At 43.0% G+C, this 107,564-nt stretch overlaps 1 protein-coding gene and 1 non-coding gene across 2 annotated transcripts; both read right to left on the bottom strand.

The window, feature by feature from the left end:
- Positions 1-6,990: 6,990 nt before the first annotated feature.
- On the bottom strand, positions 6,991-87,171 carry JPH3 (junctophilin 3). Its single transcript, XM_075282154.1, has 5 exons — positions 86,660-87,171; positions 55,117-55,894; positions 18,462-18,586; positions 12,660-13,564; positions 6,991-8,732 (listed from the first exon to the last, which is right to left on the bottom strand). Exons 1-5 carry the CDS (start codon positions 87,039-87,041, stop codon positions 8,652-8,654), a joined length of 2,271 nt encoding a protein of 756 aa, XP_075138255.1. The 5' UTR covers positions 87,042-87,171; the 3' UTR covers positions 6,991-8,651.
- Positions 87,172-92,076: 4,905 nt separating this feature from the next.
- On the bottom strand, positions 92,077-92,147 carry TRNAG-GCC (transfer RNA glycine (anticodon GCC)). The gene has a single exon. It is a non-coding gene; the product is annotated as a tRNA-Gly (tRNA).
- Positions 92,148-107,564: the final 15,417 nt, after the last annotated feature.

A 107,564-nucleotide genomic window follows, 5' to 3' on the forward strand; every position in this document is an offset into this window, starting at 1 on the left:
AAACAGACATCTAGATAAGAATACATCAATAAAACACAAAATCCTACATTTACCAGCACTGCCCACTGTGTTTGCTTACTTTAGGCCATTATTTTCTGCAACAAACCTTGCTCAGGTCGGTAATTAATCTGGCACATTCTAGGACTTGCCTAATAGCCGCGCATGCCTATCTGGACACCTGTTGTAGCAAACAGTAAGAACTTCTTCTTTTTGGTGGATTTCAATAATAACTTATCTAAACTACTAAAAAGAAGGCACAACTTACCCCAGAATTTTGGCACACGAACCTTGGTAAATATGACCCAAAGTCTTTTAGAAAGTTGCAGAACCTTCATTATACAATGTACTATGTGTTATCTGTGATGATTTGGAGTTTTTTTTTTTTTTTTTTGCAAATTTCCTCAATGTAAAAATTGCCTGGCACTCTGGCATGGTCTTTGCTAGGGGGTAACTCCATGCAATGTCTAATAAAGAATCCATAGCACTGAGCAGTGGCGTAACTGAAGTCTTGTGGCCCCGGTAACAATATTTTGTCTGGGGCCCCCTACCTCATCCCTACAGTGAATTCTTGATAGTGATGATTACGGGTACTAAGGAATTTAATCCACTTTAGTGTGGTTAGGATAATCTGTGAGTCTCCTTGGTTTATGGGCCAGATGGAAGCTGCGATCTCAATACTGATTCCAGTGCTTATGGGCCCCCTAAGGCTCTGGGCTCTGCCCCTGGCAGAGTATGTAACAAATAGAGAGATTATTTATTGATTCTACATGTGACTGAAAATAACAGGAACAAATGTTTCTGTCCTGGACCTTGATCACGGCCTGCTGTATAGTAGACTTGATCAAGGTTCATTTAGGACTGAAACATTGGCCATGTCTGTTTTTAGTCACATGCTGGATCAATAAATAATCTTGCTGTTACATGATATATGGAGAGCCATGGTTTCTTCTTATTTTGCAAATTTCCTTACAGACTTCTTTATAAAGATAAAAAAACATGACAGAAAAAAATGTATGCACAAAAAAATGGTAAAACAATTCTCGAATTTTAAAGGTGTTTTTTTGGGGGTGTTTTAACGCAAAAAGATGCCAGGGTAAAAATTAGATGTGTGGCAAACCTCAAACATACTTTTTTGTGGTATTGTTTTTTTTTTCTTGGGGGCAGTAGGTGTAATAAAAACATTCATTTCATTACTACATTTGACTTATGCACCATTTTGCTTGAAGGGCAGCATTACTTAAAAACACTATGAGGCATACTAAGTGAGACCGGTATTTTATTCACTGGTCTTAATGTTTGCTTTGTTGGCATCAGATGCACCACGATTATTAAAGGGATATTCAAACATTGATGGCTTATCCTTAGGATAAGTTATCAATTTCAGATTGGTGGGGATCTGATACCTGAGTGCCCTGCAGATCAGTTGTTGGAAGAGGCTGTGGCATATGTAAGTTCTGTTCCTCTTCCTTGTACTGATTATGTCATATGGTACAACTGCAGCTCAGTCCTATTAAACTGAGTAGGGGCTTATTTACAATACATGTACAATCTCTACATAATGTGCAGCCAAAATTGCACAATTTTTGGTGCCAATATGCCATAAATTTTACTTTTTTACCTGTATATTTTTTTTTAATGAATGAGTGAACCCTCCCACTATTGGGGGGTTTCTATCCCTTATGTGATTCCTTACAATCATAACAGGTGACTGCAGACATTTGACCCTGCCAATATGGAGCTTATTGGATTTTAGGTGGCGTTCACCTCTGTGTTATCAGAGATCTCATTGCTTATGAACTTTCAGACCGCTGTTGTGGTGATTTTAGCAGCATGATAACGCATCTATTAATTTCCTATGTAGTTTAGACCTGATGAGTAGAGTGGAGCCCATAGACAATGGCCAAATTGCTTCAGTTTATCCTGTCTCATCCATGAAGAGAATGTCTCTCTCGTTATTTTTCAATATTCTGGGTAATAGGTATTGTTGTACATGTAGCTGTTAGAGGGGTAACACTGATGTCTTTTTATGTGGATGAGGGTCCTTTAGACACACTCCATTCACATGGCGGAGGAGCAGCTGCTGACTTTCTACCCCTTTTAGCTTTACCATATAAAGCTGTTAAAAGCTTCTTCTGTGTTGTCTGCTCAGTAGTGTTCATCACTGCTTCTTGCACATGTAGTGTTAGAGCTCCGAAAGCACAAGTGTCAGAAGCAACAGAGCAGAAGCTTTATACAGGGAGTAGGGTTGGTGGCTATAATGTCTGGTCTACCATGAATGGTTTCAGATGACCATGTTTAGCCCAGGAATTTGGTCCATGCGATAGCCACACTACCTGGACCAACTGCAGCTTGGCTGAGCCACACTCATAGCACTGGTCTATAGTCCTATTCTATATAATGTTGTGAGTAAGGTGTAGTAGACCAGCTCTGGAGCTCAAATTATCATAGATCACATGGACCATGTTTACCAGACTGAATGTGGTCTTTCTCTTGACATATTTGGGTTCATACACCTCAGCAGCAGACGACACACTGCACTCATATATGGAATGGTCAGCACATGGTCAAAACAAGAGCAGCTGAGTGTAAGAGGTGAGCAATGTGAGGATGACCCATCCCTGCAACAGACTGTGACACATGACATGTTATAGACTGGACAAGGGATTGACGTCCTCTACTTTATACTTCAATCATGCAGACGCCGACCTAATAAAGTGTTAAATGTTTACCTAACAAACTTGTCTCACATTATACAAATTAATTCTGCATGTTGTGATATTTTGCCATTACAGAGTTACTTTCTGTATTATACTCCAGAGCTGCACTTGCTATTCTTTTGTTACTTGTGTCACTGTATACATAGATTGTGTATCCAGTATAGATCCTGAGTTACATTCTGTATTATTCTTCACAGCTGAACTCTCTCAGCAACCCTGCTTGTCAAGTGCCTGCACAGAACTTGTTCTAATGATGCGGATCCTGGAAAGCGTCATCTTTACACCAGGGATTGTTCAGACATTTGGTATAGGAATAAATAATTGCCATCTGCATTACAGGAGTTCAGCTAAGACTATTTGAGATGTGCCTGTTCACAAGCTTGCCCTTTGCAGCAGAATTATGACTGCAGCTCTGGAGCATAACACAAGATAAGTAATGTAATGCCCCTCCACAACTGAGTCTCTTACAGACCAGTGTATGCTTCTACATCGAGGAGGGGAATTATTAAACTGTCTAAATAAAAAAAACTGGCCTTATTATTAAGAGGTAGAGATGAGCGAACACTAAAATGTTCGAGGTTCGAAATTCGATTCGAACAGCCGCTCACTGTTCGAGTGTTCGAATGGGTTTCGAACCCCATTATAGTCTATGGGGAACATAAACTCGTTAAGGGGGAAACCCAAATTCGTGTCTGGAGGGTCACCAAGTCCACTATGACACCCCAGGAAATGATACCAACACCCTGGAATGACACTGGGACAGCAGGGGAAGCATGTCTGGGGGCATAAAAGTCACTTTATTTCATGGAAATCCCTGTCAGTTTGCGATTTTCGCAAGCTAACTTTTCCCCATAGAAATGCATTGGCCAGTGCTGATTGGCCAGAGTACGGAACTCGACCAATCAGCGCTGGCTCTGCTGGAGGAGGCGGAGTCTAAGATCGCTCCACACCAGTCTCCATTCAGGTCCGACCTTAGACTCCGCCTCCTCCGGCAGAGCCAGCGCTGATTGGCCGAAGGCTGGCCAATGCATTCCTATGCGAATGCAGACTTAGCAGTGCTGAGTCAGTTTTGCTCAACTACACATCTGATGCACACTCGGCACTGCTACATCAGATGTAGCAATCTGATGTAGCAGAGCCGAGGGTGCACTAGAACCCCTGTGCAAACTCAGTTCACGCTAATAGAATGCATTGGCCAGCGCTGATTGGCCAATGCATTCTATTAGCCCGATGAAGTAGAGCTGAATGTGTGTGCTAAGCACACACATTCAGCACTGCTTCATCACACCAATACAATGCATTAGCCAGTGCTGATTGGCCAGAGTACGGAATTCGGCCAATCAGCGCTGGCTCTGCTGGAGGAGGCGGAGTCTAAGGTCGCTCCACACCAGTCTCCATTCAGGTCCGACCTTAGACTCCGCCTCCTCCGGCAGAGCCAGCGCTGATTGGCCGAAGGCTGGCCAATGCATTCCTATGCGAATGCAGACTTAGCAGTGCTGAGTCAGTTTTGCTCAACTACACATCTGATGCACACTCGGCACTGCTACATCAGATGTAGCAATCTGATGTAGCAGAGCCGAGGGTGCACTAGAACCCCTGTGCAAACTCAGTTCACGCTAATAGAATGCATTGGCCAGCGCTGATTGGCCAATGCATTCTATTAGCCCGATGAAGTAGAGCTGAATGTGTGTGCTAAGCACACTCATTCAGCACTGCTTCATCACGCCAATACAATGCATTAGCCAGTGCTGATTGGCCAGAGTACGGAATTCGGCCAATCAGCGCTGGCCAATGCATTCTATTAGCCCGATGAAGTAGAGCTGAATGTGTGTGCTAAGCACACACATTCAGCACTGCTTCATCACGCCAATACAATGCATTAGCCAGTGCTGATTGGCCAGAGTACGGAATTCGGCCAATCAGCGCTGGCTCTGCTGGAGGAGGCGGAGTCTAAGGTCGGACCTGAATGGAGACTGGTGTGGAGCGATCTTAGACTCCGCCTCCTCCAGCAGAGCCAGCGCTGATTGGCCGAATTCCGTACTCTGGCCAATCAGCACTGGCTAATGCATTGTATTGGCGTGATGAAGCAGTGCTGAATGTGTGTGCTTAGCACACACATTCAGCTCTACTTCATCAGGCTAATAGAATGCATTGGCCAGCGCTGATTGGCCGAATTCCGTACTCTGGCCAATCAGTGCTGGCCAATGCATTCTATTAGCTTGATGAAGCAGAGTGTGCACAAGGGTTCAAGCGCACCCTCGGCTCTGATGTAGCAGAGCCGAGGCTGCACAAGGGTTCAAGCGCACCCTCGGCTCTGATGTAGGAGAGCCGAGGGTGCACTTGAACCCTTGTGCACCCTCAGCTCTGCTACATCAGAGCCGAGGGTGCGCTTGAACCCTTGTGCACACTCTGCTTCATCAAGCTAATAGAATGCATTGGCCAGCGCTGATTGGCCAATGTATTCTATTAGCCTGATGAAGTAGAGCTGAATATGTGTGCTAAGCACACACATTCAGCTCTACTTCATCGGGCTAATAGAATGCATTGGCCAGCGCTGATTGGCCAGAGTACGGAACTCGACCAATCAGCGCTGGCTCTGCTGGAGGAGGCGGAGTCTAAGATCGCTCCACACCAGTCTCCATTCAGGTCCGACCTTAGACTCCGCCTCCTCCAGCAGAGCCAGCGCTGATTGGCCGAATTCCGTACTCTGGCCAATCAGCACTGGCTAATGCATTGTATTGGCGTGATGAAGCAGTGCTGAATGTGTGTGCTTAGCACACACATTCAGCTCTACTTCATTGGGCTAATAGAATGCATTGGCCAGCGCTGATTGGCCGAATTCCGTACTCTGGCCAATCAGCACTGGCTAATGCATTGTATTGGCGTGATGAAGCAGTGCTGAATGTGTGTGCTTAGCACACACATTCAGCTCTACTTCATCGGGCTAATAGAATGCATTGGCCAATCAGCGCTGGCCAATGCATTCTATTAGCGTGAACTGAGTTTGCACAGGGGTTCTAGTGCACCCTCGGCTCTGCTACATCAGATTGCTACATCTGATGTAGCAGTGCCGAGTGTGCATCAGATGTGTAGTTGAGCAAAACTGACTCAGCACTGCTAAGTCTCTGCATTCGCATAGGAATGCATTGGCCAGCCTTCGGCCAATCAGCGCTGGCTCTGCCGGAGGAGGCGGAGTCTAAGGTCGGACCTGAATGGAGACTGGTGTGGAGCGATCTTAGACTCCGCCTCCTCCAGCAGAGCCAGCGCTGATTGGTCGAGTTCCGTACTCTGGCCAATCAGCGCTGGCCAATGCATTCTATTAGCCCGATGAAGTAGAGCTGAATGTGTGTGCTTAGCACACACATTCAGCTCTACTTCATCAGGCTAATAGAATATATTGGCCAATCAGCGCTGGCCAATGCATTCTATTAGCTTGATGAAGCAGAGTGTGCACAAGGGTTCAAGCGCACCCTCGGCTCTGATGTAGCAGAGCTGAGGGTGCACAAGGGTTCAAGTGCACCCTCGGCTCTCCTACATCAGAGCCGAGGGTGCGCTTGAACCCTTGTGCAGCCTCGGCTCTGCTACATCAGAGCCGAGGGTGCGCTTGAACCCTTGTGCACACTCTGCTTCATCAAGCTAATAGAATGCATTGGCCAGCACTGATTGGCCAGAGTACGGAATTCGGCCAATCAGCGCTGGCCAATGCATCCCTATGGGAAAAAGTTTATCTCACAAAAATCACAATTACACACCCGATAGAGCCCCAAAAAGTTATTTTTAATAACATTCCCCCCTAAATAAAGGTTATCCCTAGCTATCCCTGCCTGTACAGCTATCCCTGTCTCATAGTCACAAAGTTCACATTCTCATATGACCCGGATTTGAAATCCACTATTCGTCTAAAATGGAGGTCACCTGATTTCGGCAGCCAATGACTTTTTCCAATTTTTTTCAATGCCCCCGGTGTCGTAGTTCCTGTCCTACCTCCCCTGCGCTGTTATTGGTGCAAAAAAGGCGCCAGGGAAGGTGGGAGGGGAATCGAATTTTGGCGCACTTTACCACGTGGTGTTCGATTCGATTCGAACATGGCGAACACCCTGATATCCGATCGAACATGTGTTCGATAGAACACTGTTCGCTCATCTCTATTAAGAGGAACAAATCATGGCAGAGCTATAACAAGTTGCTTTGGGCAATAAGAACAGTTTTTCATTTAGGAAGTTTCCAAAATCCTCTTTCTATGATATCTGGGACTTTGTGTAACTTCTGCCATTACTATTGTTTGTTGATATTCGTTTTTAGCCATAAGACATCGGACGTGTAACAAAAAGAAACATTAACCATGGAGAACAAGTTTTCAATGTTCTGCAAATGTTTGCATTGCTAAAATGGTTTATTGAACAGACAGGCGACACCCTGATTGAGCGTAAGATGATGATCAGAACATTAAAAGCAAGCATGCAGCAGGGCAGAATGCAGGATATGTAGTGTTGTGAACTCAGAACTTGGCCAAAAAGAAGATTCCTCTGTCTTCAAACCGTCGGCAGGGGAGGCCTGGAGTCATGTCAGAAGGATTGTGCAACACCCAGTAAAAATGGGGCCAATGACTGATGAACCTTCCAGCCAGCAAGTCTGAACCAACTCAGTGGTGCAAAACTGTTTACTGGACTGAGCTGCAAAGTGCAAAACATATGAATCCTTAAAGGAAAACTCCATGGGAAATTAACAATGACAAAGCTTGGGAAAGGCATAGTTGAAATTTATTAATACTTTACTTATCTCCCATGATGCATATTTTTTTCACCCTGGTTGGATCATAATTGTCAAAAGTAGAAAGGAAATAGCAGAAAGTTTGGAGTCTTGATTCCAATTTCATAGCATGAGTTGTGACATTATCAAAACCATAATGTACCAATGACTACAAGGACACGGCCTTTACAATGTTGTCACCGAACATATACATTCACTACGATTTTTCTTTTTTTTACTGGAGTTTTCCTTTAAAGCTAAATTTTTAAATACATTTTTGAGTTGCCAAACTTTACATTTTTAGAATGGATCAGGAAGAGAAAAAATAGTTAATTTCCAGATATAGCTGTTTTAAGTACAGAGCCCATTAGTCAAATAAAATGTCTAGTATTGCACTTTTATATTGGGTGACCAATTTTCTCACCCAATCTTCAATACACCAGCCATAGAATACAATGGAAGAGACAGCTTGTTAATTATTTAAAAAAAAAAAAAAAATTCATATCAGCTTTCCCAAAAGATCTTATTGGCTGGTGAACCGGGCAAAAAATTAGCTGATTTTTCCTTTTAATAACTAAAGTCGGCACTCAGTAATATGACGATGGCTGTAAAGTAAAAAGGAAAAGAAAAATCGGCAAATGGCACAATCCATATTATCATAGAATCCCACCAGGATAGAACCATTTCCAGCCAGAGGGGGCAGCGTAAGAGATCCTCTGACTATAAATGGCTCTGTCCATCTGAAGGGGGCAGAGTCAGGGAAAAGTCTTGTCTTTATAAACCCATCACACACATAATTAACGCAACTGTCAGGGAGGGACGGACAGGTATAAAATGTTATTATCTTTTGCATTCTCTCATGCCAAACAAGCAAGAAAAAAAATTACTCCAAAAAAATAAAAAACAAAAGACATTACCCATGGGAGGGGAGGGGGGGGGGAAGGCAAACTGTGATTGAAACTGAATTCTTGTTCCTTTGGAAGAAAAAAAAACAAAAAAACTTCTCAATAAAATAAAGAATATTAAATGCAGAGGCTCAATCAGAAAATCAGCCGATGATGGAGCTACATTCCATTCCAGGCTCCACAAGCAGCGTCCATTGTTCTAGGTTTTGTTTGTTTTTTGTTTTGACGTTTTATTATTTTATTCTTTTTTTTTATTTTTTGCAAACGTTGGAGCAGTTTGTCAAATGAAAAAGTGAATAAACAAAATGGCGACTCCGATGTTTAACAAAATCACCATGACGACCAGGATGGGGGCGGAGCCCTGAAAGAGAAAAGACAAAGAAGATAAAGTTAAGTACTAAATCTGACTGCAGAAAGACATATGTATTCTGGATGTTACATTTTCCGATTCTGAATGAACAGTGACCAAGTTCCAGACCCGTGGCTCTCACAGGCATTACTGCAGCCAGTCTTTAGTGTAGAGAAGTACCTCAGGAGCCCTATTCATGTATAGATGGATAGAGGTTACCTGATTTTTTGGGTTGGGTGTTTTGGATATTACTAATTAAGCTTGGTCACATACATAGATCAGTAGATGCTAATAGAGGTCATCTGTCACATTTGTCAGTTGCCATAGAGCACATAGGCGTATCTACCAGGGCAGCAGACATTACTATGTGCATTATCGAGCTACAAATATCCAGTACACAGACTGCTGGGTTTATATGGAAATTGATGGCATCTTTTCCAGACACAGAGATTTGAATTGCTATACTAAAGAGACCCACCAACCAAGCTCCGGGGTAGACTAACCTAATTTACTTTATTTGAGAATTATGTTATGAGCCATTAATATTATATAGCACAGGAACTGTCTCTTTATAGATAGTGTCATCAGCATCATATACAGTAGCCTGGAATTTGCTAGTACTGCAAGCATCAAAATGATGAGCAGGGCAGTTAGGCAATAATTCTGCATGCAAAGTAGACAAATTCGGCAAGGACAGAATATGACCCACCAATGGCAGACAGGTCTCCACAATGCTGTGGCACCCCCACAAGGAAAGTTTCAACCTAACTGGCATGTGGCATCACTAAATGAGAAGACCATACCTGAACCACTGGCTGTCAACCTCTAAAACACAGCAACTAACAAGGATCAAAATGCAACTTTATTACACTGTAAATTATTAACTTCAATGTAAAACGATCAATAAATATGAACCCACTGCAGGTAATGAGTATGTGCATGCAGGACAGGATAAGTGCTTGCCTTCCATGGGTCAATGCTGCAAAATACAGACGTTGTCAGGGATAATGATGTCCAGAGAGAAATCTTTACAAGCTGCGACTAGAAATGAAAGACGATCTGCAGCCCTGACATATTCACCGCTCTTATCCCAGCACAGCAATTACAAATGCGGTCAATACTGGGACAAAGAGACAGGAAATGCCCTGATGTAGATGGACAAAACCAGAAGAAATGTATAGAAAGCGGAACAGAGAAATATCAGGCGAGGAGAGGAACAAAGTCAAACAAAAAAATAAAAAAATAAAAATAGCAATACATAAAATAACATATATAACATAAATGATTCTCACTCCTGTCATAAACTCTGCTGTCCTAACTCATAATGTAATAGATTCATACTTTCCGACTCTTTAGAAATGTTCACAAGGCTCCCAAAATAAGGGGAGACATCCCAAACTCCAGGAATAGCTGGCAAATCTCCTGGGCTGGGGCAGCTCTCAGTCAATCCCTATGTGATGTGGGCACAGTATGTCACGGCACATAAACGGGGCGTAGAACACCCTCACATGGGCGTGGTCTCATGGGAAAGGGGCATGGCCACCCCAACTTGCTGTACTTCTGCATGTATGCCAGCAAATGTTGGCAAGCATGAATATATTTTCTTAACACATGTCTTCTTTATGTAAAGTCCTGTACTAAAATAATCCACTCTTTTATACATTGTTTTCCCTGTTTCTTTATTGCCAGCTAAAATCTGTACCCTGCTTTTCACTAGAAGGTGTGAAAGAAGCTGAGGCTGGGGAAGGGTATTTCACTTCAAAAACTTAAACCTCAGGTACTTTCACACCTAGAATAGCAGCTCTGGTGTCATGTGAAAGATAAGATTTTCAGTTTCCATAAGACTATATTTCTTTATTATTTCCAGAGATATCATCAGTTGCAAACACAGTCAGGAATAGCAGTACATGTAGCTGCATATACATATGCCAGTCTTGACTGTGTTGTCAATATTTGATATCTCCAGAAAAAGCTAAGTATCTCCTCTTTCATAGGACACCAGAACCACTGTCCTATGTTTTAAAAATTCTGAGATTAGTCTCAATTTCCTTATATTATACATGTGCCCACCCAAATTCATTGAGAAGTTAGGTATAGATTTCAGCTGGAAACAAGAGAATTGGGGGAGGGACAGAAAGTGGATTTCAATGCAGGATTTCATAGAGAAAAGCCAGCACCTAATAATAAATTTAGTAATATCACAAATGCTGAAGGAAGATGAAAAGTTACTTGAAATTTTAGGTACAATTTAAGGTGGCCATGCACATTAGACAGACGTGTATCAACCACTGAGACGCAGTCAAACACATTTTTGTTTCAATAGTTTAAACTGTCCGTATATGTTCAATGACACAGGGTGAACAATGAACAATCTTTCTTGGCACAGAAATGATCCACAGAATGATCACTTAATGAATATGGAGTATTAGATAAAAAAACTTTAAGCACAACTGACTTCTTTCCAGACAATGACGATGTGTCATCACTTGGCAAAAACAACTGTTCCTTGATGAAGGAGTATTCTGGTAATAACAAATGATCCAATGAATATGGGAAAGTTTGCTATCATGAACATATAAGAAAAAAAACACTACATTCATCTTATCCAGCTTGAAGGAGAACAAGGCCACCACAAAAACATCACAAAGCACAGAATAGATATATCATATAGTAGTGCTAGGTAGATCAGTCATTGTCTAGCATCAAAACTCACCCCAAAATAATACTGCTGTGTGGGGCGTGCCTGCATGCTACGTCTCCCCATAGCTGCACCAGCATATATACACATCATATCTTCTTCTCCTCCTCTACTGCAGTCGATCTCTATAGCAGTCTGCAATATTATCTACCAGTGTAGTATTTCATACATTAGTGACGTCACCCCCATATTACATGACTTATGTATCAAGAGTCATGTAATAGAACGGTCATCACTGCTATTATAGCAATCAGGGAAAGATGGAACAACTCGTAGAAGTTATTATTCATGTAAAATAAAGGTCCTAAAACTTCTTCCAAGATAATAGGATATAAGGTGGGAGAAAGAGAGGCAGATATGATCTAGATAGGCTTATGATACTAAAGACACCACTAGGCCTGTATAATTAGTTAAGTAGCAGCTGAGTATCTTCCCCCCGCCCCCCCTTGTTATTACGCTCTGCATCCTCTCAGCATTTGTCAGGTGACTGCGATGCTGCTGAGTGAGGGGAAGCATAAGGTGCTGCCTAGCAACAAGATCCAGGCAGCCAACCAAATGCGACAAAGTGATGGCTGCTGGCTCAATACAACGCATGCACCAAGATCCCAGCATAGCTCAAGTGATAATATTACAAATGCTTTAAGAAATATTCTTGCATGGAAGGCTTGTACGGCAAAGGTTAAACATCTATCATTTACTCTGTATTACTATGTCATTTACGATTATGGTAAAGGCCATGTTGCATTAACCCCCTTATAACCTCTATAATAAGGTAGAACCACAACTAAAGTACAACATCTAAAGATATTGTACAAAATATAAAATACAGTATATTCCATTAGATATTATATTGCATATAGTATCTATAGGATAATGTACAGACAAGCTCATGGTTATTTCTGGTTTACACAGGACTGCAAATAAACCAAACGCAACATTTTTACATGTTGATACCCATTGCTATACAAAGTGATGTCACTCAGCATGGAACACTCCAGTGGGGGCCACATAAATCTTTAGAGGCCACAAAGGAATATCCATTCAAAATCAGTGGTCAGCAACCGTCTGCACTTCGATTGTTGTCAAACTACAACTCCCAGTATTCTCAATTCACATCTATAGGATCTCCAAAAACTGCCAAGCAAGCATGTATGCTGGGAGTTGTAGTTTCATAACAACTGCAGTACCGAAGGTTGATAACATTACACAGTCATGGCAAGTTACTGAGGTTAAGACCTTACCGTGGGTTTGAGCTCAGTCGTATTCTCCTCGTCAGATTCTAGTGCAACAGGTAAAGATTTCTGTGGCGGGGAAAGCGTTAAATCTCGCCTCAAGAGACGTGATTCCCCTTTCTCCCCAAACCGCAATGTATCCAGTTTTTGCACAGTAGGCTCAGCAGCAGCTGCTGGCCTCAAGTTCTCTTTGTTCTGAGGTTTAGACCTCAGTCTCTGGACTCCATACATGCGGTCCTCTAGGTGGTGGCCCTCAGCTGGGTTCCGGGGTCCAGTTTTGCTGTAATGTCTTTTTTGGGTGTGAATCTCTTGCATATAAGAATCCATTCTCTTCAGGGGCTTCATTTCCATCTCATAATTGCTAAGCTTTTCCTCATCCACCTCGAGAAGTTTGTTTCCACCTGGGCTGTGATTGTGGGTCCTATGGGAAGTCCACGATACAGTGGTAGGGGAGTCTGCCCACCGTTCTCTTGGCTTGTGGTTGGAAACCACATGTTTGTGGCCAGTGCTCTTCATCATGAGGTCTTCAGGGATAGAACATGGCCCCAAAGGATTCCCTGTTGACATCCCTATTCTACTCCCACCAACCTCAACCCAACTGTTGGGTCTAACATAGTCCCCAGCCCGTCCTTCCAACAACATCTGAATGTCCCCTCCCCGATCCTCGTCCACAGACAACTGTCTAGAGAAGTGGGCGCTCTTATTTCTAGACTTGGGTGCTGGCTGTGGTGGGGGTGGGGTTGATGGTGGACTACAGAGTGGACTTCTCATGGGGCTGTCATCTGGTGTCACGTCTGATGGCGTAGTCCCTTTCCTGTACAGTTCTGGGCTGTCCTGCTGTGGTGGTGTCTCCGTTGAGATGACCTCAATGTCGTCACATGAGTTCTGATGTTTTGGCCTCTGGCACTTTAGCCCTAATAACAGAGAATAATAAAGTAAAGCTACAATTGACAGCAGTGTTAATCGAACTGAAGCAATGACAGCCGGTTGGTATTGTCTTATACTTTGCAGAGCCTGTCCCTGGTACCTCATAGATGTCCTAATAATTCTGGGCCAAGGGGAGCAAGTTTCCCTGCAAAAGGACTTTAAAAGAACCAAATAAGGGGCTGGCAAAATACTTACCAACCACTTGACATCACTACACCCTGTTCTTTAGTTAATTTCTGCTAGAATATTGTACATGTATATTGTAAGTGTCACTAAGGGCACCGCCCTCCCCTGAATGGAATCACTTTAGTAAAGTTGCAGCACAGATTCCAGGCTTCTCGGTTACACTATCCTCACACTGACACTGTACCTCATAAATTATGGACATACGCTTGGTGCAATTACAGTCACAGAGAGCATTGTATATTACAAGCCGCGACTACTCTCCTCATCAGGATTTGTGGCTTTGCTGTTTGAATATTTCAGAATCTATTTCAAGTTTATGCAAAGAATTGATTAAATGTAAGAAAATATTGAAACTCTCTCTCATGCTGATCCATTGTTCCCATTAGATATAGGTAGTTCTAGTCACCTAGGGCAGTGGTTCTCAACCTGTGATATGTGTACCCCAGGAACAGAGACCTAGCACTCTGGAAGTGGCAGATTTAGTCAATGCTGAGGTTCCAAGGCTCCTGCAGGCTAGTGCTGCCCACCCACCATATTCAAATATTAAAGCAAAGTGGCTGCAAAGCAGAGGCAGGCATCAGAAGACTGAGCACAGGCCTCCTCTACAGCAGTATATAGTCTGTGCTGAATAGACAAATAGCTTCTGATCAATGATCTCGGATGCAAAAAGATCCTCAGAACTGTTACAGTCCATTCACATGGAGGAAAATGGCGCTTTATTTGGTGCTGAATTTTCAGCGCTGAAAAAAGCCTCCCATTGATTTCAATGAGTTCTACTAGCATTTTTTTCCACTAGCAGAATTTTCCAAGCTGAATTTTCCACATTGAAAAAAAGCCTCCCGCTAGTGGGAAAAAAAAGCTAGTGGCACCCATTGAAGTCAATGGGAGGCTTTCTTTTCAGCGAAGAAAATTCAGCATCAAATAAAGCGCCATTTTCCTCCGTGTGAATGGACCCTCAGTGTGTGCCTGTCACAGGTGTCCCAATAAGCTTGGCGCACTATGCACGCTATTTCTTCTTTCCACTTGAGATCAGGAACAGGGTTTGTCACATGATCAACACAACAGTGTTCCTTAAAGGGGTTGTCCCATCACAAGGATCCTATCTATACTGCTTGTTAATGTGGATGTAAGACTTTTCCTAAATACACTGCTTCAGCAAAACTGCTTTGTTTGTCCACTATCTTACTTTATTCAAATCATTGTTGACACAGCCCTTGACTTATCTGCTCAAAAGTCAAGTGATGTATCTGCCTGCTCTCAGGGGGGAGGGAGGAGGGGCTAAGTGCAAGGGAGCCAGCCTGTGTATCTAGCTATTCCTGTGTCTACACCACATGACCTAACTTCCTGCTATCAGATAGAGGAGAGGAGCTGCTTTCATTTCTTCTGTTCTCCCAGTTATCAGGCTAGCTAATTCAATTGTATTCATTATGGCAGAGACAGGCAGTCTCTGTATGTAACACAGAATGGAGTTGCTGCTGCCTGTACTTCATAGTCCAATATGGGTGGGCGGAGCTACATGCTAATTTGGGGGCAGAGCTAAACGGAAGGTTGCATGTGAAACCCCGCCCACTAAATGATGCAAGAAACCAGGAAGAAAGAAGATTTTACAGCAGTGAAGACTGATGAGTATGCAACGTGGGAATACCCCTTTAAGGGGTACTTGGTAGCAACTTTTTGCATGAGGGGATACTTGGCTTGAAAAGGTTGAGAAACACTGATCTAGGGAGCCTACTGTCCCCTCATCACCGTCTCATAGTAATATAGCCATTTAAAGACATACAACTCTACTATGGGCAGTGTGGTATATGGTGTCACTATGTGCCAAACACTGTCACTGTATCTCAGTTATATTATCCATATACTATGCGTATTCTGATACAACCCAGTGTAGGCTTTAGGGGTGACAATCGTGGTACCATATAATCGGCAATAGGAAAAGTCTGTATTTTGGGGGAGTTCCCTTTTAAATGCAGTTACCACCATTATATAATGAAAGGAAACCATATATTAATACAAATAATATTTTCATTGGGTTGAACACCCACTGCAGCAGTCAGTATAGACTCTGGTTTATGGTTCCAGAAGTTCTTCATATACGTTATATATATGTTCTCATATCCAAGCCTTTATATAGTGTTTGTGAAGAGAGCTGTGCACCTCATGTAGCAGTGCCCCACTGAGGTATATTAATGTGAAGGTGAGGGGCCATGAAAGGGTAACTGTATCTGATAGAGAGAGCACGCCATAGACACTGAAGGTGGACAGAGCCGCTCATGTGACTGGCAGCAGCGGCAGGATGCTGGTCTTGTGGTAAAAACCTGACTCTAGGGACATGCCGACTAATTGCCTGCCAGCCTGCCCCTTCCCCCTATAGTTTCAGGATCAGGATTACCTCAGCCTTACGCAGCGTCTTCTCTCAGACACTGAGCTGCCAGCACAGGGGAGAAATGGGAGGCAGGCAGGTCATTCAGAAACCTCAGAGGGATTTTAGCACAAATTCTCCCTCACAGCTGCTGTAGCGCAGGCAATTAAGACCAACGTAGAAGAAGCAGAATTCATGTCACGTAATGTTTTCTATAAATGTCATCTCATAGATCCCTTTCTGAGCCAGGAAAAAACATCTATATAAATATCTGCTGCGAGAAAAACCATTGAATCATGGTTAAAGATATGAGGCACTCTATCCAAGCCCATCATGTGCGATACTGGTTGCTGAGCTGCTGTATCTCAGGCTTTCTTGTGTGATGTTTTCCTAAGCTAAGAATATGTGGTGCTATTTGCTGTACCTAAGCCTACTATGTGTGATACCGACTGCTGAGCAGCTGTATCTAAGCCTAACATGTTTAAAACTGTCTGCTAAACTTCTGTATCTAAGGCTATCATACGTGATACTGTCTGCTTAGCGGCTATATCTAAGCCTTTCGTGTGTGATACTGTCTGGTCCAATAAGCAGTACTTATAAATAATGGGTACAAGCTGCTGGTTACCTATATAGCCATGACTGCTTTTTTCAGGTGTATTGGTTTCTGGGGTCAGGTGTCAGATCTCTGCAGGATCTTGTAGGCATGGAGAAAATCTGAATAATTAAAAAGGCATTGACCATTTCATGATTTGCACGGTAATGCATTAAAAATAATCTCCTTTCTATTTAACACAAAATGTAGGATCCATCAGTATGGCTGGAACAATATATGTTGAAGAAAATACTGCCCTCCATACCTGTCTGCAGCTGACGTGGTTCATCTATATTCACCTTTTATATATCTGTATAAAGCAAACCATCATCCATAAATATTCATGAGTATTAAAAAGGAGCCTATAACTTGGCCGAAGCATATACCAGCTCTGAACCATGATGTGAGCTAAGCAGGCTTTAGCCTACAGCATATTAGCTTAACACCATAACACCATAAGGGCCCATTCTCACGAAGTAACGCGGCGCTCACTCTGACACGTAAACACGTGTCAGAGTGATCGCTTCAAAACAGAATCCCGTTGACTTCAATGGGTGCCATCTTACGCACGCTACACATTGAAATCAATGGGAGGCCTTTTAATCCGTTGATTTCAATGTGTAGCGTGCATAAGATGGCACCCAGTGAAGTCAATGGGATTCCGTTTTGAAGCGCTCACTCTGACACATGTTTACGTGTCAGATTGAGTGCTGTGTTACTTCGTGGGAACGGGCCCTAACTTCTGAATATTCATGGTTACCAATAAGCTAGTGACCAATCGAAAATATTCTAACCCTTATCATTCTACCTGCTCTCAGTGTCTTCTACATTTAAAGGGAACCTTTCTTCAATGTCAACAACCTCCCCTTTTTTGTTTTCTTCCTTCCTCGCTCTCCTCCTGCTACCATTTCTAGTTCCCCTTCTATATTCTTCCTGTTTCATGTCTTCTGGCTTTTTTAAGTTTGCCCGCCTTGCTCACCTAAGGCCCTCCCTGCATGTGGTGGCACTTCTGTTAATACACGTGTTCCATTATATATTCATGTTTCTGAAAATGTTATAACTAAAGAATTAAAAAAAAAAAAAAAAGTTTAGGGCGCTAAATCACCAGCATGTCATTATACTGCTGTGATTCGTTGGCCAACATAGGCCCCTCTCCAAATTGGCCATTTTAGTATTCCATATAAAGAGAAATTCTCTGTTTACTAAGAAAAGTTCTGAGATAGATCCAGAAGCTTGTAGGGCATCTGCAAATGAGCCAAATTCAGTGCACACTGCACATGTACTGAATGTTGCTGGGTTCAATTTGAGATTATATGCTGGTTTTCATACAGTATCTGTTAACTAAATACATACTAAAATGGGAGAGTTAATAAATAAATCCCAGATCTATAATGAAATACTAAAGGTTCAGTGTCCTAGACTGTATGGATGGATTAAGGGAACCAATTACCCATTTATTTAAGGAATATGCATATAGTGCAACTGTATGTAATTTATTATTATATGATATAACAGACCCTGCAGGATTCTTATGTGACACATAAGGGGAGATAAGAACCTTACTTAGGGCTTTATAGAAGTAGGTGATCCTGTGTACAAAATAGTCAGACTTTATACTTGTAGGATGCAGCTGTTTAGAACATTTGCTATGTACAATAAGCAAACAGCAAGGATCCTAAAGGCAAGTGACTAATCCTAGATCCAGCTGAGTTCAAGCTGCAGGGTTGTAGGCTCTGGTACTGACCGTTTTCCCGGTGCTGGAAGGATGGAGAGAACTCTTTGGCAGCAATTCTGGCAATCTGAGCTTCCTCCTGCGCCTTCAGAGCTGCTGCAGCAGCTGCATCAGCCTTTGCCCTGGAATGTGACGTCCTGACCAGATAAAGAGAGAAAATAATAATAATAAGCAAAAGGAGGACACAAGAAGAAACAAAGTCCCTGCTACATGGTGCATGAATAATAACCTTGGAATAGAGTAGAATACGGTATATGTGGCTGTTGAACTGCTGTACTGCAATGCTTTTTGTTGTGTTTTTTCCACTGCGTTTCAGTACATGGGGTCTTAGCCTAAGGGTCCATTCACACGGAGGAAAATGGTGAGGAATTTGGTGTGGAATTTTAGCATTTTCAACACTGAAATTCCACACCAAATTCCTCACAATTTTCCTCTGTGTGAATGGACCCTAAAGGGGGTTTTCTATGAACATAACGATATAGAAATTTGTAGCAAATTAAAAGGGTTATTCAGTTCCCGTTGTGGTTGTTCCTGCAGTGCTTTAGCGCAGCGTTTCCAGCCCGTGGGGGCCTTACCCTTAATCTACATTAAAAAGCACTGCTTTGCAGCAATGTTTTGTTGATGCAGTTTTTGAAGCCTCCTATATTCTTAGTATAGTGTGAGGCAGGCATTTATCACATCTTTTAATGCATTGCAAACTTCTTACTTTTGCAGCTGCTGCTTGGCATTGAGTTTTGCCATTTACTTACTGCCAACCAGTAAAGCTTCCTGCACTGCATTTACTACACAAATGTTTATAGAGGTAATAGTATATTGTATTTAGATAATGGAATAACAGGTTTTTATTATCTTCTTTACATATAGTGATTTGTGACCAGGTGATGAACATGGTTAGGGGAGTCTACATGTATTTACTGTTGTGGTCACCTTAACAAACCATGAATAAAGAATGCTGCAGATTCAGCCATTTTTAATGGTTAGCAGGCCCAGCTAATCAATAGGTGAGATTTCAGCAGACAGGATGAATCTAACGCTCTGCTTTCAATTAGATAATGGAACAAGTCATTTTATTGTTTAGAAGTGAATTGTAAAAATATGGAAATAAAAAGTGATGTGCGCAGTGGTTGATAAGACAAGAACTTGAATTGTAGTCTAAGGCCGGGGCTCCACGTTGCATAAACGCTGTGGTTTGCCAGCATTTTATAGTCACTGCAAGGTGTATGGGAATCCAATCCATACCTTGCAGAAAAATTTGCACAGTGGACAAGTTGTGATTTCCAAAACTGGTAAGGTTTTGGAAAACACAACAATTAAACCTATGGAAAAGCCAGCAGTTTCCTATAGATATAAAGGAAGCAGAAAGTCTACAGAGGAAACCTCTACAGACTTTGGGCCCATGCACACGGAGTAAACGTGCGCTCATTTTTGCATAATACACGTGTAAAGAATACGTGTTTAAATCAGACTCCCATTGACTTCAATGACATCTTTTACATGTGTAAAAAAACACGCCAAAAAACATGGTTTACTCCGTGTGCACGGGCCGTTTCTGTAAAAAAGCACTGCAAGAAAAAACATTCTGCGTAGTCACCATGGTTTTTCTCACATTGCTTTTTTGCTAGCAGAAAAAGAAACCCATTGAAGTCAATGGGAGGCTTTTTTTTTCATCGCTGAAATTCCACACCAAATTCCTCACCATTTTCCTCCCTGTGAACCCTTAGGCCGGGCCCCTTGGCCGGAAACGCCGCGATTTGGCCGCGGCGGAAGCGCCGCAGGAAAAAAATCGCAGCATTGTACAGTACTTGCAAAGTGGATGGTATTCATGCGAATCCGATGCCCACTTTGCGGAAAAAAAAAAATCGCTATGCGGACACGCTGTGATTTCCAAAACCGTTGCGGTTTTGAAAATCGCAGCATGTCAATTATATCTACGGAAACGCCGGCGAATTTCCCATAGATATAATTGTAACAGAAAATCTGTGGAGGAAAACTCTGAACTTTCTGTTCAAAGCACTGCGGGAAGGGACCGCAATGCGTTCACGCTGCGGTTGTTCCCACAGCACTTTAGCACGGTGATTCCGGCCCGTGGGGCCTTAGCCTTAAACTGTTACAAAAGCTAAAACTACGGCCGACCCCTATTTAATCCAAAAGAGAGGGTGATGGTGGTTAATTCATCAGAGGTTTATTTTCTGGGCAGATAGCACTCCTAGTTAGAGCATTTTACATTTTGTATGTGTTTCTAGAAAATCTGGGTAATAGTCAATATGGTCATCAAAAAAGCTTTTTGAGGCTGAGTTCACACAGAGTTTTTTGGTGAGGATTTTGGAGAGGAAAAAATCTGCTTCAGGAACTAAGGGCCCCTTCACACAGAGTTTACGCTCCACTCATTCAGACACTTATACACAAGCGCTTCAAAACACATCCCATTCACTTCAATGGGAGCGCGCATAAAGTCGGCTTTACATGTGCTCCCATTGAAGTGAATGGGATGTGTTTTGAAGCGCTCGTGTATACGTGTCTGAATGAGCGGAGCGTAAACTCCGTGTGAAGGGGTCCTAATAAATGTTTTTTCGAAGCACTTTTTTATATGAGGTGTTTTTTTGTACTGTTTTTTGAGGCATTTTTTAGTTTTTGTTTTTTTTCCTCCAGCACAGTGTATGTACCTTGAAAAAACTGCTAGTGTCATAATCCTTGCCAAAAATCTCTGTGTGAATTCAACCTAAGGGTAAGTTCACATGGGTTTTTTTTTTGTCCGGAACCTCCGCTGCAGATTAGGCCCAATGAATGGGCCTAGTCGGGAGTGTCTTCAGGCGAGGCGAATCGGCCTGAAGAATGAGCATGTCCGTTCTTTTTTCCGGGAGCCAGAACAAATGGCTCCCTGAAGACACTCCCTCCTCCTGACTAGGCCCATTCATTGGGGCCTCCGCCTCAGGTTCCGGGCAAAAAAATCCCATGTGAACCTGGCCTTAGAGTATAGAATTGCAAATCTATCCTTTTATGCAGTGAAACAGGAGTGGGGGGATATATCACTAACCAAGTTCAGCCCTAGGAAAAACTAGTTGTTTCAATAGAAAGTATAAGAACAGAGGAGGAGAATTCAAGGACAGTAATTTAAAGGGCTCTCAGCATTTGTAATATGTTTAGATAATATGAATATTCTAATGATGGTGGAAGCCATGATGCTTGACTCTGTACAGTTCTGAAAAAAAAGAGACAAATCATTTACAATGAGGGTATGAGGTAACACTGCAGTGTAGGGCAGCAGCGGATGAAGCTACAGGTCTCAATACTCGCCAATATAGATGCCACTGGCTGCACGCTGTCACTGGTATTTGGTCATGCTGGAATTTGTAGTTGTACAGCCCTTGCAGGCTCCGTGTTCCTGCTGCAGACCATGGAGTCATGTGAAATCTACACTTATTTCCTGTACAGGAATCTCTTGAGACCTCCGTAGAGTGTATTAGCCATAGCGCGCTTCCACCAGAGTGCAAATTGTGTTTGAATTATTAATGTCCGCTGCAGACAGCCGGCCTCTCCTGCAGACTGAGAAATCTGGCATCGCTGGGAGAGAAACCTACGCAAGCTCCAGAAATCATCTGAGCAGTGCCACACGCCTTATGCCACTGCAACCTATCATTTCGCACTCGGCTCTCCACCTACAGTGACCACCTGCCTCCGAATTCCTGTGGACAAGATGCCGATTAATGACAATGCTGCAAGGATGGACGTTACACAACCCTGTGACTCCAGCTCTGCAGCTGCTCTTGGGCCATAATCAACCACATCCTTATTAACTGCAGTGACTGGTGGAGATGTGCATAATTAATAAGAGTAATGAGCAGAGCACCTGACACAAGAATCATCTGCTGTACTTCCGTCCTATTTCTTCCCCCCCATATCATTTCTATATACTACACCCCCATATATCATTGGTATTGGCACTATACACATATGAATAACCCACTAGTTCAGCTTTGATAGAACATTATAATCATACAAATGACACAATCGAGAGAATGTCTGTCCTTGAAACCAGGTATTTTCTAAATATTCCTCTGCATCATCTGCACAGAATAAGGCAGTGCAGACTAAACAGTAACCGCAAACAAATAAGTGAAGAGAGAGTGGCAAAAAATAGATAGCAAACAATTGATGCAATGGGGAGAATTGACTCACCGCTATGTGCCATTTCTCTGTCATGGATGGGTGTGAATGTGGTGAATCTTTGGTGAACAGCCCCTTCTTGAGCCAAACATGCACCACATTGTTCCTTTTGTGCTTTTATTAAAGTGGGTGGTGCAGGACAGAAACCAAGGTAAGTGTGAGTTGTACCTGAAATGTACGTCACTTCTTTAATTCCCCCAATATTTCTATTTTAAACATCTTTTTACATTCTCATGAAGCGAAACATTGAAAATGTAATTTAATGTAATGTTCTAACAGGACAAAATAAAAATATTTTTTAGAACATGTGACAATCGTTGAGTCAGTTTAAACATTCATATTGTGATTCATGTGTCTTAAAGGGGTTGTCCCATCACAAGGATCCTATCTATACTGCTTGTTAATGTGGATGTAAGACTTTTCCTAAATACATTGCTTCAGCAAAACTGCTTTGTTTGTCCACTAACTTATTTTATTCAATTCTTTGTGGCCACAGCCCTGACTTAGCTGCTCGAGTCCAGTGATGTATCTGCTGCTCTCAGGGGGGGAAGGGGGAGGGGCTAAGTGCAGGGAGCGAGCCTGTGTATCTAGCTATTCCTGTGTCTACACCACGTGACCTAGCTTCCTGCTATCAGATAGGGGAGAGGAGCTGCTTTCATTTCTTCTGTTCTCCCAATTATCAGGCTAGCTAATTCAATTGTGTTCATTATGGCAGAGACAGGCAGTCTCTGTATGTAACACAGAATGGAGTTGCTGCTGCCTGTACTTCATAGTCCAATATGGGTGGGCGGAGCTACACATGAATTTGGGGGCAGGGCTAAACGGCAGGTTGCATGTGAAACCCCGCCCACCAAATGATGCAAGAAACCAGGAAGAAAGAAGATTTTACAGCAGTAAAGACTGATGAGTATGTGAGGTGAGAATACCCCTTTAACCCAAAGAAATAGTCACTTTGAGGCCCCACACTGTTAAAAAGCAGCATTTTGGCTGCAGCAAAAAACGCTGCGTTTTACATTACTTGCAAAGTGGATGGGATTCTGGCTAATCCAATCCACACATTGCAGAAAAAAAACACTGCATTTTCAAAACCGTTTGCATACTTTCTGTTAGGCTGAGGCCCCACGTTGCGGAAATGCAGCTTTTTTCTTGCAGATTTTGCTACAGTTATTTGAGCCAAAGCCAGGAGTGTATTGAGCAGAAGGGAGAAGTATAAGAACTTTCTATATATTTCCCATTGCTTTTGTAGCCCTTCCTACGTTTGGCTCAAAAAAACACAGTAAAATCTGCAACAAAAGAAGCAGCGTTTCTGCAACATGGGGCCTCAATCTAAAAAAGCAGCAAAAGAAAATACAATGCGTTTCCACTGCGGTTTTTTTTTCCGTAGTGTCTTCTTGCTGTATCTCACAACATGGGGTCCTGGCTGAAGCCCCATGTAGCAAAAACACAGCGTTTTTTAGTACCTGCAAAGTGGAAGGGAATCTGGCTAATTGGCTTATCCCATCCATACATTGAAGAAAATAATCCACAGTGGAATAGCTGCAGAAACGCTGTCATTTTCCGTATAGGTAGAATAAGGGCAGAAAGTCCACAGACAAAAAAAACTCTGCGAAATGATGCGTTTCTGCTGTGTTTTTGCTGTGTTTCACTATGCAGAGCATTAGCCTTAGTTTTTGTTTCTACTGCAGATTTCGTGGCGTTTTTTTGAGCCAAGACTAAGAAAAGGAATGGTAAATATATAGGAAGTACTTGTACTTATATAGTATACTATTTATACTTCTACCTTTTTGCTCATTCTACTCCTGGCTTTGACTCAAAAAACCGCAACCAAAAAAGCTGGGTTTCCTCAAAGTAGGGCCTTAGCCTTACCCAATTTTGGATGATTTACCCAGGTCTGTGAAGCACTAGCATGGGGTAATATGAGGCACCGCCACCACCCCTCTCATTTCTTGAGGCACCGCCACCACCCCTCTCATTTCTTGGTGCTGTGGCACCATGCTTATTATGATTTTTCATGCCTTGCCCATCAGGATCCCTTTCACTCCATACAAGCTCCTGAGATAATGTTGCACGCACAGATTAAGGGCTATTTAACGGAGACATCTGCTCTGCAAACTGAAAGGCAACAATTAAGCTGTTAGGTTAGGTTCCTATTTGCGTTCGGGTCTCCATTCGGGTAGTCCGCTTGGTGTCCCCCCAAACGGAAACATAATCCACTTAAACAAGCGGTTACCTGCAGAAACCAGCGAACCTCATAGAATATAATGGGGTCCTCATGGTTTCTGCCGCTTGCAGTGATTTTCTCTCTGCATTTTCAAATGGAGAGGAGAATGAAATCCCCTTATGGAGAGATAACTCTGGTGTGAAGCCAGCCTTAGCTTGTCTACATAAACATGCTTCTTGTAACCCAAAAGCACAAGACACATCCAGCGCATGTCATGTTATCTGTCACGTTTGTTTTTGCAGAATTCCTGTATAGTCCATAAGGGCCTCTTCACACGGAGTATACGCTGACTGATTCTGAACGTGTTAACGTTCAGAATCAGCGGCGTTTAAAACAGATCCCATTGCTTTCTATGGGAGCCGGCATACGTGCGCTCCCCATAGAAATGAATGGAAAAAAGCAGCCCATTCATTTCTATGGGGAGCGCACGTATGTCGGCTCCCATAGAAAGCAATGGGATCTGTTTTAAACGCCGCTGATTCAGAACGTTTACACGTTCAGAATCAGCCAGCATATACTCTGTGTGAAGGGGTCTACACTGATTTCCTGAGCAGCAGAATAAGCTCAAGGTTGCATGTTCAGGGACAGTGATATTTTTATTGAAGCTGGGAGATGCTTTATGGAAACCAGGCACAATCTAAATGATGGTGATGTCCAATACATTATCACTAGTCCTCCTGCATGAGGAAGGCGATGTATGCAGACTCGAGCGATGAAAAAGCCTACCCTGACGCTTGAGGTACAGAAAAAGGCACTAACACTATACAGGACAGGACACTGACATGCTGTCACTTGGAGTACAGGACAAAGACACATTGACACCTAGGTTGCAGGCCAAGGATAGTTGGGGTGCAGGATAATGACATTGACACTATATGGGGCAGATCAATGACACACTGAACAACTTGTAGTACTTAGTGCACAGAGCATTGATACTGGAGACACAAGACAATGAAACACTGACTTTTGGGGTACAGGATAAAGATACACTAGCAATTGGGGTACAAAACCATGATACAGACACGGGGTACAGGATGATGACACACTAAGATCTGGGGTGATAATGACACATTTGGAGTAATATAATCACACAATGGCATAATGATACTTGGAGGAAGGTAGAAAAAGGGCACAATGGCACTTGAGGTACAGAATAATGAGAATAATGACACACTAACACATGGTGATCAGGGCAATAATACACTGATACTTGGGGGGGCAGGACAAAACTGAAACTTGAGATACAGAACCAGGGGTGTAACTACCAAAGACTGGTCCCCGTAGCAAACTTTTGACTTGGGTCCCCCCACCCTCACACTGCATAGCATTCACTTTACAAACTAACACCCCATTTACAAACACTGTAATGACCCAAAGTGGCCTCCAGACAATATGATATCCCATAGTGGCTCCTGCGCATAGTATAATGTTCCATAAAAGCCCCTACACACAGTATAATGTCCCATGGCGGCCTCCATACAGTATAATGTCCCATGGCGGCCTCCATACAGTATAATGTCCCATAGCGGGTTCCATACAGTATTATGTCCCATAGTGGCTCCTATGGTGTTCGTTGTAAATATTGCAAAAATTTCGGGTTTGGCAGACACCAGCCTGTCCCACATGGCCTCTGTGACGTCAGATAGCACGGACTCATGCTGGAGCCCAAGATAAGTAAGTAATACTGTTTTTTTATGTTCACCTACCCTGAGCCTTCGATAATATCATACACTGCAGTCTAAAGAGAATATCAGTTTTAGTTTGGATGTATTTGGTCCAAATGGAACCACCAGGTGAACCTTGTGAGATGAATCTAGTGGGGTCCACCCAACAAGTACACTTGCCATGGGCCCGCAGCCTCAGGGAGCCTTCACATGGAGTAAACGCGCGTGTATTTTTGCAAAATACACGTGTAAAAATAAGACTCCCATTGACTTCAATGATATTTTTTACACGTGTAAAAATCCGCCTGTAAAAATCCGCCTGTAAAATGTCATTGAAGTCAATGGGAGTCTTATTTTTACACGTTTATTTTGCAAAAATACACGCGCGTTTACTCCATGTGAGGGCTCCCTTACTTACCAAACCTGCTCAGAGCCGCCTCCACTTCCCCTTCTGCCCTCAAGGGGGCCTCATGCATCTCATATCACGTTGCTGTCAGTGATGTCATGACATTGTTCAGCTTCAGCGTTGTGATATGGGACACACGGGGCTCCCTTGAGGGCAGAAGCGTAAGGTAGCTTTGAGCAGGAATGGGGATCTGTAATTAAATAGGGCCCGTTTCCTGCTGGGGTTACTCCAGCACGTAATGGAGTAATAAAAAAAAAAAGCAGCAGGGGTCTATAGGACGCAGGTCCAAAGTATAGGGCCATTGCATAGGACGCAGTTATATTTTAAAATGACAATGATATACTGACAGTGATTTTACATGAAAAAAAAAACATAACTGTTTTTTGAAATGGCAGCATGTCCACTGCAGATTTTTTTCTGCAATGTGTGAATAGGATTAACCAGAATCCCATGCACTTTGCCGATACTGTAAAATCACAGTGTTTATGCAATGTGGGGCCGTGTCCTTAAGTAGGTTTGAACAAGATGTTACGGTCTCTACAGATGTTCATTTTTCAACATTTTCCTTATACTGTAGTGTTACAATACAGGCATGGATCTACTATACAGGGAAATACGCTGTATTTTTATGTCTCATAAAACAACTGATGCAGTCTTAAAATTTTGAGGTAACAGAGCTGACTGTGTCTGTTAACTGCTCCTTTTGTGCACCAGAACACATCAGTCAATTAAGATAATGCACTAGATTTATCTGCAGTCCTATGGAAAACAGTACATGGTGATATCATTGCATGTGGTATCTGTTTTCTAATAAGACACTCTCTTATAAGGATCTGCCATGATATAATTCCCACCAGGAAAAAGCAGAAACTGAAGAAGATTGAACTGTAATAAGACCATGTGGGATCAATACTGGTGCGATGTCTAATCTGGACCTGCTGGGAGACTGACAGAGGCAAATAATTAAGGTAGACAGCTGCTCTTTCTTAATATGAAACCCTCCAGCGAGTTCTAATGGCCTACATATAAAATGCAGTGTTACTATACACCAGTATCTGGCCCAGACCTCTCTGGTGACGGTTCACCTGCAGCATCGTCTTCTTATTGACACCTGTACAGTGCACATAACGTCTAGAAACAGAATGTCATACACTGCACAGAATTCTGCTACACCACATGAATATTCTCCTGTTCAGCACTTGTCATTTCCTCCCACCTCTTTCCTTGGAATGGAGTTGGCCATCTGGTCTCTTTCTCCTCAATACATATCTTCCAGAATCTTAAATTATCTCCTCCTTTATCCAAGATCATGAATTACATTACAGGGAAGATTTCACTTCAGCTAATATAATAGCTCAGAGCAGTGTATGCAATTGTTACACCTAAAATATAACTCTTAGCGTCTAAATGAACCAGATTGTGGTGCAATAAAGACAAAGAGGAAAATCTCATGATCCAAGTCGTCTCCCCCTACAAGCATGCCTCTCCAATTGTGTCAAGCTTCTAGAATGCTGCCGAGATCCTCTTCCCGTACTAGAATACCTACCTTGCAGAAGTATGTCTCCCTGATCCTCTTCCCCTACTAGAATACCTACCTTGCAGAAGTATGTCTCCCTGTCCTCTTCCTCTACTAGAATGCCTACCTTGTAGAAGTATGTCTCCCTGATCCTCTTCCCTTACTAGAATACCTACCTTGCAGAAGTATGTCTCCCTGATCCTCTTCCCTTACTAGAATACCTACCTTGTAGAAGTATGTCTCCCTGATCCTCTTCCCCTACTAGAATACCTACCTTGTAGAAGTATGTCTCCCTGATCCTCTTCCTCTACTAGAATACCTACCTTGTAGAAGTATGTCTCCCTGTCCTCTTTCTCTACTAGAATACCTACCTTGTAGAAGTATGTCTCCCTGTCCTCTTCCTCTACTAGAATACCTACCTTGCAGAAGTATGACTCCCTGATCCTCTTCCCCTACTAGAATACCTACCTTGTAGAAGTATGTCTCCCTGATCCTCTTCCCTTACTAGAATACCTACCTTGTAGAAGTATGTCTCCCTGTCCTCTTCCTCTACTAGACAATTCTATCCCTCAGGTAGAATGTCTCCTTGCTTCTCTGACTTTGCTAAAATACCTCCACCGTTATGTCTCTTTCCTAGCAGTCTCGCCAATCCTCTCCTTCTGGTAGAACGTCTCCCCGATTCTCTGACTCTACTAAAAAACCTCCCCCTTAGTGTCCCTTTTATTATAATGTCTCCCCAATCCCTTTCCTGTAGTTGAATACCTCTTCAATTCCTTTGCTGTACCAAAAGACCTCCTCAATTTTCTCTCTCCTAGAATGGTCACCCGATCTTCTCGCTCTATTATAATGCCTACTTAATCCTTTCCTTCTGTAAGAATATCTGCATCTGCCCGTTCTTTTCTTATAACAGAATACCTCTAATAGAATACCGCCACACTCTGCTACATTTAAAATAAATGTCTGCTCACACTCTTCTAAATCCGTTAGAACACCTAACTAGAGATGAGCGAACAGTGTTCTATCGAACTCATGTTCGATCGGATATTAGGCTGTTCGGCATGTTCGAATCGAATCGAACACCGCGTGGTAAAGTGCGCCATTACTCGATTCCCCTCCCACCTTCCCTGGTGCCTTTTTTGCTCCAATAACAGCGCAGGGTAGGTGGGACAGGAACTACGACACCGGTGACATTGAAAAAAGTAGGCAAAACCCATTGGCTGCCGAAAACATGTGACCTCTAATTTAAAAGAACAGCGACGCCCAGCTTCGCGTCATTCTGAGCTTGCAATTCACCGGGGACGGAGGTTTCCGTCCATTTAGCTAGGGCTTAGATTCTGGGTAGGCAGGGACAGGCTAGGATAGGAAGGAGAAGACAACCACAACAGCTCTTATAAGAGCTAAATTCCAGGGAGAAGCTTGTCAGTGTAACGTGGCACTGACGGGCTCAATCGCCGCAACCCAGCTTTCCCAGGATCCTGAATGGAATACACTGTCAGTGTATTCCCGTATACCCGATATATACCCCCGATACCCGTTCCAACGGTGTGCCCCCCCACCTTCACCCCAGAAATACCCTGCAAGTCCCCTAGCAATAGAATTGGGGCTATATACACCCACTATTTTTGCTACTGCCATATAGTGCCATTGTCTCACTGGGAATTCAAAGAATATATTGGGCTTACATATAACTTCAATTCCAGGGAGAAGCTTGTCAGTGTAACGTGGCACTGATGGGCTCAATCGCCGCAACCCAGCTTTCCCAGGATCCTGAATGGAACACACTGACAGTGTATTCCCGTATACCCCATATATACACCCCAAATCCCCATTCCAACAGTGTGCCCCCCCCACCTTCACCTCAGAAATACACTGCAAGTCCCCTAGCAATAGAATTGGGGCTATATACACCCACTATTTTTGCTACTGGTATACAGTGCCATTGTCTGACTGGGAATTCAAAGAATATATTGGGGTTATGTGCACCCACAATTTTTACTACTGGTATACAGTGCCATTGTCTCACTGGGAATTCAAAGAATATATGGGGGATACGTGCACCCACAATTTTTGCTACTGCTATACAGTGCCATTGTCTAACTGGGAATTCAAAGAATATATTGGGGTTACAAATACCCTCATTTCTTGCTACTGCCATATAGTGCCAGTTTCTGACTGGTAATTCAAAGAATATATTGGGGTTACGTGCACCCACAATTTTTGCTACTGGTATATAGTGCCATTGTCTGACTGGGAATTCAAAGAATATATTGGGGTTACAAATACCCTCATTTCTTGCTACTGGTATATAGTGCCATTGTCTGACTGGGAATTCAAAGAATATATTGGGGTTACAAATACCCTCATTTCTTGCTACTGCCATATAGTGCCAGTTTCTGACTGGTAATTCAAAGAATATATTGGGGTTATAAATACCCTCATTTCTTGCTACTGGTATATAGTGCCATTGTCTGACTGGGAATTCAAAGAATATATTGGGGTTATAAATACCCTCATTTCTTGCTACTGGTATATAGTGCCATTGTCTGACTGGGAATTCAAAGAATATATTGGGGTTACAAATACCCTCATTTCTTGCTACTGCCATATAGTGCCAGTTTCTGACTGGTAATTCAAAGAATATATTGGGGTTACGTGCACCCACAATTTTTGCTACTGCTATACAGTGCCATTGTCTCACTGGGAATTCAAAGAATATATGGGGGTTACGTGCACCCACAATTTTTGCTACTGCTATACAGTGCCATTGTCTCAATGGGAATTCAAAGAATATATTGGGGTTACAAATACCCTCATTTCTTGCTACTGCCATATAGTGCCAGTTTCTGACTGGTAATTCAAAGAATATATTGGGGTTACGTGCACCCACAATTTTTGCTACTGGTATATAGTGCCATTGTCTGACTGGGAATTCAAAGAATATATTGGGGTTACAAATACCCTCATTTCTTGCTACTGGTATATAGTGCCATTGTCTGACTGGGAATTCAAAGAATATATTGGGGTTACAAATACCCTCATTTCTTGCTACTGCCATATAGTGCCAGTTTCTGACTGGTAATTCAAAGAATATATTGGGGTTATAAATACCCTCATTTCTTGCTACTGGTATATAGTGCCATTGTCTGACTGGGAATTCAAAGAATATATTGGGGTTATAAATACCCTCATTTCTTGCTACTGGTATATAGTGCCATTGTCTGACTGGGAATTCAAAGAATATATTGGGGTTACAAATACCCTCATTTCTTGCTACTGCCATATAGTGCCAGTTTCTGACTGGTAATTCAAAGAATATATTGGGGTTACGTGCACCCACAATTTTTGCTACTGGTATATAGTGCCATTGTCTGACTGGGAATTCAAAGAATATATTGGGGTTACAAATGCCCTCATTTCTTGCTACTGGTATATAGTGCCATTGTCTGACTGGGAATTCAAAGAATATATTGGGGTTACAAATACCCTCATTTCTTGCTACTGCCATATAGTGCCAGTTTCTGACTGGTAATTCAAAGAATATATTGGGGTTACGTGCACCCACAATTTTTGCTACTGGTATATAGTGCCATTGTCTGACTGGGAATTCAAAGAATATATTGGGGTTACAAATACCCTCATTTCTTGCTACTGCCATATAGTGCCAGTTTCTGACTGGTAATTCAAAGAATATATTGGGGTTATAAATACCCTCATTTCTTGCTACTGGTATATAGTGCCATTGTCTGACTGGGAATTCAAAGAATATATTGGGGTTATAAATACCCTCATTTCTTGCTACTGGTATATAGTGCCATTGTCTGACTGGGAATTCAAAGAATATATTGGGGTTACAAATACCCTCATTTCTTGCTACTGGTATATAGTGCCATTGTCTGACTGGGAATTCAAAGAATATATTGGGGTTACAAATACCCTCATTTCTTGCTACTGGTATATAGTGCCATTGTCTGACTGGGAATTCAAAGAATATATTGGGGTTACAAATACCCTCATTTCTTGCTACTGCCATATAGTGCCAGTTTCTGACTGGTAATTCAAAGAATATATTGGGGTTACGTGCACCCACAATTTTTGCTACTGGTATATAGTGCCATTGTCTGACTGGGAATTCAAAGAATATATTGGGGTTACGTGCACCCACAATTTTTGCTACTGGTATATAGTGCCAATTTCTAACTGGGAATTCAAAATGCGCAAGGCTCCCGGAAAGGGACGTGGACGAGGCCGTGGGCGAGGTCGGGGGAATGGTTCTGGGGAGCAAGGTAGCAGTGAAGCCACAGGGCGTCCCGTGCCTACTCCTGTGGGGCAGCAAGCATTGCGCCACTCCACAGTGCCAGGGTTGCTTGCCACATTAACTAAACTGCAGTGTACAAACCTTAGTAGGCCCGAGAACCAGGAACAGGTCTTGCAATGGCTGTCAGAGAACGCTTACAGCACATTGTCCAGCAGCCAGTCAGACTCTGCCTCCTCTCCTCCTATTACCCAACAGTCTTGTCCTCCTTCCTCCCAAAATTCCCAAGCTTCATAGAACAATAACCCCAACTGTCCCTGCTCCCCAGAGCTGTTCTCCGCTCCTTTCATTGTCCCTCAACCTGCCTCTCCACGTCACGATTCCACGAACCTAACAGAGGAGCATCTGTGTCCAGATGCTCAAACACTAGAGTCTCCTCCATCTCCGTTCGATTTGGTGGTGGATGACCAGCAACCCACCCTCATCGACGATGATGTGACGCAGTTGCCGTCAGGGCATCCAGTTGACCGGCGCATTGTGTGGGAGGAGGAGATGAGACAGGAGTTGGAAGAGGAAGTGGTGGATGATGAGGACACTGACCCGACCTGGACAGGGGGGATGTCAAGCGGGGAAAGTAGTGTGGATGTTGAGGCAGGTGCAGCACCAAAAAGGGTAGCTAGAGGCAGAGGCAGAGGTCAGCAGCTTAGGCGAAGCCAGGCCACACCCGGAATCTCCCAAGATGTTCCAGTTCGTACCCAGCCCCGAAAAACTCCCACCTCGAGGGCACGTTTCTCGAAGGTGTGGAGTTTTTTCAAGGAATGCGCCGAGGACAGATATAGTGTTGTCTGCACAATTTGCCTCTCGAAATTGATTAGGGGCTCTGAGAAGAGCAACCTGTCCACCACTTCAATGCGCCGTCATTTGGAATCCAAGCACTGGAATCAGTGGCAGGCAGCAACGGCAGGACAAAGGCTGCCTGCCGTTCACGCCACTGCCACTGCCTCTGCCACTGCCTCTGCCACTGCCACTGCTGACTGTGCTGGTGATGCACTCCAGAGGACGAGCCAGGACACCACTTCATCTGCCTCCGCCACTTTGTTGACTTCTCCCTCATCCTCCCCTGTTCCTGTCTTATCTCCTTCTCCTGCACCATCAAAGGCACCATCAGGCGCTTCTTTACAACAACCCACCATCTCTCAGACATTGGAGCGGCGGCAGAAATACACTGCTAACCACCCACACGCGCAAGCCTTGAACGCCAACATCGCTAAACTGCTGGCCCAGGAGATGTTGGCGTTCCGGCTTGTTGAAACTCCCGCCTTCCTGGACCTGATGGCAACTGCGGCACCTCGCTATGCCGTCCCTAGCCGTCACTACTTCTCCCGGTGTGCCGTCCCCGCCTTGCACCAGCACGTGTCACTCAACATCAGGCGGGCCCTTAGTTCCGCGCTTTGCACAAAGGTCCACTTGACCACCGACGCGTGGACAAGTGCATGCGGACAGGGATGCTACATTTCACTGACGGCACACTGGGTGAATGTATTTGAGGCTGGGACTGCTTCCCAAACTGGCCCGGTGTACCTCGTCTCCCCGCCTAACATTCCTGGCAGGGACACGAGAAGAACACCCCCCTCCTCCTCCTCCTCTACCGCCTCCTCCTCCGCCACCGCCTCCTCCTCCGCCACCGCCTCCTCCTCCGCTGTTAGATTGACCCCAGCTACGAGTTGGAAACGTTGCAGCACTGGCGTTGGTAGACGTCAGCAGGCTGTGCTGAAGCTGATCAGCTTGGGGGACAGACAGCACACTGCCTCCGAGGTGAGGGATGCCCTCCTCGATGAGACGGCAATATGGTTTGAGCCGCTGCACCTGGGCCCAGGCATGGTCGTTTGTGATAACGGCCGGAACCTGGTAGCAGCTCTGGAGCTTGCCGGACTCCAACATGTTCCATGCCTGGCCCACGTCTTCAACCTAGTGGTGCAACGTTTCCTAAAGAGCTACCCCAATGTTCCAGAGCTACTGGTGAAAGTGCGGCGCATGTGCGCCCACTTTCGCAAGTCGACAGTAGCCGCTGCTAGCTTAAAATCTCTCCAGCAACGCCTGCATGTGCCACAACACCGGCTTTTGTGCGACGTCCCCACACGCTGGAACTCAACGTTTCAGATGTTGAATAGAGTGGTTGAGCAGCAGAGACCTTTGATGGAATACCAGCTACAAAACCCTAGGGTGCCACAAAGTCAGCTGCCTCAGTGTCACATCCATGAGTGGCCATGGATGAGAGACCTTTGTGACATCCTACGGGTCTTTGAGGAGTCCACAAGGAGGGTGAGCTCTGAGGATGTGATGGTGAGCCTTACAATCCCGCTCTTGTGTGTTCTGAGAGAATCCCTGATTGACATCAGGGATAACTCAGATCACACAGAGGAGTTAGGGATAGCATCCGATCCGTCACAGCTGGAGAGTAGGTCCACACATCTGTCCGCTTCACTGCGTTTAATGGAGGAGGAGGAGAAGGAGGAGGAGGAGGAGGAGGAAGAAGAGTTGTCCGATGATGTGATGGTGATACAGGAGGCTTCCGGGCAACTTCGAATCGTCCCATTGTTGCAGCGCGGATGGGTAGACATGGAGGATGAGGAGGAAATGGAGATTGAACTTTCCGGTGGGGCCAGAGGAGTCATGCCAACTAACACTGTGGCAGACATGGCTGAGATCATGTTGGGGTGCTTTACAACCGACAAGCGTATTGTCAAAATCATGGAGGACAACCAGTACTGGATCTTTGCTATCCTTGACCCCCGGTATAAAAACAACATCTCGTCTTTTATTCCGGTAGAGGGGAGGGCCAATCGCATCAATGCTTGCCACAGGCAATTGGTGCAGAATATGATGGAGATGTTTCCAGCATGTGACGTTGGCGGCAGGGAGGGCAGTTCCTCCAGTAGGCAACCAAGTTCTCACCGGTCCACACAAACGAGGGGCACACTGTCTAAGGTCTGGGATACCTTGATGGCACCCCCTCGCCAAAGTGCCGCCACGGAGGGTCCTAGTGTCACCAGGCGTGAGAAGTATAGGTGCATGTTGCGGGAATACCTTTCCGACCACAGCCCTGTCCTCTCCGACCCCTCTGCGCCCTACACGTATTGGGTGTCAAAGTTGGACCTGTGGCTTGAACTTGCCCTATATGCCTTGGAGGTGCTGTCCTGTCCTGCCGCCAGCGTCCTATCTGAGAAGGTGTTCAGTGCAGCCGGTGGCATCATCACTGACAAGCGCACCCGTCTGTCAGCTGAGAGTGCCGACCGGCTCACTTTGATAAAAATGAACCACCACTGGATAGAGCCTTCATTTTTGTGCCCACCTGTGTAAAGCACCCCAACATGAAACTCCATGTCTGTACTCAACCTCTCCAATTCCTCCGCATCCTCATACTCATCCACCATAAGCGTTGCACAATTCTGCTAATACTAGGCTCCCTTCACCCTGATTTCCCCCAACTCTGCTGGTTAGAGGCTCCCTCCACCCTGATTTCCACCAACTCTGCTGGTTAGAGGCTCCCTCCACCCTGCTTTCCCACAACTCTGCTGGTTAGAGGCTCCCTCCACCCTGCTTTCCCACAACTCTGCTGGTTAGAGGCTCCCTCCACCCTGCTTTCCCACAACTCTGCTGGTTAGAGGCTCCCTCCACCCTGATTTCCACCAACTCTGCTGGTTAGAGGCTCCCTCCACCATGAATTGGTCCAAACTGGGCTGTTTAGAGGCTCCCTCCACCATGAATTGGTCCAAACTGGGCTGTTTAGAGGCTCCCTCCACCATGAATTGGTCCAAACTGGGCTGGTTAGAGGCTCCCTCCACCATGAATTTGCCCAAACTGGGGTTTTTAGAGGCTCCCTCCACCATGAATTGGTCCAAACTGGGGTTTTTAGAGGCTCCCTCCACCATGAATTGGTCCAAACTGGGGTTTTTAGAGGCTCCCTCCACCATGAATTTGCCCAAACTGGGCTAGTTAGAGGCTCCCTCCACCATGAATTGGTCCAAACTGGGGTTTTTAGAGGCTCCCTCCACCATGAATTGGTCCGAACTGGGGTTTTTAGAGGCTCCCTCCACCATGAATTTGCCCAAACTGGGCTGTTTAGAGGCTCCCTCCACCATGAATTTGCCCAAACTGGGCTGTTTAGAGGCTCCCTCCACCATGAATTGGTCCAAACTGGGGTTTTTAGAGGCTCCCTCCACCATGAATTGGTCCAAACTGGGGTTTTTAGAGGCTCCCTCCACCATGAATTTGCCCAAACTGGGCTAGTTAGAGGCTCCCTCCACCATGAATTGGTCCAAACTGGGGTTTTTAGAGGCTCCCTCCACCATGAATTGGTCCAAACTGGGGTTTTTAGAGGCTCCCTCCACCATGAATTTGCCCAAACTGGGCTGTTTAGAGGCTCCCTCCACCATGAATTTGCCCAAACTGGGCTGTTTAGAGGCTCCCTCCACCATGAATTGGTCCAAACTGGGGTTTTTAGAGGCTCCCTCCACCATGAATTGGTCCAAACTGGGCTGTTTATAGGCTCCCTCCACCATGAATTGGTCCAAACTGGGGTTTTTAGAGGACTCCTCCACCATGAATTGGTCCAAACTGGGCTGGTTAGAGGCTCCCTCCACCATGAATTTGCCCAAACTGGGCTGTTTAGAGGCTCCCTCCACCATGAATTTGCCCAAACTGGGCTGTTTAGAGGCTCCCTCCACCATGAATTGGTCCAAACTGGGGTTTTTAGAGGCTCCCTCCACCATGAATTGGTCCAAACTGGGCTGTTTAGAGGCTCCCTCCACCATGAATTGGTCCAAACTGGGGTTTTTAGAGGCTCCCTCCACCATGAATTGGTCCAAACTGGGGTTTTTAGAGGCTCCCTCCACCATGAATTTGCCCAAACTGGGCTGTTTAGAGGCTCCCTCCACCATGAATTTGCCCAAACTGAGCTGTTTAGAGGCTCCCTCCACCATGAATTGGTCCAAACTGGGGTTTTTAGAGGCTCCCTCCACCATGAATTGGTCCAAACTGGGCTGGTTAGAGGCTCCCTCCACCCTGATTTCCACCAACTCTGCTGGTTAGAGGCTCCCTCCACCATGAATTGGTCCAAACTGGGCTGTTTAGAGGCTCCCTCCACCATGAATTGGTCCAAACTGGGGTTTTTAGAGGCTCCCTCCACCATGAATTGGTCCAAACTGGGCTGTTTAGAGGCTCCCTCCACCATGAATTGGTCCAAACTGGGGTTTTTAGAGGCTCCCTCCACCATGAATTGGTCCAAACTGGGGTTTTTAGAGGCTCCCTCCACCATGAATTTGCCCAAACTGGGCTGTTTAGAGGCTCCCTCCACCATGAATTTGCCCAAACTGGGCTGTTTAGAGGCTCCCTCCACCATGAATTGGTCCAAACTGGGGTTTTTAGAGGCTCCCTCCACCATGAATTGGTCCAAACTGGGCTGTTTAGAGGCTCCCTCCACCATGAATTGGTCCAAACTGGGGTTTTTAGAGGCTCCCTCCACCATGAATTGGTCCAAACTGGGCTGTTTATAGGCTCCCTCCACCATGAATTGGTCCAAACTGGGGTTTTTAGAGGCTCCCTCCACCATGAATTGGTCCAAACTGGGCTGGTTAGAGGCTCCCTCCACCCTGATTTCCACCAACTCTGCTGGTTAGAGGCTCCCTCCACCATGAATTGGTCCAAACTGGGCTGTTTAGAGGCTCCCTCCACCATGAATTGGTCCAAACTGGGGTTTTTAGAGGCTCCCTCCACCTTGAATTGGTCCAAACTGGGCTGGTTAGAGGCTCCCTCCACCATGAATTGGTCCAAACTGGGGTTTTTAGAGGCTCCCTCCACCATGAATTGGTCCAAACTGGGCTGTTTAGAGGCTCCCTCCACCATGAATTGGTCCAAACTGGGGTTTTTAGAGGCTCCCTCCACCATGAATTGGTCCAAACTGGGCTGTTTCTAGGCTCCCTCCACCATGAATTGGTCCAAACTGGGGTTTTTAGAGGCTCCCTCCACCATGAATTTGCCCAAACTGGGCTGTTTAGAGGCTCCCTCCACCATGAATTTGCCCAAACTGGGCTGTTTAGAGGCTCCCTCCACCATGAATTGGTCCAAACTGGGGTTTTTAGAGGCTCCCTCCACCATGAATTGGTCCAAACTGGGGGTTTTTAGAGGCTCCCTCCACCATGAATTTGCCCAAACTGGGCTGGTTAGAGGCTCCCTCCACCATGAATTTGCCCAAACTGGGCTGTTTAGAGGCTCCCTCCACCATGAATTGGTCCAAACTGAGGTTTTTAGAGGCTCCCTCCACCATGAATTGGTCCAAACTGGGGTTTTTAGAGGCTCCCTCCACCATGAATTTGCCCAAACTCTGCTGGTTAGAGGCTCAATCCACCCTGATTTTCAAAACAAATGTTGGTGCCAACCTCAACTTACTACAAGGGCCAAATTCACTGCTGGTGACAAGCTCTCCTCACTGCAAGTGCCAAATACACATGTTTCAAGGTGTTTTCCTACTGTCAGAGAGGTGGTATTGAGTGTATAAAGTGTGTAGTTGTTAGGCTGTGATGTTGGGGTAATAGAGGGTCTTTGGTGTGTTAGATGCCCCCAGACATGCTTCCCCTGCTGTCCCAGTGTCATTCCAGAGGTGTTGGCATCATTTCCTGGGGTGTCATAGTGGACTTGGTGACCCTCCAGACACGGATTTGGGTTTCCCCCTTAACGAGTATCTGTTCCCCATAGACTATAATGGGGTTCGAAACCCGTTCGAACACACGAACAGTGAGCGGCTGTTCGAATCGAATTTCGAACCTCGAACATTTTAGTGTTCGCTCATCTCTACACCTAACCACTCTTCTTTATCTATTAAAATGCCTGCCAGCTAATCACTAACTTTCCCAGGGTTGGGTTGAGGGGTAGGCAGAGATAGGCACCTATAGAGCAAAGAAGGGGTGCAGTCAGAGATTCACCATCCTTTATATGAGTCTCTGACTGTGCAGAGACTTTCACAGGTATGCAGGGGTCTCAATGTGTCTACCAGCCCTGAATACTTCTGTGTATGTGGGGAAACTACTAGCCACCAGGTACTGGACTTGCACATGTCCTTTCTTCAATACGAATGACCCAATAAGTACCATTTTGACATTATCCTATGGAGGAAATAGTTGCAATTTACTTTATATACCTAGGACACCAAAATGCCTTGTTCTGGCCCTGTACTCTTCTTTTTCTTTTACATGCAGTTATGTAACTATAGCCATATGGTAGAGGATGTGTAGGTGGGAGGATGTTTACTGGAATGGTTATATGTGTTCACTATTTCTTCTATTGTATAGGCAAAAAAACCCAACCCATAACGTCATCGAAATAATTTACTGTAATGGACATTACAGGTCACTAAAAAAAGACTTCATCTACTTATTTTGAATACAATAATGTGAAGTACAGCAATGACATCACATCTCACTTACAAGTGATGACATCACAATATTATTTACATTAATAGGACTTTCGTAATTAGAACAATCCTCTGCAGATATAATACCCAGATATAATAGCCCTGTAGCTTTTCATGAATACTAGGATATGTGAAGTGACATCTTAGTCGTGGAGTAATTGCCTCCTATAGTGGGTGGGATGTGAGTATCTGCTGTATCTCGTAGTGATGACACTGCTGTCATCAGGAGTCCTTCCATTACCACTATTCTTCATCCAGAATATATCCAATATCAGTCATCACAGACTCACAACATGAATAATTACAAGCTACAGAAAATCCTTGACCAGCTTCCATTATATCCTAAAAAAATCCCCATCAGTATTCAACATGAACTACCTCTAGGGACCTCTGTCTGTCTATCTATCTATCTATCTATCTATCTATCTATCTATCTATCTATCTTCCTCTCACCTACTGCTCGGCTATGTGGGTCAGTCTTCACTGCAGGTCTGGAATTCTATTCATCATAACAGTGCAAGATCAATATACAGATTTTGCTCCCATAAGAAAAACTATGTTTATGAAAATGCTTGGACTAATTTACCCCGAAAATGTAAAAGTTAAGGCCTAGTTATATGATAAATATAATAAATGATATAAACTATGAAGACCAGTACTCACAAGAGCCCCAACCACTCAGTGCACCTCTGACCAAAGCTAACTAAACCCCTAGGAATTTAAGAGGGAGGACATCACTGATATGTTAAGACCTGAGGTTCTAGGAAGGCACTGGTTTTCCTCCCTCCACAGTGAACAGTGTTCAGGTTGATTTCAATAACTCAAGGTCATCAGAGGGTCTTCACGTTGATATTTCTTGGGTCACTGATTCAGAACATCCTCAGATCTACCAACATGCTGTCCTTCTATACTTTCCCTGTTCCACTGATATATTTCCTACCATGTGGATCACTCATTTCATTTAATTAAAAGGCAAAGAATATCAGATCCTCAAGGACATTCCCGATCGTCTGTGATCACACACACGACCCGCCAATTCTCTGTTGTAAGTTTGAGGCTTCCTTACCATTATATTTTTCCTTGTTTTTTTTTTTTTCTTTAAAATAAGAAAAATAGGCTAAGGCTAAGGATTCATGTTGCAGAAACGCAGTGCCTTTGGCTGTCTTGGAAATGCAGCAAAAAAAAAAAAAAAAAAAAAGTGTTGCACAATACCTGCAAAGTAAATGACATTTTGCTTTGTTTTTCTGAGAAATCGTTTCCGCAGGTAACACTAACACGCTGCAGTTTTTGCCATACACTTATATGGGGTGGGAAAGGTAAAAATAAAAAAAAACACAGTGGAAAAGCAGAATAAGGCTAAGGCCCCACGCAGTGAATCGCTGGCAAAACAAGTTGCAGAAAATACAGCAACAGAAATGCATCACAGTTTTTTCCACAGCGTTCATTTACATGTTTAGGAAGTACTTCTACTTCTCCCTTCTGCTCAATCCACTACTGGCTTTGACTCAAAAAACTGCAGCAAGGTTTGCAACAAAAACAGCTGCCATTCCGCAACATGGGACTTTAGCCTAAGGCCTTGTTCACATCTGTGTTTGGATTCCGTCCAGGGGAGTCCACATGAGGATCCCCCCCGAATGGAATACCGAACGCAACTGCAAGCGGTGTGCCAGTGAAAGCACACAGATCCCCATAGATTCTAATGGGGTCAATGTGCTTGCCGCCAGATCTCCACAGGGATCATGCGGACAGGAAAGTAGTTCACAATCTATTCTCCTGTCTGCATGATTCATGGTGGCAGCGTGCGGCAAGCACACAGACCCCATTATAGTCTATGTAGATCCATGTGCTTTTACTGCACACCGCTTGCAGTTGCATTCGGTATTCTGTTCGGGGGGGTTTCCATGCGGACTCCCCGAACGGAATACCGAATGCAGATGTGAACGAAGGGTAAGGCTCAACAAAGTGAGCCGCAACAAAATAAAACACTTCAGAACAGGCCACTGCTAAAATGCGCCACGTTTTTTTCCACGGTGCTTTTCTATTGTACCTATACAGAAACTGCCAGTCTTTCCATAAATGACATGCTGTGATTTACAAAAACAAAAGGATTTTTGAAAACGCAGCTTTTCTGCTGTGGATTTTTATCTGCAATGTGTGGATTGGATTATCCAGAATTCATGGCGTTTTCATAGTGTATAAAACACTGTAAGGCTAGGGCCCCACACGTCGCGATTTGGCCACGGCGGAAACACCGCAGGAAAAATCACAGCGTTTTACAGTACTTGCAAAGTACTTGCAAAGTTGATGAGATTCATGCGAATCCCATGCCCACTTTGCGGAAAAAATCACAGCGCAGACACCGTCGCAGTTTTGAAAATCGCAGCATGTCAATTATATCTAGTCACTCCATTGACTTCAATGACAATTTTTTACACGTATTAAAAAAACGTCAAAATACACGTCAAAATACATGTGTAAAATGTCATTGAAATCAATGGGAGTCTTATTTTTACACGTGTATTTTCTACACGTGTATTTTGCCAAATTGAGCGCGTTTCTCCGTGTGAATGGACCCTAATACCTATAGGAAAACCTCCAGTGTTTCCGTGGGTATAATTGACAAGCTATGATTTCCAAAACCCTATAATGCTCCAGATGTTCAGCTTTGCTTTGAAAGGGGACATTTGCTGCAGAATTCAACATGAAAGAGTGGAAATGTGAATTATGGCACACCTTGCCTTGCAGCCACATGAAAATGAGTAATATTGTATTTTTGAGTGATGACCTGTGGAGATACAGTTTTGCCTGTAAGGCCTAATGTAGTGAATCGTAGCTAAAAAATGCAGCAGAAAAAATGCAGCATACTTTTTGTGAAAAATCTCCAGAAAAACTGTGATACCTTCTGCTGCAGTCTTTTCTGCAGCATTTTTTGGCTGCTGCTTATTACGTGGTGCCTTAGTTTAAGGCTAAGGTCCCACGGGACGTCCTGTAGCACTTTAAAAAGTTTGCAGAGTTTTCCTCCGTGGACTTTCTGTTACAATTATACCTATGGGAAAACCGCCTGTGTTTCTGTAGCTATAATTGACGTGCTGCAATTTCCAAAACCACGCTGGTTATAGAGATCGCTAGAATCCCATCCACTTTGCCCTTATTATAGAATGGCACAATTTTCCTTGTGGCATTTCCGCTATGGGCAAATCGCGTTTCTGTCCCATGGGACCCCGGCTTACATTTGAGTGTATGGAGGGATCAGAAAAAGTGGCCACAAATACGACATGAACTATATTTTGACGGTCTATGACAACAGACTGTGAAAATAACAGTCATGTGAATAAATTCTACTCCCTGACATTGAATTTAATGCTTCTATGTGACATCTGTTAAAAAAACCCCCAAATGTCACACCTTCATTAATCACTGAGGTGTAAATGGAGCTTTACAAGTTGGAGAGCACTGCAAAGAAGCCTAGCCAATCTGTAAGGCCGAGTTCACACGGGGTATTTTGGACTGGAATTTGACGCAGAGGCCGCCTCAGAATCCGGTCCAAAAAAACAGGTAGCTGTGATTGGATGCCGATGCAGTTCACCGGCATCCAGTCGTGGCACTCCGCTCCGCATTGGGCCCAAATGAATGGGCCTAGTCGGGAGGCAGTGTCTTCAGGAATTTCAGTTCTGCTAGCAGAAAAAGGAACCCATTGATTTCAATGGGAGGCGTTTTTTTGGTCAGGATTTTGAGGCTAAGGCTCCACGGGCCGGAACCACCGCGCTAAAGCGCTGTGGGAACATCCGCGGCGTGAACACATTGCGGTTCTTCCCGCAGTGCTTTGAACAGAAAGTTCACAGAGTTTTCCTCCGTGGACTTTCTGTTACAATTATATCTATGGGAAAGCCGCCGGTGTTTCCGTAGCTATAATTGACATGCTGCGATTTTCAAAACTGCAACGGTTTTGGAAATCGCAGCGTGTCCATACTGTGGTTTTTCCAAAAAGTGGGCATGGGATTCACATGAATCCCACCCACTTTGCAAGTACTGTACAACAGCGTGACTTTTCCTGCGGCGTTTCCGCCGTAGTCAAATCACGGCATTTCCGGCCCATGGGGCCCTGGCCTGAGGCGAATTCAAAATCCTGACCAAAAAACCCCATCTGAACTCAGTCTCTCCAGAAGGAAACACAAACCCCAGAGTGCCTGTCTGAATAAGGTAATCTGCTAGGGGTTGGCGTTTCAGATCAGCATATTCTGGCAGGCCATGGTGATCTCCAGTCCTTCAATCTGTGATGTCTTCCGCCAAAACAGTTCTGAGCAGCTAGAGGAAGGCGGCCTGATCAACAAATTATAGATCACAGATGGATGTGCCTAATAATATAAGGTGCCGGGGTGTGGACAGCATGAGAATATTACCATGCATCTAAAAGGAGGAGATCCATTATATGGTGGGAGAGGTTTAGCTTCAACAGTGCTACAAAAGAGCAAACAGCTGGGAATATAGGCTGTGAAAAGTGACACAGAAGATATGACAGCAGCACAGAATATTTCAAGAGATGATTTTCCTAATCTTATGGGAGATTGAGACTGAGAATTACATAGTGAGAGGACCAGGTTCCATTAACAGCACAGAGTATTTCAGGAAAAGAGTCTGCAGATTTTGTGGAAGATCAAAGAACTGAATTATGTATTGGAAGGAGAGTGTCACAGAGCCTGGCACTGAGCTGTGGCCGTAAAAAACCCTAAAAGTGTCACTCTGTGTATGGAAATGTCATACTCTGTGACTGCTGGAGTGTGACTCATAGGTCTCCTGTACACATCACTTGCTCCTTGTAGCAACATACCATCTGGACAGAGACCATCTCTCCATGAATCAGACCCCCCTCCCCTCTGCATTGTGCATGTGTTTCAAGTCTTGTGCAGCTGTGAAACTACAGGTCCCAGCATTAACTGCCAACATTTCACTTGAAGCCAGTGGAGGGTCCCTTAGATGGCCACAAACATGCGACTTCTGTATTATTGAGAAGCTCTTTGATGTTTCTTGATCAATGCCGAATCATTTCAAACTACTGAAGAGCCCCATAAATCAAACTGCGGGTCGCAATGAAGCAAATTATTGCATACAGGTTTGATTGATGACATTGGCGCCTGATTCTAGACATATACAAATAGGAGCGCTCTACACTACTCCCAATTCTCATCCTCATTATGAAAGTTACACTTCTGGGTAGAGATCTCCTTTAATTTACTAATAAATATGTACATTCAATACCACTCAATAGCCAGTGCCACCAGACTTTAAGGCTAGGAGTACATGCCGATTTTGGCTGAAATTCATTGTATGGCCAAAAATTGCTGGGTTACCTTATGACTCTTTCTCTCATGTTAGTGATGGGACTAGGAGTCATGTAGCCCTAGCCTTATATTAAGTCTACCATGCACATTAGATACAATAAGGTATTACGCTGACATCTCCCTAGGCCAATAAAAGTTCAATTGCTCCAACTATTTTCACAGAAAAGCAATTGACATATACATATGGCATCATTTATCTCCTAGCACAAAAGGATAGGGCTGGATAGGATTAAAAAAAGATTTTAACACATTTTAACCTAATATACATGAATACGTGAAATCTGAAATTCCATCCAGAGACAAGGAAACCTGTAAATCTATGATAACGTGATGGGTGCAGGATGGGTCAATTGTTTCCCTGCAGGATAATAGGACATAGACACTATGTGGTTTATACCTGGCTTGTAATACGCTCTCAGCTGATATCTCACTGTAACATGTTCATTAGAAATGGATTCTGCGTAAATTATTCATGGCACATAGCAGGATACAGCTCACAGGGGGCCAGCCAAAGATTTACACCATTCACTGCTACGTCAAACCGTACATTTTTACATAACTATTGTATTTAGTATTCGGTGATCTCATACACTACAGAAAACCAAGCAGAGTAAAGGGTAGTCTGGATAGGTCTGCATCAGAGCAGTTATATTAATTTACATAAAGGGCAGTACTATAGTACGTATATGTTTCTTAATATGTGGCTGCGTTATAGCAGTGTTATATTACTAGAAAGTACATAAGCGCGTATCACATTGAAAGCAATAGGGAAAAAAGCCTCACATTGATTTCAATGGGGAGCGCTCATATGCCGGCACCCATTCAAGTCAATGGGAGCTAGTTTTTACGCGCTCATTCTGAACGTGTTTTACGTTCAGAATGAGCGGAGCGTATACTCCGTGTGAAGGCTCCCTAAACTGTGGTTTTTTTTGTCACCTAAATAGCTCTTTTTGGTTGCTAAATGGACGTGAAAATACTGCAAATTTCCGTCTGCTGAAAGAATATTGGCAGTATTGAATATTTTTTGGCTGGGGGTTGGCCAAATATATAAGTGTTTGGCTTTTTTTGTTTAATAAACAATATTACAGCAATAATATTTTGTCTTTAAAGTTTTTATTGAAATTTTATCATTAACACGTGGGGAAATACCAATAAAAGGAAAGGGAAAGGCCGGGGGTGGGCAAACAAGAAATACGGGAGGGGCATCAGCATAAGGATATCAGGAACGAAAAGGTGGGGGAAATATCAAAGCTGGGTCCAAAAAAATGCAATTCATCATGGTTAAAACCTGAAAAATTGGTTACAATTAATGGCTGTTGTGTAACCTTTTGCATCTGCTCATTTTCAAAAATCACAGCATGCCATTTATACCAGTGGAAATGCCTGTGTTTTCCGTATAGGTATAATAGTGGCACAAAGTAAGCAGAGGAAAACTCTGCAAACACGCAATGTAAAACACTGTGGAAAAATTACTTACAGATGCAAAAATGTTTAACTGTTAATTGTCTAAATGTATATATGGTTATGTCTGTGGGAAAACACATTTGTACATTCAATCTAATTGTTTTTAAAATGGTCATCACACAGGCATTTTTCACAGTATGTGAATAAGGCCTTTAAGGGTGCATTCACACGATGTAACGCAGCACTGATTCTTGCACGATAACTCGTGTAAGGATCAGCGCTACAAAACAGAATCCCATTGACTTCAATGGGTTCCATTTAGCGCGCATAACACATTGAAATCAATGGGTTAAAAAGCCTCTCATTGATTTCAATGTGTTACGCGTGCTAAACGGAACCCATTAAAGTCAATGGGATTCTGTTTTGCAGCGCTGATCCTTACACCAGTTATCGTGCAAGAATCAGTGCCGCGTTACATCGTGTGCATGCACCCTAACTTGTGTAAAAATTAGCGCTGAAAAAAGGACTCCCATTGACTTTTTTTCTTTTTTTCAGGGCTGATTTTTTACGCGAGTTACTCAGTGTGAATGCCTCCTAACAGTATTTTTGCAAACAAGGGGCTGTTCTATAGCAGTTTATTCTATGCACCACTGTTACTAATAATGGACTTATAGTTGATCTACACCTTCTGCTGACAGAGGAATATGAAGGCTGCATTGATGATGTTATTGGTGTAAGGCCCGGTTCACATCTGTCTTCAGGTTTCTGTTCGGGAAGTCCGCTTGGGCACCCCCTCCCTGAACGGAATCCTTTATGCATTAAAAAGCAGTTACCTAAGGAAACCCACGAACCCCATAGACTATAATGGGGTCCATATGGTTTCTGCCCGGTTTCCACATGAAAGAGGAGGAAAGAAAAGCGCTGTTTGCAGGACTTTTCTCTCCACATGTCTCATGCGGAAACCACACGGACCCTGTAGTGTGTAGTGCAACAAACATACAGAATATACTTAACATCACAGACCCCATTATAGTCTATAGGGTCCACAGGTTTCCCTGGTAACTGCTTTTTAATGCATATAGGTTTCCATTCAGGGGTCCCCAAGCGGACTTCCCGAATGGAAAACCTGAACGCAGATGTGAACCGGGCTTAGATACAGGTATTTGTAAGCAGTACTTCAGTCACAATGTACAAAACATCAGCAATGAACATGTAAGAACTGACAGCCTTGTTATTAATAGGAGATTGCTACAAATGTTGTTTTCCAAAGCCTTTCTATTATCCTTTGGAAATGCAAAGTTGTTTCAAAAATGTCACCTTGTAGCAGAAAATTTGTTTGGAGACTGCAGGAGATATAGAGACAGGATGGAGTTCAGTTAGGATGAATGAAGTATTGGGGTGGAGCTGGCACAACCTGAACCTTATTAATGACACTGAATTTATAGCATTACAGATGCTTTTGTCAAACCAGAATAAAAATACTTTAAAAAGTTTCTATGCATTGACGTCTCTGTAGGTTTGCACTTCACACACAGAACTTGTTTAACCAAGCAGAGATGAAGTGTAAAGAATAGGGCATGGGACTTTAGTAGAAAAATATAGGTAAGTTAAAAAGGTTATCCAGCATTCCCGATCGCGGTATACACAGCTATGGGTACTGCCTTGATGTGGCTCCCCACAGACCCGGAAGACATGTGATCCGGGATCAGAGGCTGTAAGAGCTCTATAGTTGTGCACAGGAGGCTGTATTCCTCTTGCTCCTGGGGCTAAATGTACCAGCACTAAATACAGGGGAAATCATCCTCTCTCCCCCCCCCCAAAAAAAAAAAAAAAAAGTTGGGATCAGATATCCCCAAAAGTCAGTGGCATAACTAAGAATGGCAGGGCCCCATGGCGAACTTTTGACATGGGGCCCCCCCCACCTAACCGACATCGACGACCTTGACCAGCCGCCCCCCCCCGCCGCATTCCTGAGTGCTTTATTATGCCCCATAGTGGCACAGTATTATGTCCCATAGTGGCCCCTGCACACAGTATTATGCCCCATAGTGGTCCCTGCACACACTATTATGCCCCATAGTGGCCCCTGCACACACTATTATGCCCCATAGTGGCCCCTGCACACAGTATTATGCCCCATAGTGGCCCCTGCACACAGTATTATGCCCCATAGTGGACCCTGCACACAGTATTATGCCCCATAGTGGCCCCTACAAACAGTATTATCCCCCATAATGAACAACCCTGAACAATTATTATACTCTGGGGTCTTTTCAGACCCCGGGGGATACAAACATAAAAAAAACCCACAAAACACTGTTACTTACCTATATCCGGCTCGCCTGCAGTCCTTGGCGGTGTTGGCAATCTTTAATGACGTACGGACGTCACATGACCCGGGACGCAGGTCCCGGTTATGTGACGTCAGACAACTAGGCCCGATGCCTCTATGGAGCGTGGAGAGGTGAGTAACAGTGTTTATTTTGTTCTCTTACATCTATCTGGCCTCCGATCATTATACTTGGGGGTCTGAAAAGACCCCCGAGTATAATAGTTCTTGTGGGGCCCGCGGCTCCCCTGCCAGGATCGGTAAGTAAATAGGGCCCATTACAGGCTGGTGTAGCTCCAGCCGGTAACAGCCTGTTAAGAAAAAAAAAAACCGCAGGAGTAGCGGCTATCGCCAGCCCCCTAATGTCCCGGGCCCTGTGGCAGCTGCTACCAAGGTAGTTACGCCACTGTACTCAAACATATACATTTATATACATTCATATACCATATATGTCATATACTGTATACTTATATGAATGTATGAATACTATATATACACACATATATACATACACTCACACGTACACGTTATTATAGCATACTGTAGATATTCAAATATACCTGTATACAAACATACAGTACCCTCACAATATACAAGAGAAATTAAATAGTTTTATATTAAGTTTTTTATTAGCACTTTGTGCTATTAAGTTAAAAAAAAAAGAAAAATGAAAGACAGACATGTTTTCCCTCCTCTTTAGTTTGTATTTTCCCAGATATATAAAGATATAAAAAAAAAACATGCAAAAATAAAAACACAAAAATAAAGCTCTATGTGTCACTGAAAACAGATGTAAAAATTAGTTGAATAACCCAAATGATAAAATTTTTATAGCTCTCAAAATGGAACATACAAAAAAAAACTGAAAATGTGTCTCGTCCTGAACTACAAATTGACCCGGTACTGAAGTGGTTAAATTCAGAGGAGTAACTTAAAGCTCCTGGGCCCCAATGCAAAATCTGTAATGGGGCCCCTACCTACCTTGTGCCATTTAAAATAGTTGCATGTTTTAAGGGGAAGACAACCCTTTTGGGGGTCCACTCAGGGGACAGGGCCTGGTAGCAACAGCTGCCTCCACACCCCCTATAGCTATTTTCCTGGTTAAAGTCCATGAACATAGCTGTGTGCTGGCCAGGCAGAGTAAGGGTCAGTGCACACAAAGTTTTTTGATGATTCTGCCTCAAAATCAGCCTTCAAAAAAGGCCTCCCAAATAGAACTCTATTGGGAGGCTTTTTTTTGGAGGCTGATTTTGAGGTGGATTCAGCCTCCTTAGGGTAAGTTCACACAGGGTTTTTTGGTCAGGATTTTGAGGCCGTATCCGCCTCAAAATCCTGACCAAAAAGACGGCTCCCATTGAAAACAAGCCGGTCAGGTCTTTTTTCCGGAAGCCGATTCTGCCGGCTCCCGTAAAAAGAAGCGAGATGCTCATTCTTCAGGCCAATTTGCCTCGCGATTTGGCCTGAAGGCACTCCCTCCTCCCGACTAGGCCCATTCATTGGGCCTAACACAGAGCAGAGTGCGCAACTGGATGCCAGTGCAGTGCATCGGCATTCAGTTGCGGCTACCCGTTTTTCGTCCGGACCATGAGGCGGCCTCCGCCTCAGGGTCTGGACCAAAAACCCTGTGTGAACTTACCCTTAGATTTCAATAGACAATGCAGTTAAGTGTCAGTCTCTGATCACAACTAAAAAGCCAGCTATGCCTGCATAAAATATATACATCCCAAGAATTGGTGAAATATATTCTATGAATTCTTAATCCTGAACTCAAAATCTACTTTAATGTAATCAACATAATTGTTGGGGAAAAGGAAAAGCAGACTGAAATCTGTCCTAATGTAATACTTTACATAGCTGAAGATTTTTTATGAAATTTCTAGTCTAGACAATTCTCTGTGAATAAAAAATAGAAAAAAAAAAATTGCTTTCCCATTTTGATAATACACAATGTTTCAACTCAGGTAAAATATATTAGTCTACACCTCAGAATGTGCAGCTCACAAAGAATTGTCTAGACTGGATACAATTGTTATAAATTATTTGAGTTAAATACACGAAGATGTGTTGCGTTGTCCACATGAGATTGGTCCTGCATTCATGGCTTTTTCATCTGCTGATTTCAGTTTAAAAACAACAGATAGCTTTGTATATAACCATTATTTTAGCAGTACACCTGTTCATTGTTCTGGTCCTCCAAAGAACAGCTGATGCTAGTGTGAACCTAGCGTACACGGTAAATCAGATCCTCATTCTTTTGTATTTTCGAAAAATGAAACCCTCCTTTATCGTATAGTGGAGCGGACTTTCTGATCAATGTTTATACGCCGCAATGGTGAGGATAATAGCGATTGTCCAATAACTTTTCTGTGGGATGACACAGATTCCTGTCCTATAAATAGACTATTTCTACACACCATCACAAATTGATAGTGGTGTGACTAGGCAGAACTCAATGTAACACAGCTGTACAGAGATAAGGGCCTCCTGGAACAGCATGTATAAAGATGCAAACAAAGAGAGAGCAGTCGGTGGCTCCTGGTCTAAATCTCATCTGCAGTCTCGGCCCAGTCATGAGGCCATGCCCTTCATGGCAGGCATAGTGAGGACTCATTCCCACATCATATGGTACAGAGAACCCTTCTGTAAGACAACTGGGTGAGGGTATGTAGTGGAGCTTTGAGCCCGCAAGATGTTTCCCCTGACTCTGCTGCAAGGTGACTCAGGAGGGCAGACGTGTGGCAGAAAAGAATAAATCTGTAATGGATTAGGAGGATGGGAACTGGGTCAAGTGGAGGAATTCCCTGTCTACAGTCATCCAGTATAATAAGTGAAGGTGTGGGAGGGGGGGAGGCTGATATATACGTGACTGCATGCAGCAGAGGAGATGGCCAAACAACGCTAAATATCAGATCAAAGCTGCTGTTCCATACACACCTGCGATATGCAGTAAGTATATCATCACTTAAAGAGAACCTGTCACCTCTCCTGACATGTCTGTTTTAGTGAATAATTGTGTCCCCATAATATGACAATTCTGGAGCATCTCTTTTAATAACTTTGTCTTGAGCTGTTACTTTTATCCCTGCTAGAGATGTATGAATAAATGAACTAGGTGTTATCAGATGTGGTATGACTCTACACACTAAGGATGCACATGTTGTGGAAAAACACCCTTTGGGTGCATTCACACTGAGTAAACGCTAGCTTATTCTGAATGTAAAACACGTTCAGAATAAGCGGCGTCTAAAGCAGCTCCATTCATTTCTATGGGAGCCGGCATACGAGCGCTCCCCATAGAAATGAATGGGCTGCTTCTTTCACTCCGAGCAGTCCCATTGAAGTGAACGGGAAGTGCCGGCGTATACGGCAAGCTCTGCTCATGCCGAGCCGTACACGCCGGCACATCCCATTCACTTCAATGGGACTGCTCGCAGTGAAAGAAGCAGCCCATTCATTTCTATGGATAGCGCTCGCATGCCGGCTCCCATAGAAATGAGTGGAGCTACTTTATACGCCGCTTATTCTGAACGTGTTTTACGTTCAGAATAAGCTAGCGTTTACTCAGTGTGAATGCACCCTTTTTGTTGCAGATTTTGCTATGGTTTTTGGAGCCAAAGCCAGGAATAAATTAGCAGAAGGGAAAAATGTCTCCTTTATATTTACCATTCCCTTTCAACCTACTACTGGCTTTGGCTCAAAAATGTTTTATTATTTCAAGGGGGATACAAGAATTTGCTACAACAGGCATGTCATTGGAAGTACTGGGTCTCTTTAAGATAAAGTCAAGAGGAGGAAAACACATATAAAAGGTGCCATGTATCTCCAACCCCTGCTTTCTACTGCTATTCTTAATTAAAGGGAGTTGTCTATGAATTGAACCAATCCCTGTGGTGGCCAGGGGAGGTGTAAACTAAAACTAATAGCGTACTCCCCTGTACGTACTTGGCCTCTGTTTTCTGCCAGCAGGATCTCATGGTGGTGCCTTATTACCGAAAGTCTTGCCCCCCACATCAGTCAATCAGTGGCATATGTCACCAGGTCTTTACCAGTGACCACTGAGGTAACTGATAAATGTCATTGGTCATGTGGGTCACAGGACTTTTGGGAAACAGGCCCTGGAATAAGACTGAATAGAAATCAGTGGCAGACAAAAAAGTGAAGATAATTGTCTTACCTTTGCCTGTATTTGATATTTATCCACTCTCTTCTGGCCCTCAGCTGTGTCATGTGACCAACACTTTGATTCTTCAACTGACACAGTATCTTGAGTATGTATGGATAGGAAATCAGTTTCTCTATTTAGTACTGTGAGATTCACATTGAGGCTGTTATAGAAATGAATAGAGAAACTGACTTCCTGTGCACACATAAGTCTTTGTGTTAGCTCAAGAGTCAGAGTGTCGATCACATGATACAGCTGAGGACCAGAAGGGAGTGGATAACTTGTAAATACAATCGTCAGTAAGAAAACTGGGGCAGATTTATTCCCTACTCTATATATTAAAGAGGTTGTCTGGGCAAAAAAAAAATTTTTTTAAATAAGCCAGGGGAGGTGAAAAAAATAACCAAAAAATCATACTCACCTGTCCTCAGTGCTCTTCTGTTTTCCCAGCGGGGTCTGGTTCTGCTGCTTTGATGTCTTCTCAATGTGAAACTGCTCACCGGCTGTGACATCCCACATCTTTCCACTGAAGCCGATGATTGCCTCAGTGGTCACGTGACTGTTGAGGCCAATCAGCGGCCTCAGGAAAAGACCCCGAGTTGTCACAGTTGGTGAAGTCACGTGCCTTTCGCTGAGGCTGCTGATTCGCCTCTGCAGTCACGTGAGGCAGGGGCTTCCGCCGGAAAACAACAACAGACTGGGAGGACCAGACCGCACTAGGAGGCACTGGAGCATCACCCGTGCTACAAGGCAACAGTGCTAACCAATGAGCAACCATACATGAAAAACTGTCTTAGATGTCCATAGCAACCAATTACAACACAGCTTTCATTTCTTGTAGTGCTTTTGAAACATGAAAGCAGCGCCGTGATTGGTGTATACAGCCAACAGTTTAATTAAGACAGGTTTCATAAATTTGCCCCATTATCTTCACTACAACTTATATTCCATACCTTTCTAATGGGCCGGAGTATAGCATTATTTACCAGACTGCTAATATGTAAAATAGGTCTCCAGACACCCTCTCCTGATCTAGAGCTGCTGACTGCTGCCAGGGGCATAGCTTGCAGTTCTTGATAAAAACAGAGCCATTTATAATACTATGTCTCCATTTGTTGCACAGGGAATATTGGGCCCCCTTATGTACCACTTTCTATCCAGGGCAGTTACATCATAGTTTTTGCAATCTGTAGTTAATAGAAAGGGGATATTTAAAGGGAATTACTACAATCCCTCCCAACCTGCTTCTTACTCTTCATTAGAATTCGCTGATACCTGCTACCATTCATATAGGGGAATCACCTACATACGCTGGCCATGATAAAGGTCCCCTTAGAAACATCATCACTAACAGTGCCACAGCAGGCTGGCAAATTCACTATCAATCTTTAAGGGCCAATAATTCTACAGTTGTAATTCTCTCAGCACTGGACACGTAACTGACATAGTAACAGTTATGGAGGGTTAAATTATCACATTCCTACAGTAACCCTCTCTACTGCCTGAAATGCCAGATAACAGGGTAAAATAGATTGTATTCACATGTACATCACATAGGATAAATGTTGACTGCAAGTATAGTGTCCAAAGCAAAGGAAACACTCACAGTGCTGGCACTGCTTTAGCCAACTGGCAATATAATATGGCTGCATTGACTGATTTAAGTTCACTTACAAAGAGACTGGTTACTCTAATTTGTGTAATTTTGACCTCACAAATACACACAAATGGCCCATCCTCACCTCGATGCTGCAATTTCTGCTTTCTGTTTGGCAATGTTACTCGCCCTCTCGGCTTGTTCAACGGCCCGGTCCACTTTCTCGCGAATCTTGCTGGCTCTGAGTGGGATTAGGTTCTTCCTCTTCCCGCTCACCAGGACATTTTGCTTGTATTTCCCTTCCTCCTTTGTCCCATCAGGAAAAGTCATGCATCCGTAACCGTGCCTCTTATTGTTGGCCCACTCCCCCTCATACTTTAGACCGTCCGAGCGTTGACTTACTCCAAACCCAGAGCGCTTATCGTGTTTCCATTCCCCCATGTAGACCTCAGTGGTGGTGGCATCAATGTCATCCTCGATCACTGAGAGTTCAGTTTCACCCTCACCCAGGCTGATTGTGGAGTTTATGTCACTTGCGGTGGAGCTCACAGTGCTCATGCCGGCTTCACTGCGGAAAGAGCTCTGTTTGCTGCGCTGGCTGGCGAGGGAACTTTTTGATTCTGACTTGCGAAGCTTCAGGCCGCTAAGGATGGACCTCCTGAAGATTCCTTTCTTCTTGTTCTTTAACATCTCAGCATCACTATGGGCCATCAATACAAACCCTCCTCTAGAGACAGCTGGGCTGCCAGCCACCCCGCAGGAGGCATCCGGATGCATTGCTGTCCCATTAGTATGCTCGCTGCGGAGCGAGTTTATAGAGGTCCGAAGGGGGGACCTGATAACGGCAGCCATTCCATATGGGACACTCTGACGCACTCCATAGCCCTGGCGTATTCCAGCTGCCCACTGACCTTGGTAAGTACCTGCAAAAGACACAGAAAAGTTTGCTTAGTTTGGCATTGTGTTTCCAACCTACAAAAGATTAAAAAACCTTGTTATGAACTCATTTCCTTCAAGGATGAACAAATCACCTGAGAACGTCAGCTTTCACTCTCAGCTCTGATTTAAACACACAAAAGAAATGAGAGGAGAACAGCAGCGACATGAGAACGAGACTTGACTGTGATTATGTCTTCTACAGATTACATATTTCTTATACAAAATATGATAACTTCTAAGGAACGCCACAGTACACTCAAATGAAGACTGAAAGGACATGTAATGCCAATATAATGGTCGGGGTGCCTGTCAGGCTAAACCTTCAGCATAAACATAGTTACATGATAACATTCAAGCTGCCTGCATTTGCCACTAGAGGGAGCTCATTGCATACAGACTAATATGGTTGCCATTAAAGGGGTTGTCCAACATTTTTTTAAAAAAAAGCCCAAGGAAAGAATTGTGCTTAAAATTAAGGTTATACTCTCTTTTTTACATGCCTTACCATTCCAACACTACCTTTCTGGGTCCTGTGATTTTTCTAGGTTGATGCCAATTATTTAATTCACCAGGCGTGTGCCATACATGCAGATGTAACTGCTGAGGCCAATCATAGGCTGGGGAAGTCATGTAAACACTGATGTCAACCTAGTAGAACAATAGTGAATGGGACTGTAGAAGAGGAACTGACACATTGGGACAATTAAAAGGTGAGAATACCTTGTTACTTCATTTTATATACTACTCTACTGTTGAAAAGTTTTTAAAAACTCTCTGATGGCCCTTTTTATAGACAATAATGCAATATGCAGGAAGCTCCTAAGCTTCCCCTAATGACATCTACAGGTGGTTAGGATTTTATCATGTACTTTTATGTCTATACAAAGGATTTGGAGCTCTCTATTAACTGATATAAAGATATATTAAAGGGGTTGTCCAGTTTCGGCAAATAAATGGTATTGTTTGTATAATGAAAAGTTAAAAACAATTTTCCAATATATTTTCTATGTCAATTTCACATCGGTTTCTAGCTATCTGCGTTTTGTCATTGTTTACTTCTAGTGGATAAAAATCAGTCCATGGTCATGTAATACAATGTCCATGGTCATGTGATATACAGTCCATGGTCATGTGACGGACACACACGTGCACAGCTCGTCCTAGTCACAGAACTGTAATCAGACATCTGCCTTGTAATGAGCCGTGCACCTGTGTATCAAGCACATGACAATTGACCATATATCACATGACCATTGACCATATATCACATGACCATGGTCTTATTTTGATCCACTCAGTTAATCAATTAATGACAGAAAGTAGAGATCTAGAAAAATATGAGATTGATACAGAAATTATACTGGATAATTATAGAACTTTTCATTGTACAAACAATAGCATTTTATTGCTGAAATTAGACAACTCCTTTAAGAAATGAATCAGTACAGATTTTTTTTTTTTACTTTCTTCTGTAAAACAAGATTCAAAAGTGTGCATAACTTTCATAAATAAGATGCATATCACTGCATATGAGACTAGTTAGTTCTCTTCTTCCCAAGTGAGGGAGAAGGAGGAAATTTATACTGGAATACCCTGGTATGCTCTATTGTCATTTTGCAGTTATGTGATGGGCCATAGCCCTGCTAACTTATATGGCACATCACAAAGACTGTGAGGGTAATTTTAGATGGATCTCATAGCTACAATTCAACATATGAGCCACAAGCAATTTTGGAAAGCCTTTGTGGACCCTGCACACCGCAGCTGGGCACTGCAGGTTATTTACTGTGTTTTATGTAAGACTTGAAACACATGTTTTAAGGAGAAAACTGCCCCAGCAAAGGAGATACTGACTGAACCCAGGGGGTACCATCACTCAGCCTCAGCTCAAGCCTTGATGTGTCCCTAAGAATTGTGCATCATCTTATGGAAGGATTGCCATTTATGTTACCTTCCTTTCTTAAAGTAAACCCTAAATTGTTATAATCTCCTGCAATTAGAGTCCTCTGTACTATATTCAGCATCAAGATCATTCCAACCATCATCACCTAACCATGTCCGACTAATACTCCGAGCCTCCTTACATCAGTAATATGCTGCACTAGATATTGTCCATATTACTGATGCATTTTTATGTTGTTGTGAGGACTTTGGGCCCCCAGAGAATCCTAGGTTCAGGCCTAGCTTTTCAACCCTGTAGCTACACCCCTTCTGATCCAGTATTACTTATACTCTGTCTAACTACATAGAGTAGGAATGTTCCTTTTGACTTCTAAGTGACAGATAGGGAGGTATGAGCAATAAACACATGGAGCCAGATGTGGCAGCAGCTCGGAGGAGACTTGTAGCAAAGCAAACACTTGATCTAAGTACCCAGGAGCTGCGGCAGGTGTGACTATTTGAGCAAACTGTTCACTGCATATCATCCCAAAGGCCGCCTCTTAGTTTGCAGATCAAACTTGTCACAAGCAGTCTCTCTTTCTGCGGATGAACAGGTGTCAGGGAACAGAAAAGCTGCATCTGGAGACCATAACATTAATACACAGAAATAGGGGAGGCAAAAAGCTGAACTCTAAGACAGTCCTTGAGTCGTCCTTCTCTGTCACACTGCTAAAACTCTATTCAGCTATCTTAGTTATATCCATTTTTCTCAAAGTTAAGTGACAACTAATATGTTCTCCACTACAGCTCTCAAAAGGATAGTCAGCTAACATTTCCCTGTTTTTTTTTTTGTCAGTCAGCACTGTAGTTTTGGCATTCTAATTATGATAAGGATAGTCAGATATAGATTTTACTCATATAAAGAAAAGCTGTGGTTCATGGATGATTATTACATATTGATGGCACAAATACTGTACAATTACATTAAAGGTGTTTTCTTGCTGTATACACCTATCCACAGGACAAGGTATAAGTGTCTAATTGCTGGGCATCGTAACATTAGGGATCAGAAGAATGGTAGCCTTCAGTTCACTTCTATGGGTCTACTTGAAATTGACGGTGAGAAGTGCCCATATACTGCTTTTACACAGAGGTCCTCTGGTTTTGGGGTCTGTCTCCATATAAGAAACAATACAGCATATATAAATAAGTAAGAAAGGAATCTTGTGCCTTGACATACAACTCAAGAAGGTTTTTGTTTTCACATTTTATGGAAGGCTGTGGGGGGAGGGGAGAGGTTGTGTGCTCTTTTAATGCCTGAAGTCACATCATAAAGAAACTACAAGAGCTGCAATATCGTATGGCTCAGCCATAGATAATATACAAGAGGCTGAACAGACAGACAAAAAATTATACTCTGGAGAATAGAGATGTTGTTTCTGTCTCAAAGTCCGTAAATTATCTGTTCCATTCTCATGTACCAGGTAAGAGACCTTTGATAGAAATCAGCATCATCAAGTAGCAAATACACGAGAGATATTGAGTCTGCAGAGACCTCCCCCCACAATATATAGTGAAGGGCATCAGTCACCCCTCAGACTACTTTCTGTGTCTTGCACGCTCCTCCATCAATCATTACTTTCACCAGTGAGTCTCAGAGATACATTTCCTGCTAACGCATTCACAGACAAAGGCCAATCTCAAGGGGAAGCTGACAATGTACACAGCAGAGCCCACATCCATCCAGCATCAAAGGCTCCTGCAGCAGATCTCTAGATTCAATACTATCCTTCATAGACACATTTTCCTTACTTGACAATTGTGAGTCACACACTTAACACCTTTTGTGTCCTGTAATAGCACAAGTGTGAAGAGTGAAACCTCAGGAGATCACACTCCACAATATTTATATCATGCATTATGCAAACATTTCCGGGTAAAGTCTTAACGGAACTTAATAGGAATCTATATACTTATCCTGAAGATAGCAATCTCTATATTGTGCAACTATTAAGGGTCTGGTGGAGAAAACTACAATTTTGGTGCTTCAGTCCATTTTACTAAGAGATGGCTGTGTATTTTACATGACATTTAAATGAGTGCAAGAACTTCAATGACTTGATTTTAGGTTGATAAGCTTCCCACTGACCCTCAAGTATACAATTCCATTGACATCTCATGAAGCAAAATTTTCTATACAATGGAGAACAAGTGAAGGACGACCAATCCAGAGAGTATGTAACTAGAACATAACCTCCACCATGAAGAGCCTAGTGCTTATTTGTGGCCACTGCCTTGTCATTCCTTGAAGAAAGAAGGATATTTGTGACCTATGCACTTTTCTTCCCCTTGTTTGTCTAGATTACAATGCTACTAAATAGAAGTCATGTTTTATCTGTTGCAGCCATGACAATGCAGCTAATCTAACATGAGGTCCACTTCAATAAGAGGAGCTTCTTAGGTATATACCCCCTTAGTGCTGCCCACTTCATCCTCCAATTTAGACCTGAGAAAGGCTAAAGGGCCATAGGCAAAATACTCGCAAACACAGTCAAACTATGCCATATTATGGCATCATTTGATTTCCTACAATTACAAGGATCCCTTTAAACACATTTGTTAATCTGCAAATGGGGTACTGCCGCAAAACCAGATATATTAGACTAGGGTGATATTTACTGTGGAATCTGTACCAGCAATCATATTGGTTACCACCAAGCTTTCCCAAGCAGATTTGCTCTAAAAAGTGCTAGGTAGAATTTGTAACATGGAACAATTGAAAGAAGGGAACAAATCAAGGGCCTCTTTTTCATGGTGAATTTTTCATGTTAGAGGGAGATGTTCTTGAATGACGAAGGCTGTTTCGGTACAGAGCTCTTTTATAAGTTACTGGCAGCGGCTCCTCAGGTTTATTTTAGATCTGCTATGTGTCTGTAAGACGGGCCTGTTCTTCCCACATTTCAGAATACACAATGAAGAGCTCTGTTATTTTATAAAGCATGCTGCCCTTTTCTGGAAGTTTTCTTCAATGTCCCCATAAAAATTGCACTGACTCACTGGGTACTCACTATGCACATATTAAGAGGTAGATGAGTAAATTAGGTCACTGACTGTTTCCTTCCAAAAGCTTTTTTTATGATGTCTCTTTCACCAAGAGCTAAAATTGGGATGTGGAATAGTCAGGTTGTTGTTAAACCGAAGGGATACATGTTGGATTAACACATTCATATCTGGTTAATACCAATGTGAATGCACATGTTACTAACTATATGTGAAACTGAATAACAAATCTACGGTATGAATCATAGTAGCATGTAGTACCTCAAAACAGACACTGGAGGCATTAGAGGATCTGTATATTAATAATATAACACCATAAATAAAGGTGCTATACATAATTCATATTCCAGAGACATCACTGAGAATGCAACCTGTTCATTGACTAGAGAGCAGCAGTGAGATCACTGAGAATGCAGCCTGATCATTGACTAGAGAGCAGCAGTGACAACACTGAGAATGCAGCCTATCCATTGACTAGATAGCAACAGTGACATCACTGAGAATGCAGCCTATCCATTGACTAGATAGCAACAGTGACATCACAGAGAATGCAGCCTGTTCGGTGACTAGATAGCAACAGTGACATCACTGAGAATGCAGTCTATCCATTCACTAGAGAACAGCAGTGACATCGCAGAGAATGCAGCCTGTTCAGTGACTAGATAGCAACAGTGACATCACTGAGAAAGCAGCCTATCCATTGACTAGATAGCAACAGTGACATCACTGAGAATGCAGCCTGTTCAGTGACTAGATAGCAACAGTGACATCACTGAGGATGCAGCCTGTCCATTGACTAGATAGCAACAGTGACATCACTGAGAACGCAGCCTATCCATTGACTAGAGAGCAGCAGTGACATCACTGAGAATGCAGCTTGTTTATTCACTAAAACAGTACTGTACTTATTTGGTGAGGTGCTCCGAGGCATTGGTGAGGCACAGCTTAGGAGGCAGTGATCATAAGTATGTAAGCTAAAATGTTGACATGACCTATGACCAATATAGAGGCCCAGGTATCACCATGTACTGGCTGGTGAGGCCCAAACAGTAGAAAACCTGAGAAACCTGCACTAGAGAGCAGCAGTTACAGCTCTGAAAAAGCAGCCTATCCGTTCCATGACACAACATATGTAGGAGTCAGTGACACTGCTTTCACTATGTCTTAGAACATGGATATCCAGCATCCACAACCTGACAGTTGATAAAATTGACACTAGATCATGAAGGTTTGGAAAACATTGATTTTTTAAATCAGACATCCAAATATGTAAGTGTCATTCATATACCTCCACTGAGCACAGGTATGTATGAGACACATATAAACACTCCGTCCCCCATATACAGCTGCCATACAAGTGATTGGGGTCTACTGTGGATGACATTCACAAGTTCACTTTTCCCTAAATCACTTGCACTACGAGTCCGCCAACCCCCTTCCCATAAGCATATTCCATTTTACAGTAAGTTATCACCATAAACTCCAAGGCACTTTATAAGTTACAACCCCCAGCTACAGTTGTCACTGGAAGCATCACAAAGAGGATTATGTGATTTGAAAACACTTCTAAAACCAAATCACCTTCCTGACTAAGCCTTTCGTTCATGTGCAGGACGAACCAGTCACAGAGGCACATGGAGGACTTTTCTATAAAATTCTGTAAGAATATGACAGAAAAACAAATTGGGCCTGCTCCTTTGCATGCCATGTGTACGAGGAGCACAAGGCTCTAAATGGATCATATCATTACACTAGTGCCAATAAGAAGGATGGTGCTAAGACAGCATCTAGTACATCAATGTTCTCTCTCTTGAACACCTGATCTCTAAAGTTTCAAGAGGTTCCCAGGTTTTAAGTAAACCTCTGGATAATGAAAATTCCTGCAACTTTCTTGTATTTGAGTTCCTTGCCATTTTGACATCTCTGTCTTCTGTCAATGAATGTAAACAGACACAACTGTTCACCTATGGAAGGGGGGTTTATAGAGGGTTCTACATATATGTTAAATTTGGAGTTGCCCCCATATAGTCCACAGTCACAACACTTTCCCTCACCAATCATGAAGCTACTTTTGGGTACCTCTATGTTAATGAACAGGCTCTGTTACATTTGTACCTCGCCCCTCCAAAAGCCATGTGATTGGATTGGGGACAGTATTGGTACAATTTTTATATTAGAAAGTTAAATCCCTATTGGTTAAAAAGCAGCTTTTAGCCCTGAACCCCATTAAGATGTTCCTTACCAAATACTCCTTCATTTAAAAAATAAGCAGACTGTAAGGGAGCCTTCACACAGCGTAGCACGCCGCTCCTTTAGACGCGTATCCGAGTGCGGCGCTTCAAAACAAAGCCCATTGAGTTCAATGGGTGTCGATATATGCGCGCTACCCATTGAAATCAATCGGAGGCTTTTTTACCTATTGATTTCAATGGGTAGCGCACGTATATCGGCACCCATTGAAATCAATGGGCTCTGTTTTGAAGCGCCGCGTTCAGACCCGTGTATACGTGTCTAAAGGAGCAGCGCACTACGCCGTGTGAAGGCACCCTAAGTAAGAATGGTTACCCAGCTCACGTCATACTATATTGACCATCTAGTCCTGTACTATAGATGTGGGTGAGACATTGTTTTATTATAAATGATTGTATTTAGTAAAGTGCAGTGGCCTGGAGCTGTCTCCGCCTTTCTACTCTCCTTCACGAGAAGGTGATGCTTCTGCAGGCACCCCTCCTCTATACTATGCAGTGTAGTAAAGGTCTCTATGGAGTCTCGTCCATCTCGTCACTGATTGCTCTCAGCTCCAGCAATCGCTCATTTTCCCATTAGCTTCCATATCTTCTTTGTCTCTAATTGCCGGAGTGTCCTGTCTTCATTTCTCCACACATGACACCTTGCAGACGCCAGAGCGCTCCCATTGTGCTGAAGTTGAGGTCTCTTTGATTATAATTGCCTCATTTCTGTCATACGAGAATTCTCACTGTGTTTTTTTTTACTAATGCATCAAATATCAATAGTAACCCGGGCACAGCTCTAAGATGAAGAACGTTATATTATGAAGCCCAGGACGTGCAATGTAATCATGAACTGGGCAGACAAGAATAGGATAATTATCTATATGATATATCATTGCCATTCATTACATGCACTCTGTTATTACATAACCAGTGACCACAATCCTGTTAATTATGACATTACTGTCACTCCTCTAACACCAAATAGTGGTACATCCCCAAGCGTTTTTTTTTCTATTTGCAGTAATATTAATCACCTACCAGGTTTCCATCGGTTATTAAAAATGACAATTTTTAGCTCACCCTGACAGCAGCAGGTGCTTATCCCTATTGCTGTCTATGCGCCAGGCTTTCAGTAAAGTATTGATCAAATACATTTTGATGCTACAGACGTCTCAAAAACAGGGGTATAAGCATAGAGTTACATCATAAAATTCTGGCTATATGCAGTCATCACTCTGCAGCAGTAGCCTCAAGTGAGAAGAGGAAACCCTGGTATATCTGCTAACATTTAGAATATTTACAAGTGGCATTTTAAGGTGCAGCTTGCCAAGCACTTGGATTTTTGTTAGGACATGACTTGTCATAGTGCATGGTTTATGTGGATGTGGCTTGTCCGGGGGCAAAAATATACATTAAGTTTCTGAAGATTCCTTGCATATTGCCCTCACCTTAGAGTTCTTACAGTGAAGCCAGTATAGGGAGTAAAGATTGCCTCCAACAGTGATCTCAGAATCCATTTGCTGTTATACTCAATATACTGTATATTCTAATAATCTGGATGTCAAATGTGTGACAGAGGTGCGAGTAAATGCAGGTGATTGGTTAATATCAGCCTCTACCTATTGGATTAATTCAATGAGTAACAGCTGATTTTTTTATTTTTTTTTTAAACCTGACACCCATGCTTTCATATGACTTTCACAGTATTTTCCTGGAATTTCCCTTATAGGGGTTGTCCAACTGAAAAAAGTAATAGGCTAAAAAGGAACTGAGGCAGTACTTCAGCATGACTGCTATAAAGTGGTCTTGACTCCGTCCCCTTAATAGTTCCAGCCCCGATCAGCTGATTGGGTAGAGGTGTAGGCTGTTGGACCGCCACTGATCTAATACTGATGACCTATTCTAAGAACAAATGTAAGAAACTACCACGCCATGGAGGCTCCTTGTACTTCACAGATTGATCTGGCATGATGAAGGTCATTGGACCGAAACATCCCTGCTTAATTTTTCATTTATACCTAAATACCTTTTTTTCTATGGCACATCAACCTATGTTAACTTCACAATAAATGTATTTGTTTATTCATCACTGAATCAAGAGTGTGCAGCAGGTAATTTCTTTTCTCTATTCTAAGAACAGGTCAACAGTATTAATCTCTGAATCCCCTTCAAGGAATGCCAATTTCAGACAAGGGAAACACTGTAATGGGGATGCAACACTAGAAAAGTGCTTGAGTTCATCAAAGTTGCAGAGTTTAAATTAATTCATTTAGAATTGATGGAAGTAATATCTCAATAAAATTGTTACATGCTCATGTCTACTATTGTGCAGCATCCCCTATTCTTTTCACAATAGCCTTTAAGCATCTGGGAAGTGAGAAGAGGATATAGGATTACAGCTGCTCAACAGCCCTGGGTCTTTCAGATTTTTTGTTTTATAATGCACCAAATATTTTTTATTGGACTACAGTCTGGCCAGTTCAGCACCCGGATCCTTCTTCTGTATGAGTCATGCTGTTATGACGGATGTAGTATTATGTAGTTTAAAATTCTCTTGCTGAAATATGCAAGTCCTTCCTTCATCCAGACGTTGTTTGGATGGCAGTATATGCTGTTTTAAAACCTCTACATGCTGCTCAGCATTGATAGTACTTTTCAAGATGTGTAAGCTGCCCATGCCATAGGCACTAATGCAACCCCATACCATCAGAGATGCAGACTTATGGACTGTGTGCTGATCACAAGCTGGATGGTTCATCTCCTTTTGACTCCATAGGTAACACTGTCGGTGGTTTCCATAAACAATTTCAAATTTGAATTGAATGAGCTTTGGCACAAATAAAATGGCAGCATTTCTGGACTTTGCTGACATATGGCTTCTTCTTTACATGATACAGCTTTAACTTGCATTTGTGGATTTCATGATGAACTGTGTTCAAAGACAATAATTTCTGCAAGTATTCCTGAGCCCATGCAGTGATCTTCATTACCAATTCATACCTGTTTTTAATGCAGTGCCATCTGAGGGCCCATATATCACATCTAATATTGACCACTGGCCTTGTCCCTTGTGCACATGGTTTTCTCTAGATTCTTTGAAATTTTGATGATATTATGTACTGTAGGTGGTGGGATATTCAAGGTCTTTGCAATTTTTTTTCTGAAATTGTTCTACAATTGTTAGGGGGCATTCACACGGAGGAAGTTGGCGCTGATTCTGGCACGATAACTTGCGGCAGAATCAGCACTGAAAAAAAGACTCCAATTGACTTCAATGGGTTTTGTTTTCCATGCGGAACCCATTGAAATTATTATTGTTTATTTATATAAACAATAATAATAATTTCAATCAATATGAAATCAATAGGAAGCTTTTTGTCCCATTGATTTCAATGGATTCCACATGGAAAACAGAACCCATTGATGTCAATGGGAGTCTTTTTTTCACCGCTGATTCTGCCATGAGTTATCGTGCCAGAATCAGTGCCAACTTCCTCTGTGTGAATGCCCCCTTAGAGAGTTTTTCACAGATTGGTAAACCTCTGACCATCTTTGCTTCATCAAATTTCTAATTGAAATAATTTTTTAAATTGAAAAATATCTTACAACTTCTGATATGTGTTATATGTGTTCTGATACTCGCCCATATGAGATGGGCGAGTAGTGAAATATTCGATATTCGTTTCGAGTAGCCCGTCAATATTTGACTATTCGACCGAATATCGAATCCCATTATAGTCTATGGGGAAAAAAATCCTCGTTTCAGGGGAAACCACAATTCGACTAAGGAGAGTCACCAAGTCCACAATGACACCCCAGGAAATGATGCCAACACCTGTGGAATGCAACTGGGACAGAAGGGGAAGCATGCCTGGGGGCATCTAACACGCCCAAGTCCCAGTATTACCCCAATATCACAGCCTATCAACTAGAAACTTTCCAAACTTAATAGAACCTCTATGAAAGTTGAAAAATACTTGGAAACCTTCTTTCCTCCACAATAGTATGGACAGAAACACAAATTTAAAGCTAAAGAAATATTAGCATTCACTTCTTTAAGTCACGTTGCCCATGACAACCACAGATGGCATAGGCAATGGGAAATCTAACAGCCCCCACCCTTAACTGTCATTGTTTATGTGTGTGTGATGTGGTGAGACCTTCAAAAATTACTTTTCTGGCCCCTCACGTGAGCCCTTCCAAATTAAGATAGAGGCCCTTAAGCTGAGCTACCAGCAGAAATTGAGGCCCTTGAGGTGATTTGAGCCTTTTATCAGCATAGTTTTAGGCCCTTTAAGTTAGTTCAGCCTTGCACCAGCAGAGTTTTTGGCCCCTGGGGTGAGTTGAGCCTTTAAACAGCAGTGTTTTTGGCCCTTTGGGTGAACCGAGCCTTTAACCAGCATAGTTTTTGGCCCTTTGGGAGGATTGAGACTCTAACCAACATAGTCTGTGGCCCTTTGGGTGAACTGAGACCCTAACCAGCATAGCTTTTGGCCCTTTGGGTGAGTTAAGCCTTTAACCAGCAGAGATTTGTTGGCATTTGAGGTGAGTTGAGCCTTTAACCTGCTGAGGTTTTGGCCCTTGGGGTGACTACAGCCTTTAACCAACAGTGTTTTATTTTTTGGCCCTTGGGGTGACTAGAGCCTTGCACCAGCAGTGTTTTATTTTTTGGCCCTTGGGGTGACTAGAGCCTTGCACTAGCAGTGTTTTATTTTTTGGCCCTTGGGGTGACTAGAGCCTTTAACCAGCAGTGTTTTATTTTTTGGCCCTTGGGGTGAGTAGAGCCTTTAGTGTGCATTCACACAGAGTAAAGTGCTGCGTGACCGGGGACGTATACGCCGTGTGAGATTTTGAGCGCCGTATACGCTCCCATTGATTTCAATGGGAGTTAGTCTCGTATACGCCACGTTATTTTGCAGCCGCAAAATAACGCGGCGTATACGATTCAGGCTCCTATTGAAATCAATGGGAGCGTATATGGTGCTCAAAATTTCACACGGCATATACGTGCCAGGTCACGCGGCACGTTACTCCGTGTGAATGCACCCTTAACCAGCAGTGTTTTATTTTTTGGCCCTTGGGTTGACTAGAGCCTTGCGCCAACAGTGTTTTATTTTTTGGCCCTTGGGGTGACTAGAGCCTTTAACCAGCAGTGTTTTATTTTTTGGCCCTTGGAGTGAGTAGAGCCTTTAACCAGCAGTGTTTTATTTTTTGGCCCTTGGCGTGACTAGAGACTTTAACCAGCAGTGTTTTAGGACTTTTGGGTGAATTGAGCCTTTAACCAGCAGAGTTTTAGTTTTTGGCTCTTGGGGTGCCCCCTACAAAATTAGATTTAGATTAGAATTAGATTAGGCCCTTGGGGGAAGCATTAAAACATTAATTTTCAGGCCCTTGGTAGAGCCCTAAAAAATTATTTTTCAGGCCCTTGGAGGGAGCCCTAAAACATTAATGGGGCGGTTTTAACCATTTGTTAACGGTGAAGATGGTTGTGCCGGAGGAGGAGGAGAACAAGGAACTTGTGTGCTGGCACAGACACATGGAACTGTGTCTCGTCAGTACTGTGGACGGGACATGCTGGTTGTGGGTCCAGAATATCTGCTATCCACCATAGCATGGGTTCCTGGTGCTCGGGCCTCGTCAGCACTACACCCTGCACCCCGCTTGATGTTGTGGCACTGCTGGCTGCCCCTGTCTAGTATATATTTGGAGTCGAGCTACTATGGCCTGGATCCCCAGCTGGATTTCCTCATCCATGTCCTCGTCCTCGTCCCCTTGTGCTACTGACGAGGGGCACTGCTGGCAGCCCCTCTCCAGTACCTGGACTGTGGACTGGATCCCCAGCTGGATTTCCATGTCCACGTCCCCGTCGTATTGTGCTACTGACGAGGGGCACTGCTGGCAGCCCCTCTACAGTAGCTGGACTGTGGACTGGATCTCCAGCTGAATTTCCATGTCCACGTCCTCGTCCCCTTATGCTACTGACAAGGGGCACTGCTGGCAGCCCCTCTCCAGTACTTTGGCTGTGGACTGGATCCCCAGCTGGACTTCCACGTCCACGTGCCCACCCCCGTCCCTTGATGCTACCCTGACGCATCATTGGCAGGTTCAGTGTATGTGTACACTGTTCCTTCAGCGTAGCTCTGAAAAAAGCTGTTGATTGTAATTTTTCCTGCCTAGCAGTGTCTAAACTCTATCTCACCCTCAATACAGTATAAGGAAAATGTTTGTTTTTGTACCGTGTTAGCCAGTGGTTATGAAATATAAAAAAACTAAAACTTGCAAGTCTTCAGTAGGTGATACCTTTTTTAATGGCTAACTCATAATGATGACAGAATATGACGTTTCGAAGCCTCCTCTGGATTCTTCTTCAGATATATCTAAAAACACTTTCTGCAGGCTGCATATTTATGTATAATGGACACAGAGATAGGATTTCAGGAGGGAGGAGGGAAGAGGCTTATTAATATATATATATATATATATATATATATATATATATATATATATATATAAACAAGTAATCAATTCTGGAACTGGGAATTGATTATTTGTTTTTATATGTATATAGTAATAAGCCTCTTCCCCCCTCCCTCCTGAAATCCTATCCCTGTGTCCATTATACATAAATATGCAGCCTGCAGAAAGTGTTTTTAGATATATCTGAAGAAGAAGCCAGAAGAAGCTTTGAAACGTCATATTCTGTCATCATTATGAGTTAGCTATTAAAAAAGGTATCACCTACTGAAGACTTGCAAGTTTTTTGTTTTTTTATACCTCCATACAGTGTCTCTCCCTATCTCACCAAAACGCATCTGACACAAATATGGTAAAAAAATTAGGAAATGGCAGAAATGGCAGAATTGCAGTTTTCTTTCTAATTATACCACTTGTTTTTTTTTACTCCAGAAAACAGTACAGAATAATAAATGGTACCATTCTAAAGTTCAATTTGTCCAGTAAAAAATAAGATCTCATAGGACTGACTAGCAGTAAAAACGCAAATTCAATACGAGAAATGGAAGGGAAGTGTCCAAAATGACAACCAACTCTCTCAGGGGGCGTTCACACTACTGTCAGTGTCCGACAGGTAGGGTCCACTCCTAATGTCCGTTCAAAATCTCGCACGGACATTAGGAGCGGACACTAGCTGTGTCCGTGACACTAGTCATTCATTTAAATGGCGATCGGGTGCGTTCTTGCACTCCATGCCTGTCCTTCACTGTCCACTTGTAAAGATGTCCGACTTTTCAAGCGGACAGAAAAAACCTATATGTCGGGTTTTTCTGTCCGCTTGAAAAGTTGGACATCTTTACAAGCGGACAGTGAAGGACAGGCACGGAGTGCAAAAGAACGCGGGGTGGTGCAATCCATAAGGCATCAGTTATGCCAGTAAGCAAGCTTTGCCAACCATCAACTTCCACTCGCTCTTCTTTTATGATGGATCATGCTTATACACACAGTGGTGGCAACTGCTATCAGGCCCTATACTGTACACTGAGGGGCAGACACAATAATATGACTCTGGTGATCAGAAATAGGTGCGACCCAGTCCCCCAGCTGTTGGTCTGTGAAGTTTGAATGTCAATATGAGACAATGCTTGCTCTAACACTAACTGCAGGGAGAGACCCCAGGGCCTTCTGCTATGCCTTTTGCGGCTGCAGTATATTACATTCATACACTGCCCAAACAGTGTCAGGATGTCATGTGCCGCGGCCCCTGCAGCCTAAGAGGAGGACTGAGGAGAGGTGAGTAACAAATTGATATTAGACATTACCTATTGAAATAAATTAAAAGGCAATTAAAGAGGGAGAAAGACGGCATTGGTTTGGAAAAATATTTGTCAGGGTGGCTCTTCAAAAACTGAGACCACTCTGGAAAATTTGGATCCTACAGATCATCTCTATAGAAGGGAGACCCCGAGTAGTTCATCCCGAGCAGTGCATCCTGCAAGAGCATAATGGCACACACCTACTAACAGCTATTTTACCCACAGTTCAAAACCTTTCCTTCATCTGACTGCACTCCCAAAAAACCCTTCCTTCAAACAAACTTTAACCTCTCAAACACAAGTGAATCTCCTCCAATCATGTGACAACCCGTCCAATAAGGGATTATTGAAAATGTTGATAGGTGTAGGAAAGGTTTTGATTCTGTGGGGTGAAATAGCTGTTTGTAGGTTTGTGCCAAGCTTTGTGTGGCGCTATGCCCATGTGTTATGAAGCGCTCATTGCCTTGGGTTCTCCTTGCTATATGTTAGAAGGGTTCGGGGCCTCTGCTGTGCTGCACGGAGGCTTCCGTCCTACCTTGCACCGGAACCAGCAGCCATCCCGGCGCTGGACACGGAGTGGGCCGATGCCTCCGCTAGAGTTTGTGGAGGTTCCGGTTTTCCCCTGGCTCTGGATCTAGCACTTCCGGGGTCATATCAGGATATCAGTGATGGGCCTGAGGCTAATTAGGCCTCATTCTACTCGCTGGTTATTTGTTTTACTGCGGCATCAGCTCCCTAACTATACCTCCCTGACTGTCTCCTGTCCCTGCTATTCCTGTACCTTCTGCATATGTATGACCCGGCTTGCTTTACAGACCTTCTCTTTGTGATCCTGATTTGGCTCCTTCCTGACTTCCTGTGTATGACCTTTTGGCTTTCTCCTGACCTCCCTGTTTGGATCCTGATTTGGCTACTGACCTGCTGTGTATGACCCGGCTCTCCTGACTTTGCTTCTGACTCTTCCCTCTGCTACCACGTGATCTCCAGTTAACGACTCGGCTTGCCTGACTACAAATTTGCTTCCTTGGCTTCTGCGTGTCATCCTTGGATTACCTTCCTACATTCCTGCCATCCTGAACCCTCCTGCTCTTCTGGACTTCACTCCAAGGTTAGTGTCTGGGTACTCCTGGGTCTTCTTCCTTGGGGTTCACTGGGTGTGTGTCGCTCTGTGGATCTGGGCCTTGGACTTTTACCAAGTCCAAGTCCACCATCAGGAGCTCTGGTGAAGAACTCCGGGGCCTGGTTCTGCTCCGGTTATGGGAGCGTAGCACACCCAGGACTGTTTCTGCCTCAGCACATGGGGATTCTAGTTGCCCTAGACCTTACAGAGTTGTTTGTTGCATCAGGTTCCTAACACTATACATATTATCTCCAGAGTTTCCTCCTCTCACTGCATCTCTCCAGAGTGGATAGCGAGCTTATATGGTGTAGGCCTGCTCTCACATTGGATAGTGTCATAGGAAGAAATGTTCACCAACAGTTCAGAGTAGAGGGCTAAAAGCTTCTATTTGGCAATTAATTTATTAATTAGCAGACTAAAGCCTAATTTGCGTAAAATAGTAGTAAGAATGCTGAGAGAATGGAGAAACCCATGAAAAAAAGAAAAGTGGCTAGAGAAACAAGGGAACAAGATGTAACAAACGTATGGTATTTGACATTCTATTGGGTGCTGCTTTGTAAGTAAACTTTCTTTATTCGTGTCTTCTTCTATGCTGGGAATTTGGTGCTTTGTAGCAAAAAATGATCAATCTTCAATACTGAGGTTCAATAAACATGGATTAGGAAATTACCCAGCACAGAAGGTTGAATCTAAAAATGTTCCGATGATAAAAGTTAGAGATTCAATATAAGTATTCAAAAAACAAAATAATAATAATACGCTATACCAGCAGTACAATCACTGGTGTACCATCACCATCTCTACAGAATATCGCTGGAGCTTGGGCATAAGATACTTTTAATGAAGTGAACATTTGAGTCACTGTTTGGCTGCTGCATTTGCAGTTGGGGGAGGGCAGGAGCTGAGCACTAAGTAATCTCCATTATCCATTAACCATGCTGGCACTAAGCAGTTACACTGCGTCCAATGGACAAACCCCTTACATGGCAGAATCTAGTCCTGTGCTGCAACTGGGCGGCAGCTGCATCCTGTCCAACTGTATATGTGCTGGTAGCTAAACCTGGAAGTTATACAGACAGCAATGGTCAATGCTCTCCAAGGTGCTGAAATCTTCCCAGGATTAGAATGTGAACAGGGATCCAGCTGTGGTGATAAGATGTACAATTACTAGTGTAGATGAAGTGCATCAACCTGGGGTCTGGAGGATTGTTTGCACTGGATACAATTGCAACAAACTCTCAGCTATGAGAAATATAAGGTCAAATATTAGGTCTGTGTATGTAAATAAGAATGTTATCATTCACAGACAAGCAGAAATGCTAAAAATGGAGAAGTAATGAAACAAAGTATATTAGAAAGTTGCATAATATAGAGAAACAAAATGCACTGGGTTTGTGTAGTAAAATATCCATCCAATGGAGTATTCAGTGTGATTTCATGATCATCACTATAGAAATTCCAGCTTCTGCCCTGGGTGCTTCAGCTTTCATAGGGGTCTATGTTCAGTATGAACAGCAGCAGAGGATTGTAACATGGCTTTAATGTGACATTATGGAAGTCAGATATGGAGCTGCTGAATAAAATACATCTCTTGACAGTCTGTTTTCAACCTGGACTCCAAATCAATAAATCCCATTTTCCCATTATAGAATACAGATGGTCAGATTGCAGTGTTTGCCTGCCTCTAAGCTGAGTGATTGGGTAATAACAGTGTTAATAGTGATCTAAGCAGAAATGTGGGGAACTGGGGATTTTCAATGTTGAGCTTTAGAAGAAAAGGTTTTATTTGGGAAAACATAGGCATTTAAAGAGGACCTGTTACAGCTTCTGTTGTGGTGCTGTGCCTGTTGGGTAGGGTGGCTGTTTGGCTACTGAGTCGCTCCCACTGGTGGCACTGTGCTACAGAGGTGCAACACTCATTAGTGCCGAACGACTATGCAGAGGTTGCCATGAAGTGGCCCAATGGGATTATATACCTTGATCAAATGATATACTAAAAAAGTGTTCATTTTTGTAGATTTTGCAAACAAGCATATATCAAGGTATATAATACATTGATGTGAGGTCTATGTTCCTTTTTCTAAAATGTTGGGAGACATCTTAGGAATAGTAACAGGTCCTCTATAAAGGTAATCTGTCAGATCTGAAATGCCTATCAAACCAACAATGCTGTGTATGGGATTATTATGTTTGTATAGATATTCAAATCACCCTGCAAGTGGATAGCGGACTGTACCTAATTCAGATATTCACTTTCAGACTGCTGTTAAGCCCGCTCCTGGTGCTCTTACAGGCTGATTTCACTTAAAAGAGATGGCTCCTGTGACCGGAAGATTGACTGCAAATATAACTACATCCAGGTACATAGTATGTCACCACTCCCTCAGTAATATGAAATAGTCTGGAATTAATCAGTGCCACTTACTTATTAGTGACATTATCTGTGACCCCAGAACTGAGTGCAGTTATAACTACATCCAGGTACATAGTATGTCACCTCCTCAGTAATGAGGAATAGCCTGGAATTAATCAGTGTCACTTACTTATTAGTGACGTCATCTGTGACCCCAGAACTGAGTGCAGGTATAACTACATCCAGGTACATAGTGTGTCACCCCCTCAGTAATAAGAAATAAACTGTAAGTAATCAGTGCCACTTACTTATTAGTGACATTATCTGTGACCCCAGAACTGATTGCAGATATAACTACATCTAGGTATATAGTGTGTCACCCCCTCAGTAATGAGAAATAGCCTGGAATTAATCAGTGTCACTTACTTATTAGTGATGTCTCCTGTGACCCCAGAACTGAGTTCAGTTATAACTACATCCAGGTACATAGTGTGTCACCCCCTCAGTAAGGACAACAATTGAGGTAGCAAACATTCCTTCCCCACATAATTTGGACTGACCTTTGTAATAGGTCAATGCAAACAAGCACATTAATCATTCCTTAGTGCTCATCTGTCCTCTGGAACAGGCAGTCTAATAGCACCCTAAAGGGTATTTTTGATGCCTTTCATAACGTAATGGTGAGTAGGGTCACACTTCTTGGGTCTTGTGCCTAACCCATTGATAAATTCATAACTAACGGTTTCCTAGTGATCAGTAAGTGTTTCATGAGATGAGTGACCATAGGTTACATGCCTTATTAAAAATCCCAGACAATCTACTGAAAATATTATAACATGCAATCCTCTACAAGTACATCTCACAGTCTATTACCTCCTACATTGTTATAACATGAAGTTTCCAGGCGACATTACAGCCTGTTCATATACAGATGTAGCAGGAATATATATTCCATTATTGAATCACAGGCTGCACCATCAATCTTCATTATGTGACTGCTGAGAGAGGCCGTCACCGCAGCAGTCATCCGGCCATCACTGTGCAGGTGTTGATTTAGCAATAAAGCATCTTATCCCCCCTCCTTGTCAATTAACTTACATACAATCTCTCCTGTTTATCCCACCCTCCCCAGTTACTGAGCCAAAGGCAAGGAAACAAAGAGAGGAGTCTCCCTATAATCCACAGTAATCCCTGCTTGTGTCACTCCCCAAAACAGGGACAAGTGCTGTAGTCTTCCTCTCCTTTATTATTTCTACTATTGCAGGAGGTGGCCGACATTATACAGACACCAAGACAGGTGTTACTCAGTTTACCCGGATACTTGAATGATAAATCAGCCTATTAATACAGATGGATATCCCCCAACTCCTGTACCACCAGGTAGATTTGCCAGTCAGGACTTTAGAAAAGCTATGGTAAAAAGCTAAGGTATGATTTGGTTGTATTATTTATCACAAATTTTTGCATACTGATATATTTAGTTTCAAAAATCAGCAGAAAATCACTGTATAGTAAGAAATTTAGTTTTCATTCAACCTATAAAATCTGCATCATGTTGAATCCTCTTCCAGAGAGACCAAAGAAATAAAAAAAGACATACAGCTCTCAGGCCACTAAAGAAACATTAGGACTTAAAGTACTCCTTTTTATGATAAACTCTCAATAAACAAATTGAAACAGAAAATGACAATCATTTCTACATCATCACACATCAACCTGAGAGGACAGCAGGTTGTGGATTACGCATGCTATTGGAGTCAGTCTAGGAGTCAGTCTATTAGCGCATCTGAGGATTTGCAGGACCCCTAGCCATGTTCCTTCCCTGGCATGAGATGGGTGTTATAAGTATACTGGGTGCACTGGTTATTACGTTCTTTCATTCAAGTTTTAGTATCTGCATATCAATGACCAATGACCCAGCGCCCTATATATATATATATCTTGTATTCTTTTATGTATTGTTCTGAGACATTTTGGTTCTCAAGAGTTTCTGGGAAACCTGTTTGGTCAGAAAGAATGTAATGCATGTACAGATATAGCAGAGTTAAGCTGAACTTCTGCAACTGGTTAAACTGCTGCAGTGTGATGACTTATCACAGGAGGCAATAAAAACCAATGACAAATCACTGAAAAAGGTTTATCCAATGAATTTTCATTGGATAAACCTTTCTATGATAAGATATCATGCTGTAGCAGTTTCACCAATGGCTGAAGTTTGGGATAACTTTACCAGATCTGTGTGTTTATAGAAAGAAGGTTCATTAACATTCCCTTTGAACCTAACCATTGCCCCTTGAGAGACCCGACCAATGTCGCCATGATGCCCCCTTTCTGGTTTGATATGCTAATAACCATGATTTTATTGGTTAAATAAAAATTAAGTTTTATTCTCACAATTCATATTACTTTTCTCGCTATGTTCTGTATTGCTCAGAGGTAATTATAACACTCAGATTATTACGAACCAGGCCTACCAATATACCACGAGTGAACCTCCGGGGAATGGTTATTACCATTGCCTATTTTCTCTATTACTACACATTGTGCAACACATGACATAAAGAGGCAGAAAGGACAGATATCCTTATTATTATATTTGTCGGGAATGCTGTACTTTACGAATGTATCCATGGATAAACCCAACTCCCATTATTCCTACATGACCCTGCCTTGTAAAGCTATAAGCTCAAGTCTTTAACATCAAAAATGACAATAAGCAGAGACGTTGAAAGTAGTGAGGAAGTCCACAATGTATAGTAGGTTGCAGAACTTATATTATAAATTATATAAAGATTGAGATTTATAGAAATCATCAGAGCCTTGTAACACAGTCCTTTCACCGGCCCCATGTAACAATTATCCAGTATCATTTACAGCTATGTGTCTACTGTACATTATTTTACTGTAAATTTATTTCCATGGTTCTGGGATACAACATGGTTCTGTTCCGCCACTGGTGCAGCTTTATTTCTGATTGCTCTCAAGTAACGTAGTGTAAGTAGCGTCAATGATGGCACAGACATACTAAAGATGACACCTGTACTTAGACCATGTGCAATTTTATGGACACCTGGCAATGTGGCACTCACAGGACAAGATTGCTCTATAAATAATTTTCAATAAATCTAAAAATTTTATACAGTTTCTCTGTTACATTAAAGAGGACTCTAAAGTCCAATGGCATACTTCATTTGATAGGCGCTGTCACCCTAAGCATTTTGGTGTTTTGTTTATACAGGCCGTGCCCATCAGATGAGGATGTCTTTGGGCTTTTGAGAACTGGTGTCAAATCCTTTTTACATCTTACGTAATGACTGAAGAACATGTAAATGAATGATTTTCCAGTGGGCGTGATAGGTGGCATGTGACATCAGTATATACACCAAGTCTTATTTCATGTATCAAGAGGGAAACGTTATTCCATCTTTAGGATGAAATATCAGCCAAGTTGTCAAGGCCCTGCCACTTTTATCCATATAAGCCATTATAGGGGTTTTCCAGGCTAACTGATCAGTTGGGGTTAGACACCCAGTGTCTCCATAGACAGAAATATGAATGTGCTAGCAATTTAGCAGGGACTCTCTATCCTTAATTACCCCAGTATCCGAACCTATGCACCTCTGGTGAACCCCTCATTTGGATACATATACAGGGGAGAAAATGCGCTAGCTTATACAATCGATCCAATCTAGGAATATTATATAGGTATACTATCTGGAGACAGAAAATATTTCTGCCCCTCGTACTTCCCTCTTCAGTGGTGGAAACTTACTGAGAGGTGTACAAACATTTTAATTGGATGTTGGCACAATATTGTACATGATGAATCTTATCAGCCAGAAAAGGCATCCTGGGTGCCATTGCTACTAGTTATAGGGTGGGTGAATATTCACCTATATCCTAAAGGGAAATGACTGATTATAGAAGGGAATTGGAAAGATTCCCCTTTTTACTGGTATTAATTAAGGTAATTGTACCATCATTACCTAAGTATTCAGTCAGGCAGGTCCATATACTTACACAAATATTGGTGGTTAACACACACCTATTTTTCTATTAGACATACTCCTTTTTTAGGTGGCCAACTCCCTTTAAATAGATGTTATATTATATCTGCACACAGCATTCCCGATAGCAGTATGTTCGGTCACAACATATGTCTGCAGTGACTGAAGTATCACACACCTCAGACAGCATGGCAGCAACTGTTGAGGGGTCTCTGGCAGCTTTAATGACATAATTCAATTTACTGTAATAGATACTAAGATTTTATAATATTATATGTACTCATACTTCCCCTAAAGAACAGGATATGACTCTGAACTCCACACAAACCTTAAGGTTCTGAATGAATTGCTAGTAATTATGTCTAAGAGGAGGAAGAAAACATACATATCCTGGCCATGACCCCTCCTCACTGCACAACACAAACAGAGTTCAGACATGGAGGCAACCAATCTAATGAGGAATCCTGCTCTGATCTGAAGATTTAGAGCTCTGAACTCCTTGTCGAACCAGCATCTTTCCAATAACTTCTACAGAGCCTTGTAATCCTACATTCACATTTGTGCTAGAGTCTCCATAATAGACTCTGTCACAATGTCCGACTGAAATCAGTTTAAGATCGGACACCATTATAGTCAATGGGGTGTGTCCGGTTCCATATTTAACTGCTATTTTAGTGGTCTGTTTGTTGTTCTGATCCTCTGATGGACTAGAATAATGGACAGCTTAGGCTGCATTCACATCAGCGCTTGCATTCCGTTCGGGGATTCCATCCCCCCATTCTGCTTGAAAGATGCAAGTAGGGTAGTTCTCTCTGCATTTTTCGAAAGGAAACCTGGCAGACCCCATTATAGTCTACGGCGTCTGCAGGTTTCTGTGGGTAACCGCTTTTTAAGCGGATTGGGTTTCCATTTTTCGTGTCCCCAGTTAGACCCGAAGAACGGAAACCCGAGAGCAGGTGTGAACCTAAAGTTTTGCTACTGTGAACCTAGCGTTATACATACTATATCTGCTACAGAATCTAATAATACCCCAATCCACCCACTTCATAACATCATACTACACATCTTAGCTATAGCAGAGCCTTATAACACACACCCTGCTGCAGAACTTCATAATACCCATCTTAACTCCTGAAGAACACAATACACACCCTAGCTGCTGCATGACACAAACCTCAGCTGCTGCACAAGCTCTTATACACACCTCATCTACTGAGACTAATACACACCTTTGCAGCAGAATCTCAAAACACACCTCTGCTGCAGAACATCATAATATACACCTCAGCTGTCGCAGTATTTCACCATACATACCTCTGCTACTCATATATTCACAATACGTACCTCAGCTCCTGAAATAGCTCATAATACTCCAATCCAGCAGTGCAAAAACCTTATACTACACAACTCTGCTGCAGAAGGACTTCATATAACACATGTCAGCTGCTGCAGAATCTCATAATACGCAGTTGAGCTACTGTGGAACCTCATTATACACACCTACAGAATACTGGGACATGAAAGGAAAATGAAGTTGTGCATAGAAAATACGAAAAGCAGGCTGATATAGTGATACAAGTTAATAGAGGGACCTATAAAAATACACCCAGGACACATCATCCATCATTGATGAAGGGGCTACCAATGTGATAGTGGAAAGAGCTCAACCCCACAAGATAGCTGCTCAAGATAGCTAAATAACCACTGATTCCAGTCATAGCGGTACTAGTATTTGGGAAACTGTCTGGTAGAGATATTAATTGTTTGGTATGGTATATCATACTGTAAATAAGGTGCTGTACCTATTTCAGCACATCTAAGGCCAGCCCAGAAGGAAGATGAGGGAGAGACTAACTGAGCTAGCAATCCATCAATGTATAAAGATACCAGTGACAGTAAGTCTGGGAAAGAGATTGGAATGTTTCATGGGTCTCTGTATTTTATACACATTAAACTGGATGGATCCTGGCTTGATGGTTTAAGGAGAGGGAAGTATTATTTTTTATAAGGTTATAGCAGGTAATGAGCCATAGGACAGAGTAGAGATCATTCCCCATCTGCTCCTAGTTCACTATATTTTATGGAGGATTTTATGGGTCTATTGTGACCCCTTTCCTATAATCTCACCTGTAAAGTTTGTGTAGTGGAAAACAGCATGACCTGTGAAGTCTATGTGCTGGAATATGGCTGTCGTAATACACTAGCCTTCATGTACCCCATCAATACTGCATACATTATTAGCACCACCCCTTAAAAAGGTCACTTTCCACAGATAGTTTAAGCCTTCCCTAACTCAGACGCTCACAATACATTGTCACTATATGCTGGAACACTAAGATTTGCTGCAACTATGTATCATATGATAAAAGCTGTCCCCAACTGTTATTCCTACTTCCCAAATATTTACAGTCAGTACTAAGAATATGGACAGGAATCATCTAGCAAACCAGATCCATCCATCAGACTGCCAAACAATGTAGTGTACTATATCCCTCCACTAAATGTGATTTAATAGCTCCAGAGAAAGTGTCAGGTGCTTACACCTCTACAGGGGCTGACTGGCATTGTGCATACTGATTACAGATTCTGGTTTCACTGCTTTGCTAAGTAAACTCATCTAATTAAGTTCCTGCTTAACCTTGATATCTCAGTGATGTCATAATCTGCATTCTCTGTGATGTCACTGCTGATCTTTAATTAAAGATTAGGATACATTCTCAGTGGAAGGATGGATGGCCTTTAATGACTGGATGGAATGCATTCTCAATGAATGTCATTCCTTCTCTAATGAAGGGATGAGCTGCATTTGCAATGATGTAACCATTGCTCTCTAGTGAAGGGATAGGCTTCATTCCTAGTGATGCCACTATTGATCTCTAGTACATTGGCTGCATTTCCAGTGATGTCACTTCTGCCCTCTAGTGAATAGATAAATTGCATCCTCAATGATGTCACAGAATTTCTCTGTTGGCTAGACAGGCTTCATTCTCAGTGATGTTACTACTGCTTTCAAGAGAATGGATATGGGGCACTCTCAGTGATGTCACTGCTGTTCTCTAGTAAATAGGCTGCTCTTTAGTGAATAGATAAATTGCATCCTCAGTGATGTCACTACTGACCGCTATCAAATGGACAGACCAGATGATGTCACCACTGCTTTTAAGTTAATGGATACGCTGTATTCTTTACGTTGCGTCTATTTCCTAAGGAATAGATAGACTGTAATTGGTGTCAGATAAAAAAACATGGTTAATCCAAATGCAGCTTTTCACTAAAACACTTAATACATGTTTACTATTAAAAAAAATTATAAATGAACATTCACAGTCTAGGAAAAAATGGTCCAAACTGCAATACAATATGAAATATAGGTTTGTTTAGTGATATATTTTGCATGCACTGCTATGTTATTTCTGATAAATGATTATGTTTAATTTTACATTATACTGCAAGGTTCCCATCACTTACAGCATACACAGTGGTTAGAAAAGGATCTCCACTATGCAGGCCCCAGCACTGAGGGAACACACGTTTTGGATGAAGTTGTATGTACACAGGTCTGAGAAGCCTACTCTGCGCTGTAGGCCCCATAGGCCACTGACTGTCAAAGGGGAAAGTGTGTGCACGTTAACGGTCTTTGGATGGACATAACATACAAGAAATTCCTCCCCCCAGTCAGCCCAGGTTTGGCCAGTAACATGACGGCAGATCTTAGCCTCACTAATGATTTCGTCTCTGCAGAATGCTGCTGCTGCATATGTATTGGTCTCTCAGGGAAATCGAGTAACAAATAAGACCTGCTGTTTATTATGCTGACAATTCCCCAGTAGGGAGGAGGCACAGAGAAGGCATCGGCAATACCACAGCCATCGTCGACTCATATTCAGCATTTTACAATGGCATAAACAAGCCCTGGTCCTAACACAGCAGATGCATCTGACTGCTCCCAGGAAGGTGGTGTATGTGGGTTTCCACCCCCTCTTCGTGATATGTTTCTGCAGATGGAGCAAGGTCTGATGCCCTGGTATACGCTATTAGATTGCACTGCAATGTATATCAGATGCTTTGCACACGCTCTCCAAGGAAACCTGGACCCCCACATTCAATATTGATCATGCCTCCGACCTGTGTACAACCACCCCCTCTTCCATAAATTAATGTGCACACCAATCAATCACATGATCAGGGATGTAAGCTAGAAGCTGGCAGTGACACACTGAGCTTGCTTCTCCCCAGATACCAATATATTTCCAGCTGGGGACCCAGAGGCAAATCTCATTACAGGGACACATTGCAAAATAATACACTGTCAATGATACACAGGAAAAGATCAGAGCTCTGCAGCCTCAATTATAAAGGTATCTACAGAAAACCTCTATTAATATGGATATCCTTCTGCAACAAATGGGTTAACTTCGGCTTTACTTCTTCTGTAGCAATAGACTTCTCTGATCAAGATGGGGATGAAGTACCGCCATGAGGTTTCCTTATAAAACTTCATAACGACATACAGATTGTTATAAGGGATGTTGTCTCTTATTCTAACAGTGAATCTTTATCTGCTTTGACATATACACAGGAGCTCAAAAGTCAGGTATGAAAGTATTCAAGATGGTGGAGGGGGTACAGTCTAGGTACAGCAATAGAGGTATGAAGTAGAGATAATATGGATGCAAAATAATTGAAATAATCTATGTGAGCAAATTCTCAGTGAGCTGACATTCAGTTTTTTTGGGGTTTTTTTTTAAAACAATTGTCCAGCCCTAGAGATAGACAGAATACTGTATCAATCTATCTGAAAAATTCTGGCCCAGATGCCCAAAAAAAGTTGGAAAATAATTCTGGTATAAATATGAAGAAATACTTAGTATTTCCCTACCCTTACACGTTGCAGCAAATTAGACAAAGAAACATATAGCCTGCATTGTACACAGCACATGTCCTGCATAATATATCAACTGAGAGTGGTCACTGACCCCAGGCCTCCAGTAATAAACACGGATACACCTATATTAGAACTGGACATACCAGTCATATGTCTCTGGAAGCTGGAGATCCCTTACACACACAAATTCACTGAAAGCAGACACTATAATATATAGAAAAATAAAAAATAAGGCATCCAGTAAAATGGAATTCTATTAGAGAGCCGTCTGATGACAGGGAGACACTGATGGGAGCGTTGGTGCATTATCTCTAGATCAGCTTACTAGAGTATTACTGAGAGGCCTGCACACATTCCCCATACACTGCTATCACCCTGGAAAGTGGATTATGGCAGAGGCCCATGATAATCGTGGCGGCGTGAGGGAAGCAGTGCCTTTTTTCAGAAATTAAACTTTTTTTTTTTTACTCCGTGTGTAGGGAATTAAGTAATCTGCTGCTGAATGTATAAGATCCAGCTAATGTCCCCACATTGAGGGCAGAGACTTACAACCTGTGAATCCAGAATAATAACTATAATCAGTGTTATATCATTAGTATTTAGGAACTCTCATTATTATCCTCCATAGCAAAACATACCGTTCAGATTAGGCGTATATATCTCTACTATAGTCTGCTTATTTGTCTACCTACAGATCCCAATTTTTTAGCTAGCTATCATACATCCGTCTATGAATGGCATCTATCTCTCTCATAGCTATCTATCTCACATATCTGTCTCATATCTCAATCTTTTATATCTATATCAAATCTGTCTCTCTCTACATGCAGGTATTATCTGTACACATTAAATGTGTTACAATTATTACAAGCAGCTTCCACGGTCCTGTCTCTGGGTGGAGCAACTCTGTGACTAGTGTGTTGGGTGCAGGACTGGAGGCTCCATCTGAAATGATGATACGCAGGCTCTCACAGGGCAATGCCCAGACATCAGATGTGGCAATCAACTGGTACAACGCAGTAGTGAAGCCAGTGGATGGCTAGATCTGCAGAGTGTTAGTCACTGCAGGCTCCATACAGAGACTGACAGCTGTATTTAGAGGGGTTTCCCAGCTCAAAGTTGTTTTTGTTTTTTTTTTAAATTGTAGCAACCATGCACATAAGACAGTTGCACCATAAATGAGATTTCAGCAACCTTCTATGTGTCCTTTCTTCCAAGATCTACACCCCCCCCCATAGCGCAATTATATTTTCAACCTTACTGTGGAGCATGTGACTGTCTATTTTTCACCAGTGAAAACTACATTTCCCAGGTACCTTGCATTGTGTGCTTCATAAGTGCCACCATGGCCTTCCCTCCAAATAGAAATTATACATGTACAGCACATGCTCCATCTGTTGGATGGCACACGTATGGCTATGTAGCACTGATATAATAAACAACTATATGAAAGAAATAGAGAAACTGAGCATGCTTGACCTGGATGAAGATGGACTACTATATCCAGTGGCAAAAGTGGTCAAACAGTTGTAGGAAAAGGGGGATTTACAGGCTTTTTCTAAAGATATATTCAATTTGCATAATTACTTTCATTGGTTGACGATGATATTATGCAAAGTACTTTCATATGAAATATGATTATCATTGAGGAAATATCCTTTTAAAGAACCTCCATGGGACCTCACGCTTTAGCACAAGTCCTTATTCTATACATGAAATGGAGCTTTCGTTGGTACTTCATGCTAACATGACATGGAGCTATCCAAACGTTTCCATTCTACACATGGCATGAAACTGTCCAAGGGTCCTAAGCAGTTATATGTGAATGGAGCTTTCTAGGAGCCTAATCTTTACATGACATGAACATGTCCAGGGTCCTTTATTACATACATGACAACAAATTGTCAAGAGTCCCTTATTCTATACATGACATGAATCTGTTCAGGGACCCTCAGCAGAAAGACATACATGGCATGGAGTTGTCCAGGTGTCGCCATTCCATACATATCATGGAGCTTTCCAGGGGCTCTCATTCTATACAAGACATGGAGCTGTCCAGGGACCTTCATACCATACATGTCATGGAGCTGTCCAGGAGCCCCACGTGTTGTACATGACATGGAGCTGTCTAGGGGCCCTGATTCTTTATATGGCATAGAAATGCCCATAGGCAATCATTCTAGTCATAACATGGATATATTCAGGGGCCCTCAGTAGCTATACATAACACTGACCTGTCTAGTGCCCTCAGCAGCTATACATGACATGAGGCTGCCTAGGGACCTCATTGTACTCAAGACAAAAAGTTGTCTGAGAGCCCTAATTATTTTTACATGACATGGAGATATACAGGGTCCTTTATTCTATGCAGGACATAGAGCAGATATATGTGATATGAAGGTGTTTAAAAGCCTATTCTTTACAGGTCATAGAACTGTCCAGGGCCCTTCATTATATGCATGACAGCAAACTGTCCAGAGTCCCTCATTCTATGAATGACATGAACCTATCCAAGGACCCTCAGCAGATATACATGGAGATGTCCAGGGGCCCTCATTTTAGTCATAACATTGATATGTCCAGTGGCCTTCAGAAGCTATGCATAACTGTCCAAAGCCCTCATTAGCTGTCCAAAGTCCCTCATTCTATACATGACATGGATCTGTCCAGTGGCCTTTATTCTGCACATGACATGGAGCTCTCAGGAGATCCTCACTCCATACACGACACAGAGTTGTCCAGGGCCCAGCAGCTGCTATATATGGCAGCATCTGTAAAGCACTGTGGAATATGATGGCTTAGTGAGATAAATACATAACATGGACCTGTCCAAGGGTTCCCATTCTTTACATACCATGGAACTGTCCAAGGTCCCCATTCTATACATAACATGGAGCTGTCCAAGGGTTCCCATTCTTTACATACCATGGAGCTGTCCAGGGTCCCATGGAGCTGTCCAAGGGTTCCCATTCTATACATACCATGGAGCTGTCCAGGGTCCCCACTCTATACATACCATGGAGTTATCCAAGGGTTCCCATTCTATACATACCATGGAGCTGTCCATGGGTTCCCATTCTTTACTTAACATGGAGCTGTCCAGGGTCCCCATTCTAATCATACCATGGAGCTATCCAAGGGTTCCCATTCTATACATAATATGGAGCTGTCCAGGCTCCCCAATCTAGATATAATATGGAGTTGTGCAGGGTCCCCATTCCATACACAACGTGGAGCTGCCCAGGGGTGCTTAGAAGCTACATGGTAAGGAGCTGTCAAGGGGCCCTCCTCAGTCACTACATGACGTGCAGCTGTCCTGGGGTCCACATTGTACACATAACATGAGGGGTCCTTATTCTACACATGGAGCAATTGAGGATCTCTCGGCAGCTATACATGACATAGGAGAGTCCAGGGGCCTCAGCAGCGCAGCCTCTTACCTCCGTCAGAGTAGGTCTCGGTGCCGTACCCATCCTGCAGCCCGTTGGTCCACGTACCCTCGTACTTGGCGCCGTTGCCTGTACACTCCCGGACCCCGTATCGTCCCTTGAAGCCGTTGGTCCACTCGCCCCGGTACACCCACTTGCCCTTGCTCTCCACGCCGATGCCATGACGCTTGCCCTGCGCCCAGGTGCCCTGGTAGGTGTTGCCGCTGGGCCAGGTGTAGACGCCCAGCACCTCGAAGCCGTGACTCCAGGAGCCCGTGTACTCGCCCTGGCCCTTGGGACCGGTACAGATGCCGTGGCCGTGCGCCTTACCGTCCTGCCAGCCGCCGCAGTAAGACCCCCCATCGTCAAAGTTAAATCTTCCCCCCGTGGACATGCACGTACCGCGGCCCCTGCACACACGCTCTGAAGACGGGGCTCCGGGGGGGCCCGGGGCTCAGCACAGGGGCGCACTCAGGGACCCCGGGCTCCCCAGCATTCCGGGGGATGCTCGCCGTGTACGGGGGGATGAGCACTGCAGCTGCCGAGCCCTCTCCCTCCTCCTCCCCCTCCTCCTCGTCTATGTCCCGGCCCCCTCCTCCTCCTCCTCCCGCTGCATTGGCTGCTGCTCCCGGGACTGATGGATCTCGGCTGCGCCCTTTGCGCTCACAAGACGCAGCGACTGCGCAATAAGGCGACCGCGGGATAATCCCAGACAGCAACGACCGGGATGCCGGTGTCAGCACCGGGGCGGGGTCTCTGGCATCATCAGCCCGGTGTCATACACACAACACAGTAGTCACTTGTCACTAGATCTGCCCCCGGTGTCACCCCGTGCCATGGTACCAAAGTCTCCCGAGAGAGACCGCTAACGTCACCCCCATATATACCGTACTGTCCATCATCTCTATATAGCAATGTCACCATTTATGGCTAATGGCACTTACCTGTCCCCGTACATCGTATTGTCACCTATCACTGTGTATTCCTGGAATGGCAGCGTGTATACCTCTAATATTCGGGTATATATTGTACCACTGTCACTTATTACTGTATACACCTCTATACACACTGTTGTGTATACTACTAATGTAACTAAACTGTTTATGTATATTAATAAAGGATTAATCTATTCACCTCTGTACGTAAATACTCCTAATGTAACATTTTCCATATATACCCTATACTGCCAGTGTCCCTTTAAACACCAATTCTTTGACACTGTACTCCCTTGTGACCTGTTTCCGTATATAGAGTAACCATTAACATAATACACCTACATATCTATCTATCTGTATGTATATATCTCTCTGATACACCTGTATATAGCAGGAATGTCACATGCCCACAGGTTTACTGTTAATGGCATCCATATGTGTGTGTGTGTATATATATATATATATATATATATATATATATATATATATATATATATACACACACACACACACACACTGACTTTGTCATTAACATGCCTCAACCATTGACAATTTGGCATTGCTGAAATCATCTGTATGCCTACAAGTTGCAGCAGTCGGTACATTTTAGACTACCACTAAAGGTCACGGCAAGGTTAAATTTCCCCCTACTATATATTCTACAGTATCATAATATTCAATATTCCTAATGTTAGATATAGGCATATATATCATTAATGTTAGACTTATCACTTTACATACCAGTAATGTCTGTCACCCTTTATATGTTGTTAGTGTCATGGTGTAATCTGTCTGAATATATAAAACTATTATCACTCACCTATTCTTGTATATACCAGATGTAACACAGACTGTTATTCTTAAACCCCTTTAGGGGTTGTTTACATAACAATTTTGTTTTATGTATAGCATATATGTGAAATTTCCTTTTTGTATTGTATTAAACATATAGGCCTCTCTTTCTATAGTGGTTTTTGTCCATTTTTTTTTACTTACAGATTGTATTCATTTTATGTATTCTTTTTAAAACACATGTTTCTAATTTACTCTAATATTTAATCATATTTTATTGATATATTGAGCAGACTTCTTTGAAGGACTCTAAAACGTAGCACTATTCTGCCCTTTAAAAATGGTATATATAAACACAAAACAGATAAAATGTAGAGAACGTGTGCACTTTTGAGCTACGTTTTACCAGTTGAAGTCTATGGATACGTAGAGCACTACATCTTAATATATTTTATCGTTTATTCAGCAGAATTTCCAAATTCTTTCCATGTCTGGATTTTTTGTTTAAAAGGGAGACTACCTCCACCAAAATTGCTGCTATTCCACTTATATGCTGTTGTAGGGGTGCTTAATGAACATCTTGCTGCTGAGAAAATCACTTTTAAAGGGGCTCTATCAGTAAAATCATGCTGATAGAGCGCCACATATGCGTGAATAGCCTTTAAAAAGGCTATTCAGGCACTGCTAAAGTTATATTAAACTACCACCCCAGTTTTAAAATAATATCCTAAAAAAGAATGTGATCAACTTACTCATTGTGCATGGTGGGCGGGCATTCAGGGTCCGCTGTCTTTCATCCACGCCTCCTCTTCCTGCGATGTCCTCGGGTCCCGTCTTCCTCCGACGCTCACAAACTGACATTGCTAAAAAAAAATGGTGTGGGCGCATGCGCAGTAGCATGCTGCTTCTACTACAGCTACTGCGCATTCGCCCACACCATTTTTTTTTAGCAATGTCAGTTCGCAGACCCGAGGACATCGCAGGAAGAGGAGGCGTGGATGAAGAAGACGGCGGACCCTGAATGCCCGCCCACCGTGCACGATGGGTAAGTTGATCACATTCTTTTTTAGGGTATTATTTTAAAATTGGGGGGTAGTTTAATATAACTTTTACGGTGCCTGAATAGCCTTTTTAAAGACTATTCACGCACATGTGGGGCTCTATCAGCATGATTTTGCTGATAGAGCCCCTTTAAAGGGGTTGTCCCATCACAAGGATCCTATCTATACTGCTAGTTTATGTGGATTTAAGACTTTTCCTAAATGCATTGCTTTATCAAAACTGCTTTGTTTGACCGCTATCTTAATTTATTCACTTCATTGTTTACACTCCGTTTCTATGGCCCTTAGGATTATCTGCTCATTTGTCAAGTGATGTAGCTGCCTGCTCTCAGGGGGGGAGGGAGGGGCTGGGAGCAGTTCTGAGCTGTTTGTGTCTTTTAAGAAGCGGAGCTTCTCAGAGAGCTCCAGGATTTCTGAGCTCTTATCAGTCGGTTTAATTGAATTTGGCTGGTAAGGGCTGAGATAGGGAGTCCGTTACCTCTGTATGTAATGCAAACTGACTCAAATCCTGCTCTGCTACATCAGCTTCACACTGTGGTAATTCATTTACAACCAATCCCGTGCAAGTGAAACCCCGCCCACCTATGTGCCGAGAGAAGCAGGAAGTGAAGAGAGCACAACAGCCTGCAGATTAGTGAACAAGCGTCATGGGAATACCCCTTTAATCTTTCAAAGTACCTGTTTTCACCTTTGTCTGCCACCTAATCCCATCCCCTAAAATAAAGACTGACAGGTTATGATATAATAAATCGAGGTGACGGAGTCCCACCAATCCAATAATGATGACCTATCCTAATAATCACTCAAAAAAGGGAAGAGAACACCAAGCAGCCAAAATACTGTAGATCTGTTGTAACTTCGGGATCACAAAATTGTGAAATGTAAAGAACGAAAAAGACCAGTTGGCCTCTCATCTGGAATGGTTGTAAAAATGCTATAACATCCTATGATAGCATATAACAGTAATCCAGGCAATTTTTGGACTACATGCTGTGTAGTCAGGGGTGAACCTAGCCTCTTTGCCGTAGGGGGTCGGCGGGTGGTGGTGGTGGGGTTGGGATTGGGGGGGGCGGCTTTCTGCTGTCCACCTCAGGCGGCAAGATGGCTAGGTTCACCCCTGAGGCAGAGGAGGCAGCAAACACCACTGATTACACCGAACACCAGACACGTGGCCAGGATTACAGTAGACAGATTACCAAAAGAAATCAGGGAGGCACACTCTGGTCAAGGAGGTCAGACGCGTATAGGATATTGTATACACTTTATTGGAGTCTATCATTGGAAAAACACCTTTTTAACTAAGGGCACTCCTACCTTCCATTCCTTTCTTCTCCCCACCGTTTCTGATCAAATCCATTTCTTCTGTTATGCAAATTATGATCATGGAGCAGGGGCGTTTCCCCTGTGCTCCGAGTACCCCCTGCGTCATAATCTTCCACCACCCCTTAGCTTATTTTGTTTACTCCCTCTTCCTCTGCTCCAGATCTTCTGCCTTTCGCAGACATTGGTATGCTCAGTATGCTTAATTCTCCAGAGAGCTACAAAAGTGTAACAGATCACCGTAAAATGGCAGCCTGGGCATGCGCAGTTGGTTCTGCCTGAACCTGAAGTGGCAGAGCCGATTGCGCATGCATGAAATTTGATATCGTACAGTGCTGTGTCCAATGCCTGCGAAAATCAGAAGATCCAGAGCAGAGGAAGAGGGAGTAAACAAAATAAGCTAAGGGGTGGTGGAAGATTATGACGCAGGGGGTACTCGGAGCACAGGGGAAACGCCCCTGCTCCATGATCATAATTTGCATCGGAAGGTTACGAAGCGGGGGTATTCAGAGCACAGGGGGAACACCCCCAGTGCTCCTTGATTGTAATTAGCATAACAGAAGAACAGATTTTCATCAGAAATGGCGGGAAGAAGAAAAGAATGGAAGCTAGGAGTAAAATATCCTTTTTAAAGGCTATTCCAATGTGCCATTAGTTAAAAAGGTGTTTTTCTAATGATAGACTCCCTTTAATATTGAATCTTAGACAACCACTTCAAGGTCTACAGAAAATACTAGTGTGAGGCAAGTTTGCTGTTCACCTATAACTGGAAGCAACAGGGTACAGATGTGTGACCACCTATACGGCTGCCACTAAAGTCCTTATAGGATTTTTTTACTTATGTTTCCCAGATTCCAGAGGCAACTTGCATAATGAGAACGATTAGCTTTTCAGTAGCCATAAGATATTTGTCACAATGGAGCAGCAGATGTGGTATTGCTGAATACCTTTCTAGAGTCTAAACCCTGCCTGATCCTGGGGAAAAGGAAGCTCAAGGATCAAGGCGATCTTCTCCAAAAATTACATAGAATATAGTTGTCAGGCTTGGTTTAGAGGGCGACTATAACACTAACCTGTGCTATGTAGCCATTATTACAGTATCTGATCATGGCAGATCGCAAGTACAAAGTGTTATTGCTGGTAACATTAGCCTATGAAGGGTTACAAACTTTATAATCACTTGTCTATATTCTCTTCCTGTTAGAATTAAAAAAAAAAAAAAAATCAGTTTAGGACTAGATTTTAGGATGCAAAAAAATGACTTGAAAAAAGAAAGCGACATTTGTTTATTTTTTATTTATTTATAAACAAAATACTACTTTGCATTGGCCGGGAATCGAACCCGGGCCTCCCGCGTGGCAGGCGAGAATTCTACCACTGAACCACCAATGCTCCAGCTGTGCACTCAGTCGGGAACATCTGTGGAATTTCTGTGCACCAACACCTATTCCCTTCCAGAATATTACAGGACTGCAGTAAGAGGAGGGAGGGGGAGCTGTTCCTGAATTCATCACCATGATGGGGTTATTCCCTAGTAATGTTCTGCAGATGTTTACAGATTTCAGTGGTGTAATCATCTGCAGAATAATATTATAATAATAATAATAATAATAATAATAATGTAATGATATGTAGAATATTATTGCAGCATATCAATAGGTGGAGACAGAGAAATGTTCTGCAGATCTCTATAGGGATCAGTGGCGTAATAATCTACAGAGTATACCACAATGGCAGAGAACCATATTGTGTGGACTTGTACAGTGCTGACTGTGTTTCTGTTAGAAGGAGGCAGCGCAATGTCTGCAGATCTCTCGAGGGGTCTACAATCCGTAGAAGCTGTCATGATCTGGGATTCTGGGCCGCACAGAGTTTGCAGTCAGCTGGAGGAGGAATGTGAATGTGATGGGAATGTTTGGGTGACAGTGGAAGGAAGCTCCATAGATGACATGAGGTAGTCTCATAGAACTAGTACGTCGCCATGTGGTCACAGAGGGGTACTGCACTTCATGAAGCTATTTCTAGTCTCATTTTCAGACCCCAGAGTATAATAATCGGAGATCTGGGGAATAAAAACATTAAAATAAAACACTGTTGCTTACACGTCCTTCTTTAATGATGTCGGACGTCACATGACCCGGGAAGCATGCCGGGTTCATGTGACGTCAGAGACGTCAGACAAAGTAGGACGGAGGCCTGGCAGGATCGAGGAGAGGTAAGTAACAGTTTTTTATGTTTCTTTCCTCTCCGATCCGCCGATCATTATACTCAGGGGTCTGCAAAGACCCCCGAGTACAATGATAGTCTTTGTGGGGCCCGCGGTGTCACTTGCCGATCCCGGCCCAGCCAGGATTGGCAAGTGAATAGGGCCCGTATCGGCCTATTTAAAAAAAAAACGCAGCGGTAGCGGCAGTCACCGGGCCCCCTAATGGTCCGGGCCCTGTGGCAGCTGCCTCCGCTGCCTCTACGATAGTTACGCCCCTGTTCCTATGCCACAAAAAGTCATAAAAAATGGAAGTATTGGAGTTAACACAAGTCTTCTGTTTGTACATTTTTTGTATGATATATTAATTTCAGTATAAAGAAAAAAATATACAATCTCCATTCTGTCAGATGCCTATTTTTAGATGGTCACATCAGCTTGTGCTTTTGTTGCATCAAAAAAGCAGACATCTGATAAAAACGGAGGCAAACATGGTGACAAAAAAAAAAAAAATGGAGCCAATGGGCTTTTTATTTCCTTTCATTTTTCTGATTCTCTGGCGGATTGGAAAAATAGAAAACACAGAGCAGATGTGAAGTTAGCTTTACTTGGCTGGATAAGCCCTTTACTGTAGATGCCAGATGAGAACCTAGAATTATAAGACAAAAAACCTCCCAAGTTTCAGTGGACAGAAAGTGAGACACTATGCAGTTTATGTATATATTAAGCTACACCTCTAATCTATACTCACTGGTTACCGCCTGGGCCTCTAGTTACCAATGAGAGCCTCTATCACTGTTGGAAGTACTGACTGGTTTGGATAACATTTCTCCCCAAGTTATAGGTGTACAGAGAGACACTATGCACAGTGCGCAGTGTACTGCTGTGTAGTTACATATATTAAGCCACATCTCTAACTTATACTCACTGGTTACCGCCTGGGCCTCTAGTTACCAATGAGAGCCTCTATCACTGTTGGAAGTTCTGACTGGTTTGGATAACATTGCTCCCCAAGTTATAGGTGTACAGAAAGAGAGACACTATGCACAGTGCGCAGTGTACTGCTGTGTAGTTACATATATTAAGCCACATCTCTAACCCATACTAGCTGGTTACCGCCTGGGCCTCTAGTTACCAATGAGAGCCTCTATCACTGATGGAAGTACTAACTTTGGATAACATTGCTCCCCTAGTCATAGGTGGCAATGTGACACCCTGGGCAGTCAAATACTCTTCCACCCAGCCCTGATATGATCAGTGGGATTCTGACACCCAGACCCTACACCAAACAGCTTTTTGAAGTGCCCCTCCTCCACTCTAATATTTTTCTTCTTTACGCACAAGCCCCTACATCATACACAGTGAGAAGTAGTGTACTGCTCTCACAAGAGAAGCAAGGGAAAGAATAAAGAAATGCAGGATATATAAGTATAGTATATATGCAAGTATATAAATTTTTTTTTGCTAAGGATGCAAATGCTGTCAGAAAATCAAAAGTTGTTTCCACTGCAGAGTCCTGCTTGTTCAGTTGAACTGTTGGCTAATAGGTATTGGGGGTTTTGAGGGTAAAGGGATACACATGGTGGTGTAGTTGACCCGTCAGGTGTTCCTAGACCGCTCCTAATGGTTTATTTGTTTTGGGTAAAGACTGTCTTATTGTATTTGGTTGTCATTTTTGAACTAACGTGTTTCAATTCTTCACAGGCTTTATTCCAGAATTCATACAATTATTATTGTTATATTGGGAGAAGGTGACAGGCAGAGTGCTGGAGTCCCGGTATGTCTCCCCCAGGTTTCTGACATATGAGTAGGTCTCAGCCCCAGGTGTAGGTCCTATGCTTTTTACTTGGCCCTCAAAAGCTGCAGAGCTTGCACTTCAGGGCAGATCCTGGGAGGAGAGGAGGCGTGCTAGGCCTAAGTCTGTCTTGAAATACTGAGGGTCTGGTGAGACCAAACTGTGCTATTTTGTTTGTGTGGTTGGTAGTAAGCCACACGAAAAGTAATTTTTTTTTACTGTTTCGGGCAAGCAGGGTTTTGTTTGAGGCTATATTTTATTGTGCTTATTCTGTATCTGAAGTGAAGGTTTATTTATTTTGCTGTTTTTTCAAATAAACCTGTTTGCACCAGACATTGTGTCCTTGTCTCTGACTCTTTGGGTCCGCACGATTACTGCTATCGAGCGACCTTCCCCACAATAGATAGATAGATGGATGGATGGATAGATACATAGATAGATAGATAGATAGATAGATAGATAGATAGATAGATAGATAGATAGATAGAATTTTTTTCTTTTTATGGCAAGTCTACTGTAGACAATTATTGTTGGCCTCCATATAGCATGAGACCCAGATCTAGAGGGCACCCTCAGCACAGAAGAGATCAGTGCAAAGACCTCTGAGAACAGTATCGCCCTGAGTCAGGGAAAGTGATATACTGATGAAGAGAATAGCTGCAGAGGAAAGCCACTACTACTAGCCATTTTCTGAGAGTATATAGACTGTTCTGTATTGTGTAACATTGAAATATTGTAGTACCTTATAAGAAGACTATTTGCACCCCTCTGAGGAACAACCACTGTGCAAGCATACTTCAGTAAAGACTGTTGTTGCACTCCATGTAGGCCATGTCAGTACTGTCATTCAGCAGCCCCCTGACCTGGCTGTATCTTCTGTCCATCCTTTCCTCTACACTTTTACAATAACATGTCAGATACAAGGAAGACTCTTTTTTTCAACCTTCTTTAAACATCAAGAGCCTAGACAGTTTAACCAAGCATCACTCGCTGAGCAGCAAAGAATAAGATCAGATAGGGGTCCTAGGCAATATACAATAGTCTTGAAATTCTGATCTCCTCAATAGGGATAATTACATCAATTACTCCTAATCCCATAAAAGAGCAGCAAAATCTCCTTAATTCTCCTCTGTCATCTTCCTGTTCCACTGTATGGAATACCCAGAGTAGACAATGATATATAGAATCCTTTATGTGTTGAGCAGCGGTTTGTTGAGTTACTATTATACTAAATTCTTAGTTGTGCTGGTTCTGGTGGCTTTTCTGGCAACAAGTATTATTTGCCCTAGATATTGTAGTATACCTAGGCATACTTAATATACAGTAGTCTAGGAAAGCTGGGTTACAATCTCGTTTTAAATACTTAGAGCTTTTTCTGAAGCAGATACAAGTAACAAACAACCGAACATCTCCATAACTGTGGCTGTAGGTAGTGACAGTATCTGCTAAATCAGCCAGGATTCCAAAGAGCTACTTTAACTTGAAAATAGGATTGTAGAAAATCCTTACTCAGTATAATCTGCTGATTTGTGACAATACAGATGTTTTGCCTTGATCTGGCAGCAGCGGATTATAGACATGTAGTGAATATACAGACAGCTGACAGAGCCCCATTTCCAAAGCTGCCTTTGTGATATTAAACATGACTATATTATTATAATTAAGATGATATAATACAGTATCATAATAGAGCAGCAGAGATAATATTCATAAGGTCCACATACACCACATACATGGACACAGACCTGTCCCCCCAAAAAATAAGCCCTCAACAAGCTCCATTAACAGAAAAATAAAAATTGCTACTCAGAAGATGGCAATACAAAACAATTGATTTTGGTCCTAAAACGGATTGTTGTTCTACAAAATTAGTACCACATAAAAAAAACAATATAAAATAGGTATTGCCATATTCATAACAAGCCATAGAATAAAAGTAACATGTTAATTATGCTGTACGCTGAATGGTAAAAAAAAAAAAATTAAAGATGTTAAAAATGAAGTGGCTGAATCCACCAAGAAAAACAAGCCCTCATAGAGCTACATTACCAGAAAAATTTGAAAACCCTTTTAACTTTTAAATCGGCCTGGGGTAGTGAAAATAAAATAAAAAAAAATCATACTCACCTGTTCCCAATGCTCTGGTGTCCTATTGGTGCATTCAGGTCCTTTAACTCAATGGGTCTCTTCCGGAGTTCTGCTGAAGCCACTGATTGGTGGTTGCATTTCAAATTGTGGGGCACATTTTTTCCTTTAACCCCATGTGAAAATGAAAAATTTGGTGCAAAAGTGAGGTTTTATTCAAAAAATTTATTTTCTTTTTGTTTTTCACGTCCCAATATTAATATAATCTACAAAACAGATGTGGGGTTGTGAAGGATACCGCCTTACCAAGCTGCTTGGTACACCTGGCGATCACCCTTCTTTCCACTCACCCCCAAGAGTGTGCCTGAGTCTTATAGGATAATTCGAAATGAGCTTTATAAATTTTATATATTTATTAACCCGAGTGGGTCAGTACTAGCCACTAACATATACAGAAATACATATCAGTGGGTGACAAGCAAATACAGTGAAAAAACCCCCCAAAATAATACATAAAATAAAATGGGAACAAAATATAGAAAAGAAACAATATCGACACGAGTCTGTAGTTGGTTCGCTGGGCCCTCACTTCCAGGCTTCAGGGTGCAAGCTTAAGTCAGCAAGGTGCTTCAATCTGCTCACGGAGCAGTGATGTCATTAGGGATAAAAGTCCAAACTTCCATCCTTGAAACCAAATAACTAAAACAGCCGTAATTTCTTGTCAGATGATCATGGTGTCAGGCCAATGGTATGATGGGGTTGATGGCGAGATCCCCATTGCGTAGACACCAAGGATAACACCCCAATTCCTCTTAGGTAATAAATTCTGTGTCCGGACCTTTCCCCTGCTCCCAACACTACCGAGTTTGGACTTGGAGCATTTGGTTCTGCCTTGCACACCTGAGGAATTTAACGGTGCAACTGTGGCATGTCCTCCTAGGCATATATTATCAGAAACCCATATCCGCTTTGAAGTTTGCCTTATAGACAACATTTGTGCGGTTTGTGTATTTATAGGTTCTTCAATTGGTGTCTACCTGGATGTCCACCTGCTGGGACAATGATGTTAGCACAGGTATGCTAATGGAGCTCAGGACAGAACAAGGGGCTGTGATTACAGAGCAGACAGTCCACATTCCTAAAGGTAAACAGGTTTTGTTAAGGGGGCGTTCACACTAGCGTGGGTGTCCGACAGTTAGTGTCCGATGCTAATGTCCGCCCAAAATCTTGCATGGATATTAGCATCGGACACTAGCTGTGTCCGTTACATTTTGCATTATTTTAAATGGGACATCATGTGTGTTCTTTACTGTCCGTATCTGTTCTTAAGTGTCCGTATACAAACATGTCTGATTTTTCAAGTGGACAGCTAAATCCTACATGTAGGATTTAGCTGTCTGCTTGAAAAATCAGACATCTTTGCAAACAGACACTTAAGGACAGACATGGACAGTAAAGAACGCAAATGATGCCCCATTAAAATAATGCAAAATGTAACGGACACAGCTAGTGTCCGATGCTAATGTCCGTGCAAAATCGGGAAAGATTTTGCGCGGACATTAGCATCGGACACTAACTGTCGGACACCGACGCTAGTATGAACCCTGCTTAACAGACACAAATTCCACCCTGTGTATGAGAATTCTGAACAGGTAATAATAACTGACAAGGCAGAATACATAGCTGGAAACTACTGTACATAGCTGGGGGACTCTTAGGGCTAGTTCACACGTGAACTGCCCGCGCGGGTTTTGACACAGAGAGAGACGCGGCGAGCCGCGTCTCTCTCTTGTCAAAACCCGCCCACCGCGACCATCGCTGTCGCGGCTTAACCCTCTGCTGTCGGCTCAAATGAATGAGCCGACATAGGAGGGAGCTGCGGGGGGTGGAAGCCGCGCGACTGAGACAGTGCGGCTTCCGCCTGAAGAAAGGACATGTCCTTTCTTTTCTCCGCTAGCAGCAGCTCGCCGCTAGCGGAGAACAGAAGCCCGGCGGTCTCCATAGACCACCATTATAAGGGGAGGTTTTGGACGCGAAATCCGCTGTCAAAAACCTCCCCTTATACTCACGTGTGAACTAGCCCTTACCCTCACAGGGGTAAAAACCTAAATTGCAGTCTTTTCATTCTGAGCCCTGTCATGTATGTGCCTGTTCAGTAGTTTACAACCACATATGGGGTACTGCTGTGTTCATAATAAATTGTGTGATGAACTATGGGGTGCCTTTTCTCCTTTAAAGATGACCTTTCATGTCCTCCTGCACATGTGGTTTTATATACCGCTAGAAAGCTGACAGTGCACTTAATACAGCGCACTGTCGGCTTTCCCGTTATGTGCCCCGGGGCTAGAGATATCAGTGGCATTAGTTTCTGCACCAATCTCTGCCCACTGTCAGAAGGGCATTCCTGACAGTTTAGCTGGGCTGTGAGGAAATCCATAGATTTGTACTGGGGGTGGGGTGCGTGCCTTACAGCTTAGCCTCAACACTAGGCGGTAAAGAACACTCACTCTGACAGTACAGGGCTCTGGACAAGTACTGTTGGGGGGGGGGGGGGGCGTTCCTCACAGCCCAGCTAGACTGTCAGGAACGCCCTTCTGACAATGGGCAGAAATAGGTGCCGAAACTAATGACACTGATATCTCCAGGCCCGGGGCACATAATGGAAATGCCAACAGTCTGCTGAATTCAGCGCACTGACAGCTTTCTAGGGGTATATAACACTGCATGTACAAGAGGACAAGAAGCGTCTTCTTTAACCACTTGTGAAAATGAAAAATTTGGGTTTAAACTGACATTTTAGTAATTTTTCATCTTCCTTTCCCAATGTTAATAAAATCAGTGAAACAGCTGTGGAGTTAAAATGCTCATTATACCTCTAGATAAATTCCTGACAGGGTTTAGTTTCCAAAATGGGTGACTTTTGGGGGAGAGTTTCCATTTTACTGGTACTTTAGAGGTTCTGTAAATTAGACATGGCACCTGAAACTATTCCAGCAAAATCGACTTTTTAAAAGCCTATAGTCTATGGACAAGTACTGTTTGGGGAAGGGGGGGGGGGGGGCGTTCCTCACAGGCCAGCGATGACACTAGGCTGTGAGAAATACCTTTCTGACAGTGACGAGATATCAGTGCTGAAATTAACGGCACTGATATCTCCACCAACGGGGCACATACGGGGAAAGTCGACCAGACCTGCATGTCCGACTTTGTGTCCAGCTAAAAAAAACAAAACGGTGTTGCCGCAGACAGGTAAAAAATGCTCACCGGCACTCACTTTTCAAACCCATTCACTTGATTGGGTTTAAAAACTGACTAACGGGTTTCCGTCCCTTGTCCAGTTTCTTGGGGCAGAAGACGGAAACCCAGCTGCATTGCCTAAAGCGGACACGAGCACAGGTGTAAACCTGCCCTGAGCCAGTTTTTTATTTGTTCTTTAGTTACTAGGGCATATTTACTAGTGCATTTATCCTACAACACTTTTATTGGGGCAGATTTAGGCTAATTGCAATGACTATGTGTATTTTGCGGTCTGACACAAGCTTGGGTAACCAAAGGGGTAATACTGCCTCACTCTTGTGAGACAGTGCAAGATTTGCGATCAGTGTTCCATCAGTGCTGTCTGTCTGCAAAAATTGATAGTGTGGCATCAGTATTTCGTCCGAGTTTGTGGATCTGTGACCAAAAAATTACACACACAAAAAAAAAAAACAAAACACAGGAGACGTAAAATGCCATTTTCTGTGCAATTTTGCTCTGTTGAGAGCTGTGCCATTGTCCTTTGCTGATCTAACTGTGGTTTCTGTGTTTTCTCACTGCAAACATGTCCTTTCATCCTGTGGATTATATTTTCCTGTGCTGGCTGGTGTTGCAGTGATTTTGATAGCAAGCAATTCTTGAAAAAGAGCCACAAAGAAAGAAGAGATTTTGGGTTCACCCTATTGTCTCACAACGTTGCTCTAAAGAAAGTTTCCAAGACCTGTATCATGACTTGCATTAGCACCTAGAGAAGTTTCATAACTACTGCTGCATGTGTATCTCAGCTTTTGACCATCTTCTGTAGGACCTGCATCCTGGACTCAGCAGGACACCAACATGAAACTGTAAATTTCTCTGGAGTAGCAGCTTGTTCCCACGTTCAGGTAAGTAAGAGTAATGATTGCCCCCCTTGCTCCATTCAGCCATGTAATCAGGAGTTTCTGTTGAGGTGCTCTACCATTTCTCAGATTGTACAGGTGACCTGAAAGTTGATCTGGCAGCGCCTCAGAGCCATGGTGATTCTCCAGCCCAAGGCTGAATACTGCGTTCAGATTGCCAATGGATATTATAACACTGCACAGTTTCCAAATTGTTTTGGAGGGATAAGAAGCTGTCTTACTCAGAGTCCCTTTACTTCAGTTATAAGCAGTATTTTTCTGTGTTGTTAGCCTTGGCTTTATAATTGTGGATATTGGGGCCTAAGAGAGTTCTGCTGACGCTGCCATATTCAGAGCTTCCAGAATGGATGAATGGCTTCAGTATAATTACGGTAGTTTGCCCTTCCAGCACCAAGATCTACTGGAAGTCAATATTGGGCATCATGGCGGACAAAAGCTTTGGACTGTCCCCCATTTCATGCAGCCTTTCCCCTGCCATGGTTTGGATGACCAGAGGCAAATATTTTATTACTGTCTCACATGAGCGAGGTGGTATGTGGGGTACCCCTTTGGTGACCCAAGCTTGTGTCATCCTTCATAACTATACCCAGATTAATATATACAAAGATATGCACTCTTTACAAGGGAACAAATTATTCCCGTAAATGGGTGCCAAAAAGTATTTGTAGTATAATACTTCAGTACTCCAAGATTCAATGTATGAAAAAACTTTATTCCATAATCTTCATATAAAAAAAAATAAACACACAGCCAATCAAAAAATAGAGCATCTGGATATCTGATGTCAAAATCTGAACGTTTCGGTCCTGAAGTACCTTCATCTGCATGACATCTGATGTGGCATATCATATAGAGCAAAACCGCTGTGACAGTACATGTGATGGAGTGGCAGGACTGACTATCTGGGAAGTCTATCATAACTACTTCATGTCACCAGAGGAAAGTGTTCTGTGGCTGACGGAACTCATCCATGGAGGTAGTTAACCGTCTATGAACTGTGTGGAAGTTAGCTTGTAGAAGCAGTGGTGCAGATCCAAACAGTCATGACAGGGACACAAAATATGCAGCAAACTGGTTTATGTTGAAAAAACCTGCTCATCTGAGCCAATAGCGTGACACTGCAGATCTCTTCATTTGCATGGGTGTCCAAATACTTATTGGTAGACAGTGTATTTGGACTCCAGCACTCTGCCTGTCACCTTCTCACATAAGAATTAATCTTTATTGTGGCCTGTCTTTGTTTTTTAATTTTGGTATTGAGGGCAGGAATACAACCAAATTCCTCACTGTGTAGACAATTGATTTAAATAATTTATCAAATGTGTGTATGTTTTTTTTTTTTTTTTCAGGCAATGGTTATAAAAAAATGATAATGTTATGTGTGTTTGTCTCTGTGTTTCACTGTCTTTTTTTGAGAGAGAGAGAGAGAGAGAGAGAGAGAGAGAGAGAGAGAGAGAGAGAGAGAGAGAGAGAGAGAGAGAGAGAGAGAGAGAGAGAGAGAGAGAGAGAGAGAGAGAGAGAGAGAGAGAGAGAGAGAGAGAGAGAGAATTATATGGAGCATTATATGTGTCCTGGATACATATATCAAGAACTATGGCAAATAAACAAAACAATAAAATTATATAAATGCCCAATATTCACGACATCATGTAGAAACATAAGTGGTTTTGTGAAGTTGTTTGGCTTTTTGGCTTAGATGTCCATCTCCACTTTTCCGGCTAGAAATGATCTTACCGTTTTTCCAGCGAGTTTTAGCCAGTTTAACTGTAATATATATATATATATATATATATATATATATATATATATTTTTTTTTTAAATCATGGGTGAAAGGGTACAAAATGTAAAATGATAAAACTAGTCAAATAACTGGTTTGCACAACAAGGATATATCATTGAGAACAGATTTGTGATGGTCATGTAATGACAGCATGATCCAAAATAATAATAGTGCAGCTAAATAAATTGGTGTCAACTAGCAGTAGTGGTGCAGACACAAACAGTCAATAACAGGAACACAAGAGAAGCAGCAAATTGGTTTATTTGGAAAAAAAACAAAAACAGGAAAATAAATAAACCTTGACTTCAAGCACAAAATAAACAAAACAAAAAACAGCCTTAACTTTGGCAAAAACAAAATAAATACCTGCTCATCTGAGCCAATAGCTAAACAGAACGGATAACCTAACTATACGTGTGGCTTACTTCCAGCCACACGAACAAAACAGGAGCAAGATAGTCTCACCGCACTCAGGGTTACAAGACAGAACCATACGCCTCCTTTAACCTCATGGAACTGCACTGCAAGAGCTGCAGCCTTTTCTTGCCAATTAATGAACCAAGGATCTACACCTGGACTGAGGCCTACTCCAGATCTGCCCTGGACCACAACCTGGCGCTGATATATCTGGACTCCAACACTCTGCCTGTCACCTTTGCACAAGGGAATCTATCATTTGAAAAACTAATTTTTCAACTAAAGGCTTTAAAAATGCTATTCTACTGCTACCTTTACTTCTTTGATTTTCCCTACTGCTTCTTCAAAATTCACTTTTTTCTGGTATGCTAATGAGGATCATGGAGCATTCTCCTAGTGCTCCAAGCACCCCCTTCCTCATAACTATCCACCCCTCCTTACATGCTTGTGCTCCATTCCCTCTTCCTTTTCTCTGGAGCTTGTGCTTAGCACAGGCCTCTGACGCCTCGCTATATCCATCTAAAATCTGAGGCATACACAATCTGCTCTGCCACTGCCGGTTCAGGCAGAGCCAACTGAGCATGCCCAAGTGGCCATTTTGTGGTGGTCTGCTACACCAGACCACTATTATGTGGAGGTCTGGAGAACTGAGCATACTGAGCGCAGTACGCTCGTGTAGCAGACCACCACAAATTACGAATAGGATACAGGCAGTGAGGACTCTGCTCTTTATCCAAGCTTAAAAAACCCCAAAAAACACACTCAACTGTAGAAACCCAACGTTTGTCAGACGTTCTTATCTCTAACCATTTTCGACACCTCCTAGAGTTACATTTATGGGAGACAGTGAGTCAAGCTCCAACATGCCACCATCGCCGCCATTACAGCTCTACACTTTGCAGTTACCAGATGAGTCCTCTACTGGATCTGATGACCAGCCAAATATCACAGATACTCAGTGGTTTGCTGAGTGTAGACATGCTACCCCCGATCACCTTTGGGGATATACACATGCAGAAGCCTCATGGGGAAAATGGCCTCTGCTGTCGAGTACCTGTCATCTCCTGGGTGCTCTAAATGCTAGCTCACACCAACTTCGCTACTCGCAGCCCAGTCCCACTTCCTAGAACACGGTGATGCCTCTCCTTGTACCCCAATTAAAGTCCACAACAACAATAGGTCTTTTAATTCAGACCTATTCAGTTAACCTAGACCAGAAGTGCCATCCACTGAGGAAGCAGTTAATATACTAAAAGGTCACCTGGATCCAAGAGCTCTTCTAGTATTATTGGCTACTAAACTGGATATGGATCAGTTGGTGTCAGAAAAAGGTTTGGATGCATGATCTTAAAGTTACAGTGAAGGTTTCCAACATCCAAGAGAGTCATGGACCTGGAAACTTTCAAAGAATCTATGACTTCAACCAGTGGTGTAACTAGGAATGGCGGGGCCCCATGGCGAACTTTTAACATGGTCCCCCCCTGACCGACACCGAAGACCTCGACTGACCCCCTCGTACGCATTCCTGCACGCTCTATTATGCCCCATAGTGGACCCTGCACACAGTATTATGTCCCTTAGTGGCCCCTGCACACACTATTATACCCCATATTGGCCCCTGCCCACAGTATTATGCCCCACTGTGGGCACCCATAAACTATTATTATACTTTTGCAGACCCAGGGGGATAAAAACATAAAAAAAAACAAAAAAAAACCCACTGTTACTCACCTATCTCCCGGCTCCGCTGCAGTCCATCTTCAATTACGTCAGATGCCACATGACCCGGGACGCAGGCCGGGGTCATGAGACATCAGACGACTAGGCCTGAAGCCTGCCCGGATCGTGGAGAGGTAAGTAACAGTGTTTTTTATGTTTCTTACCTCTCCCGGGCCTCTGATCATTATACTCGGGGGTATGAAAAAGCCCTGCCAGGATGGGTAAGTAAATAGGGCCCGTTACCGGCTGGAGTAACTCCAGCCAGTAACGGCCAATTAAGAAGAAAAAACAAACCTGCAGTGGTAGTCGCTGGGCCGCTAATGTCCCGGGCCCTGTGGCAGCTGCGTCTGCTGCTACGGTGGTAGTTACGCCACTGACTTCAACCATCCGAGACCAGCCAACACTACTCAAACACACCATCAGTGATTACTTTGCTTACATCTGGATAACCTGGAGAACCGCAAAAGGCAGAACATCAGACTGAGAAACCTCCCTGAGGCAACCAAAGCCCCAGGCCTGATGCCTACCCTCACAAGCATTTTCAATATTCTGGGTAGACCAGGCAGACACTTGCATATAAATAGATCATGCCCATACAGCTTTGCATCCTAGAAATTCAGAACCATCTTGCCCCAAGGACATTTATCCACTAATACAATTTCAATGAAGAGAACGCACAAAGCCTGCGAAGCCCCAGATACTGAATTTGATGGGGCCCAACTTTCTCTTACTGGATTTGCTGGATTTCTGCATGCAGAAGACGGAAACCACAGAAAGGAGACCAAACGCTAATGTGAACCTAGCGTAGCTAAAATCTCTGAGGAGGATAGTAAAATATTACAGGGAGATCTATAGAAGCTGTAAGCATAGGCAGAGACTTGGAAAATGAAGTTTAATTTAGACATTTATGCATTTTGGTCAAAAAATAAATAAAAATGTATGATTATGTATTTATAGTAAGTTACTTACTTGGGGATTTTGATGGACAGCAAGTTTACCTTTAGTGACCAGTGCCAGACAGCTGCTGCCAAGGCAAATACAATTATGGGATGCAACAAAAAAAATGAATAGATGCCCATGCCAAGAACATAGTTATGCCTCTAAATCTCTAGTACAGCTACACAGACTGTTGTGCGCAGTTTTGTGCTGCCGTGTGCAGAGAAGGGCCACCAAGACAACTACATGAATGAGTGGATTGGAGTACAGAGACAGATTAACAAATTTGGGGTTATTTAGTTTAGAAAAATACATGAAGGGACCTTTATAATGATCTTTTTACACCTATGCTGGTGAGAAGAACAATGGGACATCCTTCATGCCTAGAGAAAATATAATGCCATCAGCAAATGGGGATTCTTTAATGTAAGAGCAGTTAGTTAGTCTATGTTAGTTAGTCTATGGAACTCACTGCCACAAGATGTTGTGATGATGGATTTATTGCGCAAGTTCAAAAAGGGCCTGGATACCTTTCTTGATATGAAAATGATGGGGGGGGGGGGGGAAGAGGCAATTCATTTAGTTTTTTTTTTCCCCACGAATGATTTCACCATATTGGCAATTTTAGAAGTGAGTCTACCTAACCTGTTTATGCTTATTCATATGCGATCTATGGAAAGGGGGGGCAGCTTTTTTTTTTTTTTTTTACAGTTCTTTGGGTTTTAAAAACTTTTCTAAAAGGTTTTTAGCCTCCTCTTTCCCTGGGGGTCTTGAAGCTGAAATGTTTAGAATGCTTGTGCCATAGACTGTAATAATATGTCACAAACAGACCACAATAGTTAGATGTCTATGGCAGCTTTGTAAAAACTTCAGAGAGCCATTCTGAAAAATAGGGAAAGTAATCACTCCGATCCATGTGGTGACATCTGATTGGTTTCCTGCCCATGATCAAAGACATATCTGAAGCCAGGCACTGCTTTGTAATACAGCAGAGACCGCACAACTATAGCACCATATCCACCAGCTACTGAGCAGGCATTATATAATGCCTCAAAAGTGGGTGGTAACACTGTGGTTGCTCTGGGGTGGGGACTTCTGTCCGCCGTAAGTCACGCAGGGTTACCGCCCATTTGGCTAATATACCCTAACTTCTATTAATACTAAAAGAGCTTATATCTTTGGAATGACTGAACAGATTTGGATAACCAGAACACCAGAATCCTTGCTGTGACATTAGTGGGATCAGATGAGGTGCGTCTTCTGGCATTTTAGACCAGACAACAGGTCCACTTTAAATTACGATGTTTGGACAAGACGTGAACTAGAAGGAAAACATAAGTGTCCAGTTTCTAGGAAAAGCTTATGCAGGCAGCTGCTGCCTAAGCCCAAGTGTACACACGTCCCAGTCAGCATCCTGTGTGCCCCGGTGCATGCTGGGACAGTATATCCATACAGACTACGCACCCACTAGATACCTCCAGAGTCTGAGGTAGGAAGGTAATATGGAAGATTCTATACCTAGTGAAGGGGTGTGCAGAAAGACATTACTACGGAGTTCTTCAGTTCCCCTCTGCTATTATCACATTTATCGCCTTGAGGGCGCCGAAACACTAAGGTCAGACCAAACCAACGAACACATCTAATAACTAAAACAAATCGGCCCTCCTGCTCAAGTAATGGTTCGATCCTCGGCGGTCTCGCCTTGAGTAACAGCCAAGT

This window comes from Leptodactylus fuscus, chromosome 7, assembly GCF_031893055.1.
Source record: "Leptodactylus fuscus isolate aLepFus1 chromosome 7, aLepFus1.hap2, whole genome shotgun sequence".
Lineage (NCBI taxonomy): Eukaryota > Metazoa > Chordata > Amphibia > Anura > Leptodactylidae > Leptodactylus > Leptodactylus fuscus.

Excerpts from the sequence above, each read along its gene's own strand:
- JPH3 (XM_075282154.1), bottom strand. The coding sequence starts at position 87,041 with ATGTCCACGGGGGGAAGATTTAACTTTGACGATGGGGGGTCTTACTGC. Across the intron at positions 13,565-18,461 it reads CTTCCAGCACCGGGAAAACG|GGCTAAAGTGCCAGAGGCCA; the intron begins GTCAGTACCAGA and ends CTCTGTTATTAG. Across the intron at positions 8,733-12,659 it reads CGACTGAGCTCAAACCCACG|GGCTCCGCCCCCATCCTGGT; the intron begins GTAAGGTCTTAA and ends TTTCTCTTTCAG.